Genomic DNA, 108918 nt, shown 5'->3' with positions numbered 1-108918 from the left:
ATAATAGGAAACCTGTTTTGGAGTTTATATAGACTAGAGGGTGTCCAGCCCTGAAGCCATATCAGTATCCCCCTCGCGGAGTCACTGCTAATAAAGCCAGAAGCCCTCAGCGACCAATGTCCTGTTCGGAGTTCAGCCGAGTTTCTATCTATAGTCTAATTTTTCGAGTATAAACAAAGTTTGAGACAACATGCAGGTCAAAAAGCTCAAATATTATGTGTCCAACTACAGATACTCTTAAAATGATTAACCAAAGGACCAGGACTGTTGATCCTTATTTTAATGCTCTGAACACCAGTCCACCACCGAGCTCGCCTGCAGTTACAAACTTGGGGTTCCTGCCAGGACTGTCCGTCTCCCTGAAACGGTCCTGGTATCCGACTCAGCCTGGAACCCTGGGGCCTCGTGCAGGGCTCTGAGGCAGCAGTAGCAATTTCATCTGAAGTGATGCCATCAATCATGCTAATTAATAGTCGTTGTTATTATTATTAATCCTGACCACATCTCAGGGGGGTGGTGAGACAGAAAACCCCGGAGATGTGTGGGGCTTGGAGGACACAGAAGCCCCATGTGCACATCCAGAGAGACCTGCCCATGGGCAGCAAGCCTGGTGTCATAGCAGTCACGTGGAAATGGTGACTAGGCATGTCCAGTCCCCCGTGTCCCACAGCCCTCCTGGACAGCACTAGGAGTGACTGGAGAGGGTCCAAAGGCCAGCCGGAGCCTCTCGGCAGGGATGGGGTGATGGCATTCGCAGATGTGGCACAGGCTTTCTGTGCTAGAGGCTATGGAAGGATTGTGGGCAGTGGCAAACGCTGCAGAGAGCCAGTACAGTGACCAATGAACAGGCAAAATGGGTTGGCGTCTGTGGAGGGAGGCAGGAAACAGGCTGGATCAGCGCGCTCTCAGCGTGCTCCCCTACCTGCCACAGAACTCAGCCGGGGCTCACCGACCAGCCACCAGTATGGAGTTTCCCTTATACCTTTATTATTTCTCACAGGGGCCCTTTATACGTCCCCTCAACGACATCTACCCTAATCTCTCTGATTCTTCTAGTCCCTTCACTGCCCGGTGCTGCTTTAAGGTGAGGCTTGCTAATAACAGCATCTAACATCTGCAGTATTGATTCTACTCGAAATCTTGGCTGTTTATCAATGCGAGAAAATTTTACCCCAAGCACAGGGCTGATGCTCTAAACCATCCCTACTGTAAACGGATGCTCTTTGTTTTGTCATATTAATGGGCCTCTCTACTGCCATGTAAGTACATTGGGGATCTGGTCTGAGCTCAAATCCCACACTCACCAATGCCACCCGTGTTCTCTCTTCTCCTCCACTGTTAACAGCAGGGCTTTTACCACTATCGCTTATAAGCACGCGAGCTTAGATTTCCATATTAACTGTCTATTTCTTTTTCATTTGTTTTGAGTGTGTTGTAATCACTCACTGAAGCACTTTTATGACAGCACTCTCAGGTCTTAGTCAGATAGTTCTGACACCTCTGTCAACTCCGTCTTGGCATCTACGGATGGTCTTTTTTTACTCAATCTACTGATTGTTTGAGACCTTCCTGGTTCTTGGCGTGATGAGTGATTTTGGGTTGAAACCTGGACATTTGGGGTATTATGTTATCAGGCTCTGGATCTTCTTCAAACCTTGTGTCTTAGCATGCTGCCTCTGACACGACACTGGCAGGGCAGTTGACTGGTGATGGGGGGAGGTGCCACCTCATTACAGCCAGGAGGGGTAGGAGTCCAGGTTCCCCCACGGCCAGCGATGATCCCTGAGGAGGGCATCATTACTGCTGGGGGGGGGAGTTCCTGCTCCCCACGTGCTTTCCATGACAACCAGGGTGGGGTGACCTTGTTACCACTGGGTGGTGGAGAAAGTTCTGGCTCTTTCCTCTGCTCCTCTGACAGCCCCCAGGAGGGAGACAGGGGCACGTGGTTCCAGCCAGGGGAGGGTGGAGGCCCAGGACCCACCTCGGCCTTGGCTGGTGTGGGAGGCTTGTAGGTCCAGGGCTTTCCTTCGATGTTTGGCTAGGGTAGAGGTGTTGTCTACAGGCTTCCTGTCTTGCTAGGCTGACGCTTCCCTGCTCCTTTGGTAGAGGGAGCAGCCTTTTCTCGAGGGTTTTGTTTTGTTTGTTTGTTGCACCTATTGGCGTTTCCAGGGGGCTCACTTCTCCACCTCCAAGTCTGGGAAATAGACGAGGCAAAAAAGAAAACCCAGAGAACTCACCACCCTTCACCACCTGGGACTTGTGACCCCTAGCCAGTCTGCCTTCTCTCCACCCTCCAGACTCTTCTTAAGTTTGTTTTATGTGTAATGTCCAGGGTTTCCAGCGGTATTTAGCAGGAGGAATACAGAAAATCTGTTTATTCCATCATCCCAGAGCAGAAGAACCTATCCGTTAAAAATTAAAATACTGCCTTTTGGGGACACACACACACACACACACACACACACACACACACACACACACACACGTGTGTGTGTATATATATTGTGTGTGTATATATATATATATTTTTTTTTAATTTTTTTATTTGATTGCACCGGGTCTTAGTTGCAGCACACGGGATCTTTTGTTGTGGCGCACGGGCTCTTCATTGCAGCACTCGGGCTTCTCTCTACCTGTGGCAAGCAGGTTTTCTCTCTCTAGTTGTGGTGCGCAGGCTTAGTTGCCCCGCGGCATGTGGGATCCTAGTTCCTCGGCCAGGAATCGAACCTGCGTCCCCTGCACTAGAAGGCGGGTTCTTTACCACTGGACCAGAAGGGAAGTCCTGGGGATATATTTTTTAAAAGACTTAAAAAAATCACAAATGGCTTCTGCATCAGCAACAGTAACGGCAGCACTAATTCAAGCATATGAATGTTTATAGGGGCAAAACCTCTTATGATCGCTCATGATTTAACATCTATATTACTTAACTGGTAATTCAAATTATAAGGAAATTTATAGTAGTGCTATTTATTTGTGTGAGGATTATAATTATCTTTTTTTTTTTTTTTTTTTTTTTTCGGTACGCGGGCCTCTCACTGTTGTGGAGCACAGGCTCCGGACGCGCAGGCTCAGCGGCCATGGCTCACAGGCCCAGCTGCTCCGCGGCATGTGGGATCCTCCCGGACCGGGGCACGAACCTGTGTCCCCTGCATCGGCAGGCGGACTCTCAACCACTGCGCCACCAGGGAAGCCCTGTGTGAGGATTATAAACATTATTGTCAGCTGACTTAACAAGCCTAGCTTTTCCCCGCCTATTAATCTAATTGGGACAAACTTGTAACTAATGATTCTTTCTTTTAATTGAACATTACTGTTTTACAGGTAGGTCTAAATTTAGTAATGACAGCTCATTCTAATTATAGTCTTTATAATAGGAAGTAGCATATGTATTTATCATTTTAATTGCACTAAACCATCTTTTGTATATAGACATGCTCACATAAATTTATATGTAATCTCTCTTCTACTCCTATAACTTAATCCTAAAATTATTCATGGGTTCAGTACTGTAAATACAATTTAAATCAAACCTTGGATCGTGATTCTATGAAGAGAAGCTCATTACTTCTCATTTACTAAGAAAAATTTTAAGAATTTTGAATTCCTGTTACTTTATGTAACAGTGGATTTTTAAAGATTTTAGATAATAATTTTTAGTTTGTTCGTTTGCTCAGTAGCCAAAAACTTGGTGATGCTCCAAATTAAAAAATATTAATATACTAATACTTTAACAGTAATAAACCTGATGGTCACTTCTCCTACGTTATCCACACATTTGCACGAGTCATACCAATATTCAAATAGCTCTTCCACATGACTTTTTTTTTTTTTTGCGGTACGCAGGCCTCTCACTGTTGTGCCCTCTCCTGTTGCAGAGCACAGGCTCCGGACGCGCAGGCTCAGCGGCCATGGCTCACGGGCCCAGCCGCTCCGCGGCATGTGGGATCCTCCCGGACCGGGGCACGAACCCATGTCCCCGGCATCGGCAGGCGGACTCTCAACCACTGCGCCACCAGGGAAGCCCCCACATGACTTTTTAACCTGTCCTCTTCTTGGTCTTACATTTACTAATGCAGGTCAGATGACTACCATTTCAAACCCACATTGACCAACTATGCAAATATTTAGGCTCTTCATAAATGTTAAATTTGATTATATTTCGGTAATCTTTACTCCCCCTGCCTTTTAAGAACATGTTCAATTCTGAAATTTTTAAAAATGGGTACATATTTACTCAAATATTAATCAATTACTCAAAACCTTTACCCTGATTTATGATCACTGTAACTCTGGTGCCTAACGATATTTTCAAACTTTCTGTTGAGGAAGAAGGCACAGTAGTCATGTCATGTTATTAACTCGTTAATAATACGGTCACACAGTTGCAAACACAGCACTCCTCCAAGCAGTTCTCGGCAACTGTGTTGAATTGTCAGCTTTGACCCAGGTTTTGAAAAATTTATAGTTATCTCTACTTCATAAGCTTATAACTAATTTTTATAATCAACCCTACTTGGCTTCCCACTTTAGGCTTCCTTGAAAGACCTGAGAAGTCACCCCAATTTGGGCCTGGCCATGACTGCCTCATACAGTAGAAATCCTCCACCCTAACAGCCCTACCTCATTACAGGCCAAGAGTGGAACAGGACTTGTTTACACTAATCTGAGTCTAATATCACCTAGAGAAAACAAAACGAAACAGAACACTCTGTTTATGAGCCCAGATAGCAATATAATTTTCATGAAAACATTAGATTTTTAAATTGTTACTTTTCAACCTTTGACCTACTAAGAGCACTAATAACACCGAGACAGGCTGGGACCTGAGACCTGGGAGCCCTTGCTGCAGGGCTTGCATCTCCTCTAGCAGCAAAACACAAAGAAACCATAAGGGACTAAAACTCACTGCGTATATGGGCAGTTGGGGCAAATTATGGACAACAAGACACAAAAAGACCAAAAACCCAACTGCCGCTTCTGAAGAGCCGGGAGCAAAAGCAGGGTACTGTGCACGCCCTCTGCTCTCAACCCCACCTAAGGGGTGGGCAGACCACCTAAGCCACGCCTCCAGCCCGACCCCGGGACACACCCCTACCCTCACCCCATATAAGGAGCTAGCTCACACCACCCCCCTCCCTTCCCACCCTGCTGGGGCGCGAGTAAGGGAACCTGTTACTTGTTTTTGCTCCTCACTGCTGCAGCAGGGGCCCCAGTAAAGCCTTGCCTGAATTTCTTTTTTTTTTTTTAACATCTTTATTGGAGTATAGTTGCTTTACAATGGTGTGTTAGTTTCTGCTTTATAACAAAGTGAATCAGCTATACATATACATATATCCCCATATCTCCTCCCTCTTGCGTCCCCCTCCCACCCTTCCTATCCCACCCCTCTAGGTGGTCACAAAGCACGAGCTGATCTCCCTGTGCTATGCTGCTGCTTCCCACTAGCTATCTATTTTACATTTGATAGTGTATATATGTCCATGCCACTCTCTCACTTTGCCCCAGCTTACCCTTCCCCCTCCCCGTGTCCTCAAGTCCATTCTCTACATCTGCGTCTTTATTCCTGTCCTGCCCCTAGGTTCTTCAGAACCATTTTTTATTTTTTTTTAAGATTCCATATATATGTGTTAACATGTGGTATTTGTTTTTCTCTTTCTGACTTACTTCACTCTGTATGACAGACTATAGGTCCATCCACCTCAGTACAAATAACTCAATTTCGTTTCTTTTTATGGCTGAGTAATATTCCATTGTATATATGTGCCACATCTTCTTTATACATTCATCTGTCGATGGACACTTAGGTTGCTTCCATGTCCTGGCTATTGTAAATAGAGCTTCAATGAACATTGTGGTATATGGCTCTATTTGAATTATGGTTTTCTCAGGGTATATGCCCAGTAGTGAGATTGCTGGGTCATATGGTAGTTCTATTTTTGTTTTTTTAAGGAACTTCCATACTGTTCTCCATAGTGGCTGTATCAATGTTGTTTACATTCCCACCAACAGTGCAAGAGGGTTCCCTTTTCTCCACACCCTCTCCAGCATTTATTGTTTGTAGATTTTTTGATGATGGCCATTCTGACTTCTCCAAAGAAGATATACAGATTGCCTGAATTTCTTGTCTGGCCTCTAATCAATTTCTACTGATTAAGGAAGCCAAGAACCTTGGTCAGTAACAATACCAATTGAAAGTAATCAAACCCACTTAAAAAGAAGATATACAGATGGCAAACACGCATATGAAAAGATGCTCCACATTACATGTCATTAAGGAATTACAATGAGATACCACTACATGCCTGTTAGAATGGCCCCAATCCAGAACACTGACAACACCAAACGCAGGTGAGGATATGGAGCAACAGGAAATCTTCCCGTCGTTGCTGGAAGGAATGGAAAATGGTGCAGCCCCTTGAGAAGGCAGTTTGGCAGCTTCCTACAAAACTAAACGTACTCCTTTTATATGCAGTTGTAATTTAGAAACCTCTATTTTGTCACATCCAAAAATTATTATATATTCACAGAATGATATCTTGAAGAGACTTGATAAGATTGGTAACTACTCATGATGTAGTAAGTGAAAAAAAACTCAAAATTTACAATTCCTATACTTACTGAACACAAAGATTGAAATAAATTGCATTACATTTTTAACAGTTCAAATTCTTGAGCATGGAATCGTGAATAATTTCATTGCCATCTTTTTTTCTATATCAAAATATATTATGTTCAGATATATATATTAGGTGGTGTTAAAAATAGATACAGAAGTAGGGCTTCCCTGGTGGCGCAGTGGTTGAGAGTCCGCCGGCCGATGCAGGGGACACGGGTTCGTGCCCCGGTCCGGGAGGATCCCACATGCCGCGGAGCGGCTGGGCCTGTGAGCCATGGCCGCTGAGCCTGCGCGTCCAGAGCCTGTGCTCCGCAACGGGAGAGGCCACAACAGTGAGAGGCCCACGTATCGCAAAAAACCCCGACACCACCACCAACAAAAAAACCTGTACATGGACGTTTATACCAGCTTTATTCAGAATTGCCGAAATTTGGAAGCAACGAAGATGTCCTTCAGTGGGTGAAAGGGTAAGTAAACAGTGGTATACCTAAACATGGAAATTTATTCAGCACTAAAAAGAAATGAGCTATGAAGTCATGAAAAGACATGGAGAAACCTAAAGTATGTATTCCTAAGTAAAAGAAGCCAATCTAAAAAGGCCACATACTATATGATTCCAACTATATGACATACTGGAAACGGCAAAACTATGGAGATGGTAAATAGATCAGTGGTTGGCAAGGGCTGGAGGGAGGGAAGAGTGAATAGGTAGAGCACAGAGGTTTTTTAGGGCAGTGACCTACTGTGTATGATATTATAATGGTGGATATATTTGTCCAAATCCATAGAATGTACAACACCAAGTGTGAACCCCAATGTAGACAACAGACTTTGGGCAATAATGATGGGTCCACGTAGGTTCATTAATTGTAACAAATGTACCATCTGGTGGGGGATGTTGATGGTAGAGGGGAGCAGGGTGTACACGGGAACTTTCCATACCTTCTGCTCAATTTTGCTGTGAACCTAAAACTGCTCTAAAAATAAAGACTTTTTAAACATTTAAAAAATTGTTGCCTTTTCAGCTTTCTGCCAATTAGGAGTAATAATATACCAATTGGAATGAAGCCAATGTACTTAAAACTCCTTTGCAATAAGCACATACTTTTTTTAAAGCAATTTTATTCGTGGCTCTATTAATCACAGCTTTACAGATGAACAGATGTTGGTGAGACAGGAAACCTAGTCTCATCCTTCCTTTTTACTGTGTCATCTTTAGCAACTGATAGCCTCACTTAATTTTTTTTCCTTTTTTTCCCATTCTTTTGTTTTTCTTTTTTTTCTTTTTTTAAGCCTCACTTTAGTCGAATGCTTTTTCTAGTATATTTTTAAATTATAAATTGTGAAATATTTCAACTTCAGGAAAATAGAGAAATAATATAACAGACAACCACACATCCACCATTAATTTCAAAAATGGATATTAGCACTTTGCCATACTTGTTCATTAACATCTTTACAAGACAAGGTGCATTACACTTTCCACATCACATACTATTTGTAACTTTATCACCATGCATGTCATCTGTACATTTTTTCCTTGATCAGCAAACTCATGAGAACCCAGCAACCCTGTTGGAGAAGATCCTTCTTGGCCTGGCCTGCTGTTCAAAGTAATTTCTAAGCTGAACTATGGCTGGTCCTTCCTTCAAGATCATGCAATTTAAAATTGACCTTAATTCCTCTTAAATGAGACATCATGACAATGAACTCATGACTAATTGGTCCATAGTCACACATAACTGTCGTTTTTTCAGTTGGGTATCTTTTGTTTTATTTTGTTTTAATGTAACCTTAACATACATACAGAAAAGTACATAAACTGTAAGGCTGCAGCTTGACATCAGTCAGATCACATGGTATCTTATTAAGTGAGGGAGATGCTATAATCCAGATATAACGTAAAAACCTAAATACAGTCTAAGAGCTTATAGCGTGTGATCTGTGAATGCTATCTTCTTAATGTTTGAGCCATAAAATAAATCTTTATTTTATCAAAAGCAATGTGTAATAAAGATCTGTACATGAGCACAAATGTACATGACGTAGTTAAGCATAAACTAGAAATAAATACAAAATTAAGTTAATTAGTTTACCTCCTGAATTACCTAGCCCTATTACTTTTAATATGTTGTTAGACCTCTAAAGTAAGATTACTATATACAACAGCAATAGCTACTATCCTGTATTAAAAGACTAATTTTTAGGTATAAATAATGTTAAAATTACTAACGTAGGGCTTCCCTGGTGGCGCAGTGGTTGAGAGTCCGCTTGCCGACGCAGGGGACACGGGTTCGTGCCCCGGTCCGGGAAGATCCCACATGCCGCGGAGCGGCTGGGCCCGTGAGCCATGGCCGCTGGGCCTGCGTGTCCGGAGCCTGTGCTCCACAACGGGAGAGGCCACAACAGTGAGAGGCCCGCTTACCGCAAAAAAGAAAAAAAAGAAAAATTACTAATGTAGCCTACAGAATTTGTACCTTGGTTTTGCATTTATGTAAATTACCTGATTTTATGCTTCAGTACGGACACAGCACACAAATGCTTCCTGAGCTGACCTTGCTTATATTAAAGCTGGGCAACGGAGACACCCAGGTGGGCTTTTACAGGCCCATAAACCTAGAGGCGGGGCCTGGCTTTATCGATGGCGGTCAGCAGAATTGCACGTGCCAGCATTGGCACACCAAAGGGAAGGGGCTCTGGTCCACGAAAACTGAAAGGCTGCAGCGCCGAGAATACCATAAGGCAGCTCATCACATCTTGTTTGACCAAGTCCCCACGGAATCAAATTGTCAATAAATAATTTTAAATTATCGAACAATAAATGGCGGTTTGACTAAGCTGTCCTGAGAACAGTAAATTTCATCCTAGCAGTTGAGTGCATATAGTTGATCCAAACCAGCATTCCCCCGTGTAAAGCATGTCTAAGAATTGAAAAGTGAAGTTCAAATTCAACTGCATTGTGGATAATTCCAGCTGAAATAAAAATGAAGATACTTAATTTTTTCCCTTTTTTTCTGTTGGGGTGGAGTGGGTTTGAAACATACAGAAAAGTTGAAGAAATGATACAATGAAAACCCTTATAACCTCCACGCAGATTAAACGTTTTGCCATATGTGTACCCTCTCTCTCTTTCTCTCCCAAACTCTCTCGGCTTCTGTCTCTCTAGGTAGGTAGATTGATCAATAGATAGATGTACCGTTATATAATTTATGTTTATGTTTGGTTATGTCATTTGAAAGTAAAGTTGCAGACATTATGATAGGAGGACAGGTCATCCTACATATTCCGGCATGAGTCTTCTAAGAATAAGGACAATCTCCTATGTAACCACAGTCCTATTATCACACTTGAGAAAGCTAACAATCATTCCTGAATAGCGTTTATATACACTCCATATTCAAATTTCCTAAATTGCGTCCAGAATGTTTTTATACCTTTTATTGCCGTGGAATTGCTCGTTACATGTTCTTCAGTCTACCCACTCCTTTTTTCCTCAGTGACCTTAACTTTTTAATTTTTTTAAATTAATTTATTTATTTATGGCTGTGTTGGGTCTTCGTTTCTGCGCGAGGGCTTTCTCTAGTTGCGGCGAGCGGGGGCCACTCTTCATCGCGGTGCGCGGGCCTCTCACTATCGCGGACTCTCTTCTTGCGGAGCACAGGCTCCAGACGCGCAGGCTCAGTAATTGTGGCTCACGGGCCCAGTTGCTCCGCGGCATGTGGGATCTTCCCAGACCAGGGCTCGATCCCGTGTCCCCTGCATTGGCAGGCAGATTCTCAACTACTGCGCCACCAGGGAAGCCCGACCTTGACTTTTTGATGAGTCCAGGACTGTTATCCTGTGGAATGCTCCACAGCCTGGATTTGCCTAGATTTGTCTAACCGGCCTCTGATGTCACTTAACTTTTTCTCCCTCCCCTGTACTTCCTGTGGACTGGAGGTTAGGTTTACAGCTTTGGTAGATGCAAGTGAGACATTCTGGACAGTCCTTCATGGGGGATGTTGGGTGCTTTTTGCATCCCAGTGGGAGGCACATACACTCAGGTTGTCCCACTGTTTGTGAGGCTAATGTTGATCACCTAATTAAAGGGGTGATTGTCAGGTGGCTCCATGATAAAGGTGTGTCTTCTCTTTGCAAATCACAATGAATCTGTGGATGGTACTTTGGTGCCACGAACATACGCTGTTCACTAACGATCTTTCACCTAATCGTTTCAGCATCTGTTGATGATCATTGACTGGATGAATATGTGGGACTGCAAATTGGTGATTTTAAGAAAATGATTTTTGGAGACTATATAAGTCAAGACCCTGACAAGAATTAGATACTTTCCCTTGCTTCATCCTAAACTAACACAGACAAAGCATTTTTTTTTTTTTTTTTTTTTTTTGCCAGAGGACTGCTAGTAATGGCTTAAAAACCAAATAATATGTGGTGGTTGTATCCCTCTGGGAGTCTGTTCTGTAACTGATACTCTCCTGTAAACCTCAGCTTCCTTACCCTTGAGGTCAGCAGAGCCTTGGCATTGTAGAAGAGAAGGCACAGGCTGGTCATAAAACTGTCACAAAAGGTGCAGCATCTGGGTTAAGAACAAAGGAGCTGCATCCTCTAGTTTATAGAGTATGTGGCTTGTGAATGTTTTCATGGTTAAATAGTCCAAAAGAGGATTTAATAATTAATAATAAAAAACCCATCTATGAAGCTCTCATATCCAACTTCAATGAAAGATCTGTAATTCATAATATGATGTATTTTATTGGAACCCACAGAGCAGATGGGTCAGAACATGGTGAGCTGACTGACAGGTACACTTGGATGAATCAGCTGTGGCTCAATCCAAGCAAATTGGGGGTGGTTTGGGGGACACCTGATTACACTGAACCCACCCTAATCCTTTCCTAAGTCGAATTAAACTCTGCTCCACATTTCTTTCTTTTTTTTTTTTTTTTTTGCGGTATGCGGGCCTCTCACTGTTGTGGCCTCTCCCGTTGCGGAGCACAGGCTCCGGACGCACAGACTCAGCGGCCATGGCTCACGGGCCCAGCCGCTCCGCGGCATGTGGGATCCTCCTGGACCGGGGCACGAACCCATGTCCCCCGCATTGGCGGGCGGACTCTCAACCACTGCGCCACCAGGGAAGCCCTCCACATTTCTTAAAACATTCATGTTCACTTAAAGAAGGGAAAAAACACTGGGGATTTTAAGCAAGTGCTGTAAGAAAATGATAAACAATCAAAGTTAGCCAAGATCAAAACTTACGTCTTCAGCATGAAAAATTAACCAGAACTAGATGCACAAAATCTTATGGGTTTCAAATCCTAAATGTAACTAAATGAACAATTAACAGAATGAAGTCATCTATGTTGCAATATTACGAAAAGATTTATTAGGAAAGGGGAGAGGCCAACTCCACCCAGATAGTCAGTTATGGAAAATGGAACTTAGGTTAAACTTTAAATACGCTTTTAGTGGTAATAACCTCAAGCTTATTTTAATAGAAAAAGAAGGTACAGGTCTTTTGAAATTGAAAATATTTTTTGTTGATCAATGAAAATACCAAAAATTCATTGTAGGCATAAGAGAAGGTATCAGTTGAAGTGGCTTAATTCCCATAGTCAACCAGTAGTCCTGACAAATTATTGAACTAATCTATATATTTTAGAAGAAATAATACTTATTTTTAGAAATAATAGTAGTTAGAAATATGAAAATCAGATTTCTTGGCATACGTCCATTTAAAAGAATAAGAAGGACGGAAGGCTGGAAAGGTGAAGGGGGGCCAGACAGGGGAGGCTTCTCCTAAAGGGTCTGCACATTCTCCCATGGGTAGCAGGGAGCCAGTGAATGTTTCAGAGCAAGGTGACTATATGAGGCAGGCATTGTTGAGCGATGACTGGGAACAACTTTTTGAGAAATGATAACGGCTAGTTTGCAGGCATCCAATAAGTGCCAGGCTGTGTGCAGACCCGGTGGATATTCTCTCTCTCAGCCCCACAGCCAGTCTGCAGAGTGAACACCGTCCCCGTTTACAAATGAGGAAACTGCTCAGAGAGCGTGTATCTTTTTTTTTTTTTTTTTGCGGTACGCGGTCCTCTCACTGCTGTGGCCTCTCCCGTTGCGGAGCACAGGCTCCGGACGCGCAGGCTTAGCAGCCATGGCTCACGGGCCCAGCCGCTCCGCGGCATGTGGGATCCTCCTGGACCGGGGCACGAACCTGTGTCCCCTGCATCGGCAGGCGGACTCTCAACCACTGCGCCACCAGGGCAGCCCAGAGAGCGTGTATCTTGCCCAAGGCCACGCTGCTGGCAAATTGTGGAACTAAGATTCAAAACAAGTGTGTCGACTCTGAAGCTGGTTGCTTTCCTCTGCCCCAGGCGGTGACTGTGGAGAAAGCACGGGCCCGGCCAGCAATGCAGAGACCTGTCTTCTGTGCAAAGGAGAGTGCGGGCTGCGTGCGTCCAGGGCCCCGGGGCCGGGGGCCGGGGGGTTTCTGCCCTATTTCCAGGGTTAGTGCTGACACCAGGGGATTCTCCGCCACGTGCTCCATTGCAAAAGTCGCCTTGCCCTCACTCTAACCCTCTGAAGGCTGGGCAAAGGAATGAAGAAGTAGGACACAAGATAGACGTAAGATGGGAATTCAGGACTGAGGTATTTGCCTCTGACTCTCAAATGTGTCACTTTACAGTTTTTCTACTCTCACTTCCTTCTTACCTATCCAACCGCCATCGCTGTTGGAAATGTACCTAGTCGACCACCAGTGCCACTAGAAGCAGGGATGGGGCAGGTGCACACGAGGGACAGAAATGGGAAGAGGAAGAAACCTGGGCAGGGGGACAGTTGATCATGTTTTCTGGACTCAGAATACAGCTGGATTCAGAATATATAAAGAATATCTCTTTAGAGGTGATTCAAGGATTGAAATGGGATTAGTGACCATTTCTGGGTACAGGTGCATAACCACATTCCTGGCGTTTCTCAAACTTAAATGTACATATGAATCACCTGGGATCTTATTAGAGTCAGTATTCTGATTTAGCAGGTCCAGGGAGGGGCTTGGGGCTCCAGTCCAAGTTCACACCAGGGTAAACAGGAGCCAGATTTCTGTAAAAGACAAACCTCTGTAAAGTGGCCACAGAGGTCTTGGTGTGAAGCCAATGTGAAGAACCAAATAAAAGTTATTTGGATAAATGATACACTTTGATGTTAATTATTTAATTCACCCAGTGTCCGCTGAGGTACCCACCAAACACCTGGCAGATATAGAAGACAAAATTCCTGAGAATTACTCTCAATTTCAGAGCCTGGACTCAAAAAAGAGCCCAAGTGTCCAGCAGCTAAGCAACCGCGTAGACAGGGCCCAGGAAGGAGCTGTGTGGGAATCTCTGGAATTCTTGCTCTATGGCCTCGGGCACCACAGCCTGCTGCCAGGACTGGGCTCCAGGTGGGCCCCGGCCAGGGTGATGCCACAGAGCAGGAGACCCTCAGCCACAGAGGCACGCCCTCCCCCCAGGGCACTGGATTCCCCTGGCTCCCTGCCAGCCACCTGGGATGCTCCAGCCTGACCAATGGGGTGACCGGCCAGAGCCCCTTCTTAAGATCCCCTCCCTGCACTACCCACGGTTTAAATTTCTTCCAACTCTGAGAAATCTTGGCATCCTTTCCCCGCTGGCAGGGGAGGCCATGGGGGTGGGGCAAGGGAAGTGGGTCCTCAGGGCTGGGACCCACGAGGGGCAGCGTGGAGAGAGCCAGGGGTCTGGCACCAAACACGTCTGCCACTCAGGGGAGGCAGTGACTTTTGGGCAAGGGTTCCCATCACAGAACGGGCTTAATAATGCCGACCTTACTGTGTTTTGCGAGAATGAACCTGAGATTGTTTATGTAAACTATCTGGAAGTGTGCCGAGCACAGACGCCTCGGGCCTGCTTGTCCTCTTCCCCACGGCCCTGAGGACGGAGCCCCCCTGAGCTGCCTGCGGCTTCTCCGGCCTCCTATCTGGCTCCCGTTCCCTCCAGTCTAATCACATTCCTGGGTTGTGGCGGCCTGACATCCTGTGCAGAGCTGACCGCAGGGCCTTTGCTCTGCCACATGCCTCCCTTTTCCAGCCAAGCTGCCCCCAGCCCAGCCCACAGGGTAGCTTCAACTCTTCGGTCAGCTCAACCCTGCAAGATCTCCTTCACAAGGCCCGCTCGGTCCTGATGTCTCCTCAGTAAAAGTGCCGACTCCCCTCTGAGCCTCCCCACACTGGGTGGTCACGTCTAGCTGGTGCGCCACCCTCTGGGGCAGGATTGGCAAACCACAGCCCACGGGCCAAATCCAGCTCGCCACCCGGCTTGGTCCATAAAGTTGTATCGGAACCCAGCCACACTCCTGTGTGGACCACGTGGCTGCTTTCATGCTGCCATGACAGTGTTGCATAGTCACCGTGGAGACCCTATGGCCCTGGACCATTTGGCACGTTGCAGAGAAATCTGCCAGCATCTTCTCTAGTACATCCTTGTCTCCTCTCTCTAGACTGTCAGCTACCTGAGGGCAGGGCGAGTGTCACCTGCCTTTGTATCCCCAGCACGTCGCACCCTGCCTGGCACGTAGCAAGATTCTAGCCAATGTCTGAGAGATGGAAGAGTGAGCACATAAGTACTAGAATTGAGAGTCTCTGTCTTCCTTATCCCCCCGTGGAGTGGGGACCCATCGTGTGGCTTGAAAGTAGAGGCAGAGGATTTTTTTGTTATTTATTTATTTATTTATTTATTTTGGGCTGCACTGGGTCCTCCTTGCTGCGCGCGGGCTTTCTCTAGCTGCGGCGAGTGGATGCTACTCTTCGTTGTGGTGCGTGGGCTTCTCATTGTGGTGGCTTCTCTTGTCGTGGAGCACAGGCTCTAGGCACGCAGGCGCAGTAGTTGTGGCACACGGGCTCAGTAGCCGTGGCTCATGGGCTCTAGAGCGCAAGCTCAGTAGCTCTGTCGCACAGGCTTAGTTGTTCCGCGGCATGTGGGATCTTCCGGGACCAGGGCTCAAACCCATGTCCCCTGCATTGGCAGGCGGATTCTTAACCACTGCACCACCAGGGAAGCCTGAGGCAAAGGATTTTTGTGCTTGAGATGAAGTCTCCTGGACTTCATCGAGCATATCCGAGCATATCCGAATGAAATGGTGACATAAAGTAGCTTATCTGGATGACAAAAACTCCATCTCTGCCTGTGCTTCTGAGGATGCTCCCAGGATGCCCTGGGACTGCAAAACAGAGTCCCTGGACAGGAGGACAGCAGGGAAGCTGGGCGGGAGCTCTGCTTCCGTCCGAGGAAGAGTCCACAGTCAGATTTTGTAAAGAGGGAAAACTGGAGATCAGATCAGCCTGTTGTGAAGTGGTAATGGCTTCACGCATGAAGTTGCCCTGGGCTGTCTATGCCTACTTCCGGGGAGGGTCGTATCTGAGCCTTTCTCCAGATGGGCAGCATCCTTACCCTGTAGCCATATTTAACTTTGTCTGAGTCATTTCTTTGGAGTGGCAAGGTGGATTTCGTGGTGTTCTAGAGAGAGACCTGGACCAGGTCAAGGAGCACCGGGGACCCAGTCCTACCACCGCTGGTCCAGAGACATGAAAGTGTGGAGTGTAGGCTAAGTCAAGTGGAATCCAGGGCTGCTTCTAGTTCCATAATTCTGCAAATCCGATTTATTCTCCCTTTGGTTTGGGAGTACAAGAGTCCCTTCCCGTCCATGGGACTACGGTGCCAGGGTCTCAGTGCAGACGGGCACTGGTGTGTGATCTCCGAGGCAGCGTGCTGGCCAATGGTCCTGTCTTCCTGCACCCTCTCTGCTTCTCTGCAGGCCATAGTGATAGACACACGACCCAGGCTGGGCCTGTCCCCAGGATCTTTCTGTGGTGACAGGCTATAAGGACTGTCTGCATCCCCTGGACGCGTGGCACGCCAGTCTGAGAGGCCCTGTCACACCGAGAGAAGGGGAGAGACGGTGAGCAAAGACCAGTGTCTGCTGCCCAACAGGCCAGTTTACCGGCTACTTGTGCCAATAAATCTCCTCTGTGCTCAAGGCCGCGCACGGGACTAGACCTCCTGAGCACACAGCGGAGTCCTGGCCTTCTCACAGCGTTTCAGGCAGCTCAGGCCCCGCGGGGCCCCCTCCCCGATACCCTTACTGCTCTCTCTGGGGGAGTCTTCGCTGGGCGGTGCTGCGTTGTGGCTGTACAGGGGTACTCTGGAGTCAGGCTGGACTAAATCCTGGTTTGTCACTTACTAGTTGTGTGACATGCAGCGCTTGGTGCCTCTGTTTTCTCATCTACAAAATGGGCGCGATCGCAGCACCTCCCTCACAGGGCTGAACACGTGTGAAGGGCCTGACCATGGAGGTGCCGTGTAAGACATGGCTGCTAATATTCTTCCCGGGAACTCGGGCTATCTCTGTCGCAACCGAGGAAGTTTAGAGCCTTGATGGAAGCCCGTGCTCCCTTCGGCGTGGCAGGGTGGGAGTGCGTGCCTCAACAATTGTGTTTAACTTTTTGTCCAACCCCAGCCAGATAGGACCACTTCAGATGCATTTTTGTTTATTGCTTTACCTTGAGTCACTTACAGGAATTCGGCAGTTGGGCACAATTTCCTGTTTAGGACACGCAGAGTGCTTAAAGGAAATGGTGTGGATTAGCCATTCCAGCCCTCCGTCCCCTGTGCCGTCTACCCCCTGCACAGCTGGATGACCCCAGGGTGGCCTGAGAAAGATCCAGGAGCTGGGTAGCCAGGTGGGGTGTGCAGAGGTAGCTGCACTGCCCTCTGCGCCTGCCCTGCCCCCACCTTCCTTTCTGACCTGTACCCTTTATGAAGGTATTTCATAGGGAGTCATAACTGAACTTATTTTTGCATAGCAAGGTCTCACCAATGATATTGGTGGGTGGATTTCATTCCCATTTTACAGATGAGGAAACTGGTCCAAGAGCTTAAGTGGCACCTGGTGAATGGCCTGGGGCCTAGTTTGATCTCTGGACCGTGTCTGCTAATAGAGGCAGTCAGAGACCCTCTGGGCAAGTGTGTTCCAGGTGTGAGCCTGTCCGTCCCACCTGCCTCCTGCTGCTTCTCTCAGGGAGAAAGTGCCAGGCGGGGCTGCCCCACCCCCCCAGGTGGAACACATCCTGGCTGGCAGAGCACGGTTGGGGGACCCATCACTACCACCATCACCACCACCACCAAAGCGGGACTCCCAGCCCAGCGGGAGGTCAGGCTATGGGGCCAAGTTTAATGACTCTGGCAAGGGCACGCCTTTGGCATCTCTGGGGATGGAGAAAGAGTGACCCGTCCCAGGCCTGGCAGGGTGGAGGCAGGTGGGCAAGGCAAAGTCGTGTGGCAGCCTCAGCTTTTTGGCGTCCATGCCCTCTTCCTGACCGGGAGGCTGGGGCCACTTCAGACCCAGGGGATTCCTGGGAGCCAAGAGGCCCGCGAGGAGACATGGGCAGTCACAGGATGCGGGGAAGCGGTCTTCTGTTCCCATCCGTGTGGGATAGGAGGAAACACAACACACAGTCTCAGGAACGTTCCATGGCAACAAGAGCCAGCTGAGCGGCTCTGCCTTGAGGACGTGGAAAGCGCCAGGTGGCATTGGTTCCAGGGAGCCACTTGGCGGGCACACCTACCACAAGAGCATCCCTCTAGCCAGCACGTCGGCTTCTGATGTGGTGTGGGTTCTGCTGGGGGCACGACAGACAAAAACATCAGCAAACTTAATCCTCGCTTGAGTTGCCGCCTATAGGCGGCTGCTGTGGACTCTCTGCCTGCCCACTGGCAGGTGGCCGGAGCCCTCTGCTGTGTACTGTCCTGGCTGAGCCCAGATTCTATTTCGGTTGACCTCGTTGGGCTTCCTCCGGTACCAGTGAACAATTCTGTGGCCACAGGCAAGTCCTCTCTGGGCCTCTGTCTGCTGCTCTGCAAATTGGATCTAACACCATCTCTGTCTTGCTGCTAGGCGATCACATTTGTGAACAGAAGTGATCACGTACCTGAAAGAGCTTTGTAAGAGACAAGGCACTGTATAAAATTAGTTATTATCACAATCCCGTGTTGTCTGCAAGGCCGGCTCACCCTGGAAGCATTTGGCATCTCCCTGTTTGAGCCTCCTTCCTCCCTCTGTCTCTTCTCCAAACACTCAGCATCCCCTGGGTACCACAGCCAGGAGCGGTGAGGTGGGGGACCACACTGCTGACACCACCCTGCAGGAGTAGCTTCTCCTTTCCTTCAGGGCTCAGATTACCTTTCATTTGCCAGCAAGGTTAGGGTTAGGGAAGGTGTCTTCCCTCCCAGCTTCATGCTGCCCCATAGCCGTCCCCATTCCCCACCTCACAGTCCCCAAGTCTCCTCTCCTCTTCAGCTCCACCTATCCCAACCCCTGACTCCTTTGCCCTCTACCAGCCTGGACCCAACAGCCCATTAACACGGTGCCCACGAATGTGCTAGAAACTCTTACGCTCTTATTCTAACTCCAAGCTTGGACCTGACCATCTCAACACTCCCTCGGAGGGGCTCACTTACTCCCTTGGTTTCAAATATTATTTCTTCAGCTACAACCTCTCCTCTCCTGTGAACCCTTTGGCGGGGGGGTGTTTTTTTAAAGTTGGCATCAGAATGCTTGGTAACCTGATTATTTCTCTTTTTAAAAGTTTTTAATTTTTAAAAATTCTTTATTTTTTTTGTTGATGTGTAGTTGATTTACGATGCTGTGTTAATTTCTGCTGTACAGCAAAGGGATTCAGTTATACATATATATACATTCTTTTTCGTATTCTTTTCCATTACGGTTTATCACAGGATATTGAATATAGTTCCCTGTGCTATACACTAAGACCTTGTTGTGTATCCATTCTCTATATAATAGTTTGCATCTGCTAATCCCAAACTCCCAATCCATCCTTCTGCCACACCCGCCTCCCCCTTGGCATCCACAAGTCTGTTCTCTATGTCTGTGAGTCTGTTTCTGTTTCATAGATAAGTTCATTTGCGTCATATTTTAGATTCCACATATAAGTGACATCAGTGTCTGACTTACTTCACTTATTATGAGAATCTCTAGGTCCATCCGTGTTGCTGCAAATGGCATTATTTCATTCTTTTGTTGGCTGAGTAACATTCCATCGTATATGTGTGCCACATCTTCGTTACCCATTCCTCTGTTGATGGACATTTATAACCTGATTATTTCTTCACTTTCCAAAGTAATTTCCCTATTAGCCCAAACACATCAGCTAGTACCTTGAGAATGGGTGGGTCTCTGCCCTTGACCAGTTGCAGTTGTGATGTGATGACAGGTAGGTGGATCGGTGCTCACAAAGGTCTTTCTTTCGAATTGGAGGATAGGTCAGATTATTCCAATCAACAAGTGCGTGTTCAGTGTTCGGTGTTCTGGCAGCTTCCCTCAATTTCTAATAAAAGCTGTGGACTGAGCCATGCCTGAACCACACAGTGAATAGGACAAGCGACATTTGGGATGTGATTAAAGCCATCAATCTAAAATCAAACAGGAAACCCTGTACCCCACTGATAAAGAGGAGCTGGGGAAAAAATCTGATGTCAGGTTTGTTGGGATTGGTGCAAACGCCTCACAGGGGAAAGAAATGTACAGTCAGTCAGGATGAGTTAAAAGAGCATCTCCTAGAAAACACATCACTTCCCTGGGGTGGAGGAGACGGGCACTGGAGGCCCCACCAGAGCTGAATTCACCAGGCAAAAATGCTTGACTCAGGAAGAGGCCGTGGGCAGGGAATCCTATGACGCTGCAGCGGGAGGGGTCCAGCGGAAACAGAGTGTTCCTGTCACCCTGGACACATGCAGTTCCCCCACGATGATCAGATCTGACGTGGACTGCTTCGCCCATGTAACTGTGTCGTGTGAGTGCGTGGGAGGTGAGGAGGGCATTGGCCCCCTCTGCGGGCCTGTCCCAGAATCACAAGGACCCGACACTGTGGGGTCAGCTCGTGGGCAGATCCATATCCACTTAGTTTGGTTATAGCTGCTGTAGTTATTTCCAAACAAAAAGGAAATGACCAGAAAGGCTGAAAGGAAACAAATCAAATGTAGGCTTCCAAGGAGGCCTCAGGCTTGGGTGGCGCTGGATATAGTAGGACAAGTCACCGCCGAGCATCACTTACCTACACAGCGCCTCCAACGGTCACTTCTGAGTGTCCTCAGGTTTAAAGTTAAGCTCCTTTAGGTAAACTTAATGGACCACAGACACCCTTACAATCCTAAGATGCTGATAGAATCCTTACAGATATGGATTGGATGGGATAGATGTGCATATAAGTAGAAGGCAGTGGATGGTTTCCCAGACCAGTTAATCTCTGCCAAAAAACCATAAAAACTGGATTCTTAGTGTCATTTGAGGAAAATATTCAAATGTTAGAGATTACTACAGGTCAACTGAAATCAACTGATAAAACATAGGCTTTATATCCATCTCTTTCAGATGTAATCTTGCCGTATTTAAAATCAATTTAAAAAGTAATCTTAGAGGGCTTCCCTGGTGGCGCAGTGGTTGAGAGTCCGCCTGCCAATGCAGGGGACACGGGTTCGTACCCCGGTCCGGGAAGATCCCACATGATGCGGAGCGACTGGGCCCATGAGCCATGGCCACTGAGCCTGCGCGTCCGGAGCCTGTGCTCCGCAACGGGAGAGGCCACAACAGTGAGAGGCCCGTGTACAGCAAAAAAAAATAAAATAAAAAGAAAAATAATCTTAGAGCTAAAATTTCTTGTTTACAATTTGTCAAATGTGTATACATGCATATAATATTATTATATAATTTTATATCAGAGATGGCCATCTTTTGCAGTTTCAAGTAAATATTTCTAAAATTAATAAACAGTTTTAGAGAAGTTTTATTTACAGAAAAATGAAGCAGAAAATAGTTTTCCCATATACTCTTCTCTTCCTGCATTATTATCTTACATTTAGTGCGGTACTATTGTTTTTAAAAGAAAAACATCATTAGCATTGATTTTTTTCATAAGTGTGACACTCCTACTGCTTCAAAGACAGTTTGAGAAAATTTGAGGTAGAAAAAAGAGGGAGAGGTTTTCCCCTACAAAGGGTTTTCCATTTGAGGAAAGATATAAGAGGGATGAAGCTGCAAAAACAAATTTATGAAATGGCTTATGAAATCACCCATAGCATGTCATCGGCCTGAGAGCTTATTTCCCGTGCTGCCTTACTTGAGTCAAATAACAACCCTGTGAATTTACAGCTCTCATCTGAAACAGAAAGAAGCTAAAGCTCAGGCAAACTGGCCACAGTGGTGCAACTGATTTCAGAGGAAAAAGGGTGAAATTTCTGATTTACACCCACAGGTTCTCACCACAGAGGCACAGCTCACATGCTATAGGGAGGACAGCTCACAGGGGCACAGTAGACACATGCTTATTTAAAGACTCCTGAGGGCTTCCCTGGTGGCGCAGTGGTTGAGACTCCACCTGCCGATGCAGGGGACACGGGTTCGTGCCCCGGTCCGGGAAGATCCCACGTGTCGCGGAGCGGCTGGGCCCGTGAGCCATGGCCGCTGAGCCGGCGCGTCCGAAGCCTGTGCTCCGCAGCGGAAGAGGCCACAACAGTGAGAGGCCCGCGTACCGCAAAAAGGAAAAAAAAAAAAAAAAAGACTCCTGAAAGGCCGAAACTAGGGGTTATGTTTCAAACTCAATTTTTTAGGGATGGAAAGGTCTTTTTTTTTTTTTTTTTCCGGTATGTGGGCCTCTCACTGTTGTGGTCTCTCCCGTTGCAGAGCACAGGCTCCGGACGCGCAGGCTCAGCGGCCATGGCTCACGGGCCCAGCCGCTCTGCGGCATGTGGGATCTTCCCAGACCGGGGCACAAACCCGTGTCCCCTGCATCGGCAGGTGGACTCTCAACCACTGCGCCACCAGGGAAACCCCCCTCTTTTTTTTAAATTAAAGTAGGGTTGATGTACAGTGGTGGGTTAGTTTCTGCTGTACATCAAAGTGACTCAATTATACATATACATACATTCTTTTGTGTATTCTTTTCCAGTATGGCTTATCACAGGATACTGAATATAGTTCCCTGTGCTCTACAGTAGGACCTTGTTGTTTAACCATTCTCTATATAATAGTTTGCATCTGCTAATCCCAAACTCCCAGTCCATCCCCCCCACCTGCCTCCCCCTTGGCAACCACAAGTCTGTCCTCTATGTCTGTGACACTGTTTCTGTTTCATAGGTAAGTTCATTTGTGTCATATTTTAGATTCCACGTATAAGTGATATCATGGTATTTTCTTTCTCTTTCTGATGGGACAGAAAGTTCTGTTTTAGAGAATCAAGAGGCTAACCTGAGCAAGTCGATTCCCTCCAGGAAGGAACTGATTAAACAAGAGATGTATTCTAGGAGTGTTTGAACACATTCATGGGTAACTCCATAACCTTCCATAACAGATTAAGGAAAATTCCTAACCCTCCGGCACACAAGCCTGCCTCCTCTTGACCAGGCCCGCCCTTCCATTGCCCGAGTCAGAGAGAAACGGCTGGTCGCACTCAGACTAGCCTGGATCCAGTGCAAAGTCTGTAAGTCTCTTTTTATTAAAACAATTTCAAAGTATTAAAAAAAATGCATCAAAAATTACAGCACTCCAGGGACTTCCCTGGTGGCGCAGTGGTTAAGAATCCGCCTGCCAATGCAGGGGACATGGGTTCGATCCCTCGTCCGGGAAGATCCCACATGCTGCGGAGCAACTAAGCCCGTGCGCCACAACTACTGAGCCTGCGCTGTAAAGCCCGCGAGCCACAACTGCTGAGCCCATGTGCCACAACTACTGAAGACCGCGTGCCTAGAGGCCATGCTCCACAACAAGAGAAGCCACCGCAATGAGAAGCCAGTGCACCGCAACAATGAGTAGCCCCTGCTCACCGCAAGAGAAAGCCTGCACATAATGAAGACCCAACACAGCCAAAAATAAATAAATTAATAATAATAACAACAGCACTCCATAATGAGAACCTGCTGTATAGCACAGGGAACTCCACTTCGCTGTACAGCAGAAACGAACACAGCATTGTAAAACAAATATACCTCAATTAAAAAAAAATTAAAAATAATAATAATGCATCAATTTTGGCTCATTCATTGTGACAAATGTACCATACTAATTTAATATGTTAATAGGAACAGTAGGTGCAGGGAATATGATACATTCTCATTTTTTCTGTAAATTTAACACTGTTCTAAAAATAAAGTTTATTTTTTAAAATGTAAAAAGAAAGAAATAACAGCACTCCACTTTTGATCTTTTCCCAATCTTTATTACACTCATATGTGGTGCTTACATAGTTTATATCATAGTTCATATACAAATTTGTTTTCTACTTTTTCGGGTAAGGTAATTTATGATTGATTTTGATATTCTATACAATTACACTATAGTCATGATAATGGCTACACAGTGTTGCATTATACTGACATATTATATAGGACTCTTCCCCTATTTTTGGACATATATCATTTTCAGTGTTTAGATAGTCAGGATAATATCTTGTACATATTGTTTTCTTGTATGGGAATTTAAATTTTTTATTTCATTGGGCTAAATATTCAGAAGTAGAATTAGTACTCCAAGAGAATAACTCAGTTTTTACCTATTTATTTTGAAGTAATTTCAAACTTACAGAAAAGTTGCAAGAGTAGGTCAAAGAACTTGCAACCTGGTGAATGATTCTTAACAAGAGCAACCATTTTTAAGGGCACTTTCCAGGCATTGGGCCTGTCCTATTCAGCAGGTTACCAGGACAGCTGACCAATGTGAGAGCCTGGTCTGGATGATGGCATAGAAAGGACACATCCAATGATACCGTGTCAAATCCATTGTGATTTTTACCCCATCCCTGAAAAACCAGATGGCTACCCAAATTAAACCTTCTTAGGGATAGCCTCATCCACCAGAGGGCAGACAGCAGAAGCAAGAAGAACTACAATCCTGCAGACTGTGAAACAAAAACCACATTCACAGAAAGATAGACAAAATGAAAAGGCAGAGGACTATGTACCAGATGAAGGAACAAGATAAACCCCAGAAAAACAACTAAATAAAGTGGAGATAGGCAAGCTTCCTGAAAAAGAATTAAAAATAATGATAGTGAAGATGATCCAGGACCTCGGAAAAAGAATGGAGGCAAAGATCGAGAGGATGCAAGAAATGTTTAACAAAGACCTAGAAGAATTAAAGAACAATCAAACAGAGATGAACAATACAATAACTGAAATGAAAACTACACTAGAGGGAATCAATAGCAGAATAAGTGAGGCAGAGAATGGATAAGTGACCTGAAAGACAGAATGGTGGAATTCACTGCCGCAGAACAGGATAAAGAAAAAAGAATGAAAAGAAATGAAGACTGCCTAAGAGACCTCTGGGACAACATTAAACACACCAACATTTGCGTTATAGGGGTACCAGAAGGAGAAGAGTGAGAGAAAGGACCTGAGAAAATATTTGAAGAGATTATAGTCAAAAACTTCCCTAACATGGGAAAGGAAATAGCCACCCAAGTCCAGGAAGCACAGAGAGTCCCAGGCAGGATAAACCCAAGGAGAAACATGCCTAGACACATAGTAATCAAAATGACAAAAATTAAAGACAAATTATTAAAAGCAAAAAGGGAAAAGCGACAAATAACATACAAGGGAACTCCCATAAGGTTAACAGCTGATTTCTCAGCAGAAACTCTACAAGCCAGAAGGGAGTGGCACGGTATATTTAAAGTGGTGAAAGGGAAGAACCTACAGCCAAGATTACTCTACCCGGGAGGATCTCATTCAGATTCGATAGAGAAATCAAAAGCTTTACAGACAAGCAAAATCTAAGAGAATTCAGCACCACCAAACCAGCTCTACAACAAATGCTAAAGGAACTGCTCTAAGTGGGAAATACAAGAGAAGAAAAGGACATACAAAAACAAACCCAAAACAATTAAGAAAATGGTAATAGGAACATACATATCGATAATTAACTTAAGTGTGAATGGATTAAATGCTCCAACCAAAAGACACAGGCTTGTTGAATGGATACAAAAACAAGATCCATATATATGCTGTCTACAAGACACCCACTTCAGACCTAAGGACACATACAGACTAAGAGAGACTGAGAGAGAGGGGATGGAAAAAGATATTCCATGCAGATGGAAATCAAAAGAAAGCTGGAGAAGCAATACTCGTATCAGATAAAATAGACTTTAAAATAAAGAATGTTACAAGAGACAAGGAAGGACACTAAATAATGATCAAGGGATCAATCCAAGAAGAAGATAGAAAAATTATAAATATATATGCACCCAATATAGGAGCACCTCAATACATAAGTCAAATGCTCACAGCTATAAAAGAGGAAATCGACAGTGACACAATAATAGTGGGGGATTTTAACACCTCACTTACACCAATGGACAGATCATCCAGACAGAAAATTAATAAGGAAACACAAGCTTTAAATGACACAACAGACCAGATAGATTTAACTGATATCTATAGGATATTCCATCAAAAAACAGCAGATTACACTTTCTTCTCAAGTGCACACGGAATATTCTCCAGGATATCTTGAGTCACAAATCAAGCCTTGGTAAATTTAAGAAAATTGAAATCATATCGAGCATCTTTTCTGACCAAAACACTATGAGATTAGAAATCAATTACAGGGGAAAAAATGTAAAAAACACAAGCACGTGGAGGCTAAGCAATATGCTACTAAATAACCAAGAGAGGGCTTCCCTGGTGGCACAGTGGTTAAGAATCCGCCTGCCAAGTCTGGGGACACGGGTTTGAGGCCTGGGCCAGGAAGATCCCACATGCTGCGGAGAAATGAAGCCCGTGCGCCACAACTACTGAGCCTGCACTCAAGAGCCCGCGAGCCACAACTACTGAGCCCATGTGCCACAACTACTGAAGCCCGTGCGCCTAGAGCCCGTTCTCTGCAACAAGAAGCCACCGCATGAGTAGCCCTGGCTCGCCGTGACCAGAGGAATGCCCACACACAGCAACAAATACCCAAAACAGCCAAAAATAAAATAAATAAAAATTTAAAAAAATAACCAAGAGACCACTGAAGAAATCAAAGAAGAAATCAAAAAATACCTAGAAACAAATGACAATGAAAACATGACAACCCAAAGCCTATGGGATGCAGCAAAAGCAGTTCTAAGAGGGAAGTTTATAGCAATACAATCCTACCTCAAGAAACAAGAAAAATCTCAAATAAACAGCCTAACTTTACACCTAAAGGAACAAGAGGAAGAAGAACAATCAAAACCCAAAGTTAGTAGAAGGAAAGAAATCATAAAGATCAGAGCAGAAATAAATGAAATAGAAACAAAAAAAAAGTAGCAAAGATCAATAAAACTAAAAGCTGGTTCTTTGAGAAGATAAACAAAATTGATAAACCCTTAGGCAGACTCATCAAGAAAAAGAAGGAGAGGACTCAAATCAATAAAATTAGAAATGAAAAAGAAGTTACAACAGACACCACAGAAATACAGAGCATCATAAGAGACTACTACAAGCAACTCTATGCCCATAAAATGGACAACCTAGAAGAAATGGACAATTCTTAGAAAGGTATAACCTTCCAAGACTGAACCAGGAAGATAGAAAATATGAACAGACCAATCACAAGTAATGAAATTGAAACTATGATTAAAAATCTGCTAAGAAACAAAAGTCCAAGACCAGATGGCTTCACAGGGGAATTCTATCAAACATTTAGAGAAGAGCTAACACCCATCCTTCTCAAACTCTTCCAAAAAATTGCAGAGGACGGAACCCCCCCAAATTCATTCTACGAGGTCACCATCACCTTGATACCAAAAGCAGACAAAGATACTACAAAAAAAGAAAATTGCACACCATGCAAAAATCCTCAACAAAATACTTGCAAACAGAATCCAACAACACATTAAAAGGATCATATGCCATGATCAAGTGGGACTTATCCCAGAGATGCAAGGATTCTTCAATATATGCAAATCAATCAATATGATACACTATATTAACAATTGAAGAATAAAAACCATATTTTTTATGCTTCTGATCATCTCAATAGATGCAGAAAAAGCTTTTGACAAAATTCAACACCGATTTATGATAAAAACTCTCCAGAAAGTAGGCATAGAGGGAATCTACCTCAACATAATAAAGGCCATATATGACAAACCCATAGCAAACGCCATTCGCAATGGTGAAAAACTGAAAGCATTTCCTCTAAGATCAGGAACAAGACAAGAATGTGCACTCTCACCACTATTATTCAACATAGTTTTGGAAGTCCTAGCCACCGCAATCAGAGAAGAAAAAGAAATAAAAGGAATGCAAATTGGAAAAGAAGAAGTAAAACTGTCACTGTTTGCAGATGACATGATACTATACATAGAGAATCCTAAAGATGCTACCAGAAAACTACTGGAGCTAGTCAATGAATTTGGTAAAGTTGCAGGATACAAAATTAATGCACAGAAATCTCTTGCATTTCTATACACTAATGATGAAAAATCTGAAAGCAAAATTAAGGAAACACTCCCATTTACCATTGCAACAAAAAGAATAAAATACCTAGGAATAAACCTACTTAGGGAGACAAAAGACCTGTATGCAGAAAACTATAAGACACTGATAAAAGAAGTGAAAGATGACACAAACAGATGGAGAGATATACCATGTTCTTGGACTGGATGAATCAACATTGTGAAAATGACTATACTACCCAAAGCAATCTACAGATTCACTGCAATCCCTATCAAATGACCAATGGCATTTTTTACAGAAACAGAACAAAAAATCTTCAAATTTGTATGGAGACACAAAAGACCCCGAATAGCCAAAGCAATCTTGAGGGAAAAAAATGGAGCTGGAGGAATCAGACTCCTTAACTTCAGACTATACCACAAAGCTACAGTAATCAAGACAATATGGTACTGGCACAAAGACAGAAATATAGATCAATGGAACAGGATAGAAAGCCCAGAGGTAAACCCACGCACCCATGGTCAACTAATCTATGACAAAAGAGGCAAGAATATACAGTAGACAAAAGACAGTCTCTTTAATAAGTGGTGCTGGGAAAACTGGACAGCTATGTGTAAAAGAATGAAATTAGAACACTTCCTAACACCATACACAAAAATAAACTCAAAATGGATTAAAGACCTAAATTTAATACCAGACACTATAAAAATCTTAGTGGAAAACATAGGAAGAACACTCTTTGACATAAATCACAGCAAGATCTTTTTTGACCCATCTCCTAGAGTAATGGAAATAAAAAGAAAAATAAACAAATGGAACCTAATGAAACTTAAAAGCTTTATACAGCAAAGGAAACTATAAACAAGAGGAAAGGACAACTCTCAGAATGGGAGAAAATATTTACAAGCGAATCAACGGACAAAGCCTTAATCTCCAAAATATATAAACAGCTCATGCAGCTCAATATTAAAAGAACAAACAACCCAATCAAAAAACAGGTAGAAGACCTAAATAGACATTTCTCCAAAGAAGACATACAGATGGCCAAGAGGCACATGATAAGCTGCTCAACATCACTAATTATTAGAGAAATGCAAATCAAAACTACAATGAGGTATCACCTCACACCGGTTAGAATGGCATCATCAGAAAATCTACAAACAACAAATGCTGGAGAGGGTGTGAGGAAAGGGAACCCTCTTGCACTGTTGGTGGCAATGTAAATTGTTAGTGTCACTATGGAGAACAGTATGGAGGTTCCTCAAAAAACTAAAAATAGAATTACCATATGACCCAGCAATCCCGCTACTGGGGATATACCCAGAGAAAACCATAATTCAAAAAGACACTTGCACCCCAATGTCCATTGCAGCACTATTTACAATACCCAGGTCATGGAAGCAACCTAAATGCCTATTGACAGACGAAGGGATAAAGAAGAAGTGGTACATATATATAATGGAATATTACTCAGCCATAAAAAGGAACAAAACTGGGTCATTTGTAGTGACGCAGATGGACCTAGAGACTGTCATACAGAGTGAAGTAAGTCAGAAAGAGAAAAACAAATATCATATATTAACGCATATATGTGGAATCTAGAAAAAATGGTACAGATGAACCAGTTTGCAAGGCAGAAATAGAGACACAGATGGAGAGAACAAATGTATGGACACCATGGGGGAAGTGGGGTGGTGGTGGTGGTGGTATGAATTGGGAGATTGGGACTGACATGTATACACTAATATGTATAAAATAGATTAATAAGAACCTGCTGTATTAAAAAAAAAAAACTTCTTAGATTGTACACAACATCTCTGTCTTCTGGTGCCAGACCACCTTGTCATAAGCCTCTTGTCTGTCTCTCTTTTCTTTGAGTTTCCAGACATCACATCATTTCTTACTCAGCTGATTGGGGTCTCAGTGAGGTCCTTGTTTTTGTGCCCATCCCTGGATCCACTTGGGTGGTAAGGGGTTGGGGGCTGGTGTCTCATGATGCTGCAGAGGAGGGGGCCACAGCAGAAACAGCATCTGCTGGGAAAGCCCTGGAGGAATTCTGTAGGAATACTTCCTTCCAGTTTCCCTGTGCCCAGTTGGTCTCCGTGTTATCTGGGCCTGGGCTTCATCTCTCTTCCTTGAAAGCAAAGGCCTTTGATACAATTTTCTCAGGATGTGATTTCACCAAAATTTATTTTCATTTCTTCATTTTTTTTTCCACAGGAATCTTGTGACTAAAATCAATGCTCCCATTGTCATCATAGCAGCCTCCCTACTCCCACTTTCCCCAGAATCCAGGAAAGAGAAAAACACTCTCATGCTAATAGGAACACAAAGGCCCGTTCCTAGGACCAGGATATTAACTGGTCTGAGTCATTTGGTTGTGTTTCAACAAAGCTCCGGGGGGCACCTGCTAGTGACCAGAAAACTCTCTCCTTTCAATCCACAGCTCTTGGTCCACCTCAAGACCCCATACGTACTATTCCATTGTATATCTATACTAAGGGATCATGTTACTAAAGGTGAAATTGCAGGCACCCTGGCAGGGGTGGGGGCAGAATGGGGGGGAGGACTCTCCCTACCCCCTCTTTAATCACATCCTGCCCCTCATCCCCTCCCCAGTAGGGTCTCTGTCCTGGCTTTCTGAGCCCTTACCCAGACTGCTGTCTCTATGTGATCTAAGCATTTAAATGGAATCATTCATCCTCTACAGGAGCCCAAATTAAAGTCCTATTACCACCTCCCTTCCACCCTGCTGAATAGAAATGGAAAAAAAAAAAAAAAAAAAACCCTCCAGGCATCATCATGACAAAGCATGTAACAGGAAAGTAGACCGTCTCGAGGCACAGCCCCTTCCCACTGCTGCAGCTTATCCGATGCTTGTCTGCAGATAATGCTTATGCGCAGCCAGTGTACCTGACTCTGTCCCCCATCTCCCCTTTCCTGTAACAGCCATTGGCGGACCTATGGCTTGATAAAAGTACGGAAAAACAGTTCAACATTGTCCACGACTGACTTATTGTCCCACCGTTCAAGCGGCTCTCATCACTTGACGAATATGAGCATAGTTAGGACCGGAATACAGGACAGCCGGCCAGTCACCCCACGCTTTCCTCATCCAGCCTCCTGCGCCCTCTCTGGCATCCTTTCTCTTACTTCTCTCTCACCATAATGGTGCCTGGTGCTGGCTAGACATCGACATGACACATGCCGCCGACTGCACCCTGGGATGTGCCAGGGATCTCGTGTGCAGTGTCTCTCTCTAATCCATACATGACCTCAGATGCGAAAGTTCAGCGTAATTGAAAAACTTGACTGAGGTCACATCCCTCATTCCTGATAGAGCTGATTCAAGCATCGCGCTTTCCCCTACACGGTGCCCTCTTATTTATGAGTCCTCTGCAAGGGGTTACCAAGCCCAACGGGGGCATTTACATTTAAGAACAAACTCCAGAACACTGAAAATCTTCCCCGGTGTCGGGGGTGGGGGGGGGAGGGGTGGAATTTCCGGCGTGCGCAGCCACGTTTAGGCAGAGCGTCGGCTCAGCGCCCCAACCTGTATCCACAGCCCAGCTGGAGAGCTCGGGAGCCGAAAAGACCTCAGCGACCACGGATTCACTTTACAGAATGATTTCCCCCAAGATGACAGACCTGGGGAGTGGCTGATTCCAGGCTGCGGCACTTTCCACTGCAGGTGAGGAGGTGTAACCCACCCACCTGTTACCTGTGTCCCCACCTGTGTCCCCACCAGCCAGGTGCTCCAGCTCTGGCATTTCCTCTGCCCGGAGGGCGGCCGGTCCACCAGTCTAGCCGTTCCGACCTCTTGTGTCCGGAGCGGCAGAGTTACTGCTGGAGATTCCAGAAGAACCCTGTCCCCTCCGCGTGTGTTTGTTTAGAATTGTAAACGCCTGTTTTCCCAGTGGGGGTCTTAGAGCTAGCAGATCCTCAGGGTCCCTTTAGGAGTTCGAGACTCGGATTCTTCAGGTCCCGTCCAACTCCCAAATTGCTATGATTCAAAGATCAGAACCGTGAATAATCAGCCTGGCCTCAAGCCAGGATGGGCAGTGCTGCTTTCATGGAACTTCCTCCCCCTCTTTATATAAACAGGCCCGCCCGGGTTTGGCTCCTGTGGCATTGTCCGCTAGGCATCCTCCCGCCACAGAGAAGCCCGCCCACCCGGAGCCACTGACCCCACCCCCTGCCTTGAAATTTAAAGGAGGCGGGAGCTGTGCAGGGGCCGCAGAGCCGAGGTCCTGCAGAGCCTGGGGCTGAAGAGGACGCTCTCGGAGGAGGGGAGAAGGCTCGCGGCGGTGGTAGGTTGGATTCTGTGCTTCTCTGTACCCCAACTTCTGTTCTCTCTCTTAAAAGTCTTTCTGAGCCGATGAAGGAATGTCTACACCGAAGGGCTGACTTTGTAATTCAGGCCAAAAGGGAATTAGCTAGAATCCTCGTCCAGGGGCAGATTTCTTTTTGAATGTGCATCTCGTTGGGATGGGCTGAAGTGTTTGCAGGGGCCAGGTCGTCAGGGGAAGAGAGAGGATAGAACGGTTGTGTTTCCTGGAGAGGAAATCTCTGCTTGCAAAGGGGAAAGAGAAAAGAATGATACAGAAATGCTCTGAATAGTCAATGGGCACACCTTATGACTCACGGGCAAGAAATGTGACATGGGCTGATGGGGTCAGAGCTGGGAGGGTCCCTGGGGGACGGGGTCTGAGCCCATGGGGAAACTGAGGCTGGGCTGGGCAGTGAGTGAGTTGCCCACAGAGGATTCACCGGGAGGGAAGTGCTGGGTGGGAGGGAAGTGCTGGGCGGGAGAAGTGGATGACAGTCCCAGGGAGGCCTCTGATCTCCCCCCTCGTCCCCCACCTCCAAGGCAGGTTTTTTGCCTGGAGTGCAAGGGGTGGGGCTGTTGGAGGACTTTTCGATTACAGGGGAAAATAACAGCAGTGTCTTCTATTCCCAGAGCACTCTGCAGGGACCGTAGGAGGCTCTCTAGGCTTTCAGTGCTATTATCTTTATTTTCTTAACCTCCCAAGGAGGGAGGGTAGGAGGGCAAAGGGAAAGGAAGGAACTCTCAGGTAACTGAGGACAAACTCAAGCCCAAAGCCGTGTGGTAGTGATGACTGATGTGGATAGCAATGGTGGTCTCCTGCAGCAGCTGGTGGATGACAGAAAAAAATTACGTGTGTGTGTGTGTTTATATGTGTGCAATCCCATGAAGAAATTCTGAAACACAACCGTTAAGTGGAATTCCCTCAAAAGGACTTCCTAGCAATTCTTGCCAGTGGACAGGAGACTCATCCCGGGATCTAGACACTGACTGGTCCAGAATCAATAGATGACGGTCAGACTGCACTGCCGGGTAAGTGCTTCCTGTGAGAGCAAAGCCAGATGGGGCACACAGCAGAGACGCCGTTAATATTGAAATAGAAATAGCTCCATCCTACCCATCAACTGATTCCACCTAAAACATTCTCAGAGACACCAGCCTTGAATCGCTCTTGTCACGAGCAGGTGACAGGCTGCTCTCTGCCTGAATGGCGCAGTCTCTGTGCAGACTCTCCAGGACCATCTCAGTTTATTTTGTGGATCCCCATATGAGAGTCTCCCAGTGATGCTGCTGCTCTCAGGTGCTTCTGCACCAGCCTGGAAAAGTTCCTGCTTCGAGGGGAAGATAAATGGTCCCGTTACTAGTTTTTGCTCATGGAGGTGGAACTCTTGCACCTGGGGACCTAGCATGTTGGTGAGCAGAGCTGGTGATCAGTATATTTCAAATGATTGTAACAAGCAACCCAGCCACACCCCTGGTGGTGTGACTTGAAGCCACCATCACCATGTAAGGCTTTTGTAAATGGGTAGCCAGCACCACAGAGCATCTGGGGAAGTTACAGCCCAGGTGGGGTCTGTCACTAATCCACCTACAGGAGTTCCTCTGGCCCTGGAGTTTTACAGCAGTGTCAGGGGCCCTTTGGCTAGATGATCATTTGGGAGGAGCAGTGCTGGCTTTAGATCTTCCAAAGCTTCCAGAGCTTGGGCAGGTTATTTGGATCAGAGGTTGAGGTGGCAGCATGATTCATGGCATTGATAGTGGGCTTAGTTCTGGTCAAAATTCAAAATCCACGTGCTTCTCTGAATACCGAGTATCTGGTGGGGAGGGAACATTTGGGTTTTGAGCTAAAGTGTTCAGTTTTGATGACTCTTTGGCATCTGCAGTCTCAGAGTAAAATTCCTATTTTCTATGAGTGATTTTCTGCTCTGTTCTGATAAGATGGCCATCAATGAGTGACCAGAATATTCTGTCCATTCCTTCTCTGGGCCATTTGCTTTGCACAGAGAAAAATTCTGTCGCTAGTTTCAGGTGGTAAACCTCACCCCAGTCGACCAGCTCACAAAACCAAATGGTGAGTCTCCAGTGAAGCCAGATAAAAAGCGAGGATGCTTTAGACTCATGGAAAGTTCCAGCTAGAAAGAATCCTCAAGACCGTGTGCCCTGGCTCAACCCCAAGTCCAGCTACGTGGTCTCCTGCTATTGGCTTAGGTGTCTGCTTACATATAAGGACAGCACATTCTCTTAGTGAGATTTTGTGCATTTTACATTCCACTTTCCTTCCTGGGAAAAAGACTTCTGTAGAAGGGTGTAGAGGGAAAGATAAGCCTTTTGATCGCCTGAAAGTTAAGACCTCTGATGAAGGGAAAAGGAACCAGGTGCCGAGTCCATAGCAGGCATTTCATAAACAGTTTTTGAAGGCACGACTCAGGCAAGCTGTGGTTCTGATCGTGATTCCCCAGGAAGTGCTAGCGGCTGTTCTTCCTGTGGAACAGATACAGTCAAGGGTCCTTAGCAGCTGCCCACACCGTCCACACCAATGGCCATGATCTGGAAGGTGAGTCTTGGCCGTGGGCTCAGCTGAGCTGCACAGGAGGGCTACGTGACGCTCCTGATACATGCACAGTGGCTTGGAGAGGTTTGGCCTGATTCCACCTGGAGCCTCTGACAGACCACTTCAAGGTCAGGCTGAACCCAGATACTAGGAGATCTTTGTATTAAGAGCCTTTTTTGTTTCTTATAGAGTCGCAAGGATTCCTTTAACTTACAATTAGACATTAGGGAATCCAAGTTGAACTCCTCCCCCAAGGCCCCTACATCCCTAGGACTCCCGGGCTTTCCAAGCCGCACTTCCTCCTAGGGACACCCTCCAAGGGAGAGCCTGGGGTGTGTGACTCAGACTCCTTTGCCCAAAGAAAGGTGTCCGTGCTGGAGATTAAGAGGCTCTGGCTGCCTGCTGCCACTACCCGGGGCCCCAAACATTGGGCCCGTCTTGGGCCAGCGACACCTCTCCAGTGCCTGGCTCACTCCTGCCTTTGTTCGACAAACAGCTTATGTAGTGTCCATTCCAGAAAGCCCACTTCGACCAGCGCCCACCTCAACAAGGGTGACCTGCATCCCCTCCTTCACATCCCAGCAGGACCCCTTCTTCCTCTGTGTGCCCACCTTCCACCCACCCGACCCCCGCATGTCACAGCGCCGATCTGTGGGGTGTGCTTGTCTAGTTACTCGTCTGTCCCCTTCCTAGACTATGACGTTTTGTGGATGGAGCGCGTGTGTCTTTATACCGCAGAGCCCGTGCCTGGTGCATGGTTGGTGCTCAGGTTACACAGAGTAAATCACCTGTGAATTCAGGAAGAGAGGAAACCAGAATGAGCCAGGGCTTGGGTCAAGGTGGATGGGATGGGGGATCGGATGGCACCCAGGAGGCTCGCAGGCCCCTTGGTTAGAGGCCTCTAACGGGGGGAGGCGGGGAGGGGCTCGGCAGGACGCTAAACCCGGTATCCTACTATGAATAATGTAGAACAGAAAGCCCACCAATAACCGGTCTCTGCTGGTTATTCACATGTGGTCACAAAAGAGGAATTTGTTTTATTTTGCAGCAAGAGCCAGTGTCTGCCACCTGGGCTGCAGAAAGGGGAGATCTGGCTTTGTTTTGTTTTGTTTTCTGAGAAGCTCCAGTTTCCTTATTTTTCTTGCCTAGTGTCTCTGGTTTTCAAACACTTGCACGGTCTGCATCAGACAGCCCTTATCAGTACTGAGGGCCTGACCTTCCACCTGCCTCGGCCGCGAACTCCACCTTCCTCTCAGAGGCCAGAGTGGCCCTGGCGTGTGTGGTGTAAGTAGGCCTGGGAGAGGGGAACAAAAAAACAGATTGCAAATCGGATAAAAGACATCACCCCATGATCCAGGAAATAAGGACTCCAGTTAATACAGATCTGTGCACATAGCTGAAGGGCATGAAACTTGACTTCAGTCGTAAAGAATCCAGTTACAGGTTATCGCAAGATCTCCAGATAATGTAGGAGACAGGTCTTGGTATTAACCCTTGAACTTGATGATGACCCCATAGAACTTGGCTTCCCTTCTAGTCAACGTTCCAAGCAGAAGCTGTGAACTTTGGCGCTCCCCCGTCCAAAGGGCGCTCCTGGCAGTAAGTATTGTACAGCTAACTGCTGTGCGCAGGCCAGCAACTGGGGGCTTTACCTGCTTCTTCGCTAATTGTCATCACAGTGGGGCAGGGTGGAAAGGACTAGCCCATTAGAAAACCGGGAACCACATACAGCCTGTAAGCGGTGGTTAGAGTTTGAACTAAGGCCCCAGAGGCTATGCTCGCAGCATTCCAGCCAGCAGCTCCTCTCCACAGCAACTCTGAGCACATTAACAACACGACAGTCCAGCATCAGGACCCAGTAAGAGTCGTGGAAAGAGCGACTGTTGGGTTTTCGGTAGAACCGGGTGTCTTGAGACCCTACTCCTCCCTTTACAAGATGTGTCACGTCAGAGCAAGTTCCTTATACTTTTTCGAAGTTCAATTCTCTCATCCACAAACATGAGATAACAATATTGACTTAAATGATTCAATGGATGCCTGGCAGGGGGTCACAGCTCCCGTACCACATGAGTAAGTAGCATTCACCCACACGCATTTCTCAAAAATGTGCTATCACAGTCACTTTCATGTGAGCCTCATAAAATGTGGACGGAGTTCCGCATGTAGCAATACAAGGAAAGCCCCTGCTAATTTTCTCCTGATTTACGTGTGTTGAAATCTGGAAGGAGACTGAAGGATTATCAAATGGTTGCGTATTTCATTCCTTGTAGTGATGCTTGCTTTAGGGAGAGGAAGGAACAGGCAAAACGAGCTCATTGCTGAACAAGATTCTCCCTTAGATTATCGTTCGATTGCAGGTTTGTTGAGATTCAGACTTGGGGATGACATGTCCTTGCACTGATTCGTGAAGTTAGCTTTGCCAGCTGAACCTTCTGTTTTCTTTGCAAGGGTCTAAGTTTATAAGGAAAGGATTTCTTTTGTTTTTACTGTACAGGAGGCAAGATGGACTTCTATTTTCCTAGACCCACAGCTGCACTCCCTGAGTTCCTCCAGATAAGCAGGGTTACCCGGCAGACGGTGGAGAGGTGCGGCAGTGGCAATGCTCAGGACAGATTGTTCTGAGTATGTTGATGTCGTATAAAACTTGGACACAGGTCATGTGCCTATATTTTGAAGATGCGTTGCAGGGAATTCTGCCCTGAGTAACAGTGGAGATGGGAGTGGATGGGAGGTGCCAGGAGAGGATTTTTATCCTACTTACCTCACTGGAATCAATCCAATTAGATAAGAAACAGACTCCTCTCTTTTTCCTTAGCTATAAAGAGTTCTGTTCCGGAAGAGATTACTTTTTTTAAAAAAAATTACTTTTTAAAAAAATTTTTATTGGCGTCTAGTTGGTTTACGGTGTTGTGCTAGTTTCAGGTGTCCAGCACAGTGATTCAGTTTATATATATATATATATACACACATTCTTTTTCAGATTCTTTTCCCATATAGGTTATTATAGAATATTGAATAGAGTTCCCTGTGCTCTACAGTAGGTCCTTATTAGTTATCTATTGATATTTTATATATAGTAGTGTGTGTATGCTGATCCCAAGCTCCTAATTTTTCCCTCCCCCCTCCATGTTTCCCCTTTGGTAACCTTAAATTTGTTTTCAAAAATCTGTGAGTATGTTTCTGTTTTGTAAATACGTTCATTTATATCATTATTTAAAATTAGATTCCACATATAAGTGATACCATATGGTATCTGTCTTTCGCTGTCTGACTTACTTCACTCAGTATGATCACCTCTAGGGAAAAGCTAAGAATTGCTTCCGTGCTGGCAGTTTTGGGAAATGGTTTTTACTCTGAGAGCATGAGCTCTATAAAAAGCAAGACCTGTATAGGTGGGACCAGAGCTACCAAGCTAACGGCTCCGGCCCCGGGCTCTGACGCTGGTCCAGACACAGGTGTGCTTTTGTGGGAGCTCAACCCCCTTTCCAAAGCTGGCTTCTTCCTCCCATCTCACTTCATCTCTTGCCCTGACGTAGTGACATGCCTTTGCTGTTCCAAGGCGTTCTGACCTACCGTTTCTTTTCTGATTTGTTGGCATCCCTCCTGGCATGCTGGTTGCCCGGGGCGGGAGGAGGGGAGGGCAGGGCGGGGAAGCTGTTGTTTTTCTTAAGGTCCTGAGTCATTTTGGAGTATTGGTGTCCTTGGAGACTGACTTTCTCTTACTCAGATTTCCAGAGAGAAGCTTTGCAAAGCAATAACATCCCAAGAATCCTCTTTACCAAAGATTAAGGTAGCAAACCTTGCACACTGGTGCAAAATTTGATAACAGTTTCAATTTACCTTCATCTTTCCCTTGCAATTTCCATGGGCCTCCAGCTTGCTCACGTTTCTGCCTTTTTCTTGCTGCCAAAAGTAGACACTGCAAGTCCTCAAGTTCTTTAACTTCCGGGCAATTGCACTGTTCGTACCTAGAATCACAGAACTCGATTGATTGACTGCATTGGTCCAGACCTTTATTGCAGGTCACGTTATGGGATGTGGTTGAGTGTTTCCATGAAAGTACTTATCCGCACGTATAAATGTTTCACAGGTCACACAGCGTCTGTTCTCACAATAGAAGCCACAGAATGTCAGCCCTGGAGGAAGCCTTGAGAGTCTAGCCCTCTTGGTTTTGCATCCCTGGGAGCAGATTTGATGTCTCAAAATATAGATGCTTTTTGGAAGGGCAGCACATTAATTTTTATGCAGTCACACCATATGCGAATGAGCGTATCTGTTCTTTTCCTAAGAGCAGAAATTTCTAGGGGCAGGTGGACAGAACGGGTCATTGCAAAGGACAGTGAAAGACCCTGAGGACAAGCCTCCACGGCATTTCCCCAGACCCTTCCTCTGGCTGTCCTGCTGCCATTCCCATGGCCTCACCCCACCCAGACTCTAGCCGTTACAAACTGCTGCCCATCAATCAGCATTCCCCGGGTCACCACTGCAGAAAGGAACCCTGTGCTCCTGGCTGGCGTGATTAGTTTCCCAGCCACAGTGGCACCCTCAGCTCCTGGAGACTAACCCTTCTCCCTGGTTACCACACCATTGTTCTTCCCTGGAGCAGTCATCATTCACAGTTGTTCAGAGGTCAGAGAACAGAGTCACTTTGTCTCTGCAGCCAAGCAGGATCCAGCACCGCTTCTAGGCGGGTCGGGGGTCGCCCTGGAGGCAGAGGTTGCAGGCTGGTCCCACACAAGGATGCCCGCCAGCTCAGCCCGCGAATCCAGGCCACGCTTTAGTTGCCACGTGTCCTGATGTTTCTAATTTGCACAGATTCTTTGTCAACTTGCCAAGCTCTGCATCTACTGAACTCCATCCCCTGAGAGGGTGCCTCTTGCAAATCTACAAAACTTGACTTTATGTGCCAGGGGGAGCTGCCAGGGCTGGGGCTTTGGGAGCGTGGAGACCACGGGCCTTAGAATCATCCCATACTCCCCGCCATACAGTGATGCTTCCAGTGACTCAGGGATTCTAGTCCCAAAAAAGTCTGTCATTCTCATGGTCTTCTTTTTACTTGTCTTTCCTCCATTCTTCCCTCCCTCCCTCCCTCCCTCCTTCCCTCCTTCCTTCCTTCCTTCTTTCCTTCCTTTCTCCTCTTACTTCCTTACTTTTTTAGTTCTTTGATTCTGGGAAACTATTAAATACAGCAAAAGGAAAGGAGCACAGAAAAAATTACAAGTCTTGTATTTATAAAATGAACCTCCAAAGGACTTCTTATGCTTATTCCTCAAATCCCCCACTCCTACTGGCCTCACATGGGCAACCGGCGCCTCTCCCTTTGGTGGGAGCTTGCGGTCCAGGGCTGAGGTCCGCCCTGGCATGGACCCCAGGGTCCTGGGTCCGGTCTGCTTTGCTGGGGTCACTTGTTCTTTGTGCAGGCACTGCCCCCAGACCTCCACACCCCCTGCCATCTCTACAAGGCAAAACCAGGACACAGTTTTCCTCCTTCCCTCTCACTCCCTTGTCTTGGGAAGGCACTGCTTGTCTGCAGGCGGGATGACTCATTTCTTTGTCATCCTCTCACCCCACTTGGCCCGTCCAGCTGCTTCCATTCTCTTTGTGCAGTGAGAATGGAGACATCATGTGATTTGTGTGAGGCTCTTAGGCACTGGATCAGCTCCAGGCCCAGCAAGGCCAAACGAAGCAGAGGACTGATAAGGACTGATAGAAGAGAGACAGGCTCCAACTGTCCCAGAGCAGAAGAAAAAATACACTCCTTCTGCTGATTCTTTAGCTGCAAAAGGGTCTGAGGCCATGCAGCTGTTGGAGCCTTTACACTCAGCCTTCAGTGCATCCCTCCCCCCACCTGGCTCCCCTTCCCCCATTTGTCCAGGGAATGCAAATGTCTTAATGCTCCACTTGGCACTTTGCAATTTTCCAGCATCTAGGCTTGTGCTCCACTTAAGATGACCTTGAGTTCTTGAAATTACACGGTAACTTGACAGGCATCCACCGCGTATGAGGGGAATGAACTTGCTGGAAGCCCTGGCTGGTTGGCAGGCGAGATGAAGAATCAAATTCCCCGTTCGCGGGCTCGTTCATTGTTTGATTCAGAATTTGCTCGTCAAGTCCTGAGAGGGCAGAGCTCTCCCATCGCCAAGGCTTGGCTGAGATAATGCAGCTGGGACGACCTATAAATGTGAAAAATGATTAACAGCAGGAAGAGAGAGGGGGAATGTGTTTAAGAAGAACTATTTTAAAAGGTTATAAGTACTGGGTTAAAATGAAGAAGGGGAATTGAAGAGGAATTTGGGGAAATTTTGACAAAGGGGAAATTCGAGGAACACTGAGCAAGAAATTCTGGAATGATCGCCTGTGATCAGAAGACTCCCCCGTGGGCTCCTGTTCGGATGCCCTTGACCCCCTAGTTCTTCCTTCTGAAACTGCCTGGAACCAGTGTGTCGCAGCAAGCTTCCTGCAATGAGGGAGAAAGGGGCCCCCAAGAAGCGCACACCACCCTGCCCTGCCCGGGACGGGGCGCTGGGCAGCCGGATTGGAACAAAGACCCAGATCCTGGCTTCCTTCTGTTTCCTTCGCAGTAGGGGAGGGGTGTGCTGGCTGGCAGGACGCCCTCTGAGCCTGAGGAAACTCTCTGCCCAGACTGTCCAGCCCCCTCCCCGCCCCCCCACAGCTCCGTGCCCTCCTCTGCCTGTCACCAGCGTCCCGGAAGGTCACTGGGGCACAGAGCATCTCCCACCATCTCCCTCTATGTTTTCATCCTCGCTCTGAAGGGAGCTTGTGGTTGAGGGGACAGCACCTCCGACAGGAAGGGAGCCCGAGCCAGCGCCAGGGTCAAAGTCCCGGACGTCTCTGAATCCGAGGGACCCTTCGGATGCTTGGGATGAGGGGGAGGGATGGGACCCAGAGTTGTTGTGACTGAGGGGAAGTGAGTCAAGGGAAGAAAAGCCCTGATTTAATTCTTGCGGACGAGGGAGTGAGTGGAGCTGCCAGACCACAAAATAACACCCCAACCGACCAACCCACTTCGGGCTGCTGAGGGTGAGAGCCCCGGGGCAAGGCACACGGAACCAAGGATGTGGGTCCAGGAAGATCTGAGTCTGATGACCAAACCAGATGTCTCCCCTCCTTTCTGCAAATCTGCACTTCACGGGCCCCGTCTATAAAAGAGGCTGGTTTCCCGATGGAGCCGGGGGGCTGGGGGGGAGTTGGGGGTGGGAGACTTTCCTTTGTTGGACAAGGAGGCGTGGACGCTCTAAGTGGAAGAGCTCAGGCCGTCTGAGGCAGGCTGGCTCTGAGCTGTGCCAGCAACAAAATTCCTACGGTTTCCTCTAAAAATGTCACAGCTGAGACATCAGTCAACCCCAGGGCAGCAACTGGGCCCATCTAGTCAACCCCAGGGCAGCAACTCACTTCAAGGGAAACCAGACCAGCACCCTGAGGTCCCAGGCTGCCAAGAAGTGCCAGAGGTGGTCTCAGCCTTCAGCCCACAGAAATGTCTGGGCAAGATCACCTTCCAGCAAGCCATGCCCATCATCAGATGGATGGATAAACAAGATGTGGTCCATGCAGATGGTGGCATATTATCCAGCCTTAAAAAGGAAGGAAATTCTGACCCATGCTACGATACGGATGGCCTTTGAGAGCATTATGCCCAGTGAAATAAGTCAGACCCAAAAGGACAAACACTATATAAGCCCATTTATATGAGGTACCTGGAATAGTCATAGTGAGTAGGATGGTGGTTGCCAGGGGAACGGGGAATTCGGGTTTCCCCGGTACAGAGCTTCAGTTTGGGAAGATGACAGTTTGGAGGTGGACGGTGGTGACGGCTGCACAACAATGTGAAGGAACTTAATGCTGCTGAACTTACACTCAGAAACGGTTAAAATGGTAAATTTTGTTATGTGTATTTTACCACAATAAAAAAGGTATACGGTAAGAAGACACCATCCTTCAGACACTTGCCGTGGCCTCTCCTGCCGTGGGCGCCGACACTGGGGGGGACCGGCAGGCTCCTGCACTTCGCTCTCCTCTTGGTCCTGTCACATCACACGGTTAAGGTTTCTTCCCCTCTTCTTCCAGAATTTAAGGGACACTGAGGAAACGATGAACGCAGTGAAGAGAGAGATCTTGTGTGTGCTGCTGCTCTGTGGAGCTGTCTTCAGTTCACCCAGCCAGGTGGGTGTGCCCTCCTGTCTGTGCTGGCACACACCTGGACACACACCTGGACACACACCTGGACACACTCCCCTTGGTGGACGGTGCTCGGGATCCAGGCTTCCAGCGGAACCCTAGGCACTCGTTCTGACTTGAGTAAACACTGCCTCTCGATGCCTTCTTTGGGGCTGTTTTTTGTTGTTGTTTTTTTGCAGTACGCGGGCCTCTCACTGCTGTGGCCTCTCCCGTTGCGGAGCACAGGCTCCGGACGCGCAGGCTCAGCGGCCATGGCTCACGGGCCCAGCCGCTCCGCGGCATGTGAGATCCTCCCAGACTGGGGCACGAACCCGTGTCCCCTGCATCAGCAGGCGGACTCTCAACCACTGCGCCACCAGGGAAGCTCTTTGGGGCTGTTTTTAAAGGATGTGTCTGAATGAATCCATAAAGTATTTATAAAAGACAGTACAGGTGCTGTGAACCGTGGAAGCAGGCGAGCTGCCCGTGTACTGTGTACTATCTACTTGGGATGGAAGCTACACAACACACGTGCTCTCTGCAGATGCCTGGCAGCTCAGGGCATCATTCAGGCCACGTGAGTGATGCCCGCACAGCAGGATTTTAGAGAAGGGAGAGTTGGGGCAGCTATTTGGAGGAGATGGGATTGCAGGGGCCGGGGTGGTGCATGCAACCCCACTAACCCACATGTGCCTATTTTAATTTAAAATTAATTAAATTTAATAAAATTTAAAATTCACTTCAGTCACACCACATTTGAAGTGCTCAGTCGTCACATGTGACCAGTGGCTACTGCATCGCACGGCCTGGATGTTAAACATTTCCATCATTCAGAAAGTCCTTTGGGACAGGACTAGTCTAGAAGGGGGGAAAGAATTAGACAGGAAGGCAGGTGATGGACATTCCACCTGGGCCCGTTATCTGAGGGGGATACTCTGGGCAGGTGGCCTCTGATTGGTGGGTTGATGGTGGTCTTCTGGTTTGACCACCCTTATTCCTAAGACACCCAGCATGTGCTGACTCTTCCTCTGCCCCTGGTTTCTTTGCAGGAAATCCACAGGCGACTCAGGAGAGGAGCCAGATCGCACAGAGTTGGAGGTGAGATGTCACTGGGGTGGAGGCAAGTCAGGCTCAAGGTCAGGGTCAGGGTCAGGGTGCTTTAGTCTCCAGGGGGGATTTTTTTCCATGTGACCTGCTTACTCAAAATCCGTGAAGGTGAGACTCTGCTAAGATGCTTTTGTCCTGTCTCGCCACTCACCCAGGCTCTGAGGGGACAGGAACAGGTCCTCAAGGGGTCAGGATGCCTGGGAGTCGCTCGCTGCTGGGAGCCTGCAAGCCCAGTGGCACAAAGGAAAACGGATTAGAATGTTACACAGATGAGAACAGAGCCCAGAGAGATGGAGTGACTTGCCCAGGGTCACACAGCCGCCAGGCCGCACGGTCCTGGTCCTCCAGGGCCTTCCCCTGGGCTGTGATCCCCACCGCCTCCCACTCCATTCAGCATCTTTGTTAACTAGCTTCTCTGTGTCTCTGTTTCTTCGGTTGGTAACTCAGGGATGACTAACCTGGGTTGCTTCACGGAAGTGCTATGGGAAGACCATCTCTGTGAGGCCGTGTCTAGAGTTGAGACTAGAAACCCAAGGAACGTTCCCACTAGGATCCCAAGAATAAAACGTGCTCACGGCCCAATTGTCTTGACGCTGATCTAAAGAGCTGCAGGCCCCGCTGCAGGTCCCAGATCGTCCCTCCTCCCTCATGACCTACCTCTCTGGGGGCTGGAAGGCTCTGCAACACCCATTTAAGGTGGAAGTTTCCCCAGAGTGAGTCACAGCTTAACTCTCACTGCTTCCGCGGTCAGATAGCACAGTGCTTCCTGCAAACGTACCCTGGCCCCAACGGCCCTCTAAAGGAACAGCAGTATTGTTGACAGTGAACGTATTCACTGCTTTGATTCATTAAAAGTTAAAAATGTTTTAAGTTTGCATTCTGGGTTGCAAACAGAGAGAGAGAAAAAGGGAAAGTGTATTAATGGGAGTACTTCAACTATTTTCATTATACCAAAGTACTAATGGAAGTAGCAAATTTTCTGCACAGACTAAAATGTTAATTTTCTTTGTTTGGGACCAGAAATGCATCATCTCAGTGTGGTAATGCTAATGTGGATCAAAAATTCTGGTAGGCAATTGCGTACACGTGCATATTTTTGATGAATTAAAATGAAAAATTAGAGTATTACCTAATAAATGTGTTTTGATAGATAAACTCTTTCAAAACAAGGGCCCATCAGAGGAAAAACAATAAAAGGGGTCTTTTTTATTGTTTTTCATAAGTGTATTTCATATTTCATTGAAACTAAAATAAGGAAATAGTAGAAATACACCATTATATTCTATTATATATTTCAAGAAAATAACTGATTTTCATAGGAAATTGAATGTAAAGATCACACAGTCATATGGAAAGTAATATTGGCACTGCCCCCTAATAAACTGAATCTGAAATTGTTTTTGAAAACTGAAAGGGGTCTTTGGTGACCAAATATCGGGTATTTGTTGTCTTCTGGCTGAGAGCAAGGAAGGAATAAAGGACAGATTGTCCCAAAAGTGAGCAGGATTGCCGGGGGTGGGGGTTGGGGTGGGGGTGGCGTCAGTTTGGGGTGAGTCGGGCCCTAAAGAGGCCAGCCTGTCTGTCGTTACAGTGACCTGCAGAGACGAGAAAACACAGATGACGTACCTGCAACATGAGTCCTGGCTGCGGCCCCTGCTCAGGGGCAACAGGGTGGAGCACTGCTGGTGCAACGGTGGCCGGGCCCAGTGCCACTCGGTGCCCGTCAACAGTACGTGTCCACCCAAGCCAGGCTGTGAGCCTCGAGTCCAGTCTCACGGCCCCAGCCCTGTCTGTCACGGTCCCGGGCCTGTCTACCCTTCAAACGGGGCTGCAGGCACGCTCTGCCCTAGGCCAAGGTGAAGGTGCCGAGCAGAAAGCATGAGGCCGTGAGCCTCAGTTTGCTCATCTGCAAAATGGGAGAACAGTCGTTCAGACTTCGTGGTCGGCTGTGAGGAGGCAATATGAGTTCGTTTTTGTGGAGTGCTCAGAATCGTGTGTGCGTGTAGACAGCACGCTTCAACTTTGACTCATATTCTTGGGCTGCTTGGAAAGTAATTTGGGGTTCCCTTGCTTCCACTTGACAGGTTGCAGCAAACCTCGGTGCTTCAATAGGGGGACATGTTGGCAGGCCCTCTATTCCTCAGAGTTTGTCTGCCAGTGCCCTGAAGGGTTCATTGGGAAACGCTGCGAAATAGGTGAGTGATAGGTGGGTGGCTGTGAGACAGGGACCCACCAGGGTGAAATCCCACCTGCAAACCTACCCAGAAAGGAAAGCAAGTGTGCAGTGACGGGGGAAGGATCGAGGTGGGATGGGATGGGTCATCCGAGGGTGGTTAGGGCCTCAGGCACAAATCTGGAGGCTGGCGTGGTTCCCGTCAGCGGGGTGACCCAGTCACCCAAGCAGCTCAGCAGCTACTGCCTCAGTGGTTTGAGGTGAGACCCCCTTTGGAAACTAAAGGAAAGGAGGATTCACATGGGAGGTGTTGTGTGTCCTGTTTCCCCTCAGATGCCAGTGCCACATGCTACCAGGACCAGGGCATCACCTACAGGGGCACCTGGAGCACAGCGGAGAGCGGGGCCGAGTGCGTCAACTGGAACAGCAGCAGCCTGGCCATGAAGCCCTACAGTGGGCGCAGGCCTGATGCCCTCAGGCTGGGCCTCGGGAATCACAACTACTGCAGGTGAGAGGGTCGCCTTCCCCGCCCTGGAGGGTCTTCTCTGCTGAGAAGCTGCCACAGTCGGGGAAAGACCTGCGTCAACTCTGTCAGGGTTTCCAGAGAAGTTACAGGAGATGTGTATACATAAAGAGATTTATTTTAAGGAGTTGGCTCACGTGTTTGCGGGAGCTGGTAGGTCTGGAATCTGTAGGCAGGCTCCCCAAGCTGGAAGCTCAGACGCGAGTCGATACCGCAGTCCTGAGACAGAACTTCTTCTCAGCTTTTGCTCTTAGTGCCTTCAACTGCTTAGACGCAGCCCACCCACACTATGGAGGAGAATCTCCTTTACGTAAAGTCTGCGGACTGCAGGTGTGAACCACATTGACCCAGCCCTTCCCAGCACCACCTAGGTTGGCGTTTGATCAAACGACTGGGCGCAGTAGCCAAGTTAGCCCATAAAGCTCACCATCACGGTGCCCCCCTTGTCAGCGTGGCAGCCACGTGCACCTCTGTAAACCACGCTTAATTTCCAAATAAAGACGATTACGAGGTCATACCTCCACCCAACACGATCTGACTCTCCTGTGTACAACAGACACGTGTAACGCTATCCCCGGAGGAGGTGCAGAGCCCTTGGCCCGAGAGGCGGGCCTCACTCTTCACCTCCCCTGGCCTTCCTGGCTGATTTTTCAGAAACCCAGACCAAGACTTAAAGCCCTGGTGCTACATCTTCAAGGCAGGGAAGTACATCTCCGAGTTCTGCAGCACGCCAGCCTGCGGCAAGGGTAAGTGCCGCTTCCCCATGGCCTCTGTAGCCTCACGGGGTGGGGGAAGGGTCTGGGGACAGCGCTGACGGTCCTTCTGCAAACGAGGAAACAAAGGACTGGGCTGGTAGCTAATCATTTCGGTGTCAGAGGGAAGGAAGTCAAGAGGCTTAGGTCCTCGCCCAAGCTTGGCATCTAACTAGCTGTTTGACCTTGAGCTGATCTCTGCACAGCTCTGACCCTCTGTTTCCTCACCAACAGAGAAGATGGGGCTGTATCGGTGATTTCCAGTCCCTTTGAGAAGGCATGGAGGTTCTCTCTTTTTTGATTAATGGACCTGTTTCTCAAGATTTCTCTCTGTCTCTGTAAAGACTTTTAATGTGAAAAAATTTCCCAGATTGAAAAAACAGTTACAAAAAGGTACTGTGAATTCAGTGGTGCTTTCACAAATGATGATGTTATTTATCACAATAGTAGAGAAAATGTGTTTTAAAGTTCTAAATATACATTTACAAAAATTGTGTACATTCAGTCTACAGGTGACGCTGATATTCCTGTGAATTTAAGAACTCTTTAGAGTAACTCTAAAGCCTCCTCCCCACCCTCCAGCTCGGGTATAAATTGGGAGTCACTGGTCCCGATGACCTTAAAGGTCCCTTGTCACTGTGCTATCTGTGCCTGGTAGTATACTTTGTCAGTTTCATGTGGGGAGAAAAGAGGGTAAAATGGGACAAATACGCAGCATTTGAAGGTTCATACTCTCCCTTCCTTCCCAAGTCCAACAAATCCTTCAGGTCCCTAGCGGACAATATCTGAGAAAACTGGGTCTGCCCACGTGTCCCCCCATTGAAGCACCCAGGTTCCCAGCAGCCTGTCAAGTATACACAAGGAAGCCCCTAATTGCTTTCCAAGCAGCTCCAGGAATAATCCCCGCTAGCCGAACTCAGCACCCTTTCCTGCCGAACCTGAATATCCCTCAGAGTCTCTCTTAACACAGCCATCAAGGAAGCCACAGCCCATGATGGAAGCTGGCACCGGATGGAAGCCACTTACCACCCCGTGTGAAAGGGCTTGAAGGACAGAAGAAGGGTGGTGGGCTGCCGGCCTTGGGCGTCCCAGGCCGGCAGCTCTGCTTTAGGCCCTGCTGCAAACCCCACTTGCCTGCTTTAGCATTTAAGTGGCTTTGTTTCAGTTTGAGATTTCCTGTGTTCCAGAAAAAGATGGGGACTGCTACCAGGGGAAAGGGCTGGCTTACCGCGGCACCCGCAGCCTCACCACGTCTGGGGCCTCCTGCCTCCCGTGGAGTTCCATGATCCTGATGGGCAAGATTAACACCGCCTGGAAGAGCAACGCGCAGACCCTGGGCCTGGGCAAGCACAATCACTGCCGGTGCGCAGCGCAGGGTCCGGGGCGTCTGCGCAGAGGGCGGGGTTGGACCGGGATGGGAGGGGTCTGATGCTGAAAGTTACATGAAAGACCCAGTGGGTGGGAGGGAACCATGGATGTGACCCAGCCCAACCTATTCATTTGCACGTGTCGTGAAAAGGAACGTCCTCCAGTTTCTTGACCCAAATCCCATGTTAGAGGGTCTGTCCTCATCTGTGCTGTCCTCACGTGGCCCCTTTGTTCCATCCTAAGAGTCTTCTAGCACAGCTGGGAGATGAAGATGTAATGTTAATGACAGAAGAAAAAAGTTACAGTCATTTCCCTCTGGTGGGGCCTGCGGCTGAGCCCAGCCCGGGGCTCACGGTCCTCCTTCCCAGCTGGGCAGCCTTCCCCTCTTCCCTGGCTTGTGATGTGATTGGAAACCTTCCCTCCTTATGACTAGGAACCCAGATGGGGACGCCCAGCCTTGGTGCCACGTGCTGAAGGATGGCCAGCTGACGTGGGAGTATTGCGACGTGCCCCAGTGTGGTAAGGCCAGCTGTGGCCACCTCCCCGTGCCCAGCCTCATTCCTGACCGTGTCCTCTGCCGCTTCCCGTGTCTTCCAGGCTGCTCTCCCGCCTTCTCCCAGAGCCCAGTTAACAGAGGGGGGACGGGGTTACCCAGAGTGGGTGGAGACCTAGAGAAATGCAAGTTGGCACGCTTTGCTAAAAAATGAAACTTTAGAAATCGTCTGAGAACCGATTGTTATTACTCGGTCCGTGTGAACACGCAGATCAGCCAGACTGTTCCTCAGGGCACATAGAGTTTAACTGGGCAGGTAAGACATAAACTACCAGCGAACTCACGACCAAGGTCACGCACGGCGCATCCTCAGCGGGCAGTACCAGTGGGCTGGCAGTATTAGGAAAACTTCGTGAGGGGGCAGGCTGTCCCGTGGGCCTGGAAGGATAGGTACGGCTGAGTCGATGGGAGAGCAGTGGGGTAGACATTCCCCAGGAAGAAGCTGCAATGCCTCATTATTTCTTAAGCCAGGAAGTGGCTGCAGGAAAAAAGTAGAGGTAACAAAGCATCGCAGAAAGACCCCTGGCTACAGAGTCAGGTCGGGGTTCTAATCCAGGTGCCGTTGTGACCTCGGCGAAAAGGTCCCAGCCTCTCTGAGGCTGGGTGCCGTGAGGGTTAAGGATAGTGTCTGTACAGTGCTTAGCTCGTCCTGGATACTCAGCACACGCAGGCTGTGGATTGATTGCCGTGGAGATGGCTCCATCCCTCTGTACAGCCTGCAGAAGTGCAATGGGGGTAGAAACCCGGGTTCCCAGTCAAGACACCAGGATGGGGCTCAGGGACCTCACCCAGGCCCACAGGTCTGACCCTGGCTCTGCCCTTCCCTCCCCAGTCACCTGTGGCCTGAGACAGTACAAGCAGCCCCAGCTCCGCATCAAAGGAGGCCTCTTCGCGGACATCACCTCCCACCCGTGGCAGGCTGCCATCTTCGTCAGGAACAGGAGGTCCCCAGGAGAGCGGTTTCTGTGTGGGGGGGTCCTGATCAGCTCCTGCTGGGTGCTGTCGGCCGCCCACTGCTTCCAGGAGAGGTAGGAATGAGAACCCGGCGCCCCCGCCTCCTCTCTAAGGCCTTAGACCAGGCCCATTAGAGAAGAGCATCCTCAAGCTGTCTCTCCATCAGGTATCCTCCCAACCATCTCAAGGTGGTCCTGGGCAGGACGTACCGGCTGGTCCCTGGAAAGGAAGAGCAGACGTTTGAAGTAGAAAAATACATCGTCCATAAGGAATTCGATGATGACACTTACAACAATGACATAGGTAAGATGTCTGGCTCTCCCTGCTGCCGCGGGAACTCTAGACCCACACGCATGCAATCCCACCTCCTCCCCCCAGACCCCCGCCCCCTCCCTCCTCTCCCCTGAAATCCTCGCTCTCTTCCTCGCCCCGCCTCCCAGCGCTGCTGCAGCTGAAATCGGACTCACTGACCTGCGCCCTGGAGAGCAACGCCGTCCGCACCGTCTGCCTCCCAGACGCCGGCCTGCAGCTGCCGGACTGGACAGAGTGCGAGCTGTCTGGCTACGGGAAGCACGAGGCCTGTGAGTGGGAGGACATCTCGGCCCCATTCTGCCCATCTGGGGGTGGACCGGAGCACATGTGCTGACCAGAGAGAGGAAAAAGTAGCCCCATGAGTTTCCACCCTCGGGACAGGCACCGCCGCCGTGACTGTGACCGTGAGGGCAAGTTCCTGCCTAGCGAGGCCCCAGCGTCTGCCCTCCCAGCCTCACAGGGTGACCGTGAAGGTCAAGAGGGGTCTGAGCAGCACAAGGGTTTTAAGAGCCTAAGATTTCAAGGAGGTCTGATAAGAAGTGGAGTGAGCTTAGTTAAGGGTGGGGTGCCTGGACTCTGCCGTCGGGTAGCCCTGAGTTCAAATCCTTGCCCTGCACCTTGCAAGCAGTGTGATCCAGACATGGATTTTTATTTCATGATGCTCCAAGCCTCCGTTTACTCAGTGGCAAGAAAAGGATAGATTATGGGGTTTAAATGAGATATTAGGTTAAGCCAGTGGTTCTCAACTGGGGTGATCTTGCCCCTCAGGAAACACTTGGCGATGTCAGTTATTGTGACAACTCAGGATGGAGGTTTATACCAGCCTTTAGTGAGTAGAAGCCAAGGATGCTGCCGAACATCTACAATGCACGGGACAGCCCCCTGCAAAAACATTATCTGGCCCCAATGTCCCTCGTGCCGCTGTCGAGAAACCCTGGGTGAAACTCTATGAAACTGCTGTTTCTGTAGGTCAAAAGAAGAAAATATTGGCCATTTCATAGGATTCAACTTAATACGTGTAAAAGGTTGATACATGTTAGCTCTTATTGGAAAGTTCGGCTTTCTCTTTCCAAAAGGTTTATAAATAACTTTCCCTAAAACCACAAGACGCCTTCCTCCTCTGTTTCAGCTTCTCCATTCTATTCCGAGCGCCTGAAGGAGGCCCATGTCAGGCTGTACCCATCCAGCCGCTGCACTTCCCAGTATTTGTTTAACAGGGCTGTCACCAACAACATGCTGTGTGCCGGAGACACACGAAGCGGTGGGGACCAAGCAAACCTGCATGACGCCTGCCAGGTAAACACGAGCCTCTCTCCTCCCCTGAGCCTCCCCCTCCAAGGGCAGAAATGCTCCTTGGCCGACAGGTTCTTAACCAAGAAAAAAAGTGATAGCCAGAAAGCAGTGATTCATCTCAGTGAGGTGCTGGGTATCTAGACGAGGACCTCAGAGAATAAAGCAACTGGAGCAAGATCAAAGTCACCCAAACTCAGGGCTTCCCTGGTGGCGCAGTGGTTGAGAGTCCGCCTGCCGATGCAGGGGACACGGGTTCGTGCCCAGGTCCGGGAAGATCCCACATGCCGCGGAGCAGCTGGGCCCGTGAGCCACGGCCACTGAGCCTGCGCATCTGGAGCCTGTGCTCCGCAACGGGAGGGGCCACAACAGTGAGAGGCCCGCGTACCGCAAAAAAAAAAAAAAAAAAGTCACCCAAACTCAAGAAATCTAAGCTGCAGGAAATTTCCCCAGTGTCTGCACCAGAACCACCACCTGGTACAGGATTTCCTGCAAGCCCAGGCAATTAAATACTATCAAAGTGATGGATAAAGCAACACAAATTAAGACATCTTTGTCTTCTGTGGGTGCTGGGGAACTGGAGTCCATTGTGTAGAGGGGGAAGTCGGAATGGCACCTTCCCGGGAAGTAGGACACAGATGATTTATGAGATAAGTTTTAGGAACTCAAGTTCAGCCCTCAGATGAGGGTTTTCCCCTGGGAAAGCACACTCTTTGGGGGTCTCTGTGTTAGCATCCCTATCAGAGCTAGTATGTACTTGTATTTCATGATAACTGGGTGTAAGACACAGACCAACCTGTGTACTTAGGACCTAAATAGAGCCAAGGAGCCGTCCATGCTGGGCTGTTTTCGTGCCCACAGTGGGCCGGGCTCCCCACTGAGGCTGGGGAGGAGGGGATAGAGACAGCAGGGCCGGGCTCTTGCACTGAGGACTGTAGGCTTAGTTCTCATGTGGAGACCACACCAGCATCTCCCCTGCTTGGCTCCTTGGCAGCCTCTGGTCCCTCTCTGAAAGGTTTTTTCAGACACCTCCACCACCTAGCTGAGAGTCACAAAAGGTTCTCTGCAAGAGGAAACCATGATCTATCAGCTAGTGTTACCCACAGGGTGTGTGGCCTCCTTAATCAATGGAAATTGATCAGAGGCCTGACAAGAAATTCAGGCAAGGCTTTACTGGGGACCCTGCAGCTGCAGGGGGAAGCGAGAACAAACAACAGGTTCCCTTGCTTGCGCGCTCACTGAGGGGGGGAGAGCTGGTCCCTTATAGGAGGAGAGGGTAGGGTCGGGTCCAGGCGCTGGGCAGGAGGGGTGCTTAGGTGCTCTGCCCGCCCCTTAGGTGGTGTTTTGTGCGGGGGGCATGTGTAGTACCTGCTTTTGCTCCCGGCTCTTCATAAGTGGCGACTGAGTTTTTTGGTCTTTTGTGTCTTTTGTCTATAATTTGCCCCAGCTAATATGCACACAGCTATTTTTAGTCCCATGCAGTTTCTTTGTATTTTGTTGCTCCAGCAGAGGTGTATCCAGGTGCAAGCATTGCAGCAAAGGGTCCCAGGTCCCAGCCTGTCTCACTAGCAGCAAGTTAAAAACGAAACCAGAAATCATTTCGATTCAATATGGCAACAGCTAACAATTACCAGGAGTTTTACTAAATGCCGCACATTGTTCACAGAGCTTTTGAAACTTTCTCTCAATTCCCATAACCTTACAAGGGAGGCAGTAAGATTTCTATTTTAGATGATTATTATTCAGTATCATTCAGGTAAGAATACTGAAGCCCAGTTAGACTGAGGCTGCACAGCTAGTAAGTGGTGGAGTTACAGCCTGGGTGGGGACCTGAAATGTACAAGAAATGATCTCAGTTCCGCTTTACCAGGTAGCTACAACCTGATTCTGTAAAGGCCCAAGGTCACGGAGATAAAATTTCCCTCCCCGAACTGAGCACTTTGAAGAATACATAGGAAGGGCTTCCCTGGTGGCGCAGTGGTTAAGAATCCGCTTGCCAATGCAGGGGACACAGGTTCGAGCCCTGGTCCGGGATGATCCCACATGCCGCAGAGCAACTAAGACCATGCGCCACAACTACCGAACCTGAGCTCTAGAGCCCGTGAGCCACATCTACTGAGCCCACGTGCCACAACTATTGAAGCCCGCATGCCTAGAGCCCGTGCTCCGCAACACGAGAAGCTACTGCAGTGAGAGGCCCGCGCACCGCAACGAAGAGTAGCCCCCGCTTGCTGCAGCTAGAGAGCCCATGCGCAGCAACAAAGACCCAACGCAGCCAAAATAAATAAAAGTAAAATAAATAAATTTATTAAAAAAAAAAGAGTACATAGGAACACTACAAGCATTCACCCTAACCTCCCCCCAAAGAGTCTGCGTTTTTGCAAAGAGCTGACCTGTTCTCCCTTCTGCAGGGTGACTCGGGCGGCCCCCTGGTGTGTATGAAGGACGACCACATGATCTTGGTGGGCATCATCAGCTGGGGCCTCGGCTGTGGCCAGAAGGGCGTTCCGGGCGTGTACACCAAGGTTACTAATTACCTGGACTGGGTTCGGGACAACACACGACCATGACCAGGGGCACCGGTTCCCTGCATCACGGAGACCCTGTTTCCTTCACCTCCGAGGATGCACTGCGGCAGGGGCTTCTTCACGCAGCACAAGTCGGGGAGGATGGATTTCCATAGGTACTTTCCGTTTTGGAAGTTTTCGGGGCTTCAGGTCTGAAACATACTCTGTCAGATGGGAAGAGGGGTAAACGCCAGCCCCTCCTGGAATCCCAGTCCCCGAGGCAGAAGCCCACCTCCTCTGTCCACGTGAGCAGCTTTAGAGACGGGACCGCAAAGGTGAAAGCGTGTCTCAGTAGGCAAAAATAACTGGATCCTTCAGGAAAGAGGGGTTAGAAATATTCTATTAGGAATAGAATGTCTATTTCTAGTCACAGGGAAGGCCAGCAGGAGCCTCCTCATAAGGGACGGGCTGGCTGGCCAGATTACGTGCCTCAAATCCAGCCTTCAAATCAAGTGTCAGGGTTTCCCTTTCCCCGGCTATACCTCTTGGAAGGAATCCTGTTGTGTAGAGTGTAATTCTTTTTTCTTTATAAATTTCATCATAGGCCAGGAGACATGTATCATTTTAATAACTAATAAACTAGGCTCTAGCATATTTATATCAGTTCATTTTGTTTATACTGTTGGCACACCTGTATGATACTGTACTGGAATAATAAATTGATATATTTTTCACATATTTTCTACGCATCAGAGTGGAATCGTTCTGTTACATGCAGTATCCGACAGCTTTTATTCATGTTACTTGTGTCCACGTTCTTTGACTCGTTGGAAATATTTCCTTTCATTCATTCAGAATAGTTGCGGCATACAAGGCCCTGTGCCGGGTGATGTAAATGGTACAGAGGGGGAAGAAAGGAGCTCTTGGTTTGACAGGAAGATAGGGATTTAGGGAAATAAGGCTGAATGGAGATGGACCACAAAATAGCAGACAGAAAGTTTTACTGAAATTCAGCTGCAGGAAGGACTCAAGAATCTTTGAATTCTTGAGACGCAAGAGGGAGGTATATGTATATATATATGTATATGTACAGCTGATTCACTTTTTGTGTATGTATATGTATATATATATGTATATGTATATGTATATGTATATATATATGTATATGTACAGCTGATTCACTTTTTGTTATAAAATAAAAAAAGAGGCTTCCTTGGTGGCGTAGTGGTTGAGAGTCCGCCTGCCGATGCAGGGGGCACGGCTTCGTGCCCCGCTCCGGGAAGATCCCACATGCCACGGAGCGGCTGGGTCCGTGAGCCACGGCCGCTGAGTCTGTGCATCCCACAACGGGAGAGGCCACAACAGTGAGAGGCCTGCATACCGCAAAAAATAAAAATAAAAATAAAAGTAAAATTGAAAAAAAGAATCTTAAGGAAAAAATAGAATTAGGTAGGCTTTTCAAAAACTGGGCAAGATTTGGGCTGGTGGAGAGGGGTGGGAAAGGCATTCATTTTTAAAATTTTTTTGAAATTCTGTTTTATTGAAGTACAGTTGATTTACAATGTTGTTAATTTCTACTGCACAGCAAAGGGATTCAGTTATACATACATACACGTTCTTTTTCATATTCTTTTCCATTGTGGTTTGTCATAGGATATTGAGTATAGTTCCTGAGGCAAGGAATATCACTGCATGAAAATCTAAAGATCTGGAGGGCAAAAAAGGCAGGGGGAGTCTGGGGAGGAACTGAGTTAGTTTGGCCAAAGTGAAGTTCATGAAGAAGAATGTAGGTTGGAATTTAATTACGGCGCTTTGAATGCCAAACCGAGCTTTGGACTTACTTCTGTTGGCAACAGGGAACCACAGAGGCTTGGGCTAGGGGAGTGATGGACCGAGCGAGGCTCGGGGAAGTTAGCCCTGCGAGCAGACTAGGTAGGGAGACTCTCTGGGTTGGACCCAAGTATAAAGGACGAATGAGGGATAAGAAGATGCTAAGCATGACCTTGCTGACACAGCGACATCCCAATTGTCAGTTCAGACTAGGAGCTAGTATTAGGGCCATTTTTTCCCACTCCATTTTGCTTTTCTGCTCATTAGAAAGAATTCACTCCCAGACCAGTCCACACAAGTATGTTACTTAAGTAATGCTGCTTTCTGCCTCTCTTAGACTTTCTTAACTACTCTTGAGGTGCAACCCATACTCCTGGCTGCTGCCTGACAGTGTTTGTTATCACTGACACCCCAGATACAAGCATAAATATGATGCCATTCTTGCTGTTGCGTAAATGCCGACTGTTCCTTGGAGCAAACGAGGTCATAGTTGTCTATCTCTCGAGGCTGTCAGAACTGCTCAGCTTAGAGGTTCTTAGAAGAAAAGTAGTTTCAACTCACAAAGGAAAGAGACTCTCTAAAGCCCAAGAGCTTGGTTCAGGGGGGAAAACACCAATTTCCCTGAAATGCTCAAGTCCCTGGACCAGTTCAATAAACGTGGGTCACAGGAATGTAAGTCACAGATTTCCTGACCTTAGCCTGCTGGCTTACAAGTTCCCCTGTGAAAGTGGCAGGTTTTGTCCTACACAGATGTGCATCTTAGCCATTTTGGAAAAACACTGCTGGAGGACAGCAGTAAGGAAGACCCCGAGCATCTCTGGCCAGAGTTGAGCTGGTTTCAACCCCTCCCCCCTTGCAGGACAAGCTTTTCTTTGGGTAGTTAGGTTAATGAAATGAACTGAAGCAGTGAGGGCTCCTTTGATGAAAATGCAAAGTTAAAAGGCCCCAACATTCCTCTGAGTGAAGTCCTGGAAACCAAAGGCTGCATGAAGACAGGTGCTCAGTAGAGGCCAGTGACTGAGCTCCAGGCAGAGCCCCAGCCCTGCAGGACTGATTCATGTGGATGAGGCTAAAACACACTCAAAGAACAACACATCATTACCCGGTGTGGGTGAGAAAAGTCAGGGTAAACTGTCTCGGACTTGTCGGGGGAACGAAATGGGTATAAGGGTAAATTAAGTAGTATTTCTTTACTATCCCCCGCTGGTTAATATTGATAAAACAGATAGATGCTAATAGACCCAAAGAACAAAAATGATTCTCAGATAATTGTGCAAATTGTTTTAATGGGTAAAGGCCTAGAGGAACTCAAATGATTGAAACTCCGACCCCCCTGGAGGCCCAATCTTAAGTCAGGCTGTCAAAAGAGTGTCATAAACTTTGGTTCCACATTTAACTCTGAAAGCCAAAGACCCACAAAGTCCCCAGTACCTGGGATCTTGGGGGAAAGTTTAAGCTTTTCAAATTCAATTCCCTTTTAAAAATTCTAACAATTACAAAAATTAATGTCATTGCTGGCACTGAGTCACCACCTACTGGCCATAGAGGAAAGTACAAATGTTATAAAATGTACCCGGTCACACCACAAGGTTAGGGAAACAGCCCGACCAAAGGAAGAGACGTGAACGACTGAAACAGATAGGATGGGGTAGTAATAAACACTCAACAACACTTGTGGTTAGAAAACAGAAAGAAGTCTTAGTCTCCCCCAGGCCACGAGAGGACCTAGAGAAGGAAATCAGGACAGACGTAGGAGAAGGACCCTTGTCTACACTTCACAGGAGACTCCGGGAAATCTCCACTACAATTAGGATGCCTGGGACCTCGGAGCCCCGTTTCACGCCCTAACTAATCGACCCAGGAAGATCGAGAGGAAGAGGAAAGCACTAGAATAGACGCCAGCAGTTTGGATGGTTTTGTCTTTCACACACTAGGCGGGACATAATTTGATGGCTCTGGACCTTTGTTCTCACAACCTTCAAAATGACATATGGCTTCAGGTCTGCTGGTTGGAAAGTGCAGAAGCAGTGAGATCCCCATGAACTGGTTTCTTTCTTCCTGCTTCCACTGGGGCGTGTGTGCACGGCATCACCGCTAGTCCTAGTAACATGACCCTCAGGACATTAAGAACTGTTAACACTCAACTTTATTAACATTTAAACACAGCAGATGCTTCTGCACGTTAAACATGTATGGAACCGAGCGGTTCGGCAGAGGCGCCCCGGCCCCGCTATGCTAACACACCACCGGCTGAAGGGGGTGGCCAGGGGTCTGCAGCCCAGGGGTGCCTCCCATGCAAAGGCCTGTGGGTCCCACAGCCCCGGTGCTTTATTGCTCCTTAAGTTCTTCCCTTGAAATTAGGATGAGCTGCCCTGGAGGGACAGCTGGACTTATAAACCTAAGAATATTCAGGGACCAATATTGGTTGTTTCCTATGACCGAGGAAACCCTGAAATCCTCCAGAGCCCTCGGGAGAAGCAGCTCCGGTATTCTGGAATCCACAGGAAGAGGCGTCTCCCTTCCATGGCAGGTGTGTATGGGACCTGGGAATCCAGGACAAATTCTGGAGTGATGGAGTATGAGACACATGTGCTGGCTGTCCCCAGCACAATTGACCCCAGAGGAAAACCACAAAGCAACAGTATTCTGCAGCAAAAACAAGTCCAGGAAGTAGGAAGAGAAAACTAGAACAAAAAAATTGCTGAAGTATTTGGAAACAGGGTTTTAGAGAAAAAACACAGGGTTTGGAGAGTACAAGGTCTTCATTTTTCTCCCTGCACGAAGCAGGGTGCAGTATTGCTCCTAAAGGTATAATTTTAAAAACATGTCTTTTCCATAAATATTTCAGTGGGTAATGGGCGTATTAAACTAGAGTAAAAATTCCCTGCTGGGAACACCTGAGGTCTGCCTTCAGTTGCCCATGTTTCTTAAACCAGGCTACACAGGATCAACATGGCCCATCTTCCTATAACATCAGTTTTATTCAACGATTCAGGAGATTTTTTCGTCTTAAAACAAAAACCGACTGGTCGGTATACATTGTTAATGAATATATTATATAGTGGAGACTCCGAGGAAATAACTTTACTGGGCAGCTCCCAGGACTGGCCGTGCCCTCGGTGGTCAGCATCCTTCTCACTTAGGGTCACAACTGGAAAAGCTGCAGACGGGAAGGTCGGACTGCAGCACCAGGGCAGCACTGACAGACATGAACAAGGAACCAATGGGTCACAGAGGTGGCACGAGGGGGCCATCTACACTCCGATACTATGACACACAACCTGCTGCCCTAGGGGTGATGGGATTGGCTTCTCTGAAGCGCTCCTCGGGGAACAGGAATTCTGTAGAGTGAAGTGAGTGGAGCCGTTGGGGGGTTAGGGAAAGAGGCATTTCAGGCAACACCCCCTGGAAGAGGGCAGCTCATCCTCGCTGAAGATGCCAGGCCACGTGCTGGAGGCATGCAGCGGTCAGTATTGGAAAACCGGTCGGAGGGCATCGTAGTCTTTAAGGGAAAATCTGATTCTACTGGGGTTTCCATGTCAACAGTACACTCGAATTTAAGAAGTTTCCAGTGCATTTCCAGAAGTACAAATTTTTATGTTTGTATGAAAGCGGAAGGGTCAAAAAGAAACTCACTCAACTCTGTTCCTCCCAGCCGCCCTGCAGGTGGAGCTGGACAGCTCCTCCCACCTTCCTCATTTCAGTGTGCGGTGCGCACATGTGCTTCACGCTGCCCCGAGCACAGAGCCTTCTCCGGCCCTTCCTTGGCTAACGGTCCTTCTCTTCCAAGCTTGCTCTCTCTTTCTAATCTTTCTTCCCAGCTTGAAATACAAAAACAGGACTTCCCTGGTGACGCGGTGGTTAAGAATCCACCTGCCAATGCAGGGGACATGGGTTCAAGTGCTGGTGCGGGAAGATCCCACATGCCGCAGAGCAACTAAGCCCGTGCGCCACAACTACTGAGCCTGCACTCTAGAGCCCGCGAGCCACAACTACAGAGCCCACGTGCCACAACTACTGAAGCCCGCATGTGCCTAGAGCTCGTGCACCACAACAAGAGAAGCCACTGCAGTGAGAATCCCTTGCATTGTAATGAAGAGTAGCCCCCGCTCGCCGCAACTAGAGAAAGCCCGTGCGCAGCAACAAAGACCCAACGCAGCCAAAAATAACTAAAAATAAAATAAATAAATTTAAAAAAACCCAAAAACTAAAGACGTCTTTCCTTAGCTTCAGATAATTAAAGCCAAGCGAGTAACAAATGCTGGTCTTTTCCTGTGGTAACCATGTCACAAGTAGTTACATACGGCATCAAGTACCTCCCCCTGCATCGCACGCCTCTGCTTTGAGAACTGACTTGGTGCTGCTGGTGTGTGGGTTCTGCGCAGGCCTCCCTGGCGGCCCGGCCTCCCTTCGTTAGCTCCGGGGCACTGTAGCTATGGGAAAACAGGAGCAGGTGGTCCAGAGTGGGCAGTGACCTAGGAGAGGGCTGACAGTTTTTACTTTTAGACAAGTAAGCAATGAAAAAGTGTTCACGACTGTTCCCTTTGCAGAACTCTCCCTTCAGGTTCGAACTTGGAACTTGCCAGCTTTGGTCATGTATTTTATGCCCTTAAAGGGTTTGTACTTCTCTCCATACATATCCAGACGATTCACTTTGAGTCCTGGAAGGAAGGAAGAACAAGACATAAGCATTACTCAAAAGAAGCAGGTAGCAGAACTGTTTAGGTTCGTTGCAACTCAGAGAGATCCGTGGGCTAGAAAAATCTGCAACAGTGAACTGGAAAATACCTGCCCTTACTTATATCACTTAAACGCAGCCGACAGATACTTCACTCTTGGTATACAGGCTGAAAATAAAACCCTGCCCCAATGAAAAGCTAGCCTATTCGGAGACATATTCCTGAAGTGGAAAGGGCAGAAAGTTATATGCAGGCTGAAATGAGGGTAAGGGAAAATTAAGACCGCTCCAGATTTTTCTCAAGTTATGGGGTTGAACATATGAATTAATAATAATAACAAAATTAACAAATTCATAATCAAATAAAGGTATAACTAAATGAATAAATTAATGATGAAAAGTGATGAATTAATACATGAGTGCTTCCTAAATATTCTCACTATACTAAGAAATGAACATTTTATACTGTGCAGAGCTTTAAAGTTTATTAAGTATTTTAAGATGAAAGAGCTTATTTAAATGAGTTCTAATCACTTAAACTAGACAAGATCCGTTGGCAAAAAAGAACAGGAACTTCATATAAAGCTGAAGTCATCTCCTATCCATCTGAAAGGGTGTTCTAAGGACTGAATAAGAAAATAGATGAAGAGAGCTTAAACCAGTGCCTGGCCTGTAGTAAACTACCTGCTGCGGGGCGTAGACTACAGTCAATGACTCGGATTGGCCCGAGGGTTCCCAATGGTAACAGCACCTGCGAGATCTTCTGAAACTGGGGGAAAGGAGGGGAGGGGAATTCTTATTTCAGTCACCAGCTGAGAATGCGGACACATCCCCCTACTGAAAACCCTGGGACCCCAATCAGCAGGCCCAGGGTGACTCAGCCTCGGCCTGGGAACACTTCTGTCTCCGATACTGTTTCCTTCTCACATGTGTCTCAGACACTTTTATTCATGTCACTTAAGCCAACTTTGAGGTGAGGATTACGGACTTTCTCCAGAAATGTGCTAGGAAAGATCTGACTGAAGATCACGTATCCGGTAACGAAACACAACTCTGCAGACAGGGAGCCGCCGGGAGGCTTTGCGATGTCGCTCACTGCCTTGGCCGCTTGCCCGCCCCACAACCTTGGGCTGGGTGTCACTCACCAGAAATGGCCAGCTGCTGGATCTTAAACTGCAGGTTAATCGTGGGGTTCTCATCGGGTTTGGAAGCTCCAGCCTGAAGACTCATGGTCCCCTTCAAACTGGGGAGCTTTTGGGGATTTATTTTTCCTACATCCCAAGACAGCATCTCCAAAGAAACAGGAAAGAAGTTACAGTGGAACCTTCATCTGAGGTGCCGGCCTCCAGGGTGTTTCCCAGCAGAGAATACTATTTGTTACCATCAATTATCTCAGTGTCCTAAACAATGTCCCTTTGCTCCATCTCCCCTTTCCACAAGATATAAGGGCTCCCGCAGAGCTCCTCTATTTATAACAACAGCAGCTCACCCTCCCGCTTATTCTCCTACCTTGGTGACCGGGTCAAACGTGTGCGTGCCCTGAGACGGCGTGAGGTTCATGCTCAGGACGCCTCTGGGCATCTGGCTGCTGACCGTCACCCCCTCGATGCTCTTCCCCATAGTCTGCTTAGGGCCCACCGTTATTTCAAAGCGGCCAAGAGAACTACTGTCCCGGAAGCTGATGTTATGTTTGACATAAACTGGAATCGCCACCAGGCTGGAAAAGAGAGAGACAAAAAGCCCATGTCGTTAATGTACTGGAAAAATGGCCACACTTCCCTTTTTTTGCCCTGCTGGCAGCCTTTCCTCCCTCACCTGCTTCCTTATCTTACAAAGTAAGCACAGAAAAACCCTCTAGACATCTTTAATTATTTTCTTTTTGTAAAGCTAAGATGCTGACTAGTAAGTAAACTAATTCCTCTAATGACTCTTTGAATGATATCAACAAAACCAAAGAGCAGACCTGGCAGACTATGAGAAAAAGGCGTGGCAAACAAAAACCACATTTCTGTGTTTTACTTTGGGACATGTGACCAATAATTATTTGTACCTGGGAGGGTAATATTCATACGTCACGGAGCCTTTACAGTTTCTAGAGAGTGCTTTGACCTGACTTTGATCCTTAAAAAACCCTAAGGGGTAGGGTCGTCATCTGACAGAAGAGGAAACACAGAAGCTACGGGATGATACTAAAGTTGTAACCATCCTTAGCATCTGTGGAGCACTTCCTGTGGCCAGCGCCACTCTAAAGCTTTTCTCTCTATTAGCTCATTTAATCCTCCCTGTAAGTAGGAAGTAGGCACTGCCTCTGTCCTGATGTCGTGAATACTGACATCCTCATACGTAACTGAGGTTAACTAACTTGCCATGGTCATATATCATAAGTACTACGGGTGGGGCTTAAGTGTGGGCAGTCTGATTCCAGAGCCTCTGCCCTCAGGCGCTCAGACATTTCCCTACATTATTTATTCCGAATCCCACAGAAAGGCTTCAGTGGCTGTGAGGTCCCACAGCTCTCTTCAGTCTGCATATCTTCTACTATACACCTTCCCCTAAAACCCTCAGACTCCATAGTAAACAGAATGTGCAAGACCAAAAAATCACTGAATTTTATGTTTTTTCATAGCACCATTCATGGCTTTTTTGAGTGGAGGGGATTGAATACAGGTGTTCTCAGATTCCAATCTGAGAAAAGAAAAAGATCCCGTTTAGGCATATAATAACGACAATAAAACTTACAGCAGTAAACCTAACGAGCACTTACTTTGTGTGAAGCACTATTTAGGGTCCCTTATTTAACCCACATAACAAGGTACTTTTATTATTTTCAACTTACTTATTACTTTTATTACTTCAACTTTCTCAGTTAAGAAAACAGACACGGAAAGGATAAGCAACTCACCTGAGGTTACCCAATTAGTTACCTGGAGCCCAGGTAACTCCAGAGCCTGAGTTCTTCATCACCATGGATACTGTTTCCAAACACACATACACATGCATGCACACGCACACTCCACCCTTTGGTTCGATGGCTGCTTACTTCTGTGCACTGACATGGTACGAGAGCAGGCGGAAGTTGCCGTCGGGAGGGATGAAGGAGAGGATGCGCTCGGACTCCCAGCGCTTGAAGCGGACGCAGGGGTGGAAGCTGACATCATCCAGCAGCCTGGGGTTCTGGGTGACAGGCAAGGGAAAGGGAAAGCAACAAGCAGGAGTTAAACACCGTGCTTCTTTCCGGAAAGTAACTCAGATGCTGTTGTCACTGAAACACACACACACAGATTCTGTCGTTACTTTTAGAAAATTCAAGCCCAACATGAGCTTTGTGGTTGTCCTTGATCACTTCTTCTGATTCCATCCCCTTCCCCCCACTCTGTCATTCCAGAAGCATCTAATTTCCCAAAAACTAAATCTCTGGCCCAGGATTTTACCATGAAGGAAAGCGTAAGGTCGGGCATTCCGGTCAGCTTGACGCAGGCATCGATAACGCCCTGGATCTCAGCAGTGACTGTGGACCCTGAGACAGAACAACATGGAAAGAAGGTAAAACCCTCTCTGTCCCTCCCAACTAACATCCCTCCTCCCTCCCTCCTTCTTTAACCTTCTCTTTTTTCTCCCATCCTATTTCCTTCCTTCCTTCTTCCTCCCCTCCCCCGTTCTTTCTTCCTTCCTTCTGTCCAACCATCCATCCATCCATCCCTCCATCCAACTCATCTACCCAGTCCATCTGTCCTCCTTCTAAACCTTTATCGACTGCATAACAAGCGCAAGACACTAATGAAGCAGTGGGGAAAAAAGATTGGTGAGATAGTTACTAGCCTAAAGGAGTTTTCAATCTAGTGGCAGAATCCAACAGAGCACCGCTATGTTAACCAATGGCTCAGAACACTGAATTCATATCAGAAACTGCTCTCCCTAAGGGCACCAAGGAGCTCTGCCACCAAATGGAATGGATACTTTTGGTCTTCACCCTGCAGGCTCTCCCTGCTGCAGGGCCCTGTGCCCACTTCCTTCTTTCAAGTGTTCCCTTCTCCTAACCGCTCCGATTTCCTGTTTTTCTAGCTCTTCTCTCTCGTGCCTTCTGCAGGTTGCTCCTTCTCTGGACATCCTTTACATGTCGACATCTTATCACAGCTCTGAACTTCTCTTTTCTTGAACCTGACACGGTCTCCTTGGGTTACTTTACCTCCTTCCTAAGGCTTCGATTTCCACTGATGGCCAATTATTTCCTAATCCTTTTTCCAGTTCAGCCTCACTCCTGCCAACGGGACTGCCCCACTTGGACGTGACTGAGGCACTTCAAACTCCACGTGTCAAAAAGTGAGTCCCTTATCTTCATTCCTGGATCTGCAATTTCTCTTTTCCTTAGCTTCATGATAAAACCATCTATCCTGTTGCCTAAGCCAGAAACACGGATGCGTCCTTGATGACTTCCGCCCCCTTGGCGACCATATCCCACCAGCGCTCCAGCCCCTCTTCCAGTGACTCCTCCGCTCCTCTCCATCCTCACTACCATCACGGAACCTGTACCTTGGCCTGGACTCCACCACAGCCTCCCGCCTCCCTGCCCCGAGACTCCCCCCAACTCTGTGCCACGCTGCACGCAGCAGCCCGTTGGACGGTTCTCAACAACAAACCTTGTCAAATTGTTCCCAGCTTAAAACTCTTCAATTGCTCCAAAGGGTCCTCCTTAAAATGGCATACAAGATTCTTCACCGTCTGGCCGCCTAGAGCTTTTTGGGTTTGTTTTTTTTACTTTTTCATTGAGATCAAACTTGGAGTAAAACGCACACATCTTAAATGTCCAGCCCAATGAATTTTTAAATATGTTCACACCTATGCAGATACCACCCGCGTCAAGATGCGGACCCTCACCGGCAACCCAGCACACTCCTGTTGTCCATCCCAGTTCACCTGAGTCCCTAAAATTCTGACTTTTATCACCTTAGATTAAGTTGCACATGTTTTCAAACGTCATATAAATGTATATGATCTTAGGCATCTGACTCTGCTGCTCAATACCGTGGGGTTCATTCATGCTGTCAGGTGTACCTGCAGTTCTTTTTCTTTACTGTAGAGTATCCCATGGTGTGATCATATCGAAATGTCTTTATCCTTTGTATTACTGATGGACATTTGGGTCCTTTCCAGTTTGGGGCTAATATGAAAAGCTGCTGTGCCTACTTCGTTTTAAAGCCTCATCGCTTACTTTTCTTTTTTTTAAACACCTCTCAATCCAATCACACTGAGCTACTTTATTTCCCAACAATATTTTACTCATCTTATAGTGTTTGCACTGCTTTGCTCCCAAATCCACGTAGGTCTTACTAACTCCTACTCATTCTCCTGACAAAGCGTTAGTTAGCTTTACAATTTGCCCTGGGTGGGAGGGGACCTCTATTATGCTCCATCTTTTTCCCTTTCTCTCTCCCTTGCTAGACTTTCAGGAAGCTTCCTGCAGCCATAGACCCTGTCTTAGTCACCATCACATGCCCACGATCTGGCACTCAGGTACAGCACCACTGGTTCTCCGTAAACACTTTCTGGATGACTGAGTTCACTCATGTGAAGAGAACTTTCTCTAAATTTCTAAGCTCCAAGGACTTGTAGTCACATTAACCTATCCCAATGGATAGAAAAGAAGGTTCTCTGAATTTTAGTGATTACAATGTTAGTTCTGCCATGAGAACTGAGAGTCAAATACTTCCAAAAGGAAATCTGATCAACAGGAGATCAGGTTGTTACCTTTCTTTTTCACTCGAGAGGATAAAACCAGTGAAAGTGTAAGCTCAGCGCTGGTCTGAATCATGTTTTTCTTATTGCTTTTCTTTCAGCTTTGTTGAGGTATAATCAACAAATAAAAAGTGTATCTATTTAAGGTGTACGACTTGATGTTTTGATACACATATACCCTGTGAAGTGATCACCACAGTGAAGCTCATTAACATATCTATCAACTCACACAGTTAGTTGGGTTTTCTTGGTGGTGAGGGCCCTTAAGCCCTGCACTCTTAGCAAATTTCAAGTAGAGGATACACATGTGAGGTGATGAGGAAAATCCTTTCAGTGTATATGTATATCAAATCACCATAATATACATGCTAAGTATCTTACAGTTTTGTCAATTACACCTCAATAACACCAGGGGAAAAAAAAAAAGTACACAACTGTAGTCACTGTGCCATATATTAAATCTCCAGAACTTTTTCATCTTGTGTAAGTGAAACTTTGTACCCTTTCACCAACATCTCCCCACTTCCCTCTCCCCCAAGTCCTTGGTAACCACCCTTCTACTCTCTGCTTCCATGAGGTTGACTATTGCAGATTCCACATATAAGTGAGATCACGCGATATTTGCCTTTCTGTGTCTGGCTTATTTCACTTAGCATCATGTCCTCCAGGTTCATCCATGTTGTCACAAATGGCAGGATTTCCTTCATTTTATGGCTGAATAATATTCCTGCGTGTGAGTCTATCTCACATCTTTATCCATTCATCCATCAACGGACACTTAGCTTGTTTCCATATCTTGCCTATTGTGAATAACGCTGCAATGAACAAGGGGGTGCAGATTATCTCTTTGAGACACTAATTTCACTCCCTTTGGATCTATACCCAGAAGTGGGATTGCTGGATCATAAGGGAGTTTTAATTTTTTGAGGCACCTCCATACTGTTTCCATAGTGGCTGCACCAACTTACATGCCCCCCCAGCAGTGTACAGGGTTCCCTTTTCTCCACATCATTGTCAACACGTGTCATCTTTTGTCTTTTCGATGTGAGGTGTGAGGTGGTATCTCACTGTGGTTTTGACTTGCTTTTCCCTGATGGCTGGTGACACTGAACACCTTTCCATACGCCTGTTGGTCATTTGTATGTCTTTTTTTGAAATATGTCTCTTCAGATCCTTTGCGCCCACTTTTTTGTCAGATTATCTGGGTTTTTTTTGCTATGAAATTGTATGAGTTCCTCGTGTATTCTGGATATTAACCCCTTATCAGATACATGGTTTTCAGATATTTTCTCTCATTTGTAGGTTGTCTTTTCCACTCTGTTGATTGGCTCCTTTGTTGTACAGAAGCATTTTAGCTTGATGCAATCCCATCTATTTTTCCTTTTGTTGCCTTTGCTTTTAGTGCCATATCCAAAAAATCACTGCCCAGACCAGTGTGAAGAAACTTCTTCCCTATGTTTTCTGCTAGTAGTTTTATGGTTCCAGATCTTATGTTTAGGTCTTGTATCCATTTTGTATGTGGTGTGAGATAAGGGTAATTTTATTCTTCTACATGTGAATATCCAGTTTTCCCAACATCACTTACTGCAGAGACTAGCCTTTCCCCACTGCATGTTCTTGGCACTCTTGTTGAAGTCCAGCTGGCTGTAAACACATGGATTTATTGCTGAGCTTTCTATGCTGTTTCACTGGGATACATGTCTGTTTTTACGACACTACCATACACTTTGATTTCTGTAGTTTTGTAATATATTTTGAAATATAGAATTGTGAAGCTCCCAGGTTTGTTCTTGCTCAAGACTGCTTTGGCTATTTGAGGTCTTTCGTGGCTCCATATGAATTTTAGGATTGTTTTTTCTATTTCTATAAAGAATGCCATTGAGATATTTATGTGGATAGCATTTGGGATTTTGATGGGGATAGACTGCTTTGGGTATTACGAACATTTTAACAATATTAATTCTTCCAATCCATGAACAAAGCATGTCTTTCCATTTATCTGCTCTTCTTCAAATTCCTTGATCAGTGCTTTGTAATTTTCAGTGTATAAGTCTCTTTGGTTAAGTTTATTCCTAAGTATTTTATTCTTTTTGTTGTTATTGTAAGTGGGATTGTTTTCTTAGTTCCCTTTTTGGATAGTTCATTGTTTGTGTATAGAAACACCACTGATTTTTGCATGTTGATTTCGTATCCTGCAACTTTACTGAATTTATTAGTTCTAAAAGTGTTTGGTTGGAGTCTTTAGAAGTTTCTACATGTATGATCATGTCATCTACATCATAACACTTCAGTCCAGTCCTAATACACAATGCTTGACACATAGTAGCCACTAAGTTAAAATGAATGACCTTGAATAGGGGGTAATTCTGGTACTAGCTAGCACTATCTAAAAGGGGCCTCTTTCTATTTTCATAGTTCTGTGAACAGGCTGAAAGCACTTACCTGATTTATCAATGATGGCATCAATCTCTTCAATCACATCAAAATAGGCCTCATTGTTGGTGTATTTCACCCCAGTCCGTCGCCAAGGCACCACGGACAGCTGCCCAGTGGGAAGCTGGTCACCCACATTGGTGCTTCCTGAGACAATGAATATTTGATAATTAGATGTAACCAATTATCCAACAACCAGAGAACACTTCCCCCAAAGTTTCTATACATCCGCTATCCATGCACTTAATTGAAGAATTTTTCCAAGAAAAAGATTATAGCTTTCCCAACTTCTATCTTGGTAACCTAATCTATTTTAAACACTTGTCACCAGCTGGTCTGCCTCCTCAAGAAGAATAAAGGTTAACAAGTTACCTGAGAAACAGATATCATATTTTGGTTTTGAAAGTAACCTGAACTTGGTCTCTCAAATTGCACAATACTTGCAGCTTAAATAATGCATTGGCTTTCGGTAGGGATGGTAATCTACATACTGATATAAAATTTTCATGGGTAAAAACAGTATTCTAGTTTGAAGCAGGTTTTTAGATACATTTATGCCAGGTATTAAAATGTATACATAAACATAATCTCTCTTATACCAAAACTGGAACTCAGGAAAAGAATATAAATCAGATCGTTCCCTGTCTGTAAGAATTGTAAGTTGATTCCTTGATTTGTTTTTTTCCCCACAGGTATCAAATTTTTTTTTTAATTCAAAGGTTCTATACTGAAATTCTGAAATAGAACTAATTTAAAATCTATTTTCTTCTAATGTAACCTGGATCTTTTTTAATATAAAGAAGGAAACATTAAACATACATATAGTCAGCAGCTTTACAAAACATTTCAACTAAGATAGCTGGTTCTCAGATATCTTTTCTAGATTTAAGTGAGATTCAGAAAAATGACTTCACAGTATTTATAAGTGATTCAGTCACTAACAAAGCTTTTAAAGTTTTAAATGAGCCCAGAATATTGAGAAACCTGACAAATTGTTTTCTTAAAAAGAGGCACTATGTATTAAAACATATCAACAAGCTATAATAATTAAAGCAGTATGGTTATAAGGCAGGAAAGCCTAAAAACAGACCAAAAATCCAATAGTGACTTAGTGCAAGATAAAAATATCATTTTAAAACGAGGAGGGCTCCCCTGGTGGCGCAGTGGTTAAGAATCCACCTGCCAATGCAGGGGACACGGGTTCCAGCCCTGGTTCAGGAAGATCCCACATGCCACGGAGCAACTAAGCCTGTGGACCACAACTACTGAGTCTGCTCTCTAGAGCTCTCAAGCCACAACTACTGAGCCCACGCGCCACAGCTACTGAAGCACGCATGCCTAGAGCCTGTGCTCCGGAACAAGAGAAGCCACCACAGTGAGAAGCCCATGCACCGCAATGAAGAGCAGCCCCTGCTCGCCACAGCTAGAGAAAGCCTGCGCACAGCAACAAAGACCCAACACAGCCAAAAGTAAATAAATAAAATAAAAATAAATAAATAAAATGGATGCATGCATACTTAAAAAAAATGAGGAAAAGGGGTAAAGTATTCAATAAATAGTGCTAGGGAAACTAACAGTTTTGGAGAAAAACCACAGAGCCTTACTTTACTGAGACAATTTCCAAATGGATTAAAGAATTAAATCTAAAAATAAAACCATAAAAGAACTAGAAGAAAATGTATTTTTTTAAAAGAAAGACTTTCCCTTCTTTGAGATCAAAAAGACATTTTCCAATATTTCCTTCTAACAATTACAAAGTTTCTTTGTGTTTAACTCTTGATCCAGCTAAAATTTATTTTGTGTATACAGTGAGTAGGGGAACTTCATTTCTTTTCTGTATCAAAGCTGACTGCCCCGATACAATATATTTAACAACTGGCCCGCAGTCCATGGATTTGATATATGAGCACATTTATCTATACCAAATTCCTATAAAAGGATCTGTTTCTGGACTTTCTATTTTATCCCAATCGTCTATTTGTCTATTAATGGGCTAATACTATATTTTAAAAATTACCAAAACTTCATAATATATCTTGATTCTGATAGGACACATTTTTTCTCTTGCTCTTTTTAAAAAAATATTTTTTCCCCCAAACTGTCTTGGCTCTTAAAGTATATCTATTCTATGAGCTTTGTCTAATGTACCAAGTGAACTTAAATATGTCTTGATATTTGACAGGGCAAATTCTTCCAACCCCTCTGTAATTACTTTTTAAAATGTATTTTTCATTCAGTTTGTCAAATTCCATGAAAACTCTTGTTTATATATTAAGCAAGACCCAAAATGTAAAACTTAATGAAGCAGAATGATTATTTTGACTACATCAAAAAACTTTAAAGGTGGCTAAACAAACACCACCTTGAACAATGTTAAATGACCAGGGGCAGGATGTGAGAAAACATCTACAACAGAGCATTCAAAATACACACAGACTCCTGCAAACTAGCGTGTGTATTTAGAGTATATATGATAGTTTAATATCCTTAAATGAAAGGAATACTTTTCAATTAGTAGGAAAAAAGAAAAACATTTCAACAATAACAAAAAAATAACAGGCAAAGGACATGAAAAAGTAAATCACAATAGAGAAAAAACAGTCAGTGAACACTTGAACAGGTTTTAACTTCCTTAGTAATAAAAAACAAGTTTGGAAGTAACAAGATATCACTAAACTATCCAATTGCCAAAGTTGTAAAATAATTAATAACGATAATAATAGAGTTGGCCAGGTTGCATAATTGCTACTGAAAGTATAAACTGACGTAACTTCTCTGGGGGGCTATGTGGCACAATGCATTAAAGTCCTTAAGACACGCACACCTTCTTTTTTCTTTTTTTTTTTTTTTTTTGTGGTATGCGGGCCTCTCACTGTTGTGGCGTCTCCCGTTGCGGAGCACAGGCTCCGGATGCGCAGGCTCAGCAGCCATGGCTCACGGGCCCAGCCACGCCGCAGCAGGTGGGATCTTCCCGGACCGGGGCACGAACCCATGTCCCCTGCATCGGCAGGCGGACTCTTAACCACTGCGCCACCAGGGAAGCCCCCACGCACACCTTCTGATCCGGCACTTCCATTCCTAGTACTGAAAAGGTATCATTCTAGATGTGCACAAAGATTTAGGCATAAGAATGCCAACTCCTTGCTATTTAAAAGAACAAAAAATCAGAGACATCATAAACAGGGACACAGTAAATGACCTGGGATCTATTCCATATGGCAGAAAATTGTAAAGTCACCAAAAATGATGTAGATTAATATTTATCATAATGAGAACATGTTCACAAAACAATGATGAAAAGTTAAGTTTAAAAATATACAACAGGGCTTCCCTGGTGGCGCAGTGGTTGAGAGTCCACCTGCCAATGCAGGGGACACGGGTTCGTGCCCCGGTCTGGGAAGATTCCACATGCCGCGGAGTGGCTGGGCCCATAAGCCATGGCCGCTAAGCCTGCGCGTCCGGAGCCTGTGCTCCACAACGGGAGAGGCCACAACAGTGAGAGGCCCGTGTAACGCGCGCGCACACACACACACACACACACACACACACACACACACACACAAATATATATATATATATATACAGCAGTTGTTTTAAAAAATTCCACCTGTCCATCCATAATCCTGATGTCTAGAAAAGATAAAAAATATACACCATATGTTAAAAGTGTGGTGGGATTATGAGAAATTTTCATGTTTTTTGTGCTTTTCTGTGTTTCTGACATTCCTACAATAATCATGTGCTACTTCTGTAATCAGGCAAATTATTTTTAAAGGAGAATAGTTCATCCTATCATTGAAATCAGAGTATTTTCTATATAACAAAAATATATTTCATGTTATATTCCAAGACTATAAAGAATAAAATTAAAGCACCTGGACACTTGCGATGCCCAAAGACAAGCACTCCAAACAATGCACAACAGCAGGCTGAGCCACACCCAGGAGGGTGGCAGCCTTCCCTGGGGCCCCCCTCGTACCTGTGATGGTGTTGACAACGGTTCGAAGGATAGTGGGCGGCTTTATCAGTTCTTTGAGGATGTTCGACTCGGTAGCCAATGGAAACCCGTTGTCAAGCATCTCTTCCAATACCTCATAAACCACAACCACATTGTCTTTTATCACGGGCTCTGAACAGACTCCAAAATAATCCTGATGAAAATACAATACATGTATGCATTTGTCACTCAGAGACTGTGATGAGTGAAGGAATGTTCCCAGAGAGCAAGGACCGAGTCCTGTCCACACGTGTTTACTCTGTGTTTCTGGGATCTTCCAAAATAAGTGAATGAAGCATAACCATGGTTCTCTTAGGCAGGCCCAGTTTGGTGGAAAGAACACCGGACTGCATTGTACTACAAGTGTCATTAATAACTTCTTTCATAAACTAGAGTAAGTCATTTAATCTCTTTGGGTTAGTTTCTTCAACTAATAAAATATGAAGAATACAAAACTGAATCTAGACTATTATATGTGTTTATGAACATGAATTTGAAAGAACTATGCAAAGTGATAATACCTAATATGACATACATTGGACCTGAAAATCTTTTTAACCCTTACTGTTGTGCTATTCCTTAACATTCATGCAGCAAATAAGAATTGAGAGAGAAACAAAATGAAATGAGGGGGTGAGCTAGCACACCTGAAAATCTCTTTGGATCCCCTTACTCTAAGATGCTAGGATTCTAGTAACACTTTGTCCTTTTATTAACAAAGGTTAAACTTAGATACTAAATTGTCTGGGTTGTGGAAAAAGCACTGAATTCCAAATCAGAAGGCCTGGGTAATAATCTTAATTGTCACCTACTAGATTAAGTCCTGCTGACTAATTTGGGTCTTGATTTCTCTCATAGTATAGTCAGGATAATACCATGGGCTGCACAGGGCTGTAAAAACTCAGCCTGATGGATGAACTGAGAACATGTATGAACATGCTTTGTAAACTACAAAGCACCATGTACTCTGTGGTGCGCGGCAATGAAATGATGCAGAGAGACATGCTGTAGCCTCTTGGCGTGCCCCTCCTGGCAACGCCAGCACATCTGCTGCTGGGCCTCTCAGACAGCCCTCTAGGGATTCATCCACTGAGGGAAATTCAGCCCTTTTGAGAAAGCCCATTTTATTCACGGGCGGCACTGATTGTTAGAAAGTTCCTTCTTTTGCTAAACTGAAATTTGCTTCCTAGGTCTGCCTTACAGAACAGGTTTACATAACAGCCCCACGGTGATCTAGTGATCTGAAGACCAGGACAAGCTTTGACTTGCATTTTTCTTCACAGGGCCAAACTCCCTGTTTGGTCCTCCCACTGTTCGTGCTACAGTAAGGTTTCTAGATTCTTTCACTGTCTTGCCATTTCTTTTGAATTTGCCCTAGTTTTCCAACAGTCTCCTCAAATTATGACATCCAAAACGGAACACAGACTCCAGATATGACCTAAATTACATCAGATGACGTCAACTATCAGAGACATTCCAATATCCAAGACCACTTAGGAGTCAGGAATGTGTTTCTAAAACAAAAAGATTTCTTCTTTAAAAAAATGAGGATTGAAGGGGGGGAAAAGTTATACATTTCCTTCTCAAGAATGATTTTATTTTGAAAAATAAATAAAACACCTCACTCAAGAAAAGGGAACCCTCCTACATTGTCAGTGGGAATGTAAACTGCTGCAGCCACTATGGAACAGTATGGAGGGGCCTTAAAAAACTAAAAATAGAGCTACCATATGGTCCAGCAATCCCCTCCTGGGCATATGTCCAGACAAAACTATAATTCAAAAAGGTAAATGCACTCCTATGTTCATAGCAGCACTATTCACAACAGCCAAGACATGCAGCAACCTAAGTGTCCATTGACGTATAAATGGATAAAGAAGATGTGGTATATATACATACAATGGAATACTACTCGGCCATAAAAAAGAATGAAATAATGCCATTTGCAGCAACATGGATGGACCTAGAGATCATTGCACTAAGTGATGTAAGTCAGACAGAGAAAGACAAATACCATATGATATCACTTACATGTGGAATCTAAAATATGACACAAAGGAACTTACCTATGAAACAGAAACAGACTCACAGACATAGAGAACGGACTTGTGCTTGCCAAGGGGGAGGGAAAGTGGGGGAGGGATGGACTGGGAGTTTGGGGTTAGCAGATGCAAACTCTTATATAGAGAATAGATGGACCACAAGGTCCTACTGTATAACACAGGGAACTATATTCACTATCCTGTGATAAAACATAATGGACAAGAATAAGAAAAAATGTATATATATATATATATATATATATGACCAAATCACTTTGCAGTACAGCAGAAATTACAACATTGTAAAACAACTATACTTCAATAAAATAAACTTTAAAAAACACCTCCCTCGATTTTCTAGTCAGGCAGAATGTGATTTTCTCAATCATCAGCTGGAAGCAGACTGGTGAGCACGGCACAGCGCCACAGCAAAGTGCGTCACTTGCATAGCGAGAGCTCCTTCCGCTATGAGAGGAAGAGCGCAGCCAGAGAACACACATCAGATAAGACATTAAAATCAGGATGCGGCCATTTACTTTTAACAAATGCTTCCAAAATGGCAAGCTCTGAAGTCCCAGCCTTCCAAAGTAGCCACTTTGAGGTTTTCCCCACTTCCTCTGTGGTTTCAACTAGATTAAACAACATTTCTCACTTCCTGCCTTGTAATAAGTTACATCGTATCACTACGGAGATAGGGAGCAGACTGTTAACGATGTAAAGCATCCCTGTGGAAATCCTAACAAGGCCCAGCTCCAGCGGCTGAAGATCAATACTGCTGGGCTCTTCTAGTTCTTCCACATACTGGGGTTTATCATTCTCAGGATTTCACTGTGTGATGGAACAAGTATGCCACTGGGATCCCAGAATAGAACTACCAGAAAAGAATTTGGGGAAAAAATATAAATATATGTATATTCTTTGGGGAATGAAACTGTTCTAAACATGTGATCTATATCTGAGGGTAAATGAAAGGACTCTTTGACTTTTTAATTTTTATCGTAATGTCTGGGTCCTTGTTCTCTTCTTCTCCAATCCCACAATTTCTATATTCATATGACCAGTTCCAGGCCTCACATGACACAGAAGTTAACCCAAAGGGCCCTTGATTCTCATGGATCGTTGAGTTATGCAAACAACCACAACCGTTAGAAGTTGAGCAATCCTTTTAGGGAGAAAATGTCTGAATCCAGAGTCTGGGCAGCCTAGAATCCCGTGCCATAAAGGGTGTTGACATCCTGGTATGACATACCTTCCCACGCCCCAAGATCTCCAAATCTATTCCTGAAGGAAAAACTCGAAATGAAAACTGTCTCTTGGAAAATGTGTCACTTAAGTTTTTACAGGTACAGAAGATTTTCCAATGTTAAGTTTGCAAAAAACAGCCCGTCACTGGTACTCATATGCTGTGGATGAGCACCCCAAATTCAAGCTGAAGGATGGGTTCCCAAGTTACCCCTGCCAGGGTGAGTGAATCACTTTTTGATGCAACTCAAAGCAATGTCGTTAACGATGGTTAACATCAAGTCTACCACAAATAAAAAATCGAAACTCATCAGCTTTGTGAACAAAATGTAGGATAATTCCATTCTCTAGAAATGAAATGACTGTATACCATCATACCAAGTAGGGTGGCTTTCCCAGGCAACGGGTTCAAAAGTATACAACCTGTCATTCTAGGTGCAGCCCGTTCAATAAATAGAAACAAGCATCTTACCAGATGGAAGAGGAAGTGAGCAATGTCAGAGTTTTAATTTCTTTTTTAAGTTCCTTCACTGAGGCTGAAAACAATGGAAACAGAACTATAAAGACACTTTGTAAGGTACATGGATGAACTTCCTCACATTCACGCACCTGAAACGTGTCCACTACTCGGTGAAGGAACTCAATGACAAACAGAGGTGGCACCTCCGTCTGGATCACAGCCACAAAAAAGATCTTGTGACGGTAAACACTTAGGAGATAGTGGTGAGGAGTGGAGATAACTGGAGGAACATTTTCAGCCTCAGTTGCTCGCTCTTGTGCCTCGAAAAAGTAATCGCAAACAGAACGGCTGACCACACTCTTCCAGTGTTTCTCCAGGAAAATATCTCCAGAGGAGTTGATCAAGAAAAGGCTGTGAATCATGATGGAGGCTGTCAGTGAGAGAGGAAAGTCTTTTTCCGTCCGACAGCCTCTGCAAACGCTCAACTCTAAAAACAAGAGAAGCTCTGATCAGTTGCAGTCAACCAAAACCCCCTCCCCATCCGTGCAGCAGCCCAAGCCTTCTTACCCACCTTTCAAGACGAGACTCAAGTCTTCCGCTATTGCAGGAGCCCGAAGTATCACTCCCTAGAATTCCTAAGGGTAATTATCAGCCATCTCATTTGTCAGCTAATCATATACTGTCATCTTTACTACTGCCTGAATCATATCCATTTAAAATTCCACTTAATTTTTGAGTGTCTATTTTCTCAACTGGACTGGCAGCTCCTTGAGAAAAAAAGCCCCTGCCTCATGTTTTTTGTTGCCTCCTTGTAACAAGAGGGCTTCAAAGAACACTGATGAGTTTCATGTATTTGGCAACAACACACACCTATAAGAAATGGTTATGTTTGTGTAGTCTCATACAGTAGCCATCGGACAAATGGGGCCACTGAGTACTTCAGATGTGGCTGGTCCAAACTGAGATGTGCTGTGAATGTAAGACACGCACCAGATTTTGAAGGCTTTGTATGGAAAAAAAAAAAAGAATTTAAGATAGCTTACCAATAATTTAATATCAATTAATTAAGTCAATTAATAATATTAACTTAATACGGATTATACTTAATATTGATATTTTGGATATATTGGGTAAATAAAAGATATAAAAATTAATTCAACTGGTTTATTTTTTAAATGTGCTTACTAAAACATGTAAAATTACACAGTATGTGGATCGCTGCCTATTTCTACTGGATAGCGATGGTCCACGGAATAGGGCTGTCGTGATCTTGATTTATCCAGTCAGACCCCATTTTCTAAGTACATGTTATGCACAAGGCTCTACATTGGATGCCTTTTAAAAAAATCCCTCTGGGGGGATCCCCCAGGTCCCTCAGGCGGCGGCATCTCTACGGTGCCAGTCCCCAGAAACGAGGCGGCCGCGCGGGACCCCAGCTGTGGCCACTCCGCTAACTGGTCCAGGTGGCCAAATCGCGAAGGCCTGTTGTACCAAGTGCCTCAGGGTGAGCTTAATCCCTCTGCCGGCGACGAGGCTGCGGGAGGGAGAGGGGCCGGGGAGCCACGCTGTGGCGGCGCAGAGTCGGCTGCCAACGAGGGTTATTTCTGCGCTGGTCGCAGGGAGGATGGAGGCAGCTTGGGGCGAGGTAGACGCGGGCGGATTAAGGTGTGCGCACGATCCGGGGCTGAAAAGGGTCGCACGTCTGCGCACCTGCGTCGCCATGACAACAGTGTCCCCTCCTCCCCCAGCCCTCCGGCCGGAGCAGGCCACCTCCCTAGACCGGGACTCAGCCCCTCACCTCTCCCTGCCGCATCACGCAGCTCGGAGGGTCGGTCAGGCGGCACCCCGTGGCCCCGCCCCTGCCCCGCGCGCCCCCGCTCAGACCCCCGCGCGCCCCCGCCCAGACCCCCGCGCGCCCAGCCCCACCCGGGACCCGGGTCATCAGCCCTCCTTACCCCACTTGCTCTTCGCAGCGCCCACCGTTCGGCCGCTCGGGCAGGCCCCGCCCCCAGGTGCCCCCCCCGCGCCCGCCGGCCGCCGCTCGCCCGCTGATTGGCCGGCCAGCGGGACTCTCGCCAGCACCGCCCGCGACGGAGGTCTGAAGGCCGCTCATTGGGCATCGGCGATCCATTGCTCCCCTCTGATTGATCGCGATCCGCCTCTCACCCTGTTCTGGAGCCCCCAATTGGCCCTTGTTCAGGCTCCGCTAATCTCTGATTGGTGCAGCTCTGGAGCTCTGAGCCCTGATTGGCTGTCATGAACAGTTGGCGGACCGCCCGGCCCCTAGCCACCCAGTCACAAAGGGCCCGGGCGTCTTCCCTGCCACCTGCGTAACCGCGGAGTGCGCCTCGAAAAGAATGCAAAAAGTGTGACTTACAGGGCACGATTTATCGAAGAGCATATCATGGATAATAAATCCTGAGCGGTAATAACTACTCTCCATTAAATAAGTGCATTTAAAAAGGGACGTGATGCCTTTTCATTTACGTGCATTGAGTAAAGGTGATTGGCTGTAACGGCGTCCTGTCAAGAGCTCTGAACCTGGATTCAGGCGGCCTCTTTCAGCCCCAGCTGGACCACCACCTGCTCGACCTTGGGCAAGGCACTTAACCTTTCAGAGTCTCAGTTCCCAGATCTGAAAATGAGGGGGTTGGGCAGGTCTCTCTCCAAATTGCAGTGGAGCTCTGATGACTATTTTGAGTCAAGCCACTGTGACCCAGAAAAGCATGCAGTAGAAGTCAAAAGACAAGGTTAAACCTAGTTGTTAAGTGGGATGGGGTGTGGAAGGGGTTTGCCGCGGTGCCTGGACATTGAATATGTTCAATAAAATGGTAAGCTGTGGTGATGATGGTAACAATGCCCCCGACAAGGAGCGCGTCTCCCTGCCTGTGCTGTGGTTTTCACTTGGAGCGGCAGCTCCTCCTGACACGGGACCATGATAGGCGTTTACTGAAAGTGGCATGGATTGTTCCTTGCCATACTTGCTAAGGGCAGATAGTTGGCTAATTTTGAACGAAGTCCGAGAGACAACCCCAAATCAGAATGGCTGAGTCATGAGGCATCCTCCTGTAGGGTTAGGGGCTCTGGTGCCAGACCCCCGGGTTTGAATCCTGCTCCAACACTTTACCAGCTGTGTCATTGAGAAAGTATCTTAACTTCCCTAAATGTCAAGTTCCTTACTTTCAAATAAGGACACTAATAGTATCTACTTCAGTACCTACTTCGGAAAGTTGTTGTGAGGACTGAGTTAGAAAAGTGTCAGCGATTGTTACTGCCTAAGAAACAGCACAAGATACAATTACACGCGGTTACTAAGCAATGTGTGTCTAAGGTGCAGAGATGCTATCACTGCTGCGGGCATTTCTCACTCATTCACTGAATTAACCTTTGCTGAGAGCTTCCTGTGTATGAAGCCCTGTGCTGGGCATGCTGCAATGAGCAGCATCACAGGCTGTCTCTTGTCAGAGAGCCTGGCTGAGAAGACAAATGAGAAGCAATTACAAAACGGTGTGATGAGCAAGGAGCACATGGGGGGGCGGGGCGTTGCTGGTGGAAGGGGCAGACTTAGAGTCAGGGAAGTCCATCTGAACTGAAACCTGAAAGAGGAATACAGATTCCGCTGGGGGAAGGACAGAGAAGAGTACATGTGGAAAGCTCTAGAGACGAGAGAGGAAACTATAGCTGAGCTAGAACAGGAGAAAGAATGAAGGTTTTCTTCTTTTTTTTTTTTCCTAAAATGAGATTGGGGGGGGTAAGTAGGAGCCAGGTGGTCGTGAGCTTTGTAATAATTGTTGTTTTTTAAAATTTATTTTATTGAAGTATAGTTGATTTACAATGCTGTCTTAATTTCCACTGTACTGCAAAGTGATTCAGTTATACACATGTAGACATTCTTTTTCATATTCTTTTCCATTACAGTTTATCACAGAATATTGAATATAGTTCCCTGTGCTGTACAGTAGGAACTTATTGTTTACCCATTCTGTATACAATAGTTTGCATGTAATAATTGTTAATTGTTATAAAACACTGCACCTCTAGTAGCCATCCAAGTGGAGATGTTGGGAAGGCAGCCAGATCTATGAGCCTAGGGTCTGGGAGAGAGGTCTAAACTAGAGAGACATAAATTTGGAGTTATCAGTATATATGGATATTTAGTCATGGGACTAGTTGAGATGACTAAGAGAGTGAGCACAGAGAGGAGAGGCCCAGAGTCGGGGGACTCCAAAGTTAAGGTTCATAGAAGAGGGGAAGACCCAGGTTCATTTCATCCCCCCAACTACCCTAAAATGAATCATTGCTATGACCCCCTTTTTACAGATGAGAAAACTGCAGGGAGTGCTTAAGTAACTTACTGAAGGTCAAGCAAGCAGGTGAGTGGCAGAGATGGAATTCAAGCACACAGGGAGGTCTAAGCAGTGCTCCTCGAAATGCCACCTCCTGCCTCTCTCAGAAGCCCGAAAGCCCACTAAAAGATGTTAAGCGGGAGAGTGAAATGCCTCCAGACTGACATTTCAGAAAGACCATGTGTATGGGATGGATTAGGGAAGGCCGAGCTTGGGGGCAGGGAGAGCATTTAGACTACTGCAGTAATCCACATGAGAGATGCTTGTGACTTCAGCCAGGATGGGGGACTGGAAAGAAGTGGACACATTCCAATGATAGGTAGAAGGATAGAGATCAGGGACTAATTGAAAGTGAGTGGTGAGAGAGACTAGGAATCAAAGTTGATTCATAGGTTTCTGATTTGGGCAACCATGTGGATGGAAGTGTCATATGTTGAGATGGGGATCCCAGGAAAAGAGGCATGTTGAGGGCAAGGAGAGGTGGCATGAATTCATCATAGCAATGCCCAGGGTCACTAACAAGTCGACACGCAAATATTTGTTGAGTTGAACCAAACAACATAGAACTTAGGAGCTCGAATAGTACATTCCCATGGTTTTAAGAGACACCACAGGAAATCATGGACAAATGGTGAGTCTATTTCAGGCATGAAAATCTCCAGGGGGACATTCCCTGGTGGTTCAGTGGTTGGGACTCTGTGCTTTCAGTGCTGAGGGTTTCGGTTTGGTCCCTAGTCGGGGAGTTAGGATCCTGTAAGCCACCGTGTGGTATGACCAAAAAAAAAAGGAAGGAAGGAAAGGAGGGAGGGAGGGAGGAAGGAACGAAGGAAGGAAAGAAAAAGAAAGAAAGAAAGAAAGGAGGAAAGAAAGAAAGGAAGAAAGGCAAAGAAAGAAACAAAGAAAGAAAGAAAATCTCCAGGAAAAGATTTTCTAAAGCTGCCACTGATAAACATCCTAATGTTTAACAGCTCTCGCTGCTGCGAAGTTTTCTACCATAAAAAGCCAATCCCAACCCTCCTACACTGTTGGTGGGAATGTAATTTGTACAACCATTATGGTGAATAGTATAGAGGTTCCTTAAAAAACTAAATATAGTGCTTCCCTGGTGGCGCAGTGGTTGAGAATCTGCCTGCCAATGCGGGGGACACAGGTTCGAGCCCTGGTCCGGGAATATCCCACATGCCGCGGAGCAACTAAGCCTGTGCACCACAACTACTGAGCCTGCGCTCTACAGCCCGTGAGCCACAGCTACTGAAGCCTGCGCGCCTAGAGCCCGTGCTCCGCAGCAAGAGAAGCCACCACAATGAGAAGGCCGCGCACCACAATGAAGAGTAGCCCCTGCACACGGCAACTAGAGAAAGCCCGTGCACAGCAACAAAGACCCAACACAGACAAAAATAAATAAATAAAATAAATTTAAAAAACAAAGAAACTAAATATAGAACTACCATATAATCCAGCAATTCCACTCCTGGGCATATACCCAGAGAAAACCATAATTCAAAAAGCCACGTGCACCCCAGTGTTCATTGCAGCACTATTTACAATAGCCAGGACATGGAAACAACCTAAATGTCCATCGACAGAGGAATGGATAAAGAAGATGTGCTGCATATACAATGGAATATTACTCAGCCATAAAAAGAATGAAATAATGCCATCTGCAGCAACATGAATGGACCTGGAGATTATCATATTAAGTGAAGTCAGACAGAGAAAGACAAATACTGTATGATATCACTTATATGTGGAATCTAACAAAAAATGATACAAATGAACTTATTTACAAAACAGAAACACACTTGCAGATCTCAAAATCAAACTTATGGTTACCAAAAGGGAAATGTGAAGGGAAGTGATAAATTAGGAGATTGGGATTAACACATACACATTACTATATATAAAATAGGTAACTAACAGGGACCTATTGATTAGCACAAGGAACTCTACTCCATATTATGTAATAACCTATATGGGAAAAGAACCTGAAAAATAATATATACATATATATATATATATTTGGTTTGGTATATATGTGTATATATATATATATATATATATATATATATATATATATATATATATATAGCTGTATCACTTTTCTGTACACCTGAAACTAACAAAACATTGTAAATCAGTTATACTCCAATAAAAAATTTTTTTTAACAAAGTTAAAAAAGAAGCCAGTGCCAGCTCTCAGGGGTTCCTGGTAAAGATTAAATAATTAATTTGGGGATCTGAGATGAGAGAAGCTTTGCTCACTGAGAAAGACATTTGCAAGGGCTTCTCAGTGGGACCCCAGCACTCATCTCTGGCTTGACACTTCCACCTCCTGTCCACACACGCTACCCTTGCCCTGGTCACCCCCTGAAGAAATGGGATGCCTCCCCTCCATGTCGTTGTTCCCACTGATCCTCTGCTTGGCATGTCTCACTCATCCTCTTTGTGGAAATTCTCTCCAGCCCTCGAGCCCAGCCATATGTTCTCTCCTCCACGAAGTCTGTCCCCAGCTTGATGCCCCTACACTGGAAGTAGTTCCTCTGTGATCAAATAGCATTTCACAGCTCTGTCAGGTAACCTAGAGCACTCTTGCCTCTCTGCCATATGTCGTGTACAAAGCTGGTCCCCATCACTGAACTGTGAACTCTTTGAGGATCACAGGGTACATAGCTCAATGCTTTATATACATTCATTCACCTATGAAACTAACAGTTATGGAGGGCCTGCTACCACCTGGACACCGAGGGGGCAAAGACAATTAAAGTGTGGTTTCATGGACCTTACAATCAAATGTGGGGGAAAAAACTCTAAAGAAAAGACCAGATTCCGCTAAAAAAAATCAAAACAGGTTTCTTTAAGCCTGGCTGTAGAATGAGCCTGTTCCTGTGGAGAGGAGAGCTTGAACTTGACACCCCTGCTCTGGAACAAGAGACCCATTTCTGTCTTAGGGACCTCCCACTGCTGGCTGCTGCCCCCGCCATGCTGAGCTTGGGAGGCTCCATGTCCCCAACTCTTCAACACCAGGGTAGACACACTAGTTTTTGATTAATTTCCCATAGCAGAGCTGAGACTAGATGGACACAGACAAAGCAAGTCTAAAGATTTGGGGATAATAACAGGGAATGAGCAGAAAGAGTAACATGCAACCAATAATGCAGCTCACAAGATGTGACATCATTGGGGTATCTCGCGATGCACACCTGCTTCCAGGGGGCAGAGGTTCTCTGTCACTCCTCGTACTTGGGAGCCCCAGCAAAGCCCTCTTGAGTTACTGAGACCCAAACAATGCGTGACAAGAAGACAAGCATCCCTCTCCCCGCAGCCCCAGGAGCCCACTGATTTGCATCTCCTGGGGGAAGGAATCATCGCACCAAATGGCCGCTTCCCTACATAAGTAATCCCAGGAACACCCAACTGTGAGGCCCCACTCGCACCTCTGGGGTCCGGGCCTTCTTCTACGGTTTCTTACGAGACCCTCCTCCATTCTCTGCCTACCTGTCTAGATGACCTCATGAGTGTAAGTCCACTTTGAATGATGTACTCATTTTTTAAAAAAATAAATTTATTTATTTATTTATTTTTGGCTGCGTTGGGTCTTCATTGCTGTGCACGGGCTTTCTCTAGTTGCGGCGAGCGGGGGCTACTCTTCGTTGCAGTGTACGGGCTTCTCATTGCGGTGGCTTCTCGTTGCGGAGCACGGGCTCTAGGCGTGCGGGCTCCAATAGTTGCGGCTCGCAGGCTCAGTAGTTGTGGCTCACGGGCTTATTTGCTCTGCTGCATGTGGGATCTTCCGGACCAGGGCTCGAACCCATGTCTCCTGCATTGCCAGGCAGATTCTTTTTTTTCACATCTTTATTGGAGTATAATTGTTTTACAATGGTGTGTTAGTTTCTGCTTTATAACAAAGTGAATCAGCTACACATATACATATATCCCCATATCTCCTCCTCTCTTGTGTCTCCCTCCCACCCTCCCGGCAGGCAGATTCTTAACCACTGAGCCACCAGGGAAGTTCCTGAATGATGTACTCTTGATTTTATGCATCCAATCTCAAACTTTTGACAGAGCTCCAGACGCACATATCCAATTGCCCACTTGACTTCTCCACTTAGGGGCCTGCCTTACAGACATCTTAATAGGGCAAAAAGGAACTCTCGAGTTTCCCTCCCAAATCTGTTCCTTCCTCCAGCCCTACTCCAGCTCCAATTTTCCCCATCTTAGTAAACGACAGCACTATCCATTTAACTACTCAAACCTATACACTAAGTCCCCTACATACGAATGAGTTCTGTTCCGAGAGCGTGTTTGCAAGTCCAATTTGTTCGTAAGTCCAACGAAGTTAGCTTAGGTACCCAACTAACACAATCGGCTATATAGTGCTGTACTGTAATAGGTTTATAATCGTTTTTGCGCAAATAATACATAAAAAACAAATAAACACAAAAAATAAAGAAAACATTTTTAATCTTACTGTACAGTACCTTGAAAAGTACAGTAGTACCAGCTACATCACTGCTGCTTTTATGCTTGCTTCCAGACATATTGGGCTTGAAATAAAGATACTGTACTACTGTACTCTAGACAGTACCGTACAGTAAAGTAAGCAAAAGCACAACCACTTGTAGAGGATGCACGCATGTGACAAGGTATGCCAGACGCATGAACTAACTTAAGTGACTGGACATGCGAACACAAGTTTGCATCTTTGAAAGTTCACAACTTGACGTTTCAGTTGAAGGGGACCTACTGTACCCTTGATCATCCTTAACTCCTCCATTACCCTCATGCCCCAACAGATCCAGAAGCAAGCCATGTGGATTCTATCTCTAAAGTGTATCAGGAATCTTTCTTCTCTCAATTCCACCCTAGTCCAGGCCACCATGGCCTGAACGACTCTAAACCACCTCCAGACTGGTCTCCCAGTTCCACACTCACCCCTTGAATCCTTTTTTTTTTTTTTTACAGCAGCAAAAGTGAGCTCTTCAAGCTCTAAATAGTTACCTGCAGCTCAGATGCCTTCAATGCCTTCCCGCGGCTTTCAATCCAAATGCATTTACCACCTTGCTATAGGCTAAAGGTTTGCGTCCCCTCAAAACCTGTGTGTGAAATCCAAATGCCCAATGAGACAGTGGGAGGCAGGGCCTTTGGGAGGTGGTTAGGACGTGAGTGTGCAGCCCTCATGAGTGGATCGCTTAGAAAAGAGACCCCAGAGACCAACCTGGCCCCTTCTGCCACGTGAGGACACAGAGAAAAGACAGCCGTCTTCTGAAACAGGAAGCAGGTCCTCACTAGACACCAGATCTGCTGGCACCTTGATCTTGAACTTCCCAGGCTGCAGAGTGGTGGGAAATAAATGTCTGTTGTTTAAGCGGCTGAGCCGGTGGTATTTTTGTTATAGCAGCAGAAATTGACTAAGGCACATCTCTGTTATCTTATCTCCTCCTGGGTCTCCAGCTGAATCTCTTGCCATTCCTCATCCCCGACACACGCTGCTTTCTAGGCCCTAGACTATGTTGTTTTCTCTGCTTGAAAAGCTCTTCCCCTGGTCTTCTGTAGCTAGCTCCTTTTCTTCCTTGAGGTCTTCCTAGATCGCCTTCTCAGAGTCTTCCATTATCGCCTTATGTAAATCCACCCGCATCTCCCTCTTCCTCTGCTACCCTAGGCTATTCTCTGTCTATTCTTTTTTTTTTTTTTTTTTTTTTTTTTTGCGGTACGCGGGCCTCTCCCGTTGCGGAGTACAGGCTCCGGACGCGCAGGCTCAGCGGCCATGGCTCACGGGCCCAGCCGCTCCGCGGCATGTGGGATCTTCCCGGACCGGGGCGCGAACCCACGTCCCCTGCATTGGCAGGCGGACTCCCAACCACTGCGCCACCAGGGAAGCCCTCTGTCTATTCTTTATAACACCTATCGCAGCCCGTGATGACTGCATTCATTTCTCTGTTGCCTTTTTCTTTGTCAGTCTTCCTCACTAGAGTATGTGTCTTGCTGTATCCGTCTTGTTTACCCTTATAGCCCTAGTCTAGCACAGTTCCTGGCACCCAAGAAGTCTCGATAAATGTTTGTTGAAGAAATGGAGTGTTCTGAGCACCTCCTATTCACCCTGCCCTTAATAGTATGAGATGGCCAAACACTGGGCAGATGACCCTGACAGCAGTTTATGAGCGACAAAGGCTCACAGCCTGGAGAAAGGGGACATTGCACAGCACGTGGGGCCACATGGGGGCCGCACCCTGGAATAGAGTGAAGCGACGGGGCAGTGGGATTGAACCTTGTAGTGACAAGAGGGTGGGATGACCCTTGGTTCCTGCAGCGCTACGTGATTGGCTTGCTTGAATAATTTTGAGAACCGACAAGGAGGCAAATTCCAGTAATTTGAGGGCTGCATGGAGTGCAGCTCCAGCTGTAGGGGAATTGGTCAGGCAGGGAGAATTTCCTGCTGGTGGGGACATATCTGGAGAGGACTTTGGGCCCTGTGATGCTCAAAGACGTCAAGACAGCACTTGAAATTTTAGGTCTTACAACACAAGGACCTAGCTTCTGGACAAGAGACATGCACATATGTAGCCAGGGGTAGGGAATACAGGGAGGAGATTGTTTCATTATATGAGTAAGTGAATGAATTATTATTATCCTGCACGCCCTGTGATGGTGTACATAAGTACTATATGAACAACGAGTAAATGTTCAAAAAAGGATCATTCAGTAAAACTGAATACCTACTTTGTTTTTATCCTAAATGAGAGCCAGTGGAGATTATGTTCAGCTTCATGTAAAAGAAAACCCAAATAACACTAACTTAAATAAGATAGGGATTTATTTTTCTCTCCCATTATGAGAAGTCAAGAAGTAGGAGATCCAGGGCTGGAATGGCAGCTTCACATCAGGCTTCTCTTAGCTTGCCCCATTCCACCATTTCTAGGGTGGAGCTTTCACCCTCATGCTCACAATATCGTTGCTGTTGCTCCAGTCATCAAGCTATATCCCAGGCAGAAAGAAGGAGAAAAGACAAAGAGCAAATGGGCATGAGTCACTGGAGTCACTCGCCTTTAATGAGCTTTTCCTGAAGTCCCACTTGCACTCTATTGCTCAGAAGTAAGCTAAAAGAAGTCCTGGGAATGTTTTGTTTTGTTTTGTTTTGTTTGCTTTTTACTTTGTGTGTGTTATTGTTGTTGTTTTTAGGGGTTTTTTTGTGGTTTTTAAAAATTGAAGTATAGCTGATTTACAATGTTTCAGGTGTAAAGTGATTCATATATATGTTTATATATATATATATATATATATATATATATATATATATGTTCTTTTTCAGATTCTTTTCCATTATAGGTTATTACAAGATATTGAATATAGTTCCCTATATTGCTATAGTGCTATACAGTAGGTCTCATTGTTTATTTATTTGATCTATAGTAGTGTATCTGTTAATCCTAAACTCCTAATTTATCCTTCCCGCCCCCCAACCCCAGTCCCAGGAATGTTTTTACCTGGGTACATTACTACCTCCACCCCCAAAATGGGACTCTGTTTATAAGGAAGACAGGAGAATGGATATTGGATAGACAACTCACAACCTGTCGACAGCCAGTGGGAGGGAATAGCAGCTACAATCAATGAATAGACTGGATATTTTAAATAAAGTCTGGAATTGAAGGCCTTAGGCAAGGCAGACTAGAAAACAGGAAAGCTCCACAAGATAGTTTTTATTTAATCTCTGCAAGATTAAGATAAGACCAAAAAACACGTCCATAGTAACAAGAAGGTTCAGTAAGTGACAGCCAGGGAAGGGGTGATGTGGCCAGCTCTGGTCTGAAAGGGTTGTAGGAAAGGCAAATGGTCACAGGGTCATAATTAGCCACAGATGGTTGATCCTGGGCAGGCTATCTAGATGCACTCCTTGGGTCTCAATGTCCTTATCTGTAAAATGAGAGGATTGGACTAAATTATCTCCGAGATCTTTTCAACTCTAAATTTCTTTTGTAACGGTGGTCTTTTTTTCTTTCTTTTTTAGCAGTGAAATCTTTTGGACAAATGAAAGCTTATGTAGAAAACTAATAAAGCAGAGCTGCTCTGAATGACCAGGGATTGAAACCCTGGAGTTCTGTCCGCTTGGCCTCAGTTTTAATCCCCATGGTGGCCCCTGAACTCCAAAGAGCACATTTCTACATAGTTCCATGTGTAACTTTAATAAAATCAAATGATGTACTTATTGGTATAAATCAGATGACAGATATAACCATGGGAAAATTGCTTTTACTTGTTACTAACAATCTTAAAGACTTTCTAAAACCCATGAAATTAAATAACTAGAGTTTCAAATTGTGACACTTTATTATGACTCTCATTTGAAATCACTGGGGAAATATTCATAAAATCTCACAGGAGACTCGACAGAATTTACAGCAAAATTTATTCAGCAGTGATGGGGGGAAAAGGAGCTTGGATTATGAACAAAAGTTTTCAGAGTAACATACTTATTATTTTCCAGGTAGTTATTTAGATAAAAATGATTCTCAGAGAAAACAAAACAAAACAAAACAGACCCTTGTTTTGCAAATACTTGTTTCCTGTGTGCCAGGCGCGGCTGCTTCCTGTTTACCAAAAGTAATTGTTGGTAACTGGAAGCAAAGACCAGAAAAATGCACCTCTTGTCAGTCACCTGCTGAACTTCCTTTCCCTTACACTTGTCATACTTTTAACATTCCCAAAGTTTTTCAAATGTCCTTCCAAATCTTCAATGTATTCAAAAAAAAAAAACAACGGTAGAAAGACTTAATGAGATCTGGAACCGTTATCCTCACATTTCTCCCTCTACAGTGTCTACCCTTTGAGTATCAGATAAAATTTTATGACTACTCTGATTATTTTTTCTACCCACACAGAATCCTAAAGCGTGTTTTTATGTCCATAATAGTTCAATACCCCCAGTTTTGCTCTCTCTTTCTTCCTGTCCACACTGGCAATCACCACCCAGCTTCTGCATTTTTCTCCTCACAATATCCCGCCTCCTTGATCCTGCTTTTCCTCTCATCACTGTAACCTTTTTTCTTTGCAGTTAGGTCTGGAAAACACCATCTGTTCCAATTTTAAGGTCTCTGGGGCAGATTAGAGGTCCGGGAGCAATACTCTTCCAACTCGAAATCCCAGACGCACTGTCAGCCAAAGATTTTTTTTTCTCGTTTTTAAACTTAATTTTTATAAAGTTCCTCCAGAGGCAAAATAAAGGAAATCATATTTAGGGATTCATGAAAAGTCATACAATACTTAAAAAAATGGTTTAATAATCCATTTAAGTTAGAATTCTGATCACAATACAGGTCATATTGTTACCGCGTGGCCTCTTCTTTGGCCAGAAGGCGTCCAGCAGTTTGAGGTCCGACAGTTAACCAACTAGCCCTTAGTGCCACGAACAGACTCAACTCCCAACCTTGGCGCCGAGAGCATCCGCGCAGCCGGGCCGGATCCGGTAATGAGCTCTCGGCTACGGAAGGTGGTGCTGTTGGGTCTGAGGGGAGCCGGGCTAGCGCCGGGACCCCGGGACCAGAGTTGGAAAAAGCACCCGAGATGCCTAAAGTGAGTTGCCTGAGTCTGGACACCACTCGAGAGTGGGACTTCTGGGGACTCAGAGAGTTCGAGATAAAGGCAGGAATGTTCTGGGAAGAGCCAATCCGAGAGGAAATTTAGACCCAAGCTATGGGCGGGGACCGGGGGCACCTTCTGGGGCCGGGGCGCGGGGAGCGGGGTCGACGGAGAGAAAGGGGGGGCGATGGAAACCAAATGGCTTTCATCCCCTGGAGACAAAGAGGTGCCTTCTTTGGACAACAGCTGCCAGTGCCACACACACCATACGGCGGGGAGCGGGGGAGGGGCGCCGGGGAGCGTCGGGGGCCGGGACAGCTCCGACTTCCCACAATGGTGGTTGTCATGGTGACGGGCCATCCATCTAAGAGGAGGCTGAAAGGACCCATTGTTCCGGAGGCGGGCTGCCCGGGCTGCGCCTGTTTCTGGGAGACACCTTTAAACACCTCGGGAGGGCTGGGGACCGTGGCTGCGGAGTCCGCGGGAGTCTCAGGCCGGGACCGCAGACCGCGGGTCGCGACGCAGCCGGGACTCGGCTCGAGCCCGCACTGACCCCTCCCACGCGGGCGTGCGGCGATCAGCGGGGGACACGTGTGCGCGCGCGCGCGCGCACACACACACACACACACACACACACGGAGATGGGGTTGGTAACACAGCCGGCACGGGCACACACACACACACACACAGATGGGGTTGGTAACACAGCTGGCACGCGCGCGCACGCGCACACACACGGGGTTGTTAACACAGTCGGCGCGCGCACGCGCGCGCGCACACACACACACACGGAGGGGTTGGTAACACAGCCGGCGTGGGCGCGCCCGCACACACACACACACACACACACACACACGTTTGGTAATACAGCTGGCACGCGCCCACACACGTGTGGTTGCTAACACAGCCGGCGCGCGATCTCACACACACACACAGAGGGGTTGGTAACACAGCCGGCGCGCGTGCGCGCACATCCCGGGGCGTGGGCCGGCAGGTGCACGGGAGGCTAGTGGAGAAGGCCTGGGAACCCCACCAGTACTAGCTGAGGTCTGGGGCCAGGGGCCTCGGGAAAGCCCCACAGAATCACTTCGCAATCATGCTGGAAGAAAAAGGAGAACAAAATCACGGTGTAAAGAAGGTTAAAAGTTCCAAGGAAGCATGGCACGTTTCCTTATTAACAGCAAACAATTGGAGACAATCTAAAAGTCCGTCCCTGGGGGCTGGTTAAATAGTGTGGGACACATCCCTCTGATGAAATATTAAGCGGCCATTTAAAAATCAAAGGGCAGCTCCATATGCAGAGCTTATGGGAGTGTCCCGTATGTTTCACGTAATAAAGCAAGTGCAGAACAGCGTGAGTGTTACGTGTACCTGTGTGTACACATACACTCCTGTGCACCTGCACGTGTTTGCATCTCTCTCTCTCTTTTTTTTTTTTTTTTTTTTTTGGCTGAATTGGATCTTCCTTGCTGCGCGTGGGCTTTCCATAGTTGCCCCGAGCAGGAGCTACTCTTTGTTGCAGTTCTTGGGCTTCTCATTGCCGTGGCTTTTCATTGCGCAGCACGGTCTCTAGGCGCTCTGGCTTCAGTAGTTGCAGCACACGGGCTCAGTAGTTGTGGCTCGCGGGTTCTAGAGCGCAGGCTCAGTAATTGTAGCGCACACGCTCAGTTGCTCCGCGGCCTGTGGGGTCTTCCCAGACCAGGGCTCGAACCCGTGTCCCCTGCATTGGCAGGCAGATTCTTAACCACTGCGCCACCAGGGAAATCCTGCATCTTCTTAGGAGAGCACTGTGGAACCAGAGCATGTAGTGGGGAAATGAAAACTTCCTTCTCACAATACAGTCTTTGGTACCTTTTGGATTTTGTCCTATGCACCATGTATTATCCAAAAAAAGAAAAAACGTTTATAAATCACTTTAAAATTGCATTTGAACACTAATGAGATTTGGAGCTCTCCATAAGGTGCCTGAGCTCTTTTTAAAAATGTTTTAATAAATATTAATTTAAACAGTATACATGGATACAATGGATATACCATTAACTCACAGATTGGGAAGGTAGTCAGAGCGCCAAAGCATCTAAGTACACACCTCGGGGCGCTCACTGTATAATTGATCTGTTACATCAAATTAATCACAGGGCTTCCCAATTAAACAAATATGACATTACATTAGGGCGCTTTTCCTAATTACGAAATGGTATATAGTCACTGAAATGAACTATTGAATCCCAATGACATGGATGATTTTTCCACATGGATACAAATAAAAATTGTTACTTATTAATGACTTACCAAATAATGAGTTAACATCTATTGAGCACTTACTGAACATGGTGTTGAGGGTTTGATATGCATTATTTCTTTTAATCTTTCAAACAAACCATTTGCCTATTATACAAGTGAAGAAACATGGAGAAGTGTTCTTCCATTTACCTAATATCATACAGCTAAGAAAGCTGCAGAGGCTGGATTTGAATTCACATCTGACTGACTCTAAAATCTATGTTCTTAACCTTTACACGTCACTTTTCAAATTATGGTGAAAATATAGGCTCAGTATGAATCTCTAATCCTGAGGCTTCACAGATTTTTTAAATTGAAATATGTTGCTTCACGACGTTGTTACTTTCAGTTATACATATATATTCAATCATACGTATATATATATTTCTTTTTCAAGTTCTTTTCCCTTATAGGTTATTACAAAATATTGAGTATAGTTCTCTGTGCTATACAGTAGGTACCTGTTGGATGTGGCTTCCCAAATTGAATCAAAAGTTTCTAACTATTAAGAATTAGACTACATTTGAGGAAACATCCATTGTAAACAGTATAGTGGACCTATGAAATTTTAACTCATGCTGTAGTTTGGTTGTGCAGAGTAAATATGAGGTCTGTGTTTTGTGAATAACTAATGTAGCCTTTATTTAGGTGTCCATAAATCAAGCTGAATTGGAATCAAACATGCTCATTCCTCTACGTATTGTCTGGCTGCTTTTGCACTACCATGGCAGAGTTGCATACTTGTAAGATCAACTGTATGGCCCACAAAGACTAAAATATTTGCTGTTTGAGCCAAGACTTTGGAAACAACCTAAATGTCCATCGACAGATGAATGGATAAAGAAGATGTACTATATATCTACAATGGAATACTACTCAGCCATAAAAAAGAATTAAATAATGCCGTTTGCAGCAACATGGATAGACCTAGAGATTATCCTACTTAAGTGAAGCAAGTCAGAAAGAGAAAGACAAATACCATATATCACTTATATGTGGAATCTAAAATACGGCACAAATGAACTTATCTACGAAACAGAAACAGACTCACAGACATAGAGAACAGACTTGTGGTTGCCAAGTGGGGTGTGGGGGACAGATTGATTGGGGGTTTGGGATTAGCAGATGCAAACTATTACATAGATAATGGATAAACAACAAGGTCCTACTGTATAGCACAGGGAACTATATTCAATATCCTGTGATGAACCATAATGAAAAATAATAAAAAGTATAACTGAATCACTATGCTGAACAGCAGAAAGTAACACAACATTGTAAATCAGCTATATTTCAATATAATAAAATTTTTAAAAATATTTGCTATTTGGCTCCTACAGAAAATATTTGCTATCCTTGATCTAGAGTTAAGGTCATGCTCTTAGAAAGGCAAAAGAGGGAGGGACTTTTTAAAAAAATTCTAGCCCCATTCTAAAAGTATTATTTTAATATTCACCCAAGTATTCCGCTCGTGTTCAAAGCTGTGCATTCAGGGCTGTCCCCAGGGGCTTTAGCAATGAGAAATATACTTCAGTTCTTACAGGATAAGATCGGTAGATGTACTGACGTAGGTGTTCCTCAGCCACGATGCTATTTTTCTTCTGTGAGAAGCAGCTCACTGATAAGCACCCATCTTTTTGCTTTGGCAGCTGTTCTTAACCGAAGAACTTCCAGAGGAAGAAAGAAGCCAAAGATACATGATGATGTGCCAAAATGCAGCAATTACTATGATTGAAATATATAGCTTGTGATATCACATACGGTAGTTGGAACCCACTGAGAGAGATGATTGGCACTGTTTTCCTTCGATTTCAAAGAATTGTATTCCCTTTTCTCTTTAAAAGTTTTGTGGCTTTGGAAACCCTGGAGAAGGTTGTGTGAATTTGTAAAAATTAGTACATTGGGGAGAGCAGTGTGCCATCTGCAGGGACAGTTACCACTAATCTCAGGGTAAAACTTCTAGGAAAACCAATGTTGGGGGATTTTTATCCCTGTTACCCCTCCTCTTCATTGCTATCTGTGTCACCTTCTAGCCCAGAGCAATGGCTGTTGCTCCCTTGTTGCGCAACCAGAAAGTCCTAGATTATGCCCACGGACAACACCTCCTCGTAAGAGCCAAAATCTGTAGATGTCTTAGGCAGCAAGCCAGATGACTTTTTGAGTTTGAAGTTTTGTTTCTTTCTTTTTTTTTTTTTTGCGGTATGCGGGCCTCTCACTGCTGTGGTCTCTCCTGTTGCAGAGCACAGGCTCCGGACGCGCAGGCTCAGCGGCCATGGCTCACGGGCCCAGCCGCTCCACGGCATGTGGGATCTTCCCGGACCAGAGCATGAACCCGCGTCCCCTGCATCGGCAGGCGGACTCTCAACCACTGCGCCACCAGGGAAGCCCTGAAGTTTTGTTTCTTTAAGCTGGGGAGAACTCTCTGGAAGCTCCTCCACCCAGCTAACAGCTGACCTGTGTTGGCTTGTTTAAAGCATTCATGAAATTGGCCACAGTAGAGAGCTCTTATGAAACACTGGCTTTACCAGTAGGCACAGAATACTTTCTGTGTAATTATGGTAGAGCTGTCACTCCATCCAACATCACTCAGTGGCTTAGGCAAATATGAACTCAAGCCAGCAAAAATTAAATTCTGACTGTAACCTAATTTGTGGGTATATGGGTGTTCATTGTTCAATTCTTTCCAATATTCTGTATGTTTGAAATTTTTTCTGATCAGATGTTGGGGGAAAATTAGATTCTTATCTGAAAGCTCCATTTTCTCCAAGTTTCTGAGGAACAAAACAAGACTGATATTTGATAAAACATTAGAACTTTTCATTTAAAAACATATCCCTCCGCTGTAAGAACAAAACAAAACAAAACACCTCCATTAAGATCATAAGGATACTATGCACTATGAATAATAGAAACACAGATAGGGATCGACGAATGGATAAAGAAGATGTGATGTGAGATATATATATATATACATATATATGCACAATGGAATATTACTCAGCCATAAAAAGAATGAAATAATGCCATTTGCAGCAACATGGTTGGACTCAGAGATTATCATACTAAGTGAAGTAGGTCAGAGAAAGACAAATACCATATGTATCACTTATATGTGGAATCTAAAATATGACACAAATGAACTTACCTATGAAACAGAAACAGACTCACAGATATAAAGAACAGATTTGTGGTTGCCCAGGGGGAGGGGGGTCTGGGAGGAATGGATTGAGAGGCTGGGGTTAGCAGATGCAAACTATTACATAGAGAATGCATAAACAACAAGGTCCTACTCTATAGCACAGGGAACTATATTCAATATCCTGTGATAAAGCATAATGGAAAAGAATATGAAAACCTATATATATATATATATATATGAATCATTTTGCTGTACAGCAGAAATTAACAAAACATTGTAAATCAACTATACTTCAATAAAATAAAATTTAAAAAAATCAGAGGGTAGAGTTCAGAGGCTAAAATAATTTCAGTGGTCTGTTCCCAAGCTTGAAAACACTTTCAGGAAAATATCTGGACATTTTCTAATAAAATAATTCCCAGTACTATTCTTAAATTATCAAGGAATGGTAATAACACTGACTGTGTATGTGAGTGAAATGCTCTTTTTTCCCACCATATTCAATTTTAAGTTGTCGTTACTTGTTTCAAACTCCCAGATTGCCCTCTTAGTAGGTTTTCATCTATCAGAAGTTCTGAAAGGGCCACAACTAAATGCAGATGTCAAAGTCTTCTCTTTTCTCTTCTCTCATCTCTAGCATAAGCATCCATGGGCATTTCTTCCCACAGCTGTCAAACTACCCACTAACTTCTCTTCAATCCATCTCTTAGTTCTTTCAGCACACATACAGTTAAATAGGAAAGAATATGAAGGGACTAATGAACATTTGCATTTAGTCAATTAGGCAGTGAATTTTCTCAGCTTATTGTCTAATATTTTTTCATGTTACTATACTAATATAGCACCCTAATGCCAATCCCCAACTCTATAAGAAGTCTCGCGGGCTTCCCTGGTGGCGCAGTGGTTGAGAATCTGCCTGCCAATGCAGGGGACACGGGTTCGAGCCCTGGTCTGGGAAGATCCCACATGCCACGGAGCAACTAGGCCCGTGAGCCACAACTACTGAGCCTGCGTGTCTGGAGCCTGTGCTCCGCAACAAGAGAGTCCGCGATAGTGAGAGGCCCGCGCACCGTGATGTAGAGTGGACCCCGCTTGCCACAACTAGAGAAAGCCCTTGCACAGAAACAAAGACCCAACACAACCAAAATTTAAATAAATAAATACAATTTAAAACAAACAAAAAAACAGACAATGCTATACCCTCTTAAACTTTGTTTGCCAAACTATAGCTTAAAAAAAAAGAAGTCTCTTGATTAAGTATGTAAGGAGGTAAGTATTTATCTTACTAAATTAGAAAAAAGGGAAAAATTATGAAGAGAAAATGAATATACAGTAATAATTGAAATTAATTACATTGAAAACTGATCAAGGAAAAAAAGAAAGTAAAAATGGAAAAGAATAAGAAAGATGTAACCGTGGGTATAAAAGAGAGTTTTTAAAAAGTTTTCTTCATGGAATTATGAACCATGTGGCATCAAATTGGATGATCTAGATGAAATGTATAATTTCCAGGTAGAATTTAAATGACAAAGATGACCCAAGAAAAATAGAAAATATGAATGGTCTTTTATCATAGAAGAAATTGGAAAGGTAATTAAGTATCTTCCATTAGAAGAAGAGGAAAACAAAAACTATTATTAGTAACTTCAGAGAGGTAAAAGGGATGCACGGAATGAGAACAGAACAATATGAAAAAGCATCAATAGAGAACAAAGACCAAGAAAGAACTCAGAAATTTTAAGTATGGCCACCTTAACTTAAAAGTTCAATAAAATGTCTGGGGGAGTAAGTCTAGAAATCTCCCAGAAAGTATAGGAAAAAAATGTAGAGAAAATATTAAAATATTAGTAGACCAATGCAGGAAGTCTAATATCTTTTTTTTTGGTTGCACTGGGTCTTAGTTGTGGCGTGTGAACTCTTAGTTGCAGCATGCATGTGGGATCTGGTTCCCTGACCAGGGATCGAACCTGGGCCCCCTGCATTGGGAGTGCGGAGTCTTAACCACTGCGCCACCAGGGAAGTCTAATATCTTACTAGCCGGAATGCTATAGAGAATGGAGAAAATGGAGAGAAGGAAAAAATTTTAATCTAGTAAATTTCCCAGTACTGAAGGGCCTGAGGATCTAAACTGAAAGGACTCACTGAGTACCCAAGTCAAAGAATGAAAACCAACTTACAGTAAGAAAAGAAAATATCTAAAACCTATATGGACTCAAAGAGAGAGAGAGAGAAGAAAGAAAGAAAGAAAGAAAGAAAGAAAGAAAGAAAGAAAGAAAGAAAGAAAGAAAGAAAGAAAGAAAGGAAGAAAGGAAGAAAGAAGGAAGGAGGGGGGAGGGGAGAGGGAGGGAGGGGAGGGAGTAGGAAGGGAGGAAGGAAGGAAAGAAGGAAGAAAGTAAGAAAGAAGATGGAGGAGGAAGAAGAGGAGGATTGACAGGTTACCTGGTGCATTTGACGGTGGGAAATAATGGAGAGGGGCTGTATAGTTCTATTGGAGAGTGAAAGAAGAATGATTTGGGTACATAGAAACCTGAGGAAGCCAACAAACAAGAAGTAAGTGTTAATTTCAGGAAAAACAAAGTTGTACAAGAAAGAAAATATCACCACAGTATATTACTCGGCTTATCAGTGATGAGTTGATATCTAGAATATATAAAGAACTACAACTCAATAGCAACAAAACAACCTAAATAAAAAATGGACAAAAGACTTGAATGGACAATTTCTCCAAAGATGGAATACAAATGGCCAAGAAGGAGCTTCCCTGGTGGCACAGTGGTTAAGAATCTGCCTGCCAAGGCAGGGGACACGGGTTTGAGCCCTGGTCCGGGAAGATCCCACGTGCTGCGGAGCAACTAAGCCCATGCGCCACAACTACTGAGCCTGTGCTCTAGAGCCCACAAGCCACAACTACTGAGCCCACGCACCGCATCTACTGAAGCCCACATGCTCTAGAGCCCATGTTCCACCAGAGAAGTCCGCGCACTGCAACGAAGACAACACAGCCAAAAAAAAAAAAAAAAAAACTCAAATGGCCGGGAAGCATATGAAAGATGCTCAACATCACTAATCATAGGGTAAATGCAAATCAAAATCACAATGAGATATCACCTCACGCTCATTAAGACAGCTATTATAAATAACAAGTGTTGGTAAGGCTGTGCAGAAATTGGAATCCTTTTTTTGCATAACTGGTGGGAATATAAAATGATGTGGCCACTGTGGAAAAGAGTATGGCGGTTCCTCAAAAACTTAAATATAGAAATACCTTATGATTCAGCAATCCCACTTCTCAGAATATATTTAAAAGAATTGAAGTCAAGGACTTGAAGAAGTATTTGCACACCCATGCTCATAGCAGCACTTTCCACACAACAGCCAAAAGGTGGAAACAAGCTAAGTGTCCATCAATGGATGAATGGATGAACAAAACGTGGTCCCTATACATAATGGACAATTATTCAGCCTTAAAAAGGAAGGAAACTGACATATGCAACAATATGGATGAACCTGCAGGACATTATTCTAAGTGAAATAAGCCATTCACAAGAAGACAAATTATTATATGATTCCATTTATGCCAGGCATCTAGCGGAGTCAAATAAATAGAGGCAGAAAATAGAATGGCAGTTGCCAGAGGCTGGGGGCAGGAGGAAATGGGGAGTTGTTGTTAGTTAATGGGCATAAAGTTTCAGTTTTGCAAGAGGACAAAGTTCTGGAGATTGATTGCACAACAATGTGAATATACTTGACAGTACTGAACTGTACACTTAAAAATGGTTAAGAGGGCACATTCTATGTGTATTTTGTTACAATTAAAAATTTTTAATTACTTCAAAATAGATCAAAGATCTTAATGTAAGAGCTAAAACTGTCACTCTTAGAAGGAAACAGGTATAAATCTGCATGACCTGGAATGAGCAATTGTTTCTTAGGTATGACACCAAAAGTACAAAGAACTGAAGCAAAAATAGTTGTTGGACTTCATCCAGGTTCAAAAGACACGATCAAGAAAGTTAAAAGGTAACTGAAAACATGGGAGAAAATATATGCAAATCATATATCAGATGAGGCTCTAGTATCTAGAATATAAAGAACCCTTACAATTCAACAAGCAAAATACAAACACCCAACTTTAAAATGTGCAAAGATTTGTATAGACAGTTCTCCAAAGAAAACGCACAAATGGCCAAGAAGCACATGAGAAGATGCTTAAGCTTATTAGTCAACAGGAAAACGCCAATCAAAAGCACAATGAGATATCACTTCATAGCCACTAAGAAGACTATAATAAAAAAACAAAAAATAGCAAGGGTTGGTGAGGATGCGGAGAAATGAGACTCTGCCGCTGTTGCTGGTGGGAATGTAACATGGTACGTCTGCTGCGGAAAACGGGATGGTGGTGCCTCACTAGGTGAAACAGAGTTATCATGTGACGCAGCAATTCCACTCTTGGGTGTTCACCCAAGAGAACTGAAAACATATGTTCACACAAAAGCTGGTAAACGAATTTTAATAGCAGCATTATTCATAAAAACCAAAAAGTGTAGACAACCCAAATATCCATCCACTGATGAATAGATAAATTGGTGTACCCACACGATGACATGAGAAGGCAAGCACTGATACACGCTACAACAGGGTGAACCTTGAAAGCACTATGCTAAGTGAGAGAAGCCAGTGACCAAAGATCACATACTATACGATTCCATTTATGTGAACTGTCCAGAAGAGGTAAATTCTAGGGACAGGGCTTTCCTGGTGGCGCAGTGGTTAAGAATCCGCCTGCCAATGCAGGGGACATGGGTTCGAGCCCTCGTCCGGGAAGATCCCACATGCCGCAGAGCAACTAAGCCCGCGTGCCACAACTACTGAGCCTACGCGCCAGAACTACTGAACCCATGGGCCACAACTACTGAAGCCCATGTGCCTAGAGCCTGTGCTCCGCAACAAGAGAAGCCACCGCATGAGAGGCCCGCACACCGCAACAAAGAGTAGCACCTGCTCGCCGCAACTAGAGAAAACCTGCGTGCAGCAACAAAGACCCAATGCAGCTAAAAGTAAATCAAATAAAATAAATTTATTAAAAAAAAATTCTAGGGACAGAGAGTAGATTCGCCTGGAGTAGGAGCAAGGCCGAGTGGAAATGAGAAGGGACAGCTGATACGGGGTTTCTCTGGGGGGAGGTGAAAAAAATCTAAAATTAGATTGTGGTGATGCTCACACAGCTTTGTGAATATACTGAAAACCATTGAACCACATACTTTATTTATTTATTTATTTATTTTTATTTTTTTTGCAGTACGCGGGCCTCTCACTGTTGCAGCCTCTCCTGTTGCGGAGCACAGGCTCCAGACATGCAGGCTCAGCGGCCATGGCTCACGGGCCCAGCCGCTCCGCGGCATGCGGGATCTTCCCAGACCGGGGCACGAACCCGTGTCCCCTGCATCAGCAGGCGGACTCCCAACCACTGCGCCACCAGGGAAGCTCTACTTTATTTATTTTTAAAAAATATTTATTTATTTATTTATTTGGCTGCATTAGGTCTTAGCAGCCATGCGTGGGTTTCTCTCTAGTTGTGGTGCACTGGCTCCAGAGCGCACGGGCTTAGCTGCCCCGAGGCGTGTGAGACCTCAGTTCCCCGATCAGGGATCGAACCCGCATCCCCTGCACTGGAAGGCAGATGCTCAACCACTGGACCACCAGGGAAGTCCCAGAACCATATACTTTAAACGAGCAGGTTTAATGATACATGAGGTCTATCTCAATAAAGCTCCAAAAAAGAATGCCAATAAAAGGGGGGAACCATTATCTCCTCCCCATTACTGCATCTTCTCATTGTTACTGGACCTTTTCTTTTCATTTCTTTTCATCTTCCAAGTTCTTGGGCTGCTTTATAAACATTCTGTTTTCTCTAATACAGAGAGAGTGTCTTTCTACTCGGTCCCTCCTTCCTCCACGTGTGAGGACTGGATGCTTGGTTTTTCGTCCTCTCTTTTATCACCTGGGAGTGGCAGGAAGTCAGGGAGCTGAAAGCAGGGATTCCAGGTAAAAACCTACTGCGATAATGAAGGTGAGAATTGACCAGGGTAGCCTCGGTAGAGAGAGTGGAAGTAGTTGGACTCTCTATATAATTGAAGGTAGGGCCAAGAAGATTTGCCAGAAGACTGGGTGTGAAGTGTGAGAGAGAAGAGTCAGGAATGACTTTAATGGATAAACAAGGTCCTACTGTAGAGCACAGAGAACTATATTCAATATCCTGGGATAAACCATAATGGAAAATAATTTTTTGAAAAAAGAATGTAGGGGCTTCCCTGGTGGTGCAGTGGTTAAGAATCCGCCTGCCAATGCAGGGCACACGGGTTCGAGCCCTGGTCCGGGAAGATCCCACATGCTGCAGAGCGGCTGGGCCTGTGAGCCACAACTACCGAGCCTGCGCTCTAGAGCCTGCGAGCCACAGCTACTGAGCCTGCGTGCCACAACTACTGAAGCCTGTGCACCTAGAGCCTGTGCTCCGCAACAAGAGAAGCCACCGCAATGAGAAGCCCGGGCACCGCAAGGAAGAGTAGCCCCCACTCGCCGCAACTAGAACTAGAGAAAGCCCACGCGCAGCAACGTAGACCCAATGCCACCAAAAATAAATAAATAAATAAACTAAAAAAAAGAAGAATGTATAGATGTATAACTGAATCACTTTGCTGTACAGCAGAAATTAACACAACATTGTAAAACAACTATACTTCAATTTTTAGAAAGCTTAATTTAAAAAAAGAATATAAAGAAAGACAAAAAAAAGAATGACTTTAAAGTTATTGGCCTGAGTGCCTGGGAAGAAAGAGACTGTAACTCTTTACTGAAATGAACAAGAGTACAAGGGGAGCAGGTCTGAGCTGAAACATCAGAAGGTCAGCTTGGGACAGGTTAAGTTTGAGATGTTTCCAAGTGGAGCTGTTGAGTAGTGTGGTATAATAAAGAATCTATCTCACCTTTGTCCCAGGTTTCTGGCACAGAGCTTAGAAAATGCTGAGCATTTCCTGAGTGGTAGGAGTGTCTTGCTATGCTAACGAGGTGGGGCTTCCCTGGTGGCGCAGTGGTTGACAGTCTGCCTGCCAATGCAGGGGAGGCGGGTTCGAGCCCTGGTCTGGGAGGATCCCACATGCCGCGGAGCAACTGGGCCCGGTGAGCCACAACTACTGAGCCTGCGTGTCTGGAGCCTGTGCTCTGCAACAGAAGAGGCTGCGATAGTGAGAGGCCCGCGCACCGCGATGAAGAGTGGCCCCACTCGTCGCAACCAGACAAAGCCCTCGACAGAAACGAAGACCCAACACAGCCAAAAATAAATAAATAAATTTATAAAAGAAAAAAAGAATCCATCTGTCAATATAAGGGACATGGGTTCGAGCCCTGGTCCAGGAAGATCCCACATGCCACGGCGCAACTAAGCCCATGCGCCACAACTACTGAACCTGTGCTCTAGAGCCCGTGAGCCACAACTACTGAGCCTGCATGCCACAACTACTGAAGCCTGCACGCCTAGAGCCCATGCTCTGCAACAACAGAAGCCACCGCAATGAGAAGCCTGCGCACCCCAATGAAGAGCAGCCCTCGCTTGCCGCAACTAGAGAAAGCCCACGTGCAGCAACAAAGACCCAACACAGCCAAAAATAAATAAATAAATAAAATAATGTATGCTGATGAGGTGACCCATGGTGGCCCATAGATGGCCTCAGGATGGGGACTGGTCACCAGAAAGACTGACCACGTGATTAGAGGGTTGGAACTTTGGGCCAGCCTGACCTCAGGGAGATTGAGTGGAGTAACTTGGGCAATGAGAGCTAATCCAGCATGCCTATGAAATGAAACCCAATGCAAACTCTGGACATGGAGGCTTGGAGGAGCCTCCTGGTTGATGGGCACATGATGTGTCAGGAGGGTTATGCACCCTGATTCCATGAGGAGAGGGTACAGAAGCTCTGCACTCCCCACAAGGTCCCAGCTCTGTGTATCCTTTAGAATAAAACTAATTGTAAGCATAGCACTTTCAGTGGTTCTGTGAGTCCTTCTAAAGGAATTACTGAATCTGAGTGCGTCCTGGGAATCCCCGTATTTGTAGCCAGTCAGGCTGAAGTGTGGTGGCCTGGAGACAGCGGTGAGTATCCTCAGAATTGAGTCGTATTGCAGTACACCCAGTTGGTGTCAGACTAAGGGGCGTGGAAATGGAGTAAGTAGGTAGTTTGATATTCCACTTGGGAGATTCAGGGAAAAAGTCAGGGCTGGAGGGAGAACACTGTGAGCTTTGAGCATACAGATAGTGTTTATAAAGGCCCAAGAGTGGATGAAGTTATCTAGGGAGTGGGTGTGAGTAGAAAAGAGAAGACACCCAAAGCCATGCCAACATTAGAAGTGAGGGAGATGGGGAGGGAGCAGAAAAGGAGGCTGAGAATTGGTCAGAGAGGAAAGCCAGGTGAGGGTGGTCCCAAAGGAAAGAAAGTGTATCTAACATTGCTGACAAGTAAGATTGAGACAGAGAAATTTTCATTAGATTCAGCAATGTGGAGGCTTTGGGAGAACAAGGTCAGAGAAGTTTCAATGGAGTGATGGGGTTCGAGAAAGAATGGGAGGTGAGAAATGAGAGCAACTCGTTCAAACAATTTTGTTCTATCATTTGCAAAGCAGAAATAGAGACACAGACGTAGAGAACAAATGTTATGGATACCAAGGGGGGAAGGCGGGGCAGGATGAATTGGGAGATTGGGATTGACATATATACACTACCGTGTATAAAAGAGATAACTAGTGAGAACCTACTGTATAGCACAGGGAACTCTACTTAGTGCTCTGTGGTGACCTAAATGAGAAGGAAGTCCAAAAAAGAGGGGATATATGTATACATACAGCCAATTCACTTCGCTGTACAGTAGAAACTAACACAACATGGTAAAGCAACTATACTCCAATGAAAATTAATTAAAAACTAAATAAAAGAACAAAAGAATTTTTGTTCTAAAGAGAGGAAGAGAAATGAGGCCAAGGCTGGAAGAGGTAGGAGGGCCAAAGAGGGCATTGGTTTGCTTCTTCAGTGGGAGAAGTAGCAGTTGGTTTATATGCTAATGGAAATGATGCAGTAGAACAAGGAAAACGTACACAGAAGAAGAGCAATCGCTAGATGGGGCAAGCTGGTGGAGTGACAGGTGAGCTGGGACAGGACCTAGTACACAAATGGAGAGGATCGTCCAGTGTGCAGTTCACCCCTTGTCACAGGAGGAAAGGCACAGAGCACAGACGGAAATAAGTCTGAAGGTTTGGTGTTAGGAGCTACAGAAAGTCTTCCCTAATTGCTGCTGTCCAAGGTTGGATTCTCCAGGAGCAGACACTGAAACAAAGATGTTTATGAGGGATCACCAGCTACAACAGGAGGTGGAGGTGACAGGATTAGGCAGAGAAAGAACGTGAAGTGTGAGGTAGGCACAGCAAAACCCTGGCCAAGCCAGTGGGGAGCTATGGAGGATGTGTGGCCCACCAGAGCTACCCTGCCCTGAGCTGTCCTCCAGACACCAACTGCCCCAGCCCACTCTACAGCCTGGGCTGTGGTAGGATTCTCCTGGTTCTCCCAGTAAAAGGCTGTCGCACAGGGGGGGTCTTGCTCAATGGGGCTGTGAGTCCCCAGGTGTGCTCTGAGACTATGCCTCCTCTAGTCCACTTGGTACTGTCACTGGCCTCCAGAAACCGAGTCCGGGACAGCTAGTCATGTACATATTGTTCAGTATCTCTGCTCTGTGGGAGGGATGAGGGATATGTGGTGTGCAGAGTGGGGCTGTGGCAGCCTATGTGTGGGAAGAGCCAGAGGGAAATTGAGAAGATGAATGGAAGGTAGGCCAGATTGGGTTGTTGAGAACAAGCTCCAGAAGCCATGCTCAGGCCAAGACTAGACCCTCCCCAGTTCTCCACTGAAATGACCTCCTCTGGTGTGAATTTGGCTAACTGTCCAGAGCCATGAACTTCTCATTTGGTCATCCTGGGGCCCTCTGATATGGGGAATAATGCCTCTGTGCTGCATATTTTCTGTTTGCCCCCAGAAACACTTTCCACTCCTCTCTGCCCTGATTCCTGCCCTGGGAGGCTGATCTGTATAATTCAGCCTCCTCCCTCCCTCTTCTGGTTGGGTTCAGTCACTAGGGAGAACCATCGGGAAACCCGAAGTAGGGGGGAGAATGAGGCCAGAGTATTTGTCCTCCTGCTTCCCCACGACGTCACCTTGGGCTGCCTGTGTCACTGGTAAGTGGTATCACAGCACCCTTTCCACACTTGATGGTCAGCCCGACAGGTGGTCAGGTTGGGGGAGGTGGGCAGTGGAGGTTGCAGATTGCTTTGAAATGTGACCATGTCTCCTGAGATGGGGAATGACCTGGAGCCTCCACGTCTGTTTGGACAGCTCACGAGCAGTGCCATGGACAGCGGGGGTTCTGAGAACCACGCGAGAGGGGAACCAAGCGCACCTTCAGCCCAGCAAGCAGGGCCTCAGCCCGGGAGCTGTGGGAGCTAGCAGGCAGACGGGCGTGGGTGCCCAGCCACTGCCAGCCTCCACCAGGCTCCTTTGCCTTCTTTGGGGCCTAAGCAGCTTCATCATGCAGGGCGCCATTAGGCATTTTTGGAACTCTGTGCCTTGATGTTTGGCTCTTCCTCAAGGATTTGGCTTAGACCCACCTCACTGGTTTAATTTTTGATGTACCAGTTCAAGTAAGAAACCCTGCCCAGGGGGCTTCCCTGGGGGTCCAGTGGGTAAGACTCCGCGTTCCCGATGCAGAGGACCCGGGTTCGATCCCCAGTCAGGGAAATAGATCCCACACGCATGCCGCAACTAAGAGTTCGCATGACACAGCTAAGGAGCCTGCCTGCAGGCACCTACGGAGCCTGCCTGCTGCAACTAAGACCCAGTGCAACTAACTAAATAAATAAATATTTAAAAAAAAAAAGAGAAAAAGAAACCCTGCCCAGTTCAGCAATCCTAAGCACAACCGTGCTAACGTCCACCATGCTGGCTCTACTGTGGAGAGTGGGCTGCCCACCTCTTGGCTGGCTCTTCTGGGACAGGTCCAGAATTTCTGCCTGTTACAGCCACCTTGTGAAGAGGAGAGGGCTCTTTATGGCTCTAAGGTAGTTCCTTCCTTCCATATGTCCTCGAACTGTCCTGCTAGATATGCATCCTTGCAGAGCTGTGAAGGGTATGGTTCTCCCATTCTGTCTCCCACTTGCTCCCTCAAATTCTCAATTTCCCCTCCCAAGGTAGCTGTGAAGTGAAGGGTGCCAGGGTCTGTGGGCCAGGAGTTCATGGGCCATCTGACCCTCTAGGAGCCAGAGTAGCATCCGGAGGCCGAGGCTCCCTTGGCCTGTACATGGGGGCTGTCGGCGGGAAAATGGCCTGGGCCAAGCGGAAGGTCATCTCCGCTGTTGGTCAGACCGGCTGGGCCAGAAGGTGATAAGCAGTAAGGCAAAGACTAGCCGGGACACTGGAGGCTGTGGACACGAACATCCAGAAATGGGCAGGCACAGGGGCTCGGTCGCAGAGAAGGCAAAGACGTTATGAAGTGCAGACATGGACTAAAATCAGGCAATTAATACTATGGACACCAGGCTTTTGGCAAAGCAAGGTCTTTTTTATATTTAACTGTCATGTCCCCATCAGGTAGGGAGTAGGTCTTAAAGTGGCAGGCACCACCAGACTCAGGATTGCCTGTAGGTCCCTAAAAGTGATGATCCCACCTGACCAGCTTAGACTAGAACCAAGAGTTCTAGAACCGTGTCAGTTGCCTTTGGGGCCAAGTTGCAGAGCCCAGGGGGGTCAGATGTGTGGCGTCTGTTGGCTTCCATCAGGAGAGTGAACAAGCAGTCAGGAGGGGAACGTTTGGGAGGGGGTAGGTGGATAACAAGTAAATTGGGACACTGGAGAATTAGTTAAGGTGAGGTCCTGAAGTTAGAGGGGTCCCTGGTAGCACACAGGAAGGTAGGAGGATAGAGAGGTCGAACTGATTATCAATAGGGGGCAGAATTTGTAGTTCCTGGATAAGACATTATCCTAAGATAAGATATGACAGGGCATAGATGCCTGGTCCTAGCCTCTGCAGGTTTTCTTCCCAAGGCCTTTGGGTGGTCCCAGGGCCAAAAGCAGAGCGTTAGAGCAGCAGCCTCTTTCCACATATTCAAATAATATAAAAGTATTTGGGGTAGGGATTAGGAGAATTGTTGGAGCAGGGTCTCCAGGGAGAGAACTAGCATCAAGCAGGGCTTCAGTGATTAGGAACTCTGCAAATAGATCAGTTAAATTCTGCAGGACTCACTTTATACCCTTCACCCCCTCCAGAAAAGGATGAAGAAGAGAGAAAAAAAGAAAGAAAGAAAGAAAGAAAGAAAGAAAGAAAGAAAGAAAGCAAAAGAAAGAAAGAAAAAG

At 46.0% G+C, this 108918-nt stretch overlaps 2 protein-coding genes across 2 annotated transcripts; one reads left to right on the top strand and one right to left on the bottom strand.

Annotated features, from left to right (window-relative positions):
- Positions 1-32400: 32400 nt before the first annotated feature.
- On the top strand, positions 32401-55455 carry PLAT (plasminogen activator, tissue type). The gene is made up of 14 exons (XM_082864015.1): positions 32401-32435; positions 43089-43184; positions 44228-44276; positions 45877-46014; positions 46370-46480; positions 46792-46966; positions 47636-47727; positions 48921-49095; positions 49535-49620; positions 50487-50682; positions 50775-50911; positions 51049-51189; positions 52050-52216; positions 54622-55455. The coding sequence occupies exons 2-14, from the start codon at positions 43113-43115 to the stop codon at positions 54778-54780; spliced, it is 1698 nt and encodes a 565-aa protein (XP_082720141.1). The 5' UTR covers positions 32401-32435; positions 43089-43112; the 3' UTR covers positions 54781-55455.
- Positions 55456-61107: 5652 nt separating this feature from the next.
- On the bottom strand, positions 61108-77612 carry AP3M2 (adaptor related protein complex 3 subunit mu 2; the record flags this gene model as incomplete). The annotated part of the gene is made up of 8 exons (XM_082863746.1): positions 77282-77612; positions 73371-73542; positions 69401-69538; positions 64657-64742; positions 64266-64399; positions 62735-62942; positions 62371-62515; positions 61108-61208 (listed from the first exon to the last, which is right to left on the bottom strand). The coding sequence occupies exons 1-8, from the start codon at positions 77552-77554 to the stop codon at positions 61108-61110; spliced, it is 1257 nt and encodes a 418-aa protein (XP_082719872.1). The 5' UTR covers positions 77555-77612.
- Positions 77613-108918: the final 31306 nt, after the last annotated feature.

The sequence above is a fragment of the Leucopleurus acutus genome, assembly GCF_964270905.1.
Source record: "Leucopleurus acutus genome assembly, chromosome: 21".
Lineage (NCBI taxonomy): Eukaryota > Metazoa > Chordata > Mammalia > Artiodactyla > Delphinidae > Leucopleurus > Leucopleurus acutus.
The sequence above is the reverse complement of the archived record's forward strand: the minus strand, read 5'-3'. Positions and strand labels throughout refer to the sequence as shown.

Bases quoted from the DNA above. Each gene is read 5' to 3' on its own strand.
- PLAT (XM_082864015.1), top strand. From the start codon at position 43,113: ATGAACGCAGTGAAGAGAGAGATCTTGTGTGTGCTGCTGCTCTGTGGA. The intron at 49,096-49,534 runs GTGCGCAGCGCA...CCTTATGACTAG, and splicing joins GGCAAGCACAATCACTGCCG to GAACCCAGATGGGGACGCCC. The intron at 51,190-52,049 runs GTGAGTGGGAGG...CCTCTGTTTCAG, and splicing joins CTACGGGAAGCACGAGGCCT to CTTCTCCATTCTATTCCGAG.